Source organism: Papilio machaon, chromosome 11 (assembly GCF_912999745.1).
Source record: "Papilio machaon chromosome 11, ilPapMach1.1, whole genome shotgun sequence".
Lineage (NCBI taxonomy): Eukaryota > Metazoa > Arthropoda > Insecta > Lepidoptera > Papilionidae > Papilio > Papilio machaon.
The window spans coordinates 2,351,625-2,476,232 of record NC_059996.1 but is presented as its reverse complement, the minus strand read 5'-3'; the positions used below and the strand labels follow the sequence as shown (position 1 = coordinate 2,476,232).

Below are 124,608 nucleotides of genomic sequence, written 5' to 3'. Positions count from 1 at the left end.
AAGATGGTTACGAAGTGGTTCGTAACATGGTTACGAAGTGTCAGAAGAAACGATACATTTGAAATAGGCCTAACTTATGTACTGGTCTTTTAAAGTAAGTAATCATTAACTATTTACTTTATCTTATTGATTTTTTTTTAATTTAAAATTGTTGCTAAATTCTTCCATTTATCATTTGGCTATGAAAATATTTATTTTTTTATTTATTCCATTTTTTATAGTGTTACCATTATTTTATGCATATATTTCAAAATATTAAGTCGTTAATATTTTGATTTTAATAAATTTGTCTTTTTTGCCATTGACTGGCAAATATCTTGTATGTAAACGAAGCTGTGCCATTTTTATGAACAACTTTACGATGTAAATAATAATGATAAATAAATATAATTCAAATGGCAACACAGAGTCAATTCCTTGTGCGTTATCGAATACCAAATAATGATTGATGTCAACAAGAGTTAGGATACTTGCCAGTTTTTTATCAATATGTATTTTGGAGATAATATATTTTATTGTCATAGATATATTTATGTCGAAAATTTGCATAATTTAAATTTAAGCGTGATTAGATAGAAAACAGGTTAAGATCTAGGCATAGAGAAAAGTATTATGTGATAAAGATGCTATATGTAAACAAATTTCATTTATAAAACAGCCCATATTTCATGAATTTATAATAGTGAATGTTAATACAAATTCTTCGTTTGTAAGTTTTTATGTGTAATAATTTTATCTAATAAAAAATGTATTGAAAATAATTAATAAAAAAAAAAGTTATTGAATAACGTTAACTGTTGTTATAGCTTTATGTAAAACCAAAAGTGTTATGTTGTTAAGAATGGGATTATAAAAAAAAAATTGTCACAGTTAGCGACCATTATTAAGCGAGCAAGGTAGTATAATAATTTATATGTCTCGACGCAATCCTTTAACATATAAATTTTGTTTACAAAAAAGTATTTAACATCGTTCGGTTCAGTACAAAACATCAATTTAAAAAAACATATATATAAAAATGTTTTTTACGAGTGTTACGACAAACACACTGTAATATTACTTCGGTCCCAATTTCAATTCGTAATTAAAACAATGTTTTTTTTTTAATCACGACTTCTCCGACCTAAATATCTACTAAAAGATCTCATAAAAAATGTAACTATTTTTGTTGGATGGGTCAAAATATTTTTTTGGTTCCGTCTATATTTGAGCTGCAGCATTATGAAAAGTGAACAATGATTGTATTTAATCCTTAGTATTTTTTTTAATTACATTTGTATTTACGAATGTATTTTTCAAAGGAACCATTTAGTAATTAATAAATCACCGCTCGCTTGGTGCTTAAATCATTTTGCTGTTGGGATTTTTTTTTTATTATTTTATACACAGTATTTGGCTGAAAGCATTTTTTATTATAAAATTCCTTTGCAAAAGGTTCAAATTAAATGTTATAAATTGTTTTTAATGATTATTTGTTTTTATTTCTTAGTGTGATGTAAAAAAATGTAAAATAATTTTGTATGTATACTTTAGTCTTTGTAAACGATTTTTTCTTTTTGCAATTAATTTAGCGTAATCAAGGACATTATAATGTCAACGTTTATGGTATTTTTGTTTGATATTTTTATTTCTCTAAGTAATGTTTTACAGTACTAATAGTTTTATTTACTGGCCTTACTAATAACAGGCCTAAATTCAATGAAGACATCATCTAAAGGACTTACGTCATAGAGTTTTTTTTTAGATCATTTAATATAAATGAATTTCCATAAGAAAGGGTTATATAAAAAAGTGATTTAAAGAGCCCAAAAACTAAAACAAATTTCTTCATTAAGCTACATTATTATACGGCAAAAGAGTATACATGGTCATTTCTACAACTTTGTGGACAATTAGGATTTATTTATTGGTTCCTACGTAAATAAATGTAATGTTTGTCGAATTAAAGGAACAAAATTTGAAAAAAAATCAGTTGTCTCTAATATATTGACTAAAATGAAACTTACCATTATATACGTAGGAACCGTCTAGTAATGTCGTTTATCAGTTTTGAGTAAAAAAAAACAAGATATTTAAAAAAAAAACTAGTTATTTTATTGCATTATGTTTGAACCGTTTGCAAACAGTTTGTATCGCGCAAGTCGCTAGCTCCACAGCTAATCGTTATGTCCACCGAGACTTTTGTAAATAAATAATGATGACTGACATCAATGGTTTTATTTTGTTTCCATAATATTCTTAAATATACTATAGGAACACTGATATTGTATACAAAACAGGTTTCTTACCTCAATAAGAGTTTTTGGCAATTGATCATAGATTTCGCTGTCACAGCGTTAAAAAGTGGGTAGACCGATATCGTTGCCTATAACACTTTTCACAACTAACGCCGCATCTCTTCAGTCTTAACGCGACATGTCCTATGCAACTGCGTCGCAATTGTACAAAAAGTACAAGTGTGGTAAGAATCTCGTTCCTTTCGTTTTTACCATATTGTAAAAATCACTAAAGTTAAAAAATCTTTACATTTGTTTATAAGTTCGTAAACTAGTGTAGTGTTGCTGAACCGGTTCTATTCCATCTTTAACTGAAACACAAGTTATGTAAGTAAACAATTAAATTAATCACTGACCTACCGCATTTTATTAGGGCCATTACTTAGTTTTGTCATCAAAGTAAAAGATTCATGATAATTTTATATTAAGTAAGTACTAGTACTAGTTGACCCGATAAACGTTATTTTGCTATATAAATTATTTCTAAGGATATCTAGTGTAGAAAAAAAACAACTTATTGTAAGCTAATATGAGTAAAACGGTAATGTAGGGGTTACAAATATAACGAAATGCCTTACTATAATTACGTCATGCGTTTGATCTAGATACAAGATGGCATTTGTAAAATGACTGGACAATTTGCGTTTGTTTGACCTAAAGGTTAATCGCTACGAGTCTCGTGTATGGCACGATGTTATAAACTGTAAAGCTGAATCATTCATACCAAACAAACAGAACAACTGTGCCTGTTATGGAGTTATATCTTTTAAAGAATTGATTGCTAGAAATATTTTACATTATCACTGATGAAACTAAAAACTTAGTAATTATAATAAAGTGGTAATTTTTAATAAATTATAACAGGAATGTATTTCTTTGTTAAATACAAATCAGCCTATATAATTCAAATAAACATTTTAATAAGCAAGGCATGAAATATTACGACCCATTGATAATTTTAATTGACAAATCTAACCTACTTTTATTATTATATATATTAAACATTAAAGTTTTACACTCATCATCATCATCAACCTGCCCTTATCCTTATGAAGGGACGGCACAGTATGTACTACTCCTCCATACATCTCTATCAGTCGTCATATCTGAATTCACCCCCTTCTTACGCATATCCTCTTTCACACAATCCATCCATACTTTCTTTGGTCTTCCTTTACCTTTATAGCCATCCAAATTCAATTTCATTACTTTTTACACTAACAATTATTATTATTTTTTTGTTTTGTTACGAATATAAAATGATATGAATATTTATACAGTTCTAACGAGCTGGATATCATTACCTATACAGCATTTCCAAGTAAATAATGAACAATCGATAATAAACAAATCAAATAGCAAGGCTTATGAACTAGTTTACTCGGAAGGTTACAAATCATCGTGAGTTCAGACGTCTTTTGTATTCTCATTCAATATCTAATTGCTATAACCGGATTGTATAAAATAATTTTATAAATTTTAAGCGTCAGTTCCCACTACCTGGATATTAGATAAGTGAAATACTACTACATTTACCTAATGTGTTATTAATCAATTATTTATTTTGAAAATTACTTTGATACCTTTCGTTACGTTTAGGGTAATTCCCCTTTGTCATCCCCTTTGTCATATTAAAGAAATATTGAAATATAATAATCCGAGCTACCTCTATCTGTGCGTACTCTATGGCAGCAATTGACCAGTCAATGGATGCGCGTGCGCCCGCTGTAACAGGTTAATTTGTTACGTCAGCAGTTCAACACTTTCAATGAATTCCGATGAAATCAAAGGACGGTCTGTTTAGCACAGCACAGGCGGTTTTGTTTCCCGTTCGGCTAATGTTCCGACCTCGCACGTTCGGTTCCTTGACGTGGCTAGTTCTAGACGTTTCTCACTGTTCAATTAAATGTTTACGACTATTACAATTGTTTTTCGATAGTTTAAACAATACAAGCAGTGTTTGATTTTTCATTGGGGTACATAAGCGTAGTAAATAGATAAGCGAGTGTACTTGTTCGGTCCCGATGAATGAATGACCTCAATAAGTCAGAAACTTTGAAGGGAAACCTCTGTAAGCGAGAACAATATTACGATCCCTTGGACTTTCGCTTATCCAAGTATTCACAATTTCAATTTTGTTTTCGTCGAAAAAGAAAAGGACTAAGTAGTCGTTCTTAAATTGAGAAAGTTACGTAAGTATTGGAGCATTTGTTATTATACTCGATTGCTCATCATCTCCTTGTCCTCTCTTGATCCCACGCCATAGAGCAGGTTGGCAAACTACAAATCCATCATTCGTCATTTGATTTCGTTGAAGTACAAAGTAAATTGAAAGAGTAGAGAGCAGTTGATAAGATGATGAAGAAGCAGTTGATGAAAAGTAAAGAAGAAATAATCTTTCAATTTTAAGTGAGTGGTGAAACATTAAAGTTCATTTAATCGCGTATTTTATTAACACCACATCTGCGTCTGTTTATGTTGGCCCTTGAGTACTACTTGTGACTGAGAAGTAGTAAAAGTATATGTTCTCACTGACATTAATTACAAGTATCTTCCCGTTGAATTATGCAAGTATCATCACTAGAATGGCTTAACGGATTTCGATTAAATTTGGTATAAATTCACTCAGTCTGGAAGAAGTTTTTCTTTAAATCTGCAGGCACGAAGTCGCGGGCAATAGCTAGTATTATATAAGAATGAATTCAATCATTTCGGTATGTAAGATAAATGGATTAGTATGTGCGTTGACCCCACATGGGACAAAGACAGGAATGATGATGTTGACATTAACAATATAATTTTAAAAACGTTTGTCACAAAATATCGTCATAAAAATTATAAGTGCATTGTCTAACAAGAAAGTTACAAGATTTAAGAAAAAACTGTTTTGTATGTAAAGTGGTCGCTTTCAAATATTTTAAACCGGATCATCGGTTATTTAAAATTCTATACAACTTAAGCAGTTTGTTAAAGGTGTTATACTCGTACAATGAATTCCAAATTATATAGTAACTACTGCTCTATTGCTGAATTAAAATTTGATGGTGAATTAATCGATAAATAATCAAAATTCAATATAATATTTATATTTGACAATAACTTTAATTAATTTTCCGATATTTTATCCTCCAAAGCTTTCTCTCAAAGAACTTTCGTGCATCAATATGCCTAACATCCATTCAAATTCACAACAACGTTAACGGGATAAATAGTGATGTGCGTTAACATTATCGATGTCATATCGATAATGTGAACGCGGACAAGGTCATTGACCGCAGACTCGTGCAACTATTGCCTGCGTTACATCAGCCGGCCTTGTCGGACACGGAACAATGATCTGACTGTAATGACTCCAGCCGCTAACACTCACATAGTGCTAGATAAGTAACCGTGAAAATAACTGCGAAAAAAACTTTGACTTGAATTGTCTGACAAGAATAAGAGCAGCGTTGAACAAAGCTATGACTGTGGGTTTTTCATCAATACATAGTATAAAACAAAGTCGCTTTCGCTGTATGTCCGTATGTATGCTTAGATCTTTAAAACTACGCAACGGATTTTGACCCGGTTTTTTTTAATAGATAGAGTGATTCTTAAGGAAGGTTTGTATGTATAATAAATGCATAATATAGTAGAGAAACACTGATAAATTTAAAGTTTTCTAATGTGATGTCGTAAATAAGCACGTTTTTTTGCGCTTATATTGCAAACGCTGGCTGAACCCTACGAGATAGACCAAAATAATGTACTACAGTATTGTTCACCTTAAAAAGTTCAACAAAAAAGTCCGCGATGGTATATGTCTATCTCTTAGGGATAACCCAGCATAACCATTTTTATTCTTTTACGAAGTGATTTTAAACAATACAGCATTAATCCTTATCCATTTAAGTACCTTAAATAAATTGTGCATTTATTCTGTAGTAGGTATATTTTGCATTGCACCCGTGCGAAGCCGGGTCGGGTCGCTAGTTAAAAATAATTTGCAATATGTGTTACATTTATAAAAAACATCAGCTAAAAGTACCTACTATTGAAAGCAAGGACTAACAAAGGGATAATCGAGGCGAAACTTAATAGAGTACAGAAATGAAATAACTATATTAGTGTAAAAAAACATTAAGTTAGGTTTATAAATATTTAAGTTGGTGTCAAGTATTTAGGGTGATGTTGGTTGGTGTTGGTATTTAGGTTGGTGTTAAAATTAAAAAATATCGTACGTTCTATCACACCTTCTGTAAATTAAAATGTAGCTAGTCAAAAAATATTGTACGCATATTTAAACGGTTGGTCGCCTCAGTCAAGGCCACATTAGCAATGAACTTGAAGTTAACTTGAAATAATACGAGTATTTAATTTTAAAGGATGTATTTAGTGTATTGCTGAAGTGTTTTGAAAATTCTATAATAATAATAATAATAATAATAATAATAATAACTGCTTTATTGTAACACTCATATACACAATTATGTGTAGTAATATATACTATAGTAATTATAATTTCGATATCATATGCCGTGATATTGTGTAATTCACTTCACTACACTTGTGTAAATCTTTTTGGACGTGCGTCATAAATAATTTCAAAATGAAATCGTTTTCTAAGATAAGAAAAGAAAAACAAATTGTAAATTGTTTAACTTCTCATCCCTGGTGAAATTCTTTTGAAATAATTCCTGTAACACTGCATCAACAATTTTCATTTCCTTAAAATTATGTAAGGCACATAGCTTGTTGTCTTCACTGTAAACTAAGAATAAGACGCAATTTTACAACGAAATTACGTCGTTCATTAAAACGCGCAGACGTATAAAAACTTTTCAGGGCCTCTGAGTTTTTGTGCGGTAAATTTAAGCTTAAAAGACGCAATTTCTAAAGAGCGATGCTTAAATATAAACAAATTATGCAATTTTTTTATTGAAATTCCCGGCACGTGTAGTAATCATATTTATGTAAGTAATCATTGGATGAAAAAATAATGTAAAACCTTGTTTTATTCGTCGCTTTGCTTCGTCTTCACTGCTGTGTCTTGTATGGATATCGTACGTTTTCAGTTTTTTTTTATTTCATATTATAAGGTGTCAAATGAGCAAGCGGGCACTTGAATTCGCTGAAATAGCAAAGTGACCGCTGTCCGTAGACATCTGAAATTGTAGTTTTGACGATACCTGCCTGAAAAATTATATCCATTTTATGTATAATAATACAATAGTTTAATCAAAGTAATTAACTTTCGGGTCTAAAGGTTGATTGATCTATTTTGTCTTCTATTTAATTTAACTCTTAAGCTAGGATAAGGAACATTAAGAAGAAAATAATAATCGCTTATTATTATACGTTGGTGTTTAAATGTGAATCTCTACAAAGAAGTGATTAGGTAAGCGGTATAACAACATTCCGCGCTTGGAAATTTATTTGTTGACATAGCGTCAGCAAAAAAATGTTTGTTTACTAGTGTAAGCACACCTTAACTTCAGAACGTGAGTAGCGCCATCATAATGAGCCGCCTGTAACGGTTGTAGACGCATTCCTCGACCCGTGCGATACACGCTGCTAAAAATAAACAAACCGATGCAGAAACAAGACGCCTCAATACTTCAACCACGGACAATCTTACGATACACTCTGACGATGATTACGTCACGACACGCCTTCCATTGACGACTCGACACATATTTACATATTGTTTTACTAACACACACGGCAATGCAGATGTTAAGAAAGGCGCAACTGAAACCGTAGACAACTGCAAAGTTTCATAATGAATGATGTAATACCACCACAGACTTGCACCAGACAAATTCTTGTAAACGATTGATTTATTGCAAGAACAAAAAGTAATAACGAATTTGTCCTGAAATGACCTTCGCTGTACTGCTAAAGTTATTAAATATAATTCTACTCGAAGGAGGTTTTAATATTTATTATTAAATAGCTGTCGCCCGTGACTCCGTCCGCACATGATTAAGAAAAATCTTAATAAGTAGTCTATGTGTTCTTCCAGATTTATAAATCTTAATGATAATCTACCTGAGTTCCAGTAAGTTATAATTGAGTAAGGGATATAGAATATTAGAAAATAATCATGTTAAATAAATTTTTATTTCTCCTCGGTCTATTGTATATCGAACAGGTTTTTGTTTTACAGAAATCTTAAAAAACAAAAATATCTTCACACAAAATGAACAGTTAAAATACATTTTAATCTTTAATAAATAAACAAAAGGAAGTTTCCTGCATTTTTAAATTGTACTTATTTTGTTTTTTTTTTATACTCGTCATAAATTAGATATCCGAAAATTATTTTAACTTACGTTATTAATTCTTCTTGTTTAAGCCGATCGAGTAAGAGGGCCAAGGCTTCACCTAAGGTTGTGCATGTAGTAAAATAATAACATAATAAAACGGAAATATATATACTTTTATAATTTTAGTATAGGTACCGTTAAGTGACGTTACTTAGGCAAGGTTCCTTTTCTACCCACAATTTCATGAATCCAAATAGTTTATTTTCGATTTTTACAATTTCTTAACAGTCATCACAGTAAATACCATGAGGCATAAAGGACAAAAGTGCAAAACCATACCAATAGATCTCTGACTACCTCAGAAGTTTTAAAGATGTTAAATTATGTTACTACTACAAGAATAGTAGTAAAAGTAATTCAATTAAATGACAGTGCTCCATTTAGTATCAGAAATAAACAGTGATTTAAATAAGTAACAAATAACACATACCAGGAAGTTGTCTCGTATCAAAGATCATGCTTTGAGGAAATAAAACATTTACGATAGAATAAATGACAACTATGCGAAGCGGATGTATTATAATATTCAAACTTTACGGTAGCTTTATAGTTAGCTTCACACACCGGTGCCTACCAAGTTGATCATGTGTACCTCGCCACCGGAAACTTTCTCGCCGATATCAATATTTGCGAGACACCATAGTGTTTGAATGACTTTATACATCGAGACCGGAACATTTGCACTGCGTCGTCACTCAACCTTATCTTGTTATGATTATAAGAAACGAGCTTTGCTCATTACCAAGAAGAATTCTATAAATTATTATTTTTTAATCCTTGAACTTAGCAATTATATTTCCGTTGTATGAAAAAAATAGAAATATCAATAGCTTTTACTACACGCATTCTCAAATTAGTTTATTCAAAAAAAAAATGTAGTTAGTGTAGTTATTAACTATCTTTACTAGCGAATGTACGCAACCTTATCAGCGCATTAAGACAGGTTTATGATACAACGGCTACTTTGAAGAGGTCGTTAGATTTATTATGTAACCAACTCTTAATGGCTTATTTACAGGAACAAATACCGATTGTAAAATTAAGCGCATCATTCTTCTAAAACATAATGCTTTAGTCTTTTAAACTAAGTACATGAGATTACCAAGTAAATATTTCAAGTTAGAAAACATCTATATCAAACATACTCTAAATACGTGATATCTTTATGTTTTGTAAACAAAAGAATCATCAGCGTAAAAAGGGGATCTCGCGTGAATAACTAATAATAATGGTAGATTATCACTGCCGTTATTCGTGCATCATTCTTCATTCCATTTAATCTAATTGATATAACAAATTAATATGGATGTGGACAGTGAAACCTAACGTTAACATTTTGTACTTGATGCTTTCCGGAGTTTCTGTAGATCGGAATGTCCGCTCATTAATTAGAACTAAAATTATTCAATTAGTAACGCTATAAAAAGCCCTTATTCAATGTTTGTTTAACAAAGAAACGTGTGTTTATCTTTAGACCAATTAGCTATAATTAAGCAACTATTTGTATACTATTTTATAAATAAACATAGATAAGAAAATATTTTCTGATCCTTGTAAGGGATTCATTCATTATATAAATAATATTTTATGGGATTTTGTATAAGACCTAAAGTTTTGAAATAAAACTCAGATAACCCGATATACAGTCGAATTTCCGGTACGGATATAAAATCATTAAAATAATAACAAAATAACATGTGAACATTATTATTCTGGTTAATTTGATATCTATCAACTTTGTATAAGGAAAACTATTAAAAAAAACAAAGTTCTAAAAACGCTACAACGACGCAGTTTCCTATGAGAAGACAACAAGAGTACGCACATATTTAATAAACGATTGTTAATACATAAGTTGTTTTATGGGAATTACCGTTTCGTAACTTAAGGAAAATTTAAAATAAGTCCCCGTTTTATTGCTGAAGTTGAAAACCATAAGTCGAGTAGCTAATTAAGTTTGGTATTTATTTATTTATTTAAGTTTTAGGTAGTTGACATTTATTTTAAAACATTATCTTTTAATGAGATTGTTGTAAAAGAATTAGAACAATTATTAATTAGTCCATAATCGTTGTACATTCTTAGGGATATAAATAAATTAAATAAAAACATAAGATATCCATTTTGTAAATTATATTTATTCTTATTTAACTTATTAACGAAACTACAAGTACATTGGATAAAATTGTACTACTTTGGTTTTCTAGATTTTAAAACCAGAAAGGAAAGATGTGGATAAATTTATTATAGGCCCTTTCTACTTAAATAAGAAGCAGAACTCTTCAGGGAAATTGATAAGGATCCCAAAATTAGTGATGGCATCCCGCAGCGCGTTTTGATGAAAAAAAGGAAAATTAATCAATCCATTCTCTGAAAAGAATGTTCAGTGTCATTGACACAGCATCGGGTGCTTCCAACAATTTTGCATCGAATTAAAAAACACAAGAGAAAAAGAATAACAACTCTTATAAGTTTAATGAACCTTGCTTCAAAAATTTTTTTGGTTTAGTTTGTTATAATACAACTTTAACTCAGCTTAATAAAGATTAATTATTGTTCGAATTCTGGAAATACTCGTATGTAAAAATTTATGACATAACCTATTACTAGCCAAAATGATGAATACCTCATTAACAAAGTAATTTTAGTTACAATGTAGAGTTCTATTGACGGGTGACATTGACAATAGAACGATTTAAATATTCCTATTATGTAAAATGAAGTAACAATAAAATTGAGCGACGGTACTTTTTAGTTTTTAGAGGAAAACCTGAGTTAAAACAAATTAGTGATATTTATCTAACGTAAACGATATTCAGACCGATCGATTACAACGAGAACACTATAGCTATCTGTATTTTATTCTAAAATAATGAAAAGGATGGCAATATTGTTGTACGTATTACAACACCTATTTACCATAAGTTACAAGTTATACATTGTCACTTATATCACACATTTGTGTTACGTTCTAGCATGAGGTTCAAAGACTATGAAGAGAGTATTACCCCAGCATACTTATCGGCACACAGTCACGAGCTATTAGACCTTAACGCATTCGTGATGAGGATGCATACTCATCGAATACAATGACATGGGAAAAGTATTTAGATAAAAGTATGTATTACAAGATTCAAACTTTATAGTGGCTTGTTAGCTGCGAGCGCATATCTGTGGTAAAGAGTTCAGGAACCATCAACCAAGAGAACCTCCTGTAAAGTGAGAAAAACATTCGCCCCGATCTGCATTCCTTCGAAACCGATATGTAAAATTGTGTTCTGTGCACCATTTAGCGTGACGCGACGTGCGTTTCAGTGCGAGACGCGACGCGACCGCGAAGTCTTCGGATTAAACACTCGCCCTGAAGATGGACCCCAGATGGGTCCGAAACTAGTCGGTACCGCCACCGTACGATCAAAACGTGAGTTAAGCCGTTTCTTAATTAATTAATTATGATGTCTCACGAAAGTTTAAACAATTTAATTTTTTAGTTTCTTCTACGTTTTGTCTAGGCGGCTAGGTTAGTCATTAAATAAAAATACCACTTCTGCATATATTGCTTCATGCCTAAAACTACAATTGTTTTTCATAATCCTACTACAACCAATAGATGGAGCTGTTACTTCAGCAATTAATTTTATTCCTTACAATAGCGATAACCAATAGACCTACAAATGTAAATAAAATAAAATGTTACAGACAATACACAATACAGATTGTCATCCCAATAGTGTTGGTAATTTTCCGTTTACATAATTATCACATAGAATGTTAAGAGAAGTATATTTGATAAAAAGTAAAAAAAAAACATACCATTATTGTAACAGGTCGTAAAAGTTGAAACCCGTATTTAAACATAACTTGTTTATATTTGCATAAATTTGAATTCGCATTTTAATGCGCAATGTAAAATTAAAACAACTATGAGTGATTCAACAAAGTCACATTCGAGATTATTCGGATAAGAGGTCGAGTCTAGACCTATTTTTATTTACATAATTTATAATCTAATTATTTAATACTTAAGTATAAATGTTAACTAAAATATACTACTAAACTGTAAAGACAATGTAGCGCAAAAACTACAGTTTAGAAGAGACATTTTTATTTTTAATATGGGATAATGTGCGGTTTCCGTGGAATAGATTTGTTTTCATTTGTCACTGAGAAGTTAATAATATAAATAACGTTATAATAATATTATGTATATCGTTGTTCTTCTATTAAGCTACATTCTCAACTGAAAAAAATTACTTAAGAATTATTTAAGGTTGTTTGAAACGTGACTCGATTTAATCCTGCTAGTAAGTACAATTAAATTTTTAATGATTTTTTTTCTTATATTAATCTTGATACAGTAGAATTTTATTACCTTAAGATTCTTAGTAAATTCTCTGTATATTAAAAAATATACTTAAAAGGCAGGTCAAAGTCAAAGACCGGGTCATAGCTTAGACTAACGTCACATAGTTCAGGGTTGTGTATGAGGCAATGATAAGATTACAAAGACGTCATCGAGAATCATCACAATGTGCTTTTGTTTGATAAAACTAACGAGTTGGGTTTATGTCGTCTTAATGTATTGTCATATTATTAGGGATTGCCTAAGACCAACCTCAGTAAATGATTTGTTATTCCAAATTTTTAAGACTTAAATTGTTAAATGTTAAAGAATAAATCATAAAAAAAATATGACGGAAACAAGCAATATTAAAGAAAGCGATTGTTTCCGGTTGTAGGTACTTTGATTGAATATGATATTAAATATTCAACTTTGTTCACAAGGCACTTCCTTTGGTTCTAACGACGTGTATGTATCATACGTGGCTTTTAAATTGCTTATTAACCTTAACATAAGTGTACAAAATTCATTATATTGTTTTAGGACTTATTGCATAAAACCATCAGAGTACAAATCAGAAATAAAAAAAAATTCAATTACTTTCAGATGTGAAGCTTCCTGATGTTTTCAGAATTAGGTTTGCGTTGAAAATGATTTGATATGTTAATGATTAAAAGAAAGTCATTAAATCAAGCATGTTTAAGCCAAATATAAAAGGTTTTATTTTGTTATAGCACGTAGCAGTGATCGAAGAAAACATCCTACTCCTAATTGTTTTTTTTTATAAGAGTATAGGGCAAACGAGCAGTGGGACCGTTAATGATAGGAGGTTACCGATGCACATGGAAATTCGCCACGTCAGAGAAAATTTAGAAAAGCCTTAATGTGTCATATCATCGTGTCTAATCAAAAATTTCTTGATTTTGTCAGTCGTCATGTAAATGTAAAGGGTTATTAATTCTCATATCGGCTTAGTTTGGAATTCCCCGCATTTGGGCTTGACGCTTAATATCTTTGGGTTTTTCGTAAAGTTTTTGTATGTAAGTGGAATCGTGTATTTATTCTTGTTTTTTTTTTTCGGCAAAAAAAATCTCCATTCTAACAGCATTATAAATGACGTATCGATTTTTATAGAAGTTTAAAACGTATGTCATTCAAATAAGTGTCGTTATAAAAGTTTTATGCTCTGAATACTATTAATATTTTTATTGTGCTCATTGTACTTAATAACTATAAAAAACATAAACTATTTGTGTCGGGCGGTTCGACATGTGTTTGTGACAGGGTAACCTCACAAATTAAAGTCAAAATTCACGGTCCAATACTTTCATAATACTAATCTAATTATTTAATTAGTAAAAAATATTAATAACAAACAAAACATCTATCTAGGCTTTAACAAACTTTCACTTTGACTTTACAGTAATAAATAGATTAAAAGTTCGTACTAAAAACTTTTAAATGATCGTAATATGTATTGGTAATTTTTAATATTTTATGGTAGTTATATTTATTATAGTATATCAAGTAATATTTTATGATATTTTACTATGTAGTTGTCAAGAAAAACTTTATAAGGAAAAACAGCACATGGCACAAATATATATAGGTACAGTGATGTACATATATTATGTATGAAAATCGAAATTGATTCCCACTGACAGATACTAATATCCAGAAGGATGAAATTTCATTTATTTTTCAGAGTTAATAAAAACTATCTTAGTTAGTATTAGATTCTTACACTCGTGAAAACGTTTAAACATAATTCTCGTAATTCATAATTTTCATTCATTCTGTTAGGACTGTTCCATAAAGAGTGTAATATTTATTATATAAGCAAGCTATCGCTTGCGACTCCGTCCGGGCGGTATTAATAGGAAACTTAGTAGTAGCCTTTGTGTTCTTCCAGACTATGTTCTACTTGTATACCAAATTTCATCGAGATCCATTGAACTATTCTGGAGATACCTTGTAACAAACATCCATCCATGTATCCATCCATACATCCAAACTTTCGCATTTATAACATTAGTAAGATGTATGTACATTTTATTTTATTTACAAAAACATTACAAAAGAGGAAAGGTGTATGGTGTTTAATGAAGTAAAACTTGGAAAATATAATTTTTTTATTTAATTATAATTTAAGTTTTTATACTTTCTTTTTTTATTCAAAACGTTGTAGGAAATAAGTCGTAAAATCGTATATATTGAATATTATCTTTAGGTTTTTGTCTAGTGTCCTGAAATAATATAACAGTCTATAGAAGTTAAGTTAGTGCAGCATGCTTTAAACATGGCGGTCGGTCGCCGGCGCCGATCAGTACTCTCCCGACCGCCAACAGTGGCACACGTTTCCACGTTCACAAATTAAGTATCGAACACTAAAATAAAATAATTTATTTTACTCTGTGCTAAATGTTCTAAATATACAAACAGTCACTTGTAAATATAACAGTGTTTTAATACAATAAACTTGGAAAAGCGCGGGAGTGTGTTGCATTCGCGTGTATGCTTATAAGCCGGCACTACGGAGCATTCGGAATTTGAATTGGTGAAGGTCCGCTTCAACAGATTGGCGATATTGGCTTTAAGTAGGCTTTCCCCTGAGCCTGCATTTCGGGTGAGTGACACCACTACTAGTCACAGATTTATTTTTAAACTGCACAAGCGGGATGCGCAACCGTAGCTATTTTTGGTCCCCGGCGGTTCACACCTAGATTCTAAGCCTCATTCTCGAGTTTCAAAATATTGCGATGTGAAAGTTTATTAAGATGATTTAGTAAATACTGTTACTATTTCAGTATTGATAGAACTACGACGCTAAAGATCCACGAAGCCATGAATAAAATATACAAACATTAACATAAATGCCGCAGAATGTCAAGCACTTAATGTTTATTGATATATTATACGTTAATCCGTAACTTTGGTTTCCGTATAATGTTCGATTACTGTGTTAAAATACTTATAAATTCTTGTTTTCTATACTTATCTAAAAATCACAAGTAATACCTATAGTTACATTATTAATTAAACTTTGTAGTAACTTATAGAAATAAAATTTAAGACTCAAATTGAAATTACAACAAGCTTTAAACCAAATGAATAAAAAAAACACTCAAACTTAATTTATATCCAACTCTAAACGATACCAGACAGACACAAGGCTACAAATTCGTGTTAATGACCTGTTATTCAAATAAGGAACAATTATTACTAACTAACGAACGCTCATTAAAACTACATTATGCGACAAAGAAATGATTTAATTCCGCTACGATTAAGGATAGCGGTGGCTTATTACATTCTTAACTAGAAAATTGCTGTTTGATAGCCGATACAAGGCAAAGTCCATGACAAGAAAAGAATAATTGACATACAAATTCAAGGGCATTATGAAATGATAAAGGCGGATACAATTCGACATTCCTGTGAGAAAACCTCATATTATAAGGAAGCAACTGATTTAAACAGTCAAACTAAATGTCCGAAACTTTAAAAGAAAATTTTACGTTCCAATAAATTTGTGTACAGTCAATTATAATGCAAAACTTACTTAGATATTGAAGGTGAATAAATCTGACACACTCCAGTTACGCTCCGGAGAGTTCAATGAGAATCTGAGATTATTTATTGTTTTGACAATTGCGTGATATAAATTTTATAAAGCTTATCTCCCGTCCATTCAAACGGCATTTGAATGATATTATTTTAAATAATTATCACAGCATCCTGTAGGTAATTGTTTTATATTTCTATTGTATATTTCTATTGTAAAAATGATAAAAAAAAAACAACCAAAACATTCAGTTCAAAATCACAATTTTCACTTCATACAATTTTATTTGAAGTGTGTCTCATTTGTAGAATGGTGTTGTAATTTTTTTTCCCCCCAACAAGTATTTTTTGCATGCCAAATTTGCATACTGTTTTAAAGTTTTATAAAACTCGCTTTGTTTTTAACCACATTTGACTTCTCGTATTTGACTTTTCGTATTATTCGTTACCATTATCTTTAAGCCATTATTTCTATAAGAACCCTTAAACCAAAGAGTTAGACAGTGATTATTTATAATGCAAAATTTTAAATAGTTTTAAAATGTATAGTTAAATAAAATAACATTGAATTTAACAAGTTAATGAGTAACGTTTCAATTGAAATTCACAATAAATGTAGTGAAAGAAACTATTAATTTTTTTTATTTTACGCTTTTCGTAGAGACCTTAACCTATTCGTTACGGAACGAAAATTACATGTCATAGGAGAAGTGTTTCTAGATGTATTTTGTGTAAAAAAAAAACAGTTAGAAATTTCAAATTGTCAACATAGTATTGTTAAAGTTCGTAAGAAAATAAACATCGACAATATTATGTGACGTAGAACTATACAGTACTAAAATTAGTTGCATGTTCAGATCGATAGCGGCGTAAAATATTCGAGCTTTTACTTTGTATTTTTTATCCCTCAATTTTTGTAAGATAATTATGATTTGAACTTTGAGACAAAGCTCTTTGTGTTTACATTTGCTACAGATTATTTATCTACGGATAAATATTGTTTATTTTTAGAGTATCGTATACAGTGAATTTTCCTTTCAAAACTGTCCAAAAGTATACAAATGTCAAACGTATAAAAATATGAAATATAACAACATATATTGTTTTCTCAGTTTCTTCAAGGATAACGACGAAGATGACAAACTTTTCGAACGCGTCTTTCAGCGGGTGAAACCCACGGTATTCAAAGAGGGTATTTCCCCAGACATACCATTGGTTTATTAACGGTTCTCCAGACACATCCAAAGCTCAATAAGCTTTACAGAAAATTAATTCCCTGTAATTTAATAACATAATTTTTAAAGTTTGAATGAATGGATTATTGTTAGAAGGTGCCCAAATCGGCTGGTCAGGTCTGGATGAAATTTGGAACATAAATAGATTACGGTCTGGAATAGTGCATAGGCTAACTATTAAATTTTTTTGAATTCCACACGAACGGAGTCGCGGTCGACAATAGAATATGCTATAATTGACACGAGACATGGAGTGATACCGATTGTGAATCTTACATGAATTTCAGACCAAGAGTTATTTTAGCGTAGGTCTGCACTACCGAACGATCATACAAAAACTTTTTGCCATTCTCATCTTGGAAAAAACTTAAAAGTAATAAATTTTTGTTCAGTGGAAACCTACCTTTAATGAACAGACGTGAAACTAAAACTGAATTAAAAAAAAAACGTACTACGCAATTTAATATGTAAATTGTTGTCATGTTTTAATTGTAATGTTGAAGGTGAAATCTTTGTTTTTGGTTTATTTTCCATAACCTTGCTTTTTTTATACTTTTCTTCTAGTTTTAGGCTTTTTTACTTTTTATTAAATGTAAATAACCCGACTTCAGTTCTTCAGTTTCCAGTGTCTACGTTTGTACGCAGAGAAATCGTCTGCTATACGAATAGCCCGGTGTCAACAAAGCTGATTGAATCATGCCTGGAACAAATATGTCCTTATTACTAATATATCGAGCATAAATACGAAATAGAATCCATTCAATTAAAAACTAGTTTTGTGTATACTCGCCAACTTGTGCTTGTGACCTTACAATGTCGTTTTAAAATCGACACACGATTTCTTTAGTGAATTTTATGTATAAAGGTGGAAGTAAACTAAAAAAAAAAGAATAAATCGATAAAGTCTACACCTCTAAAAAATAAAAATCTTCAGGGTTGACGTGTTTTTGCATTTAATCTACCTAGAAGCGTTTTGATTACTTCCTTACATTTAACGCTTGCATCTAAATAAAAAAACTGTTCATTGAACCAAACTAATTATGGCTACACTTTACATAGTATCATAGTAGTAAAATATATTACAGTTTGTTGATATCCTATTAATACTAAATAGCACTTTGTTGATGACTGCATAGAATCTTTGCCATGAATGGAATCTTTATAATTCACTCAAGCGTGCAATGTAGTAAAACAGATCTTTTCGCTTCGCGTACTTTGGGAGACATAGTATTCTTTCTACGTCACAGTGTATTCATTTGTATTTTCTAACAAATCTTGTATAATTGTTGGTGTAATTTATGACTACAAATAACCTATACTTCAGGCTTACTTGCCTTTTCGCCTACGTCGCCTACAAAAAACAAAAGCTAATCTACTTTGTATTTTCTTGAAAAACACATCTCCTAAGTAGAATTATAATTATTGACGAATACTCTTTTTTATTTAAAGTACAAAAAGTACGACAATACGGGTAATGCGTAAATTTCTTTACGCTGAGGCATTTATTATCATTCGTTAGATTGTGACGCGACCTACTCAGATAAAGTGTGTATGTACGTTTTTTTCGTGTGTTTGTACAGGAGTTATGCAGTTGAACGTTATGTTGAATTTTCTTGTAAAATATTTGCGAAAGTATTACAACTAAATATCTTTGAAGGTCTTAGGTATTAAGAGAACAGGATACAAATGTGCAACAGACAACAGATATAATAAACATATTTATTTTCTTATAATTGTTTTTCTCTATGTGTATGAACTAGTGTACCTACAACTTGTATAAAAATCGAATCTTACTTATATTATAAATACGAATGTATATATGGATGGATGGATGTTTTTTAGAAGTTGTCGCCAGAAAGGGTAGACGGATCTAACCAAAATTTGGCATAGATATAGAGCATACCCTGGAAGAACACATAGTCAACTAATTAAGTATTTTTTTTCATTCCGCGCGGACGTAATCGCGGGCGATAGTTATTTAAATATAAATCTTCCATAATGATTCAGCAGTGGACACCTACTTTAAAATGTAATTTCACGCTCTTACACAATAACAATAATCGCTAAAACAATAACTCAACATAAATTTCTGGTAAAACATTCTCAGTCACGTCAGATAACAAAAGGAACAAAGCATCTTGTTATTTCTTTATGTATTTATTTTCTTGGTAAACTAACACAAATAAGATAGTAAAAATTATTGTGATTTCAACCGAAGGAATCTGAAAATCTAATTACATATATTATAGTAGATAACGTAACTATTTTTTTGCTTATTCTATGTCTCTTATAGTCGAAATCACTGTGTAACACGATTGCTGTATTTTTAATATTTAAAAAAAAATCAAGAATACTCTGTTTTTTTGTACCATACAACATTTTTCGAAACATAATTCCGTTAACTTGTTCCCACACAGTCATGTGATAATACAATACTCAAAAACTTTCCACAATAAATATTATGCTGGCCTATCTATTAAACTTCTCAGAAGTACCGACCCTAAATTTGTTATCCACAAAAAAAGTTACCGCTTTACGTTTGGCGCCAACATTGGAAGGGTGTGAATGGTTCATTCAATTTATGATCATGTCGACACAAAAAAAAAAGGTTCAAGCATTTAGCCGAATTGTTCCTATTTTAGGAACGCTTTTCATTTCTATAATATTATAATATGCGTGAACAAATAACATGTCCAACATGTAAGATAGAGATAATGATTTACTATTTCTGATACTGCACATAGATCTGTGGTTAGAATATCTCTTAAGCTTCAGAAGTCCTGGTTTTAAATTCCAACCTCGAGAGTTATCATTAAAAGAAGCCTGTATTAGGTTACTAATACATATAATGCTTTAAAAGCGCAAAATGATTAGTATTACTACTTCTTCCTTTCCTTTCCTTTGGTATCAAAATTTACTTAACTTGATGTTAAACAAACAATTACGTAATGTATTTAGTAAACGGGTTTTAACGATTTAAGTCTGTAAAGTCTTTTGGCGCATCCTACATCTTATTCAGTCAAAAGTGATCGAATTAAAATTCTTACTATTTTATAATCTAATTTTAAATATTAAAAAACTTTTTAATATTTTTCGAGACTGCAGTCATCCTTCACACTAACAACCTGCGAGGACACTTATTGGATTTTAAGCTACTTACTCGTAGGTATTGAGAGCGATTAGCCGACAACCTGTTTGTACCTATTGCCTGCATTGCAAGTCTACTTTATCGGCCACATACCTCAACTATAGACTTACAATTTAAAAAAAATTGTTTCGAACTGAAAAATTCGTACTAATTTTTGAAGATTTTTAGATATTCATGGATGTTATTAGTAATATTAGACGATTCTTACATATATCCTGCTTTTAAATATTAAAAATAAATTAAAATTGAGATTAATGTACTGCAAATTTGATATAATTACGTACTATCATTCTCCCTTTGCCCACTAGTGTTGTAAAGTGAACGAAACGACGAAAGTAAAAACTATAAACAAACGAGATAATGTCCATAAAATTAGTGAAATATCATTATAGTTTTCGAATAAATATAACAAACCATTGATGAAAATAAAATGTAAAATGAATTTTTATTACCAGATTTGCTTAAAACATCTTTGTATCTTTTCATAATTACATAAAAAAAATTATGGCGTCAATCGGCTGATTCCATTTTGCCTTAAAACATTAATAATTCTACGAATACTAATATTTTACCTTATACTTAGACAAATCGTTATATTTTTTCCCGACGAAACCGGTTACGATGGTAAATATTTGTACTACTGGCTGATAATGGTCTTCGTTAGGACATTTCGATAAAAAGATGGGGCCAATTCAAATAGTTACACCATAATATTCTTGGAACATATTAAAAGTAAGGTACCAAAAATTAATTCATACAGGCTCAATTCATCTCTATTTCTTTCTCCTATCATTTTTCTTGTCCACTTTAAAAGTTTTTTCAATGAATAACAACTTAGTTAATCTGGGTTTTTATTAAAGTTGCTATTCTTTTCGTAAAAACAATTGATGAAGTAAAATTATAGGAAGAAATATAGAAAGTTTGAGCACGTATCAACTCACTTCTATAGCTAATAAATAATAATAAATAATATAAGCAAACTCTATCACTGAAATAATAAAAATTATTTTATTGTCATAAATTACGAGACACAAGAAAAACAATAAGTTTGATAAAGTTCCTTTACCGACTGAAGTAGATATACATTTCTATCGAACTAGACAAATAAATAATTATTGTTAATTCCATGCAAGTAATTTTGTATATTTGTAGTATAACTAAATGTCTATTACGTTTTCGAACTCTACTATGTAATGTCGTCAATTCGTCACTATGCCACTGAGCTATCATTTTCATAAAGATATTATTAGATAATGATATTCATTCAATATTAACACCTTGGCATGTCTGTGCTTAATAACGAATAGTTAAGTCACTTTATTTACATCATCAATCATAGTAATTTGTGCCGGCATATTGTATTGTAAATAATTTTTATTAGTGGTAATTATTAATTATTATTTTCAATTATTTAAAATAATTTATCTTTTTTAAAATCTTATATATAAAATTCTGTTGTCACTGTAACGTTCTTCTGAAACGGCTTCATCGATTTTTATGAAATTTTATTTGTATATTCAATGGTCTAAGAATTGGTTACTTTACATATTTTTTCTGACTCCGTGCCGATGCAGTCGCGGGCGAATAATTCCTCTTCAAACAATTATTTCGCCAATTACAGCTCAAAATTAATACTATTATTTTTATTACTTTAAAATAATATACATTATTTTTAATAAAATATCATGTATCAAAACGTACAATTATTAACAACTTCGCATTATTATGTTTAGTAAAGAAAACAAAACAACACTTAAAAAATAAACAAGTAATGACCGAATTTCAAAGTTATTTAAAATGAATTCGTCTCAACGATAGCACAGCACCTGTTCAAATGTCAAGTGACTGGTGACTGTGGAAAATTTTCCTGGGCTCAAAACCTGCTTCGAGTGTGCGCGCACTTAATGCACTCATATTTACGCTGATTGATTTCAGCAATGCACTTTTTTAAGTTATCGTTAACATACGGCGGACACGCAATTGAGCCCTTACTTATTAAACCTGTATATACTAACTTGCATATATATAATATTACTGATATTATTAATGCGAATTTTTGGATGGATGGATGGATGTAAGGATGTTGGTTTGAAGTTATCTCCAGAAACGGGTGCATGGATCTCGCTGAAGTTTGGCATAAATGTAGAACATAGCCTGGAAGAACACGTTGGCTACTAATTAAGATTTTTTTTATTCCGCGCAGACGGAGTCGAGGCGACATTCGTTTATTTATATTCAAACTACTGAAACGATTTTAAAAAATTTATCACCATTAAAAATATTTAGTTCGACGTTAACGCTTGATGAAAAGCTTAGTTTATCAATTTTAAAGCTCACTATTTTCTATTATTTAACCTCAACTTATAAATTTTACATATAACTTTTCGAGGCGTCAACTCTTTATATTTAATTCAAAAATTATATCGGTTCCCATAGTTTTAGGCCAAGTAGACCTTGGTTGCAAGCTTTGATAAGTTATGTTCATCTCTATTTAGTATTTACTGTTAGTATTCGTAGTTCAATCACGTTTTCAATGTAAATTGTAAGGCAATTGTATGTATTAACATTTCTAAATCAACTGCATTAATAAGAACAGCTTTTTAAACACATCGAATGAAGAAAGTAGCGTTATAAGGTCTCTGGAAAGTTTACCATTTACATCTATTTAATAGATCTCAATTGAGGAAACTGCTGTATATGGATTAATTGGTCATCTCGAGATATTTATAAGTTTATAATCACATGTCGGAAGCAACGAGACGTGGAAAGTCGCTATAACCACATTCCTTGCAAAACGATTTAACGCATAAACACATTGATATTAAATCTACGATGGAATTTACTTAGTGGCAATTCAGTTTTTACTTTAAAAACCTGAAATAAAAAAAAGGAAAGAAATTCTCGAAAAACTTAAAAGACCGGGTACAGACCAGATACAGGATGCCTCGAATCTGACTGTCAACAAATATAATTTAGAATAACTGTACAAATTAAATTTATTGGATAGCTATTGAGATCTTCAAACACCAACGACGTGGTTAATTCACCTCTCGAGTTACACCCTGTATAAACGTATATGACATAGTTGTATTGAAAAACATTGTGCAACATAAACACTTATTAAAATTCATGTTAGAATTCATTTAACGCCATTGACAAGTTTATTTTATTGATCGACATACTTTAATAGACTAAGAGCCAGACATAAACTAAACCTGCAATACTCAATAAAAAAAAAACAATTAAATATATGTATTTATCAATCACAACAATACAATTATGATAATTTCAACATATAATTAAATACATTGTTGGCATTTTAATTTTACATTCACTGCTGACATTAAATTATGCTTTTGTAAGAGTGTTTCATAAAAGAATTATTTTGTGTAAATTTAAACAGTAATATTATTTATAAATATAATAAAAATACTAAAGCTCATTGAGTAAATAATATAAACATCTTAGAATAATGTTCGATACATTTATGACTATATGTTTAAAAACTTCGAAAACGACTGTCCATTAAATCGCAGATTCCTGATCTATAAAACCTGAACTTGACACACCGGTGTCCTGAGTGACATAGAACTTGAAAATTTACATAACATTATGCGTTTTAAACATAATATTTGTCGTAATATCACACAGTAACTATTAAGACGCCATATAACGTGTTTGTACAAGTGCTTTTAAATTAAAATAGTTTATAAAAAGTGACAATCAAGTAAGTATAAATGATACAAACTTTAGACTACGGACATATTTGATAGAAAAAAAGTGTACCAAATGTTTATCGCGTGAGCAAAAAGTTTTTATGTTTTTTTAAAGCAAAATAGTTATCGCTGTCTATGAGGTCATTTAAGAATACATAGAGAACAAACAATGATGTCTATTTATGACGATAAAGTTATTTAAACTTGGTACTTTTCCTTTATTTACTGGACATTGACCTTTCATAAATACTTACCGATTAACATTAACACGCGTTTTGATGAGCAAGTTTATCTCTAATGATATTATGTTAACTATAATAGCATATAAGTTTTAATGCTATTTGTTGCTTAGTTGTTATTTAAACAGTCGCTTATTGTTTGATTTTTTCATAAAATAAGCTTTTTTTTCATTCATAAGAAGGTTCTAAAAGTATAACGAATATTATGCTCATATTGTCTTTATATAAATGATAAATTATTTCATGCATTAATTACGAGTAAACAAAACATATATTAATTAAAACTTTAGTCGTCTTTGGAGACCTGTTACTGCTACGATTGCTACGATTCGTGAGTTTTCTTATTATTACATGGATTTTTAAGCTGTTATTAATCGAATATTTTTTAATACGTGATTGATGAAAAACATTGTGACGGTGAAATTAACATATTATTACTTTTGCAAAATTCATAAACGGTCCACTTCCTTCGGAGACTCTAATGTAAAATGTGATATATCAAAGGAAAGGATTGGAACACGTAGTATTAGCTAACGCGTAAATGCTTATGTGTTCATCGTAAAAAAAAATATCACTTACAATGACCGGGACCCAAACGACCTTGGGCTCTTGTTTTCGGCCCAAGTGAACTCCCACCCGTGTGATGATTTGTTTTACTTGGTAGATAACTACTGTTATTTTAATGTTTCTTTATCCCTAATAAAATCAATAAGTACCAAATGTTCTTGATCACTTCGTTTGCCCCCTTCTCATAAAAAAAATATTTGGTACTTCACTGACAGAAACTTTCTTTTATCTAGCAACCTATGAACCATCCATCCATCCATGTGTCCATCCGTCCATGTGGAAAATAATATACGTACGTTTGATTTCTTTTCTAACACTCACTTAGCCATGATATCCCTTTCATTGAAACCTTGTAAAACACCCGCATCTAGCCCTCGAGATTCATAAGCAGAATAATATTTTATTTCATGATCCTCGAAGGAATTTATATTGAAGGTATGAATTATTTTTCAATATGAATTCGTTATCTATCTATATCTATATATATAAAAGAAAGTCGTGTTAGTTACACTATTTATAACTCAAGAACGGCTGAATCGATTTGACTGCAAATTGATGGGGAGGTAGCTTAGAACCAGGAAACGGACATAGGATAATTTTTACCCGGTTTTCTATTTTTTATTCCGCGCGGACGGAGTCGCGGGTAAAAGCTAGTATTGAATAAATTAACATAAGTGCAGGCGTTTGTCATCGTGTCTTGTCTTGAACGTATACAGCTCGTGATCCCTGGGGGCAAGTCTTATCAGGCGCCAATAATTATCTCAGTAGTCGACAACACTGAGCTATATAAACATACGAATGCACATAAGTGACAGTTTCCACTGTTATATAATAAGTCTTATATAAAAATATTCTTTTCATTGTTTGAAAAATAGAGAAAGATGTTTTATTAAAAGCTTTTCATTAGACTACATTGACTACAGACAAGTCTGATTGTGAAGTCTAAACGATTATTATTAATACACGAAATGATTTTTAAAAATTACACAAAAAAAATTACAAAAATGCAAAGACCGAGATTTAACTTTTTTGGCTAAAAATATTTAAAAAAATCATGTATAATTAAAGCTATAAAAAATGAGCTTGTAACATTCGAAAACGAATTTCGTATGTTATGTACAATCTCTTACTAATACAATCTCTGTTCACTTGCGCGCAGTAAGTAGCCCAACATTCAGTAAACAAGGTTTAAACATGTTGTTGTGTTGAATATTACGTCAGACTATCAATTGAATATACACTTTTATATAATATTACATCAGTCATACTCTTGCTTATATCTATTACAACAAAGGTTTTTAAACACAACATCCCCTGAAAAATACAAATATTTAAAAAGATAAGTCTACAAAGATCGTTCAATATTTGGGTTTTGTAAACTTTTGTATTGATAGAGAACGTCATTATTATCAATGGATAGTTTTTAACCGCCATATATCAACATCCTTTATTATCGAAGCTCTACGCATAGTACCGCCCTCTGGCGATATACTATCTTATCGCAACCATACAATCGAGTGAATAAGCTCAAATACTCAAATGCTTAAGTTTCGCTTATTAACAACATACAAACACATATCAACATTTAAATCTTTATTTCGATGACTTTCACGTAAATAATTGTATCCCAAAATATTGCAATCGGTTCAACAATCATGTTTTTAATATTATTAATGTAATTTTAATATGGAAAGTAAAAAAAATGTCTTGTATGTCGTAATCTGTGCGATTCCGTGGTAGAAGAACACGAGTTGAAACTAATACCATATATGTAGGGGGTTAATAATATTTTTTTATAACTTATTACTATTACGACGATGAAAACGTCGTTCGTCCTTCCATCGTTCCATTCTCCACCACACTATCTATTCTTATCTAAAATAACGTCAAATTATTTTGATTTCATTTAAGATATAATATAATCTAAGAGTTGAATCGTATATTAAGTAAACTATTCAAAAAAAAAAAATTGGTTTAGGCTCTAGCTGATCTGGTTTCAAATGATATAAAGTAAGAGTCGTTTCACACAGACAGGGGCGGATTTTTATCGCAAATAAAATTGAGCTTTATACGATTGAAAAAAGGTTTATATTTAGGATTCACGTCTTATTACGCTTGCTCTTGATAATAAGATACATGTAAAGTAAATTAAACCTTGCTTCGATTGTATAATGCTTAATTTTATTTTCGCCCCGGTGTGTCTGAGCTGACCCTACGTCGGGTAATTAATAATAATACTGTTTATTAACTGTAACTGAAGTGTGAATACCGTTACTCCACGACTTCTTTGTTCTTTTGTATATTTTTTTCAATAAAAAAAATTCCCACATATTAAGTATTTCTATGTATAAACTACCATATTATAAAGACAGTTATACGTTTTATCATTTTTATTACTGTACAAAATGGATTCGAGCTCTTAACCAATTTAAAGAACCAGACGAGTTTGACAAGTGAGTAATTTTCATTATCAATAACAACAGACAAAAATGTACAATTTGTTACTTTTATCATCTTCCAAACATTACCATAGTGTATTCTTAAATACGTATTTTTAGTGTAAGTATTTATTTTACTAACCTCATTTCTAAGTTAAAAATTTGTAACAGTTGTTTACACACATGTGTATCGTAACATTGTTCTTAAAAGCCATAAGTTCTGTAATTCATAGATGTTTTTATTTCCGAATTATTTAGGCACCTTATTAGTATAGTGTTGTTTTATAATTCCACAAATAAACAAAATAAGTACACGATAACTTTATTAACAAATACAAATACCAACAAAACACATTGCAAATTGATTTCAGTCATAATCGTATTGTAACAATATAACTGCAATGATATTACTAATATTATAATTGCGAATTTTTTTAATGGATGAATAGATTTTTGTAAGAAGGTGTCTTCAGAACTGCTAATCTCACGCTGAAATTTGGCATAGGTGTAGAATTTGGTCTGGAAGAAAATATAGGCTACTAATTAAAGGTGTTATTTTAACTCGTCGGACGTAGTCGCGAGCGACAGCTAGTTTTATTATAATTGTTATTATATAAATTTTAATTGTTGTATTATTCCAGAATGCAAGGCGATGCGGGGACGCCTCGACCGCGTTTATCACGCCTTATCAATGCAGTTATGTTCATGATTTACTTTCATATTGTTTATTGCCCAAGTCAGAGGTCATGAGGTCGGCGATCTATACAGTAATAAATATAATATCTACTCTATAAGAAAACAATAAAATAGGAATCTAATTATCAAAAAGTACAGACATGGCTTAACTATAATTATAAATTAAATATGTTTTTATGGAAACTCAACTTTTAAGTAAGCTTTTACGGTACTCCTGATATCATTATCAATATAATTCACTAGCCGTCACCAGTCCGCGCGAAATTAAAAAAAACATAATAAGTAGTCTATGTGTTCTTACAGACTATGTTTTACATCTGTGCCAGATTTCATAAAGATCCGTTGAGCCTAAAGTTGAAAGTATGAAAAACAAAAAACAAAAGGTCGAATTAGGTGTAAATGCGTCACACGAACCTATTGTTGTAGCGTCAAATTATTTGATCAACTGCTGTTTTTATTGAACAATTTCATAAATGAAGTAGGAAAAGCGACACTTTGCCATCACTATTGTTTAATTTACTTTCACACAACATCACCGTCACTCTCTATCTAACAATTAAATCGACTAATTCATATTAAAATACAACATAAAACCAAAACCATAAACCATGTTATGAATAAAAGTCTTTCAAATTCATTATTAAAACCACAAAAATTGGTCATATTTTTTGTTTTACTATTTAATTTTATATAATATATTTAATGATTATGTCTATACATTAATATAGAAACTAAAGAGGTTAAATTATTATGTAAAAACTATGAATAATATGTTAAAACTACTAAACTAAACTATATAGTATATACTATACCAAACTAAGAATAAAAACTAGATTATGTAAAAAATCGACCCCAAATCGCTGCGCTCGCAGGGTAAGGTGCCCAAGAGACTGGCGGCATTTCCCCGTTGAATGGCCAGGCTCAACCTTTGTCCGAAATGCGCGCCAGCCCTTGGATCCCCTGAGACGTCGATAAGGCGTACGGAAATCTCCTTGAACAGCTGACGGGCTTCCGCACCCCAAGGCCCCAAGGTCTCCACGGCAAAAGGCACAAATATATACGGCTCTCCCAAAGCTGCATATTTACGCCTTTTATTGGTTTCGGCTGTCGCCGCAGCTGCACCGGCTTTGCGAGCGGTCGCTCTCACGTGGGATGGGGCAACAGTGTCCACGCATGTGGCATCCCACACTAGCGACCGCCCGTTTTTCCAGGGGATGAGCGTCATACCATCGGGCCTCTTGCCATCGTCCCGGGTGATGCCATTAGGTTCGAGCACTGCTGGCACCCCGGAAGAGACAAGGGCGCGACGGATGACGTCATTTAAGGCGGCATGACGCGGAATGCGTCCTGCACTGCGACGACATGCTAAACCGTGATGACCTAGAGGATCCACGTCTACCCCACAACGACAGCGATGGGCTTCGTTCGTCCGGGCCCCTAGCCGTAAGCTCACCGCCAAACTAAATGTAGTCCTCTCCAAAAGGGTACCTACGCTAAACGATGGAATGGCATTTAACCAGTATCCTGACTCAGGTTCACAACTGGCCAAGAGACGAGACCGCTCCGCTTCGTTTTCTGAAGACTCTAACAATTGATTTCGGGTCTTTATGCAGAGTGGCTCATCCCACTGCCGCTGTGAAGCCAGGTTCAGGGGTAGGTCCGGACCGGTTGCACTGAGCCAGGCATCCCTGGCCTCGGCCAAACAGGCAACCTCTGCGCCGCAGAACGACGGGCCTAATATATTACCAACGAGGTTAACCGAGCTATAAACCGAGGACAGAAAGGCTGGCAGTGCTACACATGAAATTTTCCGTATTCCAAGACCACCATGGCGAATCGGCAAGGTTGCTTGGGCCCAGCACCTATCATTCAAAGGACAATTGAATGTGCTATTTAAAACTACTCTCACTGTATCATCGAAGAGAGAGAGAAGGTCATTGTGGGCCCAAAGCGGTGTACAGCGAAGCGTATAGGTAGTCTTGGGAACAAAGAGACAGAATTTTATAATAAAATAAGCCATGTGAGGATTTATGTCTTTTAGGCGGCTGGAAGATTCCTGAAATTTTAATATTTGATCCTCTACAATTTTGGTGAAAGCCGCTTCCAGCACTGGGGCCCCCAGTAGACGGAGCGACTGGTCGTCAATAATTTTAATATTAGGAGCCAAAACATTAAATTTAGAATTTAGTTCATAGCGACATTGTTCCGGTAATCTTTCGCTGAAATACAATTCGCATTTAGAAAAATTTAACTGTAAACCAATATCACTGAAAGATTTTGTAATTTTTTCCAAATCTGACAAAACAGAAGCAGCGTCTCCACCCAAGGTCCCGTCGTCCAAATACCATACGTTGAATTTAGAAGTCAAATTCTTGATGTGGGGATGTATTGCCAAACTGAATATTGCCGGTCCGAGAGGGTCGCCCTGCTGACAGCCGACAGCTGATTGTATAAGTTGACCATTATAGGCTAGGCTGGTAGATCCGCTGTAGCATTGCCACAGGTAAGCAAAGGTAAGAGGTATCTGGTCCTTTGCCTGGGTCAGCAGGACGCCCCTGTCCAAAGAGTTAAATGCATTCTTTACATCTACCTTTAGCAACACTTCGCTTGAACCTTGCTTGAGAAAGGTGCGCGCAGCGTGAACAGCAGCCTCACACCCTCCCTTGGTTCCAAAACCTAACTGCGTTGGCTGAAATTCCTGCTGCAAATCTTGCAGGATGTGCCTACAGCAGATTTTGGAAGCCACACGGCGAATTGTATTGCCTACGGCAATTGGCCGGATGCCACCATCCATTTTCCGAAGCGCGCAAAGGTTGGCCCCATATAAGACATCAATGATGTCTTTGCATACCTTCCCAGAGAACATAAGATTCACGAGGCTGGTCAAATCTTCCAGAAGGGCAGTGCCGACGTCACCAACAACACCACAAATTAAATCTTTAAGGTGTTGTGGGGACATACCGTCTAATCCGCCGGCAGAGCCCCTCCTGAAAGACATAATCGCGGCTCGTATATCCTCTGGTGTAGCCCTCAGGGTAGCCTCAGAAGGCTCGGGGGCATCCGGCAAGCGAGTTGTTGCTAAAGGCTGCGGATGTTTAGACAACAAGGCAGCGTAGGTCTCTGGTGAGTTGGGGATATTTTCTATCTCCGTATCTTTAGACTGCCATTTTTACAGTGACATCTGTCTATATTTCTAGTTTAATATTCATATTTTTTGTTTTTGCCTGTCTTAAGATCTACGTAGGTTTTAATCCACAACACACTCCCGAGGGAGGCATACAAAGTACCAAAATTATAAAATTATCCGTAACATTACACAAAAATCAAAGTAAATAACATATCGCTATAAATCACAAAAAATCAACAACACACAAATAAACTTAGCGTATAAAAGCAACCAAAACAACAGCGAGGGTCAGAACTTAAACAATATCTGTTAATTTAATAATTATCGTGTTTTCCGACCTGGTTGTGATACCTATAGGATTGCCATTCCTTACCACTGATGTTCTGCGTAATATTCTTCGAAACGTGTCTTTTATTGGCCCTATCAGTCGCTCTCACCACCCTCCCCACCAGGGAGCAGCTGGTGCTGAAAACCTCCTTTGGATGTTGGAAGACCATCTTGTTTCTACTTATGCCCCTCACCGATGTGCTAAAATCACCTTGAATGGGCCCTTGCAATGTCCATCCAAGTTTTGTCGGTATTGCTATCAAATTTTCATCTAAACGTATAAAGTTTTCTTTAATGATTAAACCCAACTGATCTGATCCAATTAATATACTTATATCTTTGATGTCTTCTTCTGCGTCAGTTAACCAGATCTGTTGCCTTCTCAAGTTATTTATCAGCTTTGGGTTTTGCACTTTGGGTAAACTTCCACAAAGCACATCTTGTTCCAACGCTGTCATAGTAGTATGAAACTTATCATCTAAACTACTAACTTTAAACTTGAAGACTCTATGTATCTTCGCTGGTTTCTTCACACCACTAAATAGCGAATGACTGAGGTTCTCGGTACCTGTTACCTGTAGACCAAGATCATCTGCCAACTCCCTTTTTACGTACGTTCTCTGCGAAACAAAATTTTAAATTAAAGAAAATCACACGTTACATATTAACAAAAATGAATAAGCTTTATTCAAATTTTATTCATTACTTTATAATTTCGACCATAAATGGCTCATACAAATTCTAAGCAGATAAGAGCAAAAATGTTTCTGTTACGCCGGCACCTAAAATCTTACTGAACACGTGTAAAAAACGTTAAATTCGTCGCGGTTTAAGTTTAGAATATTAAAAAGGCATTGAACTCTAAGTCGTTTTATCGACCTACATACACACGGTACTAAAAGAGATAGAGTTCAAAACTTTGTATAACATAACCTTAATCTAGTCAATTCAGTATAGACTGCCTATGGCGAATAGATTAAATGCAGAACGAAAATGCTATACGAAACCTTTCCTGAAAGTGATAATATGTTTATATCACACTGCTGCCGTCCTATATATTTAATTAATATGTACATATATATTTAAGTTGGCAGTGTCCTTATTATATAAGCACCTAGAGTTGCCTTCTCATAAGTTTTAGTAGTTCTGTGTACTCAACTACTTACCCATAATCTTTGTAAAATTAAGATTGTAATCTATATGCTTTTAAGATTATTATGTTAGATTCCTAAGGATTTACTAGCACAGTCGTTTTAAATCTTGACGTTCTTAAAATTCTGATGTCATTATAGTTTTAATTATTAATTTTATAGTCCGAACTAAGCAAGATGAAGTCACACTAATGTGAAATTATGTAATTGTTTGCTTCTTACAGCCTCCCATCTTGATAATTACTAGATTTAAGAGCTCTAGCTTTGCAAAGATGCACTTTGTAAAGATCTATGACACAAACTTTATCTAAAACTAGCTTTTACCCGCGACTCCGTCCGCGCGGAATAAAAAAAAATAGAAGACGGGGTAAAAATTATCCTATGTCCCTTTCCTGGCTCTAAGCTACCTGCCCACCAATTTTCAGTCAAATCGATTCAGCCGTTCTTGAGTTATAAATGGTGTAACTAACACGACTTTCTTTTATATATATAGACTAGCTTTTACCCGCGACTCCGTCCGCGCGGAATAAAAAAAAAGAAAAGAAAACGGGGTAAAAATTAACCTATGTCCTATTCCTGGTTCTAAGCTACCTGCCCACCAATTTTCAGTCAAAACGATTCAGCCGTTCTTGAGTTATAAATGGTGTAACTAACACAACTTTCTTTTATATATATAAAAGATAAAATATATAAAGATAAATAATCAATAAATTTGGTAGAAAAGTAAAGAGATGGTACGCAGAAGTTACCTATTCATTACTCTCTGGATTTTACTATAGTAGTCTAAAATAAATTTAGTTAAAACATTTGATTAAGTATTGTTCATTTATCCACAAGAAGGGTGATGTTTTTACTGTGTATATCCATTGTGGCGTGTAACCTAAAGCAAATCAAAATGTTGACTATCGAAGTCAATGGATTCGTATTAATTTAAGAAGATATAATTAGTTGAGTTTATTATAATGATTTACGAATGGTTTGTGCAGGTAATAAAACATGGTGGTGCGAGTGGCAACGGATGAGCGGCCGTTCGAGACGCCGTCCTCGGACGAGAGCGGCCTCGGCAGGAGTGATTCACCCAGTGACGATGTTGAACCAGAAGCAGCTTTGGTAAGATATATTCAATATACAGTCAAATAATTAAATTACCTTCCCACTTAGGGTTGAATATCGCACAAATGCCATAATCTATAACAAAGGTGATATTATAAGTTTAGAAAAGGGTAAGAAACGAATATCCTCGATTGCAGGTAGGTACTTTTCATAACTGAAAATTACATGCAAAAAGAAAAAAACAACTATTTTCTGTAATTATTTACTTTAGTTTATAATCTATTTACACTGCAGTAATATCTGTGTGGCCATCGACATTTGATTTTTAAAAATATATATTAAGCTTGTCAGTTACGACATGTTTGACAAATCGAATACCGGACGTGGCTTATAGATTTTAAATGTGTTCAATAATGTAGTGTGCCGAAATGTATCGAATTCCAGTAAATCGTTACCTCTGTTATGACAGCAGAGAAATTTGTAAACATAGCAATAACGTTACTAGCATGCTATCACGTGGCAATAATCATATTTAAATATATGACAAAAGATTCCAAATCAAAGAAGAGTAAAATTCAATTCGAATCAAAATCAACGAAAGATGACCAATCAGTCGGTATACAAACTAGCGAAATACCAACAAAGTCAGTTAGTATAGGTTCCTGTTCCTCTTGTGGTTGTGAAGAGACGTAGAACCCAAAAGAAAATGGTCACATACAAAGCCAACATAAAACAAGTAACTTTCATTCGCCACACTAAAAGGATTTCAATATAAAATTCAAAAGAAGTAATGACAGCAGTGGAAAGAAGATTAAAAAGAAAGAGAGTCGTGCGAAGGATAGCTGAGAAGATAATAAACGGATGTCTTGCGGCGACGATATCTTTAGCCTTTGCTGAAGTTATATTCACATTTCTCTTACTCTTTCTCTGATTTAATGAACAAAATTTAATTTGACAAAACACAAGAAACTAGCTGTTCCAGTTTGATATCAAATATTTAGACAAGATGACAATGAAAATGAGATATTCAAAGTGGCGTGAATTCAAAGACTTCGTTCTGGATTTTATATTTGTTACATGCTTAGGTATTTTCACGTATATCACTTGTTTTTGTTAAAATACCAGATTTTTAGCATTTTAAATTACACACTTTAGATGGATTTTTATACTTTTTGAGTTTTGAAAATAAAGGATATAAAATATAAATATTTTTCAAATATTATTAATAGTTATATTTATTGACGATAAGTTTATTCTTCAAATTGCAATATGAACCTAATTGGTTGTTATGTGAACAGTAAAACCCGTGGGTGGTCTAGGTGCGTCACGGAGGTCGAGTTACGTCAAAGTATAACCCCCTTTATAACAAGGTCAAGACAACCAACCGTCTACTGATCAACTTAGAAACAATTCTATTAATGTGTTTGTATGGCCACATGGCTAAGCAATGATCTTATAATTATTAGGACAATGCAAACTGAGAATATACACCCAAAACTCCAATCGTAAGATATAAAGGCTTTCATAGGTTACCTAAACTTTTCAGTGGTAAAAATGTATATAATACAGTTGTTTTAAACAAGAAACTTTTAAGGTTATGTTAGTCGTCTTTTGTTATTGATATTAGGAACTTGTAACTCGAAGCACCAACATCCTCATTTATATTATTGAACATTTCGAATATAAGTGATATTGTTTTAAGTCTACAATAAACATAATATTCTGTGGATTTTGTCAAGGAATATTGCAAAAGCTTTGCACTCCATCAGTTTAGTTCACTCTTCACTCCCATGTCATGTAAAATGAAGGCATAGGAATGAAAGCGTCTCGAACGCGAAACTATTTTCATTGTCATTGTCAACGTCAAGGTCAAATAAAGCTTTTAAATAGGACATCAAAATTATTTAAAGAAAGTGAAAATAACAATTTAAATGCCGTGCCCGTTATTAAAATAGAAATGGCGGATTTCGTAATAATGTCTGGAACGAGTAACACTGGTGAAGGTGATGCAAAAACGTCTAAAGTCGAATGTTGCGTGAAGTATCATTCTTATGAAAATCCACCCTAATAGATGTCTTTAATATGATGGATATTTAAGTTTTCGTCTTATCTCTCTCTCGCTCTCAGCTCTTTATCTTTATCTGAATAAATATATTTGCAGAAAAAGTGTACAATGATGTTTTTATTTGCCAGGTGGTGCCGCCAGACGGTGGCTGGGGTTGGGTTGTGGTGGCTGCTTCCTTCATGTGCAATGTCATCGTCGATGGCATTATCTTCTGCAACGGATTCCTGGTCACGGAAATACAAAAGGAGTTTGGTGTAAGTACCTTATGTATATTGACAAAAATTTGTACTAATTACAACGTTCTAGATTAATGTGTATATACGAGCAAAGTTTACAGTCGAGACACATTTTTTTTTTTAAATTTTGCATTTAAAATTCGCCTTAACGAATTTATCAAAGACGTCCTTTGCCTTGTTATTTCTCCCTATAAGTGTCAAAGTAGTAGAATAATAGTAGAAATCTCATCGATCAATTTTCACAGAGTTTTTAACAAATACATTAGTGTATTTGATAAATAAAAATAATAGTAATTAAATTAAAAGTCGGTAGAGTCTAGGTGGTTATATCTTATACGTTTGACAGACCCTGTTAATAGAATAACGCCATCTAGTTAAATATAAACATACATGTTTCTAACCGTTACTTTCTGAGACCAAAATCTCTTTCTAAAAAATATCGTCAAAAAATATATTCACTTAATAAAGAATACAATATTAATTTAAATACATAATAGATAAATATCATTTCTTTTGGTAAATTCTGTTTCTTTATATTTTTTTAATAGTTGTCTCTAAGGTTTGGTTTGGTTTTGTAGTATGTATTTAATTAATACAGTTTGTTGGCCTTGTTGTACGATAATTATGTAAAACAGAAATTCATTATTTTACAAGTTGAGCGAGATATACAAGTTACATTATTTGTAATAGAGGATAAGTTGACGACAACGCGATTAACTTTTTTTAAATCCAACATACAAATAGCTTACTTATATGTATTTAGGATTACATCATGTTAATTCTAGTTGCTTATGAAAGATGTAACAATTTATAAATTGTCATTAATCGAGTCAAGCTTACTGTTTTGGTCGAAATAGCTTAAATGTACGAATTTCCGGGCGACTATCATTATCGACCAAGACACGTTTGAATATGATAAAACACCGATTATAAAGGAAAAAAACCCATGTTGAATTTATTCAATAAATAGTTTTGCTAAATAAATTTTCAATAAATTCAAGCGAACTTCCGTCTCTCTCGTGGTCTCATGCGCATTCTATTTTTAACATACGACGATATGAAAACCACACCCTCGCGCGCCTCGTCTAGCATGCGTCAGTGCCGTGCCTCCATTTTAAGACCGTAAACATGCCACAAATATATTGAGGTCTGTACCCACACAGTCAAATACCTACTCTCTGGTTTACTTATGCAGCGGAAAAAGAGACTGGAGGAGATCAATTATAATTGGATATTGCTTTCCGCGCGTCATTGCGTTCGATGGTAGACCAATTTGATCCTTTTTTTTTTAAATTAAAAAGACTATAATATACCCTACGAAGGTATTAGATACGACAGCAAGGTTATATAAACTTATGAGTTTAAATATTATTCTATAAAGTAAACTTAATACAACTTAATGCAGTTGGAGAAGTTTTTTTAATTTTAAATCTTGGGGATTTTTAAACTACTAAAGTCAACATTTTTTTGAAGTGATATTCAAAACGCTAAATAAAATTACTAATTGTAGGTAGAATCATAAATAACTTAATAATAATATCAACTTTTTTCTGATGATAATACCGTTTACATTAACCTCGATGGCAAAGGTCACTTCGCCTACCATTTTTATCTCAATAAATTTAAATAAAAGTATTATACCTTTTGATAATATAAAATAATTTCAGGTACATTTGTAAAGGGTTATTTTAACCATAGTTTCATTAAAGAAATATCAGAATATTACAATTGCTTTTGGCTTTAGTCGGGCACGGTGAACTTAAAAAATATTACGATTATCTATGGCGGACAATGCCCAGAACACTTAGCACATACTGTTTTCGTGTTTACTATCCACGGTGACGATTGACGCGAGAGTCATATTCACGTGCCAATTGTTCAAGGCAGGCAAAATGTGGGTCACTGCGAATGCCGATGATTAATTAACGAGTTACTGTAAAGTCATTTACTCTGTCAATCGTTTACACTGGACTTCATTGACTCGCTTTGTAGCGGTCTTTGATCTTATTTCTTTTTATTTACAGAAATGAGTCGATACTTTGTTCATTTTAAAGCCGTTGTCAATTTATATTGAGGTTTTGGTCTACAGTTCAAATTACTAACGCTAAGCGTTTGACATTTCAAATTTCAGTGCTGGCTGTTTCATAAGGCTATTCTCAAAGGCTCAATGTATGTACTTGCGAGCATCAGGTGAACGTCCTCGTTACGTCGCTTATCATGGGTTTTTGAGACCAAAATCCTGTTTAAAAAATAGTGATAGTCAAAGAAAATAGGATGACGATATGTTTTATACACATATTTTGGTCACAGAAGCCACCGGCTAGTAATAAAACAACTTCAAGATTCGGTTTGTTCTAGTAACGAAAATTCCGAACTGAAATTACATTTTTTATTAACTTAGTGTCTAAAGTTTACTTAAAACTTTTTATTATAACATTGCCGAAAAAGTCATAGTATTAATGATATCGTAGGTTTACACTGCCGATACACTGGTATAAAAACTTATTATCTTGCCTTTCTTTAATTAAAAAAAAAACAGACAACAATTTGTATTTGTATAGATTTTTCCGTAGTGAAAACCTACTTTTAATACTTTACCATCCAAACTTCATTTCACGATTTAATTTCATTGCCTTCAAGCAATTGTATCCAATAAGGTTGGCAGGTGTGTATTTTCACCTGTTGCTTCATTCTTTAGTTGAACAGACAAAAAACATCGATAATTTATTGATCGTGCAATCATAACGTACATTTTGATTAATTTTATTTCCGTAAATTTCTTGTTACTTGTCTTATCTTCACTTTTTTTACATAAAATAAAATATCACGCTGTAGTCTGTTGTCCGTTTGACAGCGTAAAAAAGTTAGGTTATGTTGTATCTGAAATAACCTTATAGGTTATGCCATTACAACAAGAAAAAGATGGATGCAATACAATAATTGTCACATGTAATAAATGTTTTAGTCATCAATATCGACACAAATAAATTATCGTTATCAAGACGAACGCGTTTCGTATTTAAATTTGACAACATTTCGCCACATACTCGTTGCCCGCATGGTACCATATCGGATGTACTTGACGTCAGAATAGCCAGTGATGGTAGAGCGCTCATTACGCAATTTACGTGGTTTCGGTGTCAAAGTTAATCATGCACGGAATTATTTTGTGATAACAATGTAACTTTAACTTTTATTGAAAATGGCGCCAAAATATACTGCTATATCATGCACACTAGCGTCACGAAAGTTTATTTTGTGTTTTTTTAGGTAATCATGTAGGAAAAATTAAGGTTATTTCTCAATGGGCCGATCAGTCTACTGATGTATCAAATTAAAAAATTAGAAAATGGAGGTTATACAGAAAACTTTTCATTTTACTACAATATTAAATTTTGCAACAAACAACCAGACAATACACGTCATATTTGCGACGGAAACTCGCAGCTTTCGATCGGTCAGAGTGCAATAACCCTAACCTTACTTCACGTAATTTCATTTCATGTAAAGAAAAATCATAACTAAATATTAGCAAAACTTTTGACCAATAATTCTTTAAAAATAATTAGTTTTTAAATCCATTATTGCGCTTAATTGGAATTGGGATGTAAGAAAATATGACTTATGACTGCTTAAGAAAATATTCATCGTGTTATGCGGATTACAATATTTTAATTTGTATAATAAGTATGAGGATTTTTTACTTTGTGACTTACAATATCTGCCTATAGATTGTAAAATGCTTTTACACAATTTATTGTTTGTTCGGTATTGTTAATCTTTATCCGATAAAATAATGTCTTCATGTAACAAGATGTTTCCATTAGTTTTTGTATGGATAAAAATGTAGATATATATTTATCATAATATCTTAATTTATAATCTATATTCATGCCTAGACAAACTTATTTTTACAGTTTTAGACTTTTGTGATATTTACAATGTATCTATTGGAAATATGCCAAAAATCTATTTAGTTTGAAATACGAACATTGCAAAATAGATAGTCTCTAAATATAACTGCAGAACATTTCAGTTGTTTATTAATATAGCTTTAATAAAGTTTACTTTAATCTGTGGAAAAAACATTATTGTTGCAATCAACATTTTCATTTGCGTTATAAAAAGTTAACATAAGCTTGTTACGACACCTTAGGGTTTAATTGACTACGTTTACGAAGATTAAGTTTGTAAATTACCTTGCGATAAGGATCAAACCTAATGTGTCGGATAATAAACTCCAAGTTTAGAAGAAATTAGTAATCAAGCTTACTAAGGTACTCTGGTGTTGCATAAAATGCATTACCTACTTCCTGACGACTTGACGTGTGTACCGTTAGGCAAACAGTCTACGAATGACCTAGCGATGGCAAAAGTAAAATGACCACAGGCCGATAAGGACTGTCTAGACAAGTCAAGGTTTTTTTTTTTTTGCTACACTTTAGTTGGCCATTTTTATTGGTTACTGTACTCAATACCAATTTATATACGCTTCGTTCGCTTATTCCGAATTACGCTCATGAGCATCCATTCTCGATGAGAAATACATATAATTTTAATATTACGATATAGTAAATCGATATTGTACCTAAAGTATTATTCAACTCTTCAATATTAAGAGTTATAAATGAACAGTTTGACGCAAAAATTAATTAAATATAACATTTCAATACTAATTATAAAATAAACCTTGTAATAATACTTCCTGTTAGTAAAATTGAAAATTGAGTGTTAATTTGTTTTTTATTTAACAGGTGAGCGAAGGTGCTGTAGCGCCTGTGAGTTCCATATTGACCGGATTTTATCTTCTGTCCGGACCGTTCGTGTCTGCCCTTGCTAACAAGTAAGTTTGGTTAAACTATATAAACAGTCTATTGGATAAGTCCTCAATTGCTCAGGAAAATATATACAAAACCTCACTAAAAAATTTTACGAAGCCAAATTTTAACGTAAGATCATTAGGCACAATTTTAAAATTTGATTATAAACTTTTTTGTTCCAGATACGGGTTCAGGAGTGTGACTATCGTAGGCAGTTTGATATCCAGCGTTGCTTTCACCCTATCTTACTTCGCAACTAGCGTTGAATATCTCTATCTAGTCTACGGTCTTCTAGGAGGTATGCTTTAATTTCCTCACACCTTTCCACTGGCTATTTAAAGAAAAAGACACCTAAAAGGATATAGATACGACACCTCACAAAATACTAAAAAAAAATTTACGTTATCCAATTAATACTAATCGTTTTAAATTCGAATGTGCAAGTTAATGACCTCGATCTGTCAAAAACCGATGTAAACGTGCAGATTTCGATTTAAATTAAAAAATAATTTTTAAATTACAGACTCCGGCAATTTTTTCGATTCGAGAACTGTGTCGGCGTAATGACGCGAATTCATTCTTTCAATGTATTATAATACAAGTTTACTATTTCCCAGGTATCGGTTTCTGCATGATCTACATGCCGGCAGTGTTGACTGTCGGGTTCTACTTCGAAAGATGGCGTGCATTGGCCACCGGCCTTTCGCTCTGTGGCTCCGGAGTCGGTACATTCATCCTTGCTCCTCTCACTAATATGGTCATCGCGAAATACGGCTGGAGATGGACCATGGTTATACATGCTGGTTAGTATTTCTAGTTTGAATTAGTGGAATTTCGAGATTTTATTGATACAGGCGGTTGATAATATTTTAAGTTTTAAAAGTACACTTGTAAATTACAACACCATCATGACTCTAGTTAGTGATGCAACGGAAGTGTCTTACCGGAACCAGAAACGGAAACAGATGTCAAAAATAAATTTTAGCAGAAACGGAAACGGAAACGGATGCGGAAACAGAAGTGTAAATAATAAAAAAAACATATTTACAAAAAATTTTTTTTTGGAAAATCAGTTTGTATTCGTTTTTAATTTATTAAGGCATTGGATATCGGTGTCCTTTAGCCTTCAATGTATGTATTTTTTACTATGCTTCAATAAGTTAAAATACGTGTTTTTTTTTATTTATTTTCATGAAACAAAATTACACTATTTAAAAATTAATGTTCGCCAAACCACTCGTGTTGACAAACAACAAATATATTTTTTTATTAATACATTCACTGCTGACCACTGTTAAATACCTCCTGAAACCCATTTTGCTCTCCCTTCATTGCCGCCTTCAGAGCTACGTTAGGGATGCGATCCATACCCGGCGCCTTCTTATTCTTTATTGCGTTGTATGCGCCTACGAATTCCTCGTTCGTGATTGCAGGGACTTCGGCGGCGTTTGCGGGTATTTCGTAGTCCAGCTTTTCTTGTTGTGGGAATAATGTAGTGACAATGCTATGACACATGTGTGTATGTGAGGGTGTGTATGAAATGTTATAAGATCTTGAACCGAGAAGATAAAAGCTGGTTTTGATTAGTATCCTTACATGTTTTACTCAATATTCTGGAATTTGATGAAAAACTTGACTTTGTCAAAATCTTGTAACATATTAGTACATAGAAATGCAATAGTGGAACAAATATCTACATATTAGTGAACTAAACCATTGCCATCCCTAGTGCTTAAAATGATGATCCCTAGTGCTCAAATGCAAAAAATGTGTTTTTTTTTAATAATTGTTAGTAACGATTACAAAACTAGATGGCGCTGTTCGATAATGAAACGCGATATGGTTTGGTGTAACTATTTTGAATATACATTGTATTAATTTAAGATTTTTTGAGTTGTTCTTGTGAGTTGTTCTTTTACTTGTGAATTGTTAAGTGAGTTGTGAGTAATAAATCTATATCAGTGAGTGAGTGTCTAGTGCTTTCCCCTACAAATTTATGGTCCAATCCACGCCGGATTTTGAGATAACGGGACTTTCGATTATTAAAACACTTAGAATAATTTGGAGAATTTCGCTTATAAGCGACTTAGAATATTTTACTGATTACAAGACTTGTAAAATTTTCAAGTTCACTGATCAAGGGACTTAGAAAAATTTGAAGAAATTTGGACTTAGAAAAATTTGAAAAAATTTGGACTTAGAAAAATTTTGTGAATTACAAGTGAATCAATAACATTGCAAATGGAGACCTTAATATCAGAACAAGAAGTTACTTTAGAACTTATTAAAAAAATCGGAGTAAATTTCAGAAAATCCTCTAAGTCAAGATTGAAAGTTGCTACAATTCAAGTGAAAGTTGAGACGTTAAATGAGTATTGGACGAAATTCAGAACAACACATTTTTCTATAGTGCAAATAGCTACTACTGAGCAAAAATTAAAGCATAAATATTTCGCTATAGACATGTTTGGCATAGGAGAAGAGGAATATATCAATACAAAATCAGACATGTTAGAGAAAATAGAGGAGTTAAGTGAGAAAGCACCTGAGTCATTAGAGAAAAATATAACACATAACCAAACACAGGAAGTCAAGCTACCAAAAATTAATATACCCCAATTTTCTGGAAATTATCATGACTGGAGTACATTTAGAGATTTGTATACAACACTTATACATAACAATCATTCTTTATCCAAAGTTCAAAAGCTACATTATTTAAAATCAAGTATAACCGGTGAGGCAGAGCAATTATTAAGACAAATACAAATCACGGAAAGAAATTACGATGTTGCATGGGAGACTTTAAATAACAGATATAATAATCGAAGAATAATTGTTCAAACTATACTAAATCGACTCTTTAACCAAAGAAAACTATCCCAAAGTACAGCCAAAGGAATCAAAGATTTATTGGATACGACAGTCGAATGTCTTAACAGTTTAAAGAACAATGATGTGGAAACCGCAAACTGGGACATCATAGTTATCCATTTGATAGTCAATAAGCTGGACGATGAATCACATAAGCAATGGGAAGAAGATGTTGGAGAGTTACCCATAGATATCTTACCCACTTTTGAGAGATTTACAAAATTCCTAGAGACAAGATTTAGAGTCTATGAAATGATGAGTACTACTTCAGTTAATGTGTCAAGAGAGAGAAATCCTTCAAAAACAAAATCATTTATTACAACTAATAATACTCAACATTGTCCATTTTGCAGACAAGATCACCGCTTATCAGCATGTACAGAATTTGCGAAATTAGATGTGAACAAACGAATTGAACATATACAGAACGCGAGATTATGTTTTAATTGTCTATCACCGAGTCACAGTGTCATAAATTGTAGATCCAAAGCGTCCTGTCATGAGTGCAGAAAGAGACATCATACATTAATTCATCTAACCAGAACAGAAAGAGAGAGTGAGCCTAACAGGTCTGAAAATACAACCATAGAGACTCCAACTACATCTGAATCGAGAGTTATTCGATCCCATCTCACAGTACAAGGAAAAACTGCATTATTAGCAACTGCACTGGTTAACATCGAAACTAGTAAAGGGCCTCAAACCTTAAGAGCTCTTATAGATCCATGTTCACAAGAGTCCTTTGTAAATGAAATAACTGTGAAACGTTTACAATTACGCAGAAGAATAGTGGAAGGCGAGGTGAGTGGTGTAGATCAGATGACATCAAAAATCAAATATGCTACTGAGTTGGAGATCACTTCGAGACTTACAAATGCATTCAAAATTAACTGTACAGCATTTGTAGTGAAACAAATCACAGACTTTTTACCCACTTCAAGAGTCAATAATGAATCTTTCTCTCACATCCAACATTTAACTTTGGCAGATCCAACATACATGGAGCCAGGTACTGTAGATTTACTTTTAGGAGTTAATGTATTTACTGAAATAATAATGAGTGGAGTAATTAAAGGAAGTGAAGGGTCACCAATTGCCCAACAAACACAGTTTGGTTGGATAATATCTGGAGGAGGTATAAAAGAAAATATAACAAGGGGAATAGTAAGCATGCACTTAAACGTAAAACTAGAGAAAATGTTAGAGAAATTCTGGGAAGACGAGAATGTGGAGATTAGAACTAACACACCTTATACATTAGAAGAGTTACGAGCTGAGCAAATTTACGAGAATACTACAACACGAGAACCTAATGGAAGATACGTCGTCGCACTTCCGTTTAAGCACGACGAACCTAACCTACCTACACATACATATGAGAGAGCACTAGACAGATTCAAGAGATTAGAGAAAAAACTATCACAAGATGAGAAACTGTGTCACGAGTATAATAAAGTCATGAGAGAGTATCTTACTTTAAATCACATGGAGCCGGTAAAAGAGAGAACGAGAAACGAGAGAGCCATATACCTACCGCACCATGCAGTATTGAGAGAAGATAAAATTACGACAAAAGTTAGAGTTGTGTTTGATGCTTCGAGTAAAGGAAGCAACAATATTTCACTTAATGATGAGTTATTAATTGGTCCACCGCTACAAGAAGAATTACGTAGTATTTTGATGAGATGGAGAATGCATAAGATTTGTTTTACAGCCGACATAATCAAAATGTACCGACAAATAAGACTGAGAAAGGAAGATACAGATTATCACAGAATATTATGGCGTTTTAGTGATGAAGAAGAAATGCAAGATTATAGATTGCTAACAGTCACATTTGGCACAGCATGCGCGCCATACCTTGCAATAAAAACACTTAAACAAGTAGCGATAGACGAAGATAAGGATGAGTCATTACAAGAGGCACAGAGAGCTATTCTAAACGATTTTTTCGTCGATGATATTTTATCAGGAAGTTACGATGTAGAAACTGCAATCGATATTCAAAGTAAAGTAACAAAAATACTACAATCAGGAGGTTTTGAGCTACAAAAATGGAATTCTAATAGTAAACAATTTATGGAAGAGATCGAGAATAGTAAAAGAGCATCAAAAAATGAGATAGAGCCAAACATAAAAGATACAATAAAAACGTTAGGTATTAACTGGAATACACTAACTGACAAGTTACAAATAACAAATACAGTCCACAATTCGAAAATATCATTTGAACCAACTATAACTAAGAGAAAGGTACTTACCGTAATAGCTTCGCTATTTGATCCTATGGGTTGGCTAGCACCGAGTATTATTGTTGCCAAAATCTTCATGCAAAAACTGTGGGCAGCAAAAATTGCATGGGATGATGAGCTACCAGCCTCACTACGCACTGAATGGTGCAAATACAATTCTCAGTTAAACAAACTTTCTGAAATAAATGTAGATAGATGGATGGGTACCTCGAATACACATCGTAGATTTGAGTTGCATGGTTTTTCAGACGCTTCAGCAGCAGCATATGCCGCAGTGGTTTATGCTAGAGTTGTGCAATCCAATGATGAAATCAAGGTTTCGTTGATAATATCAAAAACAAAGGTAGCACCTTTAAAACAAGTAACGCTCCCACGTTTAGAATTATGTGCTGCTCTTCTGCTGACAAAACTTTTAAAACATTCGCGACCGCTCTCTCCCATGAGTGATCATCCTGATGATTTTGAACCTTTAACCCCAGCACATTTTTTGGTTGGCGAATCACTGATCACTGTTCCTGAGCGAGATTTAACTGATTTCAAAATACACAATTTAACACGATGGAGACTTCTACAAAAGATGATGCAATCCTTTTGGAAAAAATGGCATGTCGAATATTTATCACGATTACAAGAGCGACCAAAATGGATGCAACTAAAGAAGGAGTTTAATGTCGGTGATTTAGTCCTTATGAAAATACCTAATCTGCCGCCAAGTAATTGGTTTCTTGGGCGCATTGAGAAAAAATATCCTGGCCAAGACGGAATAACGAGAACTTATGATGTACGAACAAAGGCAGGAGTCTACACGAGAACTGTTGGGAAACTATGCCCATTACCTGATGTTTAAAGGACTATCGTCCTTTCCGGGGGGAGTGTGTTAGTAACGATTACAAAACTAGATGGCGCTGTTCGATAATGAAACGCGATATGGTTTGGTGTAACTATTTTGAATATACATTGTATTAATTTAAGATTTTTTGAGTTGTTCTTGTGAGTTGTTCTTTTACTTGTGAATTGTTAAGTGAGTTGTGAGTAATAAATCTATATCAGTGAGTGAGTGTCTAGTGCTTTCCCCTACAATAATTATAATAACATTATTAATTTATCTATATGTTCAAACATTCCCAGATACTAAATAAAAATTCACCATAAAATGTTTTGGCTCCCAGCTGTTACCTCTTTTTATTTTATAAACAGAGAATGTGCTAAGTATCAAATACACCAAATCTAGATTAGAAAAAGATATAATTATTAGGCGTCGGTGGCTCGTGGCACTTGAATTGCAATCTGCAGGTCCTGGGTTCGAATCCCGCCATGTACCAATGTGTTTTTCGATTTAGATATGTACATTTATCCGACGTTCTTACGATGAAGGAAAACATAGTGATGCTGCCTGCACATATCTGAGAAAAAATTCAATGATATGAGTGAAGTCAACCCGCTTTGGGCCTGTGTGGTTGACTATGGCCTAATCACCCCTAATTTGGGGTAGGCTCCGAGCCCCTCAGTGGGGATGTATAGTGAGCTGATGATGATAATGATGATTATATATTGCATGGTTATCACTTATTCAAAAGCACATTTAATAACTCATAAGTATGAAATAGTCACATTTTGCCAGTTGTCAAATTTTATATGGACAACAACTAGACAGTCAACTCCAGCAAGGGAAGCTGGTTGTCTCAAACAGCAGCAGAAAATATTACGCGCTTAAATTAAAAAAAAAGTACGTAAACAAACAAATGCGACAAGTGCCGAAAGGCCGCGCACGGACTGCGCGTCTCGCGCCGCGCATTTGGATCTCTCAGGTGTCGTAAAGTTCCGTTTTATCTCCGTTATAAAAGTTGCGGAAACAGAAACAGAAACGGATGTTGAAAAGGGTGCGGAACTTCCGCACTTGCGGAAACGGAAACAGACATCCGTTGCATCACTAACTCTAGTACAGAGAGTACAGCAGAGATTACGGACATTGGCGTGGTTCTGGCACATCTCTTTCGTCTCTTTCACATTCATACATCTAAATTGTAAAGTACTGTTAAGTAAATATTAATATTACCTTCGGACATATAATTTGAATGTACTGACCGAATGGCTAATGTATTGTACACACATTACGACCGAGGTCAGCCGCGCCGGAAGCCGTTATCTGAACATCTGTCTACGCGCGACCAAACGACTTGAACATATTAATTAAACAGACAATTTATGTAAAATTACACTATTACGTTAATTACGTCAGTAACGTATATCCCATAATATAATATATTAGTGAAAATATAAAAAAAAATTTTTTTTCGTAATTAAGAAAGTTTTACTAATGTTCACGAATGTAGAGTAGGTAACAACAATAAAGTTCTAATAGTATTCCATCTTTGCAGGATTTATATTGGTGTGTGTGGTGTGCGGCGCGATGTTCCGTCCCATTAAGCCCGTGCGCGTCACGCTCGCCGACCAGACGGAAGAGGAGGACACAGCGCGCCGGCACGAGGAGGCCGTCGAAAAACTCAACTCCATGATCAAGCTCCATAGCAAATTGGACTCCGGCATCGCCATGCCCCCGGAGATGAGGTTCACCAACAAAGTAAGCCCTCATACTTGGATGGGCGTCGCTAACAACACTCGCTATCCCACTGCCGAAGAAATCTTCAAAGGCAGCAACTCCCACCTCGGGAGACGATCGTCTGCCACCGCGGGGACCATGAAGAACCTAAACAAACCCATGTTTATCACGGGCACGGTAGCGGAAAAAGACGAACAGGAAGATTCCAACAGCAACATCGATAACGCCGAGCCCTTGATCGCCGCTCCCATCAAAGTGATCTCTAGGGACGCGAGGCCGCGGCGTTCCCACGCAGACTTGGTGGCCAGACCATTGTATCGTGATGATATATTCTTCGGAGCTAGTCTTGCGCGGCTACCCCAGTACACTTCCCGGACCTCGCTGGGCTACCACTTGGCCGTTACTCACCTGCCCACAAAGGAAGATGTGCAAGAAGACGAATCTGGAAAGTGCAGTCTTTGCCCTGAGGCGGTCAGGAGAGCGTTGGCGACCATGTTGGACGTGAGCCTGTTCAAATCACCGACATTTATAATCTTAGCGATCAGTGGCTTCTTCACTATGCTCGGGTTCTTCGTGCCGTACATGTATGTGAAGAAACGCGCGGAGGAGAACGGTATGAGCGTGGATACGAGCGTGATGCTGGTGTCTGTGATCGGTATTGCTAACATTGTGGGCCGTATCGCGTGCGGGCTGGTATCCTCGATGCCGCGCATCTCCCCGCTGTGGCTCAACAACATCGCGCTATCTGCGGGCGGCGTCGCAACCATGCTCAGCGGCCTCTGGTTTGACAACGCTTACCAGTTCTCCTACTGCGTTGCCTTTGGACTTGCCGTTGGTAAATACAAAATTACTTTATTCTATTTTTTTTTACTTTACTATTTTAAAGCAATGTTGAAATTTCACAATATTTCTCTTTTACTACTATGAAACGTAGAGAAACTGTTTGAAAATTGCTACTTTTTGACTCCTGACTCTTGTACTAATGCATGACAAACTTTTTTTTAATTTGCAGCATGCTTTTCGTCTCTTCGTTCTATTCTGGTTGTTGAGTACATTGGCTTGGAGCAGCTGACCAACTGCTTCGGTCTGTTCCTTCTCTTCCAAGGATTAGGAGCTCTACTCAGTGCTCCTATTGGTGGTAAGTTGCTGTAAATAATTTTGATTATCTAATTTAATACTTTGAACATTTTTGTGCAAGTGAACAAGTGCATTTTTGAACAAGTGGTGCCAAAAAAAGAACTAATATAATAGGATTTTAAAATGTAAGGTTTTTAGTTTTTCTAATTTTTACAATACAACAATAAATCTATATCCTAAAAATCTAATCCCGCGACTTACCTCTTTAGTCCGCTTTGAACTATTATTGTGATAATGTCGTAACACTTTTATACCGATTGCATAACAGTTGGCGCCGGGCTATTTACGCAGCGGCACCGAGCCAATATTCTCACGCAGACTCCCGCGGGTCATTGAATGCTTACACCCTTTTTTCACTAAGCGAACCCCCACGCAAGACCTAGGAAAAAGGGAGAGATATCCGTGCTAAAAATCGTTCAGATCGTTGTGAATCAACTCGTTAAAATAATATCTATACTCCTTTCTTACATTCATAAATAGAATTACATTATAATTTTAGTGCTTGATCAAGTGTTTACTTAACATATTAAAAACATTCCAATATCTTTTTTTGTGACGTTAAATCAGTATTTCCTGAATTTTACTAATAATGTGATGTCTATGGGCCTAGCACCAACATGTATGACAATCTCCTTCGTATCGTAGTCGTCGATTATGTCAAAATTAGTATAATATTTTAGGTATATTTTACACTCGATAGGAGGCGCTGCACAAATTTTAATACAAATTTTATCGATGACGATACGTTGGTGATTGTCACAAATATTCGTGCTAGATACACTGATGTCCGTTCATTTATACCTACTAATAAGATATAATTATTTGGTAAACTAAAATCTTGTATTTCAACAGGTATTCTTAGAGATATGACTGATGGATTCGAGGCGTCATTCTACGCATCGGGCGCGTTCCTTCTGTTCTCTGCTATGATGTGCTATCCTGTGGACTACATCAGTCGCTGGGAGAAATCGCGCAACAAGCTCACCACCACACCAAAAGTCTGATTTTGTAATAATTATTCAAGAGACTTAAATATCGATGTAAACCGGAGTCAAACGACTCGGTCCGTAACGTATCTGTGTGGAAAATGTTATAAAGAAACATTATGTCAAATTCTATTCAAAATAATTATATCAGAGAAGTACCTGAAGAATATGTTAAAAGTATCAGGGTACGTTAATTCATTGAATTGTAGAATACATTAAATGCACGGTTGATTTCAATGTTCTCTAAATCTTCGAGTTTCTTAAATCTTCGAGAATTTATATTCACTGCCGAAGACTCTGTCAATTAGTAAGCCATCGTACTTATAGATCTGAGAACTTCCCCTATTTTTTAAATTATATAATGTACTTAAAGTCTAAACATTAATTTACGTAATTTATTTCGTTGTTTTGGATGACCACTTTATGTACATTTTAACTATTTACTTACTGAGAAATTAAATATTTACTAGAATATTTTAATTAATATTTTATAAGTATGCTTATTGCAATCATTTTTAAACATTTACATCACTATCAAATATCGTATAGACAGATAGATAGAAATTGGTCAGGTGCTAATATTATAAATTTCGAGTAAGTTAAAATTATAGAAATGTATTTAAATCAATATTTACATTAAAGTACATATAATCAATGATCTATCTAAGCATAATAGCAAAAAGTGGAAACTTTCCTCCCTTGTCAATTTTAACCATAATTGCAAATGGTTAGTTATCTTTTACATCTGCGAAAAAAAACAATGCATTTAAAAATAGATTTAGTGGTTGAAAGTACAAAGACTCGAAATATTAATTTATCGATATTTGACGAAATTGTTAAGAACGATTTGATGCCAAATTATAATTAGTTTACACATGTATTATAATGTATACGTTTACTAGGGATGTGCGATTCAATTTTCTTATTATATCTACAAATTAAAACATAAATTCTGTAATTAATCTTAAAATTTAAAATGAAAACTATCAAATCATTAACTAAATATTAGAGAAGCGGTTTCTTAACTATTCATGTTGTCGATAATTCGACTCTTACCTGGGGTTCGACTGCCGTGACACTTGGATGACAATATCTAGTCGTCACTGCAGTCGAAACCCATAGCTAGGGTTCGTTTAGACAGGCCGGGGCGAAGAGCAGTGGGCCTAGAACAAATATTTGTGAAAATCGTCTTCGTCAACTATGTCAAAATTAGTTTGAGTTTTTTGGTGTACAAAATTAAACTTTGTACGATTGTAACATGTTTTAAAAATACCATGCACTTTTTATCAAGAGAAAGCGTAAAAAATACGTAACAAGTAAAATTAAACTTTGTTTCAATCGTATAAAAGCTCAATTTTTATTTGCGTAAAAAATCTGCTCTGCTCTTTGCCCTGTTCTGTGTGAACGGACATTAGGCTTAAACCGACACACTAAGAGGTCCTAATTTTGAATCTTACATGTCCACGTCATGAACATGAATTTGGCGGTTGTAATTTTTATTGAAACACAATGCAATTTACTGCCTGTGCTGTTGCGATAAACCTTTCGCCATTTTGTGCCTTTGTGGTGCTATACCTAAATTTGGGGACGAATTTTTAGTGTAGTTATATTGGTATATGTAATGCATATATAAGACTATTCATTTAAGTTATTGCATATCGTTGCGAGTAATTAATATTGTTAGATTAGTTTATTGTTATCAATGTTCGTGCCTTATTGTATAGACTTTTGAAGTAGTAAAACAATGTTTATTCATGTACATACAAGAATGAATAAGGTCCGAATGTGTTGTGCGAAATGTTCATCGTATGTCAATTATCATTTTGGAATCTTATTTCCTTGTCCTAAATATTTCATAACTCATAGATTTAAGAAGTACATTTGTGGCTGTGGTAAATAGTAGCTTATTTTTATCATGAGTAAGAAATCATAGTCATGTGTTTATTTATTCCACAATAAATTATTTCAGCGACATTCAAATCACTTAAAATCTAAGTCAAGTTAAATATGTGAACCTTTCAAATGCAAAATTTTTGAAGTATGTCAATATTTTGAAAATATGCGTAAAATATTGACTGCCACATTATGTCCATTACAGCTTGAATAATATATCTATATCAACTTAATATACCTTCAACTTGCCACCACTAAACAGGGTATTTATAACGTCCTAGACTTTTTTATTGCTTTGGATTACGGGTTACAATTCATACTAAAATTAAGTATACATAGACTGATATTAATAATGTCGATCTGAATTTTGTTTCAGATCCTAATTTATGTAATACTAGCTGTCGGCCACGACTCCGTCCTCGCTGAATTAAAAAAAAAAAACTAAATTTAGCCATGTGTTCTTCCAAAGTATGTGCTACATTCATGTCAAATTTCATAGAGATCTGAAATAGCTTCTAACAAACATCTAAACAATCGTATTTATAAGTAAGATTTAACGGTTGTTTAAAAACTAAAACAAAACAGTATCCGTATTTGTTTATTTGCAATTTTGTTGGTAGAATCGTTGATATAGATTTATTGAATTTTTAATATAATTTTTTTTTATATTGACTATGATTTTTTTGTATAAAATTGTGAATACCACAGTGCCATATTGTAGGAATGGATTGCATTGCTCTTGCAATGACATTGAGAGAACGATGTTTTTTATAGCTCCTAATAGGTAGCGAGAAACAAGTATAATTTCTCACATTAAATTTATAATTAAATATAACACTTGTTGTTTACTTTGGTGTTTTCTTTAACCTTTTTTTAAATTTCTTTTAAACATGGTATGTAGGATGTTAAGGGTCTCAAATTAAACGAAATACTGGCGCAAAAGATGTTATATTTGCATTTTATTTACAAAGAATAAATCTAAGAGTTGGAGTTGGGTCCACGACGACGGCCGAAGGTTTGTACAACATTTACGAATCTGAAAAAAAAAAACATTCAATTATTGTTCATTCATTCATTTACGTCAAATGAAGACGAAATTAGTGTACAAATATGTTAATCATAACCAGATTAATTGTCTACCAAGGTCCCATCAATTAGTAATAATAATTGTTGATAGACGGCATTGGCTGTTCAAATTAGGAAACAAAATAAGCCCATTCGATTGTACAAATTTAAAGAATAATAAGTAACACATTCACACTCAGGAGCTAACCATAATCTTAATGTTTCGACCACATTTTAGCTTGTAAATGTCTAATATTAGCGTGCTTTTGTAGCATGTAGCACAGAAAACATGTTTATTGAAATATGATTATTGATTGAATATGAAAATTGATTATTATGCATAATAATAAGACTTCTGAAATGTCAAAGTACTTATACCAGAAGCAGTTTCAGTAATACAGATTTAAGGGTAAAACACTTTTATAACCATTTTGTCACCAATACTATCAATCAACAGCGGTTAAAGGGTTAAAATACTTGTTTAACTAAACTGTGTCTTAACTTTTTTTAGATTAATATAGTTTATAATTATTTTTTTTTGCTTTGAAACATTTTTCCGCGTTTTGTCTGATGTGTGGTCCCGGAGGCCTAATTTTAGTCCTAAATTTTTAGGAAGTGGGTTTGGTGGAAGAGGGGATGCATAGTAAGAGAAAATATCCTCTTTCTGGGTGGTTCCTTCTCCGTTGATTAAAGGTAGGCAGCGCATCTGCATTTGCGGATGTCTATGGGGAACGGTCGCCTCGCTATTTCGGTGAATTCAGGTGGCCATATGTTCGTTTGCCACCTTTTGATATAAAAAAGGGGTAGTAAATAAGAAGAGAAGTATAAATACCGTCTGTTGTATTGGATCCTACGCTTGGCACGGCCAGTCTTCTTCTTTTTCTTCTGTTGTTTCTCCACTTTGGGTGTCTGGCCCTTTACCTTACCTGAAAATTGATAAGGCAAAAATATTTAAAAAATACTTGAGCTGTAAATGGCACAGAACAACTAGTCTTATTGTTTTTGATTGAAAATCACTAATATAAATAACATGCCTAACATGCACAAAGGTTAAGTTTTATATTCTATATTTCACATTGAAATACTATTTTTTTTAATATCTTGGGCAACACATAACATTGTACTAGTCACTGCGCAGAACACAATTTTAGGCCAAACAAGACAGCTCAGCACACCTTGAGCTACCAAAGAACTTGAAATGGTCCGTAGCAGTTTATATAATAAACTTCAAATGTATAACTGTTTCAAAACTACCCATATCTCTATAAAACTTCAGAAGAACACTTCACTTATAAAAATCTCTGGGCTACAGAGCACAATTAAAATAAACAAACAAAAACATGAAAAACATTTGCCCTCATATTGGTTAGGCAAAAATAGGTAAGATAGTTTTCTTTATCTACTTTTTACATAGAAATAGCTTATGCCCAAATAACATAGAAATAGCTTTGTCTACATGGAATTTAAAACAAAAATGGAATCAGTAGCCTATGTGACCTTACAAACTACATGTTGAATTTCAGTAATGTCCGTTAGTTGTTCTGGAGATACGTAATCCACATTTTAATAATAAGCATCCATCAATCCATTCACCTAAACCTTCTCATTTTTCTAGTATTATAAATACAATTGTTTAGATGGAATGGCTCAATGGATCTTGATGAAATTTAGCACAGATAGACATAGTCTGGAGGAATGCATAGGCTATTTATTAAGTTTTATTTTCATTCCGCGCAGGCAGAATCGCGGGCGACTACTAGTTTATAATGCTACTAGTGTTGTTGTGCAAAGAAAACGGAATGTTTCATGAACAGATAAAACAATGTCACAGTGACAGATGTCAATGGTTACTTTTAATAAAACTACCGTTGTTCTCTCGTATAAAATAATAGCAAGTAGCCCACTACTATCTACTAGTAATATCCCTCTAAAATGTCTTAAGTTTTATCGAAGATGTACTTCAAAAGCACTTAGAACTCAATAGCTAGTAGGATAATCAGATTGACATTACACAAAAAAAATTAAAGTATGCCAGAAGCCACTTACCAGCACGAGCTAAGGATCCGTGCACTTTACCACCGAGCAGTGGGATCGTAAGGTCCAACTCCGCTGATGATAGGTCTGACACGAGGGTAGCATCATCAAGTGGAGCACCGCATAGGGATAGAGTTAAATCTTCATCCCCAACTGCAGCAAGGTCGCGGATTCGCTCCTGAAATTTTTTTAATGATTGAAATAATTATTTAGTTAACGTTATTCAAATTTAATAAAAAAGACGAACATATGTTTAGTATACATAGGCTTGTTAAACGCTTTTCTTCCGTTTCAAACAATCAAGTGGCGTTACTTGTAGTAGATAATTAAAGGGTTTATTTGATAACAAATCAATAATAGTAAATTAAAGATTATTAAACTGATATTGAACATGATCAGAAAACACCTAAAAAAGCTTATTTTGCTAAAATTATAAAAACTAAAATTGAAAAGATAGGTTAGCTGAGCAATGTGTCAAATACATAAAACAGTGAAGAACACTCAGAAATTAATTACCTTGATTTGTGCAATTGTTTCCTGTCCATGAACGTCCAAGACGTGCGTAGATTGTCCTCTGATGTGTAACTGCATCTTGAAAATCCTGCAAAAATACGTTCATTGACGGCGTGGTCGAAGCAAATACGACGGAATATTTTGACACATTATTAAATAGGTAATCACCAAACAAGCACTTTAAATTATTCTAAATAGAAAAATACCGTTTTAAATAACTTCAGAACATTGCTTTATACGAAAATAATGAATAATATTTAGTTTACTAACCTGCCTGCGCAGTCTGACAAGAAAAAGAAACAATAATGGCAGAACGGAAACGGATATACGCCAACGTTCGTATTCACTCAGAATTTCATATGTCGGTGTCTAAAAAACTATTCAATGTCGCAAAACATTACATATTTGATTAAAAATATCATCGTGAGTTTTTTGCTATTGACTAACATTAAATGGATGATATTTTTGGTGGTTTGTCCTGTTAACACAAAATCAAACCATTCTTTAACCCGTAAAGATGGGGAGAACCTAAAACTAAGTTTATAGCTCTATTCTTAAACTTAGGGGAGAACAATTTAGAAATTTGGATTAAATGAAATTTGCGTAAAATGAAAATGTGTGAACCCTAATGTTATGTTGGTAGCCATGTTATTCCACCCATTGCTTTATGATTGGACAGTTAAAAAATGACAGCGCGACTGATGAATGGTCACACATTTTAGAAATAATCGTGTGACCTTATGTCATTTTGTATAAAATAGCGTAAAATGATCAAATAATATTAAATGGAATCTTGTCAGCTTCGAATATGCTCTCGCGACTAATCCGTCAGATTTTGTTTATTCTCGTGCATTTTGTTGTTAACATACTTGTTGCAATTCAAAATGTTTATCACCGGTTATGGGTTAGAAGATGTAAAGTTCTTGATGATGAGGTGACGAAAAATGATGTTATTATGATAAAGAAGCACGTACCAAAAATGAAGAAAAGTTTGAAGCATTTAGTAGTGCTCGTTGACACGAATCATCATTCTATGAGTGACTTGGCGCGTTTGGTGATTTGGAGTCTAATAACAGGAATACCTTACGTCAGTTTCCACGATATCACCGGTAAACAAATCATATTAATTTTTTATTTATTAGTGTTAGGTTTTACTATCAACGTGCGGTTTCCCATTGGTTGAAGTTCGACCATAATCCATAATCACAGAATTATTTTTTAGAAGAAATATATGCTCGCATTAACTGTAATTTTGTCAAATTTAACGTTCATCAATTTGCGTAATTTTCTTAAAAAAGGGTTCAAAGTTTTCGCTTCATATATTAACAATGATAAGCAGTTGCACAACTTTACATCAATGAAATTTAAGAACTTAATTTATAAATAATTTCTAGGTGAATTGAAACAAAACGAAGAAAAGCTGTTTCTGGCTATTGAAAAAAAGAAGAAAGGTATACCAGGTTGCATAAAATGGTCAAACAAACCAGACTTAAATGGCTACACTTATGGAATGAATGCAAATAATGTGTTTATTAATATATTTAGTTATAAGGATGGAAGACCACAAATAGTTGAAAGTATAAGACAGATAGCTAAAGGAGGTGTTGATTGTGAAAAGAAATCAAATGAATTTACAACCGAAGAGTTTGGGAAGGTGTTAACTCAATTGTACAATAATATTCCTGACCCGGATCTTGTTATGTATACTGGACCTCACTGTTCCACTTACGGTCTGTTGCCATGGCAAATAAGACTTACAGAGTTTGTTCAACTCTCCCTAGATCATAGTGTAGATATTTCTAGCTATATAGGTGCATTATATAAATATAATAAATGTGATCAAAGATTTGGTAAGTAGTTGATTATATATTACCCATGCATAAGACAGGCCTAAATATAAGTTGTAATTTATTGAAAAACACAATAGATTTGTCATAGTATTTTGCTACTGCTCTTTATTTTAAAACCATTAAAGGTTTCATGATATATTAGAAAAGTATGACAATGTAAATATTGCATAATTCGAAATTAAAGTGTTTACACAGAATATAATGTACCACCTGTATGTATTGGTATGGTACATTATTTACTTTAATAAAATTTGTAAGCTTATTATTTTAGTTCAAATTCTGAAATTGTTGAAAATGACCCAACAAAGACTATCATGGAATTTGTTTCTAATATTCAAAAGTCAAGTAAATTATCTCTAATGATTATATTAAAATTCAGAAATCATAAAAAAAAATTTGGTAGATGCATACTTTCATTACAAATTACCTCTTTTGATGGCTCCACTTTTTGTGCGCCAATTGTATGTTTATTTCGAGAACGCATTAGGTAAAATATAAACCATGTTAACCAACTTTATTGATTTCTGTTTGTATTTTATTATCACATTGACTTCTGAACTAACTTAATCTCTGATCAGTGAATATATTAAAGAGATGATATATGCTACGAAAGTTATAATTGAATAGTTTTAATTTATAAACTTAATTGAATAAAAATAGTTAAAAAAAACCACTGATAATTACTATCAGTTATGTTTTTTTTATCCTATTATTCCATATTAGTATATAATTTGTAATAAAAAAAATCAGAATATTTAATTAAAATACTAGAAGTAAAAAAAATATATAAACAGAGTGACCTTTTAATAAGACCATTAATTTGTACAATTATTTCTTTATGTGTTTTAAATGTAAACTAATTTAGGTGGCATTACAATATTGTTAAAAAATTACTGAAAAGCATTGATACTCCAATGGAAATAGAATAAATAAAAATTTATTGGTATATCGATGTCATTAGATAACATGATTATTGGAGAATGTTCCCAAACAGCGATAGTAATTCGACGGAGTTTACATATACATTAGTCTGATTAGATAAGAGGTATGGAAATCACAACACAATGCAACTATCTTATCACGATGCATTATAATTCGTTAAACGTATCATATTTACCTCATACATACTCATAGTCTCATGACTATCCCATATGCTTGGTACATTACGCCAGTACTATAGGACAGTAGCTCTCAAAATCAGCGCAGGCATAAACACTAACTGGCGCCAGTAAAACGTGCTGTACTGGCATACTATAAATCAGTCATTAGATAACCACTCTGGCTCAGTGTGAATTGCTTCAAAGCGCTGTAATTTTCCAAAATTGCTTTTCTTGAATTATTTTAAAGCCTAGTCAGTATGTACTTATAATTCTCTGTATATCTCAATTCTATCAAAATATATTTTGTATTTTAGTAGCCCTTATTATATGTTAGGTAATATTGACAAAGTAAAGGTTGGTTCTTTCTATCATTGAGAAAATAAAAAAAAGACAGGTAGGGGACCGTAAGTTTTATTGGAATAATGGGACGCCGCGATGTCAATGCTCTTTTCAATATTATACACAAACACTAAAATATATTTACATTTTGCGACGCAAGCGTTACGACTGCTCACCAACCTGCAAGAGAAAACACAATAAAAATAATAATACAGTAGTTATAACTTTAAAGATGCCAGAAATATTATTAAAACTTCAACATGTAACAAACAAAAATTAAAAAGAAATACGTATAAAAACCGTACAGACACCCAATGACGTAATACCAAAATCAGTATAATAATAAATATTTCGTGATATATGTTCTATATATAAATTATTATTTGCTTGAAACCGAGTATGGCGGTGATATTTATTTTAAACTAGCTTTTACCCGCGACTCCGTCCGCGCGGAATAAAAAAAAATGCACACGACAAAAAAAAGTTCCTATGTCCGTCTCCTAGTTCTAAGCTACCTCCCCATCAATTTTCAGCTAAATCAGTTCGACCGATCTTGAGTTATAAATAGTGTAACTAACACGACTTTCTTTTATATATATAGATTGGTTTAGTGATTTTATGTTATATTGTAAACAAATGAAAGACATAACAAACATATTGGAACTGCATGTATTTCACCGCAAGTTTGCCAAATACTTCTAGAACTTTCCTGAATGTCAAGTTTGCAATAATTATTTTTCTTCAATTTTTTTAAGACTTATGCTAATAAAAATTAAGACATTTATATTCAGACAGGAACTTGGTACACGAGACACGAGTATCTGAGTTTGAAAAGAAGTATTTGATAATATCTCTCCATTTGAACTACCTAATAAAAATGAATTATATTAACATTGTAATAGTAAAAATTTTCTATAACGCGTAAAACGTAATTAATTATAAATTTATTTGTCATTATTTATTTTAACATCAGTGGCCAATTATTCAATTAACGTATATATTTGAATAATTTTGCATATCTTAGAAGTAGAGGCCTTTGCAGATTTTAATTAAATTAATTGCTACGATATTTATTTATGAAAATATTATGTTTAAGTTTTTATTGAGAGAAGATGTTAATAACTAAGTGTATTAAAGCGAAGTTATACGGCAATTTCACTCTGTTTTAAATAAATTTGTTTGGTTTTAAATATCTTTCTTAAATCTTTTTTGTTATTTGTAGAAGAGTAAGCGCACATTTTCAAACCTCAACTTGCAACATAATGTAAAATATTTCATACCTCATAATAACATAAATGGTATAATTAAAAAATGTTAATAGTGCAAAGTTAAGGTAATTTTATTACCATTCACGGCACTAATGTTGCCCTTTCTATTTAGTATGGGGTCACACACATACAAAAGATAAATAAAAATACAACCTGTCATGGCGTTACCCTGTCGTTCACCGGCGGTGTCTGGAGCGGCTTCTGCTTCTCGAACGCCTACGCTCATACCTATCATACTTCTCGTAGTCCCGACCGGACCTGTCGTAGTCCCGACCTGACCTGTCGTGGTCCCGACCAGACCTGTCGTAGTCGCGACCAGATCTATCGTATGACCTGTCCCTGTCGTGCGATCTCTTGTCCCGCCGCCGTTTCTCCTGCGATCGATCCCTGGACGCCTTCTTCCTGCCCGACCGAGATTCGTAGCTTGTAGATCGTCTGGATCGTTTCCTCGCCCTGTCATGTCTATCGTCCTCCGAGTCAGCTCTATATTTGTCTTTGTGCTTGTGGCTTCTAGATGATTTATGTCTGTCAGATTCATCTTTTGTCTTTGATCGCGACTTGTACTTATCGTAATCGTTGTGATTTGACTTTGAGTTCTTTTCTTCTGTTCTATGCGACCTCTTTGACGTTTCCTTGCTTGATTTCTTTATAGAGTCGATATCGTTAGAGCTTGCCCGTTTACGTTTCTTAGATCTTACGGGTTTGATGTCCACTTCGCTGTGTGAAGAGGAGCTACTGGTACTAGAGGACGAGTCATCTGAATCACTGGAAGAACTAGAGCTGTCTGCGTCGCTCGATGCTTTCGCTCGTGGACTCGGAGTTTGCTCCCATTTATTAATCTTTTTGACTTTCTCTTCCTGTATCGTACTCAATCTCCTCACACCGTCAACTTTGTCGATGGATTTATTGTTATTTCTTTTGTCTTTTGAGATGCGACGTTCCGGTCTCTTCTCTGGTGTGTCCGTTTCTATAGGCGGGGGTGTCGCTGAAGATCCTAAAATTACGAATTACATTTTTAAATGTCCACAAAAGTCAAAGTTATAGCACTTCATGTGCACGACTGTTGTATTTACTTAGATTATCAATGTGTTTCAATTTTAATACAGATATAAAGGGCTGGTTATGTAAAAATATTTATTATTTGACTTAATATAACAATGTCATTGAATCGTATTCTTCCTGGGCTGTATGCACAATGCTATTATGATAGATCCTTACTCGTTCTGGCGGGTCTATCGGGCGTGGTGACGGGCGTGGTGGGCTCCTCGGCGGTCTCGCGCAGCTCCGCGCGCCTCACCTCCGCCTCGATTTCGCGCGCCGTCCGCTCGAACTCTTGCTTCTTCCTCCTTATCATCTCCTATACATAGCCAGTTAGGAGTTGTCCATTAATCACGTGAAGATTGATAAGGGCGAGAGGATCCGAAAAAATCACATGAACTATCATGGATGTAAGATTGATGACGAAAATAAATAATATTTCAAGTAATTCAACAAATTAAAATCACATTATGTATTGCACATACCTGTATTTAAAATAATAGATAATATTTTGAACATTTTCAACATAGTTAATTCTAAAAATGGACGTTATTTTGGGGATGACTTAGTTTAAAAAAAAATACAGTCGAATTGATAACCTCCTTCTTTTTGAAGTCGGCTAAAAACCACCAGAAGGGGAGGCGGATAAAATGTCGCTAAAATATCATGTTTATAAAGACGAACTTTTATCATTAAGTACAAAAATGTAATCAACTTAAGATAACTTTGGACCATACATAGGGGAAAATTATCTGAAATTATGTACTTATAACGTAAGTAATAAAGCAATTAGTAGTCGTACAGTTAATTTCATGTGTATAATTTATTTAAATTTATTTGTGAATTTTTATTTTAATAATGCTTTGTACAAACTGTACGAATAAATGTATAAAAAGGGGACCTTGACTTAAAAATCTCTAAACTCCAAAAAAGCAAAACAAGGTTCATAATAATCAAAAAATAAACATGATTAATTATTACGCTCTTACAAACAAATTATACAAAATTTAAAATCAAGGTAGAATTTTAAAATGCGTTTTAGCACTTAAAGCAACGGTTACGTGGCATTGTTCCACATTTGAGTTCCACCTAAATTATTTATAAGTAGCTGTTGCCTGCAATTTTCTCAGTTATTGCGTCATTGCTGTCAGTCGGGTAATGATTTTCACGAGCATGTAAGAATGTTTGTACATAAATGACTTTATATGCCCATTATCGGCTAATAACCGGCTGAACCGATTTCGACAATTGAGTGATCAAACATGCGAACTAATAGATCCTTACTTATTTAAAGTGGATTTTTAGAGCTTGCTGTTATCGTTACAACATAAAAAATACACCTTTACGGTCATTTTTAGTTTCTTTTGTGTGTAAAAAAAAAAGTGAAAAAAAATATTTGTGTTACCGTCCAAATAAGACTTAATTGTGATGTGGTCGAACAATTTTTCGATCACATCACAATTAACATCATGAGCGATCGTTATCAAGCGCTAGTTTAAATTAATAGTTTTTTTTTTGTATATTTTTAATGAATTATTTACTACTAGGCATGTATTATGAAATAAGGTGGCAAACGTGCGAGCGGCCACCTGAATTCGACGCCTGCCCAAGCGACCGCTGCCCAGACATCTGCAATTTCAGATACGTTTCCTACCTCTAATCGGCAGAGGAGGGACGCACAAAAAGAAGATATTTTGCATCCCCTCCTCCGTCAAATCAACTCAACTTACGCATCCTTTTATAAGGATGGGAAGGTCGTGGTATTTCTCCGGGCAAGCCGGCCTATAAGTGCAAGATGTTGCTGGCGTCTACCAATGTTTCACTCTATATAAGAATTGAATTGTTACCTGCAATTGTTGATCGGATATGTTGTTCTGATCATCTTCGTCTGCACTTTCTCCGCTACTGCTGTCGTATGCGCCCAGCCCTGTACGGACGCCGCGATAACATTTAGTGGTAGGTAGTGGAGGTATACCGTAAACACATTTCTATAGAAAAATGAAAAATATCCTCAAGTACGGTTTTTATTTACATGAGAACCAGGAAAAGGACATAGGATAATTTTTACCCTGTTTTCAATTTTTTTTTATTCCGCGCGGACGGAGTCGCGGGTAAAAGCTAGTTAATAATAATTAGTGACATATATAACATGAATAAAACCAGTAGTAAACCATTTTTTTTCTTTATCGTCGTAATCGTACAACATAATTTGGAAATTAAAATATAAAACATAAATTTTCATCTCATAAAATTAATATTAAGATAATTAAAATTTATAATAATATTTTTTCTTTTTTATTGAATTTATAAAACTTCAAAATTAATAAATTAACAAAAAGTACAACACGATTTAGAAATTAAAATTCATAAATTAAAATTCATTTACCATTAAGTAGAAAAAAAAAATATAATTCTTTATTGTAATTATAAAATTTAAATATGGGAAAACCCATAAATAAAATAACAAAAAATAGGAACACGATTTAAAAATTAAAATTTAGTATAAATTCTGTTTTTGCTTTAAAAATTAAAATTTATTTATAAATTCTGTTTTTTCTTACCAATTCATTTTCCACTAAACATTATTTGAAACACAACTTGTTTTTTTTTTAAGCACATTGTCAGTATTATACAAACATCATATAAGACTCGGCAGCTGAAATCAAAGGTTTACGAAGCGTATATGGTGGTTTCGAGGGTAAAAATACCCTTAATTTGTATGTGTATTTTTAGAACACATTAATGTAAATGTTGCCAGGATTGTGTTTATCCATTTTATATTTTAACCACCATATACAGACGAAACTAACTGGCAAACCGATGTTAATGTTTTCGGAGTGAGGGTAGTTTGATAGGTGGTTGTGGTTCGGCCGTGAAGGTAGTTTGCGATTTTGTTATGTACCGTCAGTGAGGGTAGTTTGGGAGGTAGTTGTTGTCAGGAGTGAGGGAAACTTGTAACTGTGAGTAGTATGGGTAGTGAGGATAATTTGCGTAGCAGTTGTTTGACGGGGTCGAGCGTAGTTTGCGAGGAGGTTGTATGTCGGGAGTGAGGGAAACTTGTGACTGTGAGGAGTATGGGTATATTGCTCGGTAGTGATGATAATTTGCACGGCAGTTGTTTGACGTGGTCGAGAGTAGTTTGCGAGGAGGTTGTATGTCGGGAGTGAGGGGAACTTGTGACTGTGAGGAGTATGGGTATATTGCTCGGTAGTGATGATAATTTGCGCGGCAGTTGTTTGACGTGGTCGAGAGTAGTTTGCGACCAGGTTGTATGTCGGGAGTGAGGGAAACTTGTAACTGTGAGTAGTATGGGTAGTGAGGATAATTTGCGTAGCAGTTGTTTGACGGGGTCGAGCGTAGTTTACGAGGTGGTTGCATGTCGGGAGTGAGGATAATTTGCGTAGCAGTTATTTGACGGGGTCGAGCGTAGTTTACGAGGTGGTTGCATGTCGGGAGTGAGGATAATTTGCGTAGCAGTTGTTTGACGGGGTCGAGCGTAGTTTACGAGGTGGTTGTATGTCGGGAGTGAGGATAATTTGCGCAGCAGTTGTTTGACGTGGTCGAGAGTACTTTGCGATGATGTTGTATATCGGGAGTGAGGGAAACTTGTAAGGTAACTGTGAGTGAGGAGTATGGGTCGAATGATCGATAATGAAGTAGTAGTTTGCGGGGGTTATGAGCAGTTTGCGAGGTGGTTGAAAGTCGGTATCGAAGATAGTTTGCGAGGTAGTTGTTCGAGGGCGGACGCGGGACGGAACTTACCGAGACCGCTGGCGATGGCGGCGAGCGCCTTGGACTTGCTCGCTTTCATGGCGTTGAGACGCGAAGCTTTTACCATATAAATAAAACCAACATTAATAACACACAAATGTATTCACTGAACTGGCAACATCTGAAATAAGACTTTATTAGCGATGACATAAGACACAGTTTTACACATCACAGTTCTTCTTATATTTAATTCACATTTAGAGTCAGTGCACGATAATGTCTCGCTGTATAGAGCAAAGTCTTGAGAGTGACCGTCGGGCCGTTGGATATAAGCCTATATGAGTTGAAATACCTTGTGCGGCGTTATATCTGGCCAACTCTTCCTGGCTCACCGTATGAATCTCCTGGTCGGTTACCTCCAGCAGAATTTCTGTTAGCGATCGTCGAACCGCGAACATCTGGTCAGGAATATTATTTATTAAAAATACATGGAATATTATGGAAATAACTGTATTTATACTACCATTCCGCCGAAATTAAAGCAGCATGTGATTTGTTCAGTTAGCTTAACCATTGACAGGGGGTAGCTAAATTCACAGTAATAGTATGTTTTTTTGTCGTCCACCAAGCAACAAAGAGATTTCAAATAACTAAACCAATCGATTAGTTCCTTCATCGTTCTCTCCGCGTGTCCGAGGTATATAATTTGGGGGACGTGAATTAATTTTATTAGGGGGTTCGTGACAAAAAAAGTTAAATACTTCTCTAAGTAATAAAAACGTAAACAAAGAATCACAATTAATAAATAGCATTACATGTAATCGGTGTTTATTCAAACTCTAATAAAGAGTACCTACAAAATAAAACATATAGACATCAATATTATGTAGATTTCTGTGTACTTACAACTTCCTGCATAATTTCCTCCTTACTCTTTTTTACTAACACAGGTTTTCCCTCATCCTCCTTTTCGTCCGACACCTCCTCCAGACGATCCAAGTTCGGCTTCACTTCTTTCTTCTGACGATCTTCCTTCGCCAGTTCTTCAGTCTCAGAGTCGGAATCCTGGAAAATTAAATCAATTATAATAAGATTTGTGTATCAAAAATCTATCTTTAAATGTGAATAACGTCAGCTACTTTTAAATTATTTTGTTATGCTGAAGCTTAACATGACATACATTCCAATATCAAAGGTAAAATAATGCTAGAAGTAAAACAATCACAAAATTGTAATAAAAATATCATATTCCAAGCAAGTAAATATTTTAAAGAAAACTGGAAAAACATTTTTAAATATTTTATTAAATTGTTTAGGGCACAAACCTACTTTTGCACCAACAGAACATCTTACCAAAATTTCACCCCAACCTGTCTAGAGGTTTCGGAATGTAAAGGGGACAAATTGTGATTCATATTTATGTAGTTATTGGTTCATGTGTTCTCAAGTTCTTGTCTAAGTTTATTTTTTATGTTTAAGATGGCAAAGGAGCAAATGCACCTGAATTTACCAAAATAAAGCAACCATTGCCCATACACATCCACATACGGAGATGCATTACCTACTTAATCGACAGCATTGCAGAAGAGAGGATGCATAGAAAGATATTTCCCTTTCCTATTTCTATCTCCTCCGTCAAATCCACTTCCCCTCCTCCCTTATTAGGGTATTATTTAAAAAGGGTGGGATGTGGAAGGTGACTAAAAATGAAGCCTCCAGTATGCAAACTGCACCAGACGAAAGAATTATTTCACTTTACACCTGTTTTGAGTGCGGTTGTGGTATTTCACCGTTCCAGCTGTTCCATTCGTGCAACAGATAACTTTGGGCTTTACCACTGTTAAAGTTACTTAAGTTACTGGAAAATACATACAAATTTGCTCTTAGCTGGTAACATTGGTTGTCCGCTCGCTTCTGCTTTCATCCTGGCAAGTTCCTCTTCTTCTAATCTCTTCTTCTCCCTCTCGGCTTCTTCTCGGGCTTTCTGCTCCTGTTCTCTTTCTATCGCCCTTTGCTTCTCTCTTTCCATTTTTTCTAAGCCTAGAAAGGAAATACTATTTGTTAACTAATATCATTCAATGTTTGAAGTAACACACACAAACAACTCACGCCTGAACCTAAAGGGGTAGGCAGAGATCACGGACCTCCATTTGGCATGGCCAAACGATCCTCCGCAATTCACTTTTTGCCATTTCGGGAGACGAAACGTAAATCAACACACTAGTACATGGCGGGATTCAAACTCAAGACCTGCAGATTACAAATCAAGTGCTTATTCCCTAAGCCACTAAAACCAAATATGTCTGGCTTGAGCGCTGCTATAGTGGTTACTTCTAGGTGACACAGTAAATGAAATACAAGCTATAGTTTGACAAGGATCTTGAGAGCCATTTTTTACTGGAGATAAGGTTGTTGGTCTATGTATGTATCTAATTACCTTCTCTAATCCAAGCAGGCAGCTGTCTTCTTTTAGCAGCATCAATAGTAGTTGTAGTTCCAGGCATTGTCATAGTTATAGGATCTACTACAGTAGGTATTAGTGGAATTTTTTCTCTGAAAAAAATATACAATAGAATTTTAAAAAAAAGATGTAAAATAATATATTTTTTTATCATATTACATAATCTATATATATAACAGAAAGTCGTGTTAGTTACACTATTTATAACTCAAGAACGGCTGAATCGATTTGACTGAAAATTGGTGGGCAGGTAGCTTAGAACCAGGAAACGGACATAGGATGATTTTTACCCCGTTTTCTATTTTTTTTATTCCGCGCGGACGGAGTCGCGGGTAAAAGCTAGTTAATCATAAAATAGTTTGTAAGTCTAAAAAAAGATTTAATTAAGTAAAACGTTAGTAAAACTCTCAGATTAAAGTCAAAACAATGTACAAAAAAAAAAAATTAAATTATTAACCTAAGTGGCCTGTTATTCCGAGATAGTATTGGTTTGGTTGGTTCTCTATTTTTGCTCTTAGATCTGTTCTCTCTATTCCTACTGTTACTGCTACTATTTGCTTGTTCTGCTTGAGGTGCTGTCCAATATCCATGCTGAAATGTTGGAGTCGCCACTGCTGCTGTTGTGTATCTATGGTAAAAGAAAATTGACAATTGTTAATCCAAATATATATATTAATCTTATTCTAAATATTTCATATTAATTTTTATATTACATTCTGTAATTTTAAATTCGAGTCATACAACTTTAACAGCAGTAATATTTGCAATAATGATGTTAAGCAAATTTACATTTCTAATGACCAAAATTCACCCTTTATAAAACTTAATAAACTATTGAGACATTTTAATATTTATCCCACATTTTTAACAATAATAGACGGCAGCAACAGCAACATCAGTTGCATGAATTGGTCGGCTCACCCGGTGAAATACCAGGACCACACAGAAAACAGGCGTGAAGTGGAAGAAATTCCGCGTACAGTCTGATGAGTGTGGTGCCGGAGGCCTAATTTTAGTCCTCTTCCCCTTCACAATCTTTTCTTATTAGGAAAAGATGAGAAAGGGAAGTGGATTTGGCGGAAGATGGGACGCATAGGAAGGGGAAATGTCCTCTTTCTGTGCATCCCCTCATCTGTTGAATAAAGGTATGCAATGCATCTGCATTTGCGGATGTCCATGGGCAACGGTCGCCTCGCTATTTCGGTGAATTCAGGTGATGGTTTGCTTGTTTGCCACATTTTCATGTACAAATATATATATATATATAAATTAATAATAGTTTTCTTACCCGGATATAGCTGCTGTATTCTCAGTAGGTACATTGTAACCATCCAACATAGGTGACATTGATATTGAGGGATCTGCAGCTATTTTAGGGTCATTTCCATCCCAACCCCACCCTTAAATATAAATTTTATATTTTTAAACATTCTATTTGTTATGTATCATGTCATACACACTATAGTGTTCTATAAACTTAAGGATGAGTAAAATCATCCCCAAAGGAAAAAAATTATCTATTTATTTCTGTTGTATTCACCATGTGATAAAACAATGCTGTAAACATATATGTACTATTGTATGTATTGTATGTATTGCTGTATTATTCATGTAAAAATAATTTTAAAATAGAGTTCAGGAAAAAGATATCTTAGACATAAAAGTGTATAATAAATTGTAATAATAAGTAATATTAATAAATTGTGGGTGGTTATGGTTATTTTTTAATTACTAGAAAAAATTCCAATGCTGGAATACATAATAAGCAACTTATTATTAGATTTTCCTGCATACATGGTTTAGTAAATGATGAGTTTAAATGTACAAGAATGAATTTATAAGATTTATGCAAAACTACAAGTTTTCTTATATGATATTATTACCATTTATTACTCTAAACAAATGTAAAGAATTCATTCTAAGTTTAAAACAAATATTTGTTTTTAAACACCAGACTGAATGTCTTAAAACATTTTGTCTATTGTTGAATCATTTGAAAAACAATTTCAAGGGAAGTAGAATTTCCAAAAATAACAAAAATGCCAACCATTATTACATTTGCTATGATTTTTGTTAGATTATTGAGATGGATAACTAATAAAAATATTTTAAAAGCACATAAAATTGTTCTGGACGATCTACCGACTGCTTCTACAATATTGATAGATCAAAATTACAAGTTCGAGCAATCTTACAGCACCTAAATTAAGATTATCGCTTATCTAAAATTAGAACTGCTAAGTATCTAATTTGATGACAATGATTTTATTCTTACTCAAAATCATTTCATACAGAACATTTTAATAAGCAGTGAAACTGATTCTTACATACCCCATTGGTTCCAAGAATTACCCCATGAGTTTGTAGAAGCATTCCATTCAGCACCAGCCGGTGGTACACTTTCGCAGTTTGTGTCCGGATTTTCAACCTCCATTGGGGCTTCTCCGCCTTCTAAGTCTGGTTTTGCTGGTGGTTGAGGCACAGAAACAATTGATGCAGCTTCCTTCATAGCAATCCATTGTTGTGCTAAAGTTGCCCAGTCTACTTGACTAGAATCAATATTTTGATATGCGGTAGGATTAAGTGCCCACTGCGTGGGGTATGCGGGGTTCACCGCATCTTTGCCAGAAAACATTTTAGTCACAAATGATCGGTCGGAGTGTAATGCACTTTTCTACTTTTTCATAACACTACTAAATCTATATTCATTGGCACTTAATTACTTAAAATGAATTTGTGGTTATAATCATAGTAAAATATATGGAAATATTTTACTCTGGACCATTTCATTTGATTTAGCATAGACTAGACAACACAGCAGATTAAATTTGGTGTTGCAATAAAATAAAAATAAGGAATTGAAACGAAAATGAAACACCATTTATTTTTTATTTGGATTACGTAAGCGTCATACATTGATAGAAGGATTAATTAAAAATGCATAAATAAATATGTAATAATTATATTACATCCATACATCGTTAAACATTTAATTCTGCTCTTTGACACTAGATGTCGCTAGTTTATAAAGTAACCGCCACACCGTTTGTTAACTATTACATAATAATAATTATATTATACTAGCTTTTTCCCGCGACTCCGTCCGCGCGGAATAAAAAAAAAAAAAAAGAAAACGGGGTAAAAATTATCCTATGTCCTATTCCTGGTTCTAAGCTACCTGCCCACCAATTTTCAGTCAAATAGATTCAGCCGTTCTTGAGTTATAAATGGTGTAACTAACACGACTTTCTTTTATATATATAGATTTGTTCAAAGAAATTCAATCTTTAGTTTTAAATGAAACGTATTTCATACGATTTGATTTTAAATGAAGAAAGAGCCGTAATTATTACTCTATGTATTTCTAACATTTACTTTATTTCAGGTTCTAAGCCCGATTACAGAAGACATAAGAAAAATAATCTCTCTGTTGTCTAAGTACGTATAACCACATCTTTCCATGTATTCTGATAAAGTAAAGGTTCAAAAGTTCAGGTAAAATTGAGGCTATTCTTTGCGCCATATGGTTTAAAAAATTTACGTAAGCGACTTAAGTATGCTTTTCCTTTAACAATTAATGAAATTCTTTATTTTCACACCCATTGCATTTTATGGATAGCCGCTTCGACTGTGGGTTTTCATCCCCGAAATATTATTTTTTTATTTGGTAGAGGTGCTTCAGCAATGAAAAGGTACAGTTAATGTCACAATATGGTAGCACATTTTTTGTTTTTGTGTGAAAGAAAAAGCGAGGTAGGTAAATCATACAGAGTATTCTTATAAAATTAATTTATTTATGTATTACATTATTACATACACCTATCATGTATCCTATCAGCATACAAAAAACCAGTCGACATAACACGCAATCGTAGACAACATTCCTACGAAAATTTTGAGAGTGAGCTTCTTTTGTCACAACGATTAGTGACCAAGTGTCACCTATTATTAATCTATCACTAGTTTCACTTAATAAGTCTTTATTTATATTAATCTAAACTAGATTTAACTTAACGCTAATAACGGTTCTTCAATTTCGTGCTTTTGGCTGATATATTTCGAATTCGTTTTCTTCCACTGATCCTTTTTACTGACCATCTTTTGTTTTGTAGCGTCTAGTTTCGCCTTACTCTTTGAAATTTTTACTGGAATCTTCACATTATCCAATCTTTCCAAAGTCTCGATTATGTTTCTTGGTTCAGACATAACATTCCTTGTTTCTTCACTGATTTCATCCATCGTACCATTTTTATTGGCGTATACTACGACATAATGTGAATACGCGGAATTTGATGGGGCATTAATATCGGCGAAATCTCTGAAGTTTGCAAATTGATCTTGGTGGTAATTCGGTTTTGGATTGGCAATGTATCCGATGCCGGAAGACGGTCTTCCGTGGCCATTGTTGTAATAAGAACTAAAGCTATCACCGAAATCATGATCTTCGTCATTCTGAGCAAAGAAAGTGCCGCCTCTTATAATTCCAAAGTTTCCTGATCCGAGTACACTGGGACTCGTATCGATAAGTGGAGCTGAAGACACAGCGGATTGTTTACCAAAAGTTTCGACGTTCCTGTTAAAACCTCCAAATATGGGATAGTTTAGAAGAGATCTGAAAGAATTGGGTCTTTGACTGTAAGCTGCTTCTTGGCTTCCGACGCCTACTCTATAATTGTTATGTTGTCGTGGCTCAAAAAGATTAGCAAAAGACGGGAAGAAATTTTGTGAATCGCCTACAACATCGATTGAATGATCTGTTTCGCTTGCAGCTTGGCTTTGGTCCTTTTCCGTTTTTCGGTAATCTTGCGGGGGGAGTACTGCTTTAGATACAATTTCTGATGATTCAGCTGCGAGGTCTTCTGCGTCATCTGAAAAAAATATATATGTTAATGTTTTATTTAGCTAATCTAGCTCATTTTTATATCTTACTTCTTACTAATATTATAAATGTGAATGTTTAGATGGATGGATGGATGGATTTGAAGGTATCATCAGAACGGCTCAACGGATCTTGCTGAAATTTGGCATAGATATAGAACATAGTCTGGAATAACACATAGACCACTGTCAAAATAACAATTGGCATGATATAAACATTAATTGACGCCAGTGAGCCAAAATAATCCCTGCCAGGCCAGCGCCACTATCCTATTGTACTGGCAAAATGTAAACTAGGCATAAGACGTGGACATTATGATATTGATATCATTGTATTTGGTTTTAAATGATAGGGTTACTCGTCAGAATTACTTCAGTAACATACATAATGTCGGATGAATTTGAAGTGCAACTCGAGTACGTCATTGATGAATAAAGCAGAGAAGTATATCTATGATATATCCTTGGTTAGTTTTATAGTACAGGAAATAGTTGGTTGTATGACATTTATTTTACAATTTTTCACTAAGAAAAAAATCACTCCGGTCGTAACCTTGTAAACAAAGTCGTTTTCTGCAGTTAATTCGTTGTTCGTGTTTTTAGATAACACCGAGTGTTGTATAGTTTTTGATGGATTGTGTAATTTTGTCGAGGCAGGCTCAAACACTGGAAATAATTTATCACGGCTTTGACCCGCTGGCGAATAGAAGCCGGTTTAACGAATTTGCCTACCAAGGAGGTTGAATGCATTTTTGTAATTTTATTCAAATTCTAGTTATCGTTTCTAATTTACAAGCTTAGATTGATAATACTGGTCTTTTATAATATTCAAATAAAAAATAAAAAAGAGTTATTGGTTTCTAAGTTAAAATTTGAAAGTAAAAAACGTTATTTCATTATTATAACGCAATACTAATAATTCAAATTATCTAAGCGATGACAACCACGAACAACTAGTCGATGAGTGTTTTGTTTACTAAACTTACCAACTGCAATTAAATTTAAAGCTGATCTAAGCTGATTTATGTAATGACGGACAAAAACACAATTATTTTCGAACATTCATCGTTCGCTAGGAACTAGAGACAATGTCATAATGTCTGATGTGTCAAAGCGAAAGAACGATTTATTATACATATTTGTATATAGTCAGTGATAAATCAAATATGTAAATTATATTACGGAAATTACTATTATAATGGATTGTGCCACCGATCGGAGATAGTGATCTAACACTCAAAATTTATTTTTAGTCCTTCCCCCTTATCTTAGTTTCTTAGCCCGTATCTGCCAATACACTTATGTTCAAAGGCTAATGTGTACAAGTCCACATTTTTCGAACACTTACATCCCTTTATTAATTAAAATAACAAAAGCCGTTCCGTAGAAATTCTTACGTTTTTATAAATTGTCTTTCAACATAATTTTATTAATATTAACTCTTGCGTACCGAAAAATATTTAAAGATATTAGATTAACCTCACTAACCTCAAACATTCTGTCATAATCGTTCCACAAATCTAAACATTTTTTCATTCAAAAGAAAAACAACGTAGACGCGTTTCGAAATGATGTCGTGTCATAGGTCAGGAGAAAACTAAGCTCGGTAGTTAATGAAACTATATTTCTTCGATGTGTTTCCGACATAAAACATGGCGACATAATTGCCCGACAAAATTTTTATTTTGTAACATAGGCTGGATGTTGTCACTCTTTAATGACGTAGTAAAGTACACAGATAACATTGCACTACTACTATTATTATTGCTGAATTAACTTGCTCATTACCCTACGTGGATAGCGAATTTATCACGAGTTATGTGCTTGTGTGTTATGAAATCGCGATCATCACATTATCTCCCTGCCCTGATACATATCTCTGTCCTTAAAGAGCTCTGTGGGCACATATTGTCTTCAACATTGTCACACACATCTGACACGCGGCACTGATGTCTATCGATATATTGTTTTTGATCCTGTTTTTTGATTGATCCTGATTTATACTAATCTTATAAAGAGGAAAAATTTGTTTGTTTGAATTGTATAAGCTCCGAAATTACTGAACCGATTTGAAAAATTCTTTTAATTATAATTCAGCGGACGAAGTCGTGGACAATTGATAGCATATGCTTAATGTGTGTTATTCGTGCTTAAGCCGCTAAAATACAATCTAAGATATACATAGATATATTGGAAACCATGTATTTTCTAATTATATTACTTTTTCCTATATTACTCAATGCTATTGTAGATATAGAAAGATGTCATAAAAATTATATCATTAATAAATTACGAAGTCTATTTCGTTAATTTGGTAAACAAGTGTAGGTGGTTCCGGTTTTGTGGTCGAAACAATTCAACGTTATGAGGGAAAGCTAATGTTTGACCAAGTTTGTTACAAAAATGACCTCGATTTTTAATGATCATTATACAAGTTGTAAAATATTATCACCTTAGATTATGTAATATTTTTGTTTTTGGTATTTGGCGGTCAGTCATGAGGCATATGACCGATTTACGATCGGTTTCGCGGGTTATGTTCGTGGGATGAAATTTAGTTTATAATACCTTCTTTGTAATCATTTTATTAAAATTACATTACGTTATACATAAATTCAACACATATACACACAGATTGGGCTTAATCGTATGCTTAAAGTATAATTATATGCTAATTTATTTATAAGCTTCCATAAAATATAAATAAAAGCGAAAAATATTAACGGCATAAATAAATCTTATGTATAATACAATGTAAAATGATTTTATAGATGTTATGTAAAATACAATTGTACTTAAATGTAATATTAAATCTGTTTACTGTAGGGTTATTGCTAATTTACAAAGATTACGTATTACTCACAAATATAATGTACTTATGCAAATAAATATAGACAATAATAATAAAAATAAGACATCCCCTTCCTGTCCCGTTATTTAATATAATATTTTATTGAACCTTATTAGCATTCCTGAATCATTTATACTAACTCGTCATCTTAGTATGAAAATAAAATGATTATTAGTTTAGTATTATTGCAATCACGTTTTCTTTGTAAATACTTCCCGCTGTTTGTATTTTTACTTAAATTGAATTGGAACAACGTTTGTTTTTTTTTTATATTTAAAATGCAATTTTTTTCATAAACTCGTACGTGATTTTTATCTGATGGTTAGTATTTATTTATTTCTTATAAAATATATGGAATGGAAATGTATATTTAAAAAAAATGGAAATGAATATTTCTTTTTATAAAATATACATTTCCATGTTTTAAAGAAACTCAGTCTTAAGGATTTAACGATTAATTGATTTAATACAAGCAACATTCTCTAATTTTATTTATCGTTATAATATTTATCTTTTGCACAATAAGTCAAACATGAAGAATTTCAAATTGACATTTTCTTAGTTTTTTCTGTCAATATTGCGAGATAAATATTTATACTCGCACTAACTTAACACCATCATCGTAAGTACGAGTAGTGTTGAGACATAAAATTCAATGTGATTAAATAATCGATTATTGTTCCAATGTTCCATCCTCACGGAGTTCTCGATTTCTCAACTGGTGGCATCCCGCCATCGCGGCAGCTGACGAAATCTGGAGCGTGACATCGATTCGTCTCCAATATTCGCCGACTGATGCATTCTCTACACAATCCTTTCTGTCACTAAAATCGACCATACATAAATCTTTTTTACTTACACATGCTCTGTCGTTTGTTGTTGTTCTTAATCTTTTGATTTGTGTGTGATTTTTCTTCTTAAATGTTTAAGTAAATTTAATACAATTGATTGTTTACTAATCATCTTTTCAATTGTACTTAGTCCCTAGCTTTATTACTTAAGATTCTTATATGTAAAGAAGAATTTAAACGAAACATTTAAAAAATCATTAACTATTGACTTTGGAAATTTCGTACTTTTAGGTGGGAATGATTGATGGTACTTTCTTATAACATTTATTTTGCTTTATAATTTTCGTACAAAACTTATTTTAATTTACATGGAAATTTACATTAGTTATATTAAACAACTAAACAAAAGTTTTACATACTTCGTTTTCGCACCAACTGTTACGCGTAAAGAACGATTATTCAATGTCTCAGCTATTCATAATGACACAAAGACACCCGGAACTAGTAAATTAAGATGTTAATGTTATTGTGCAACTAAAAGTAACAGCCTATCGTCGCTCTGTTTAGTACAGATCGTATTGCTTTAGTAGCCTTAGACAGTACGCGTAGCAAACTGTATTCATAAAGCAAACATGATTTTTTTTTAAATATTTGAGAAGTAGATTACAGACATACCATAAAAGATAGACATACAAATATCTATAATTAAGATCATCAACAAACAGTAAAGAAACGACTAAACCCGACCAATAAATATTTTGAACATAATATGTTCTAATAAAATACACCGTAAGTCTTTAAGTATAGTAAAACACAAAAAATGACATTAGTAGAAATGTACAGTAGACATGTAAACAGTACGTCTTACATCGTATCTCAATTACTAGTACTAATACTATACTAATATATATAAATGCGAATGTTTAGATGGACGTTTGTTTGAAGGTATCTCCGAAACGGCTCAACGGATGTTAATGAAATTTGCCATAGGTGCAGAACATAGTCTGGAAGAACACATAGGCTTATTACCCTTTTTTTTAATTCCGTGCGGACGGAGTCGCGGGTGACAGCTAGTAAATTAATAAAAAGTTTTTTTCTACGTTCTTGACTTGACACTAATTATATAACTTAAATTGATTAATTAAATAACTGATAGATACAGACTAAGAATTCAAAATGTGATCTTTGTAAAAATTATTATTATTAGGTTTTATTCTGAGATGATTAAGAAACATAATTATATTCGTAAATATCGAAACAGATTCGATTTTTATAAGGAAAAGAGAATTTAGATTATTTAATTAGATTAATAGTTACATAACCATAATATTTTAAATTAATATTAAGCGCGTGGATTTTATTAATAGTTTATTTGGTAGTAGGTTTAGTAGACTACGTAACATAATTATGGAAAGGGTGATCCGAAATAAAACTAGTAAAGATTTTTTAACATACACAAATGTTGCAACAGCCAGAGTATTTGCCGTTGTCGGAATATTTAACGATACCATAATATATTTTATTACAAAGCCGTGATTTTATTATGTTGTTAAGAAAGTTGCGATTTTAAAAATGAACATTTGACGCATTACGTACTTAGCTTGCATAATATCCTAAGTAACTTAAGTGTCATTATGTTCATAGCACTACCACCGCAGAGGTTAGCTTGAAAGAGTTTCGTTGTGGTTTAGATTATTTAATTTAAATCCACGTTGATGGAATAATTAAACAGATTTTCGATAGATGTAACTTCTAACGGATTTCTTTAAGACAATAGACTTAAACACGAGTCGTTCGTAGGTCCGAGTAAAATGGAAATTGATAGATCGATCTGGAGGACAAAAACCTAGTGTACCGACCCTACATTGAGAGATATGATGACGATTGAAAAAACTTGTAGACATAACATGCTCGTCATTTTGTCGTAATTAATATTAAAGCGGTTTCCTGCACGAAATCTAGCTGTATATTATTTATAATATTCGAAGTGCATTTATAATATTTCCAAGGTACCAACAAAGCGTTCTAACGACGCCCATCTATTATTATCATTACTATGCCATCATCGGCTTTAGAGAGGACTAGCTTCAAGGTTTTATCTGCGTAAGTACTAGAAATCGCTCCGCCATTGTTTACGAAATTCAACAAGTTTCCTAAAGAGTTTTAGATTATTGGTTCCGAACCAATACCTTGTTTATGAAGTAATTTTCTTTTGAAAAATCAAATTGTTAGCAATATAATTAAAATTTTGTTTTAAATAGGATTTATATAAATTTTATTACCTGAACATCTGAAGTCTTAATTTTGGTGTTAAGTTTTTTGGGATTCGTTTTTGATTATTTTACTTTACTCACTTATTTTAACGTTCTTTTCAAGACTTATTCTTTTGCTTGGTAAGAAGTAACGTAAGCTTTATTTCATGATTTCTGATACTCAGTGGAAGTGAGAGTTTCGAGGAAGTTTTTGCTTATTTGTTAATGATAATACTTGAACTATGAGGAAACGTCAGAATGTTCTTATGATGGTCAGGGGAACATTAGTTGTGTTATTACGGTTTTCCTCGTTCATACATTCACTTACAGCAATAAACTTCACGAATTGATGAATATTTAATAGCAAATATAAATAAATTGGATTTAGACATTTTTTATTGGTAGGCGCGATAATATATTTTATTATTTACATGTGAATGACTTTATTTCTGTTTTTTTAAGTGAATCATTGGAATGAAAAAATATTTTTGAGAATGTTTCGTCAGTGTAAAATCTCCGGGTTAAGATTATGTGACTTACAAAGTGAGCCATTAAAATCACTTCATTATTGTTAGCGGAGTCGTCTTTTATATTTCAACACCAGTACTCTCACTTCGTGAGTTAAGTGTTATCTTTACAAGCCTTTGTCTAACACCTACCTTAAACTATGAAATATTGGTTGACCGATATTTTTGCAACTGTACTGTTGTTAACCATAAAAAATATCAGTTTTAATTACACTTGCAGAAATGATTAGTATTACAATAGTAGTAGTGTATTATTGGCGGTACTGGGATAATCAAAGATTATATTATTTTAGTTTCGAAGTTACAAGAGTTACAAGAAAGGAATTTTTACATAAATTGTAATAAACATATATTTACAAATTTAATACTTATATTAATTAATCTCTTTTAAAAATATGCATAAAAATATAGCGTAAATACGTTTTGTACTTCCCTAGTCGTGGGAAACATTGTTATTGTCCTAAGGCGGAATAAACATTTTTCTTATATATAATAAACATAAAAAGTTATGTAATGCTTAGAGCGAAGTGACCTTTCCGGCATCATGTAGCGGAACTATCATAATTTCTCATGTCACGTGAAATAGTTATAATTATCAGTCAAGCATGTCTTGAACTTTGAGGGAACATATAATATAACGATGAGGAAACGATGTACTCGTAAATGAAAAGTTTATTTGTAGTTACTAGAAACTAGTTACCTTGGAATTCTATTGACAAAAAAATTGTATTACATATACATTTATATATCTATGTTTTTACGAAGAAAATGATGATATGTTTATATGATAATGATATGTAGATAGTGGAAATCCATAGTTATACTACAACGAACAAAGAGTTTATAAATAAGATTAGACGGTCTCGAGATATGCATTCATTATCCAATCAATATGAATAAAGCTTAAGATTATCCGAGGATTATTTATTAGCCTTCTGTACGCTTCTGTATATAAAGGGTGTAACTTGGTGATAGATTCAAAGCTGACGGATAGTCGAGGGCCTCTATATGTTATACGTATCCAATTAGTGTGGTATAAACAATATTTTAATCAATAATAATCGATTTGTTTTGATGTCATCAATCCCACAAAGCTTTTTATCCATTAAGTTACACTCTGTATATACGAGCATAGTAGCATGCATTTGCAGCTTAGGGCAGTTGAGCTATTTGTATTATTACTAATAAATTTCGCCCTAAATTCCTACAATGTCTATGAATAAACAATAAGGGCAAGTTTATAACCTATAACCGGTAACTAGCGTAATCAATGATTGCACCGAATACCTACATAATGTAGTTTCTATTTTATCCTTGAAAGTGACTGTTTAATAATTTATTTCCGTAAGAACTGAACCGACAACGCGATGTTGTACGTCAGGATTGGAAACGTTAGTCATGTTTAGGGCTGGCAACATTTGGACAAAATTGTGACTTTTTTGTCATTTTTTTCGTCGAATTTTACGAGAATTGTCCTTAACCGACTTTAAGGAAAAGAAATCCTTATAACTAGAATTCGACGAAAAAAGTAAACTGTAACCAAAAGGAGTCCCTATATTCTTCTTTTAATTTTAGATGCTAATTGAAAATAATTCTTTGGTGTAAAATATTTTATTTTATATTTATGAATAGGTACTTGATTTTTTATTTCTAGCAGTCATTACCTCAGTACATGTTATTATGGTTGTTAATTGGACTACTATTAAGTTAGTATTTTTATATTTAATATGCTCAAATGTCGTCTGTAAAAAAATGGTTGATGTGCCAACCCTGATTATGGATCCTTGCAACTCTTCTACCTTGAAATATGGCCGCTCCTATTTATACAAGGGAAATGAACTTTTTATAGAATAAACTGTGCATTTATGATTTACTTGGACGATAACTAATAAAAGGATAACGTAATGATTTACGGGTCTACACTTTACTTTTTTTTCTTAAACGGATTTATTTTAAGAATGTTTGTTACGAATCATAAAAGGTTATAAGTCGATAAAAATATGTTTTCAGTGTTTACTGGCAATTAATCCATAAATATATTCATAAGTTATACTTTAATGTTTTTTAATATTTGTACGCGTAATTTTTATGAATTATATCAATATTCAATTCTAACATCTAAAGATTTTTATGATAGTGGATTAAAATATACTAGTGTTTAAAACTTAAGTTTAATTCACGAATTTTCCTACGTAATAAGGTCTAAAATTGCTTGATATTTCAAGATATCTTTTCAAAAGCTTAACTCATCAATACCGGAAGAGGATGTTAATAAAGCTATGATTCTTCTCCCTATATTGTCTTTGCTCACGGAAACGTACGAAACTTCCCACGTTTTTCCTTTCATTCGTATCAAGATACCCAAGCCGAGTTACAGAAGAATGAATGGACTATAAATATACATATATCTACGAATGTTTATTGCACTAAAAATAAAGAAAATGTCAGGCAGTTAACTAAAAATTGTTAACATTATAATAATAATACTAAAATAAGCGTAATTAGTAGCATACTCAAAGTAACTTTTTTTTTGTATGGATCTATTTGCATGTTATATTTTTGCATCCGCATTCCAAATCTCAGGCCTAGCTATATTGTTTTTACCGAACTTGTTACACTTTGCCATATGTGAGGGACAAATACGATACTGAGACGCAAAAATGAAAACATTAATTAGAAGTTAACTTTTAGTTTACGTTTTAACTACGATTATAAAATGAAGCTCGTTTATTATCCGATGTTCTTGCGATGAAGGAAAACATCGTGATGCAACCTGCATATATCTGCGAAGAAATTCAAAAGATATGTGTGAAATCAATCAACCCGCACGGGGCCAACGTGGTTGACTATGGCCTAGTTGCCGATAGGCTCCGAGCCCCTCAGTGGGGATGTATAGTGAGCTGATAATAATGCTAGAATGACGCTGATCCCTTAACTGTTCCACTCTACCTTAGGTTGTAATAGTTTGAAGGCAACGCATCTGCAATTGCGGATGTCTATGAGCAGCGGACGTTCACCATTTCGGTGTATTCAGGTGACCGCTTACAATACGGCGACCTTATAATATAAAAAAATGTATTTTCATGACGAAAATAGTACCTAGTCCAGCCATAAGTTCTGTAACAAATGAAAATGCATTTTTTTTTAAACGAAGTAATGCAATATTATTAAACTTTATACCTACATATTTATTAAAGTCTCAGCAAAAAATAAAAAAATATTCTATTCGAAATGGCCACCTTTAGCTTTTATACAGGCCTTTAATCTGTTTGGCCACGATTCTATGGATTTACGCACCGTTTCCAGGGGAAATTTCGCCACTGCTTGCTCTAAAGATTTTTTAAGAGACTCAATGTCGCCGTGTCGTTTAGAGCAGGCCATGTCCTCTAAAACTGACCATAATTTGTAGTCTAAAGGGTTGAGGTCTGGGCTAGATGAGGGCCAGTCTTCAGCTCTTATGAAATCCGGAACGTTGGTTTCAAGCCAGGCTTGGGTAGTTCGTGCCTTGTGAGCAGGTGCAGAGTCCTGCTGGAAAGTCCACGGTATATTTTTGAAAAGTGTATTGCTGAGAGGTTTCACAACTGCCAAAGTGTATCAAGACTGTATCTTGATACACTTTGGCTGAAGTTTTCACTCCTTTTTCACAAAAATGTAGTTTTGTGACTCCTTGATAAGACACGCCCCACCAAACCATCACTGACGCAGGATGATGACCACTTTGTACCTTTCCGACAACTTGAGCAGCTTCTTTAGAACTGTGAGCATATACTTTGTCATTTTGCTTATTGTAGTGTTCTTCAATCGTGAACATTTTTTCATCGGTAAAGAGTATATTTCTGTACCTTTCACCTGCGTATCGCGACAGAAGACGTTTTGATCGATCCACTCTCTTTGATTGTAAAGATTGATTTAGGGCATGTCCAGTGTATCGGCGATAAGCACCGAGCTTCAGGTCTTGTTTTATAATACGCGACAGAGTCCTAGCGGGAATCTTCATTTCTCGCGATAAGATTTTTTGCTTCCTAATGGGGTTTCGACGAATTCTGGCTTTAACAGCATTAACAGCCTTGGTAGTTCTAAATACACGCGGCCGCCCCGATCTTTTCTGGTCTTCGACAGACGAAGTGTTGCTGTATCTGTTGATAGTACGATATACGAACATACGGCTGATACCAAGCTTTTGAAGTGTTTGGAATATGATCGACGGCTCCATACCCTCTTTGTGCAAGGCGATCACTGCAATCCTATTTTCTTTAACACCCCATTCCATATTATAATTTGATAATGAACACGAAAAAATATGTGAAATGGCGCAAAATCGAAATAAGTTTTTAAAATAACATACGTGTTCCAATTTTAAAATAATTAAAAAGTTGAAAAAAAGAAAAGTTTTTATGTAACAGTATTTATGGCCAGACTAGTTATTTACAAAGCAATATTGGACTATTACAGTGCATGCACTGTACGCACTGCCCAACCTAAGCGTTGGTTTCCACTTCCAATATAAAAGTGTCCTATTAATAAACTCCCAATCCCGTCATTGGTAATTAAAATATGTTCAATTTCAGTTATGGCGTAATATTTGTTAAACAGTTATGTAACATCACACAATGAGCTGGTCGCTGTGAACTTCGGCATAGTGATAAAGTAAAACTACTCGTTAACGTGTGAGAAATGTGATTTTAATCAAAGATAATAAAGTCATAATGTTTCATCACTGGATAAGTTTACAGGTGACCGGTAGACCATTATTTCTGCTGAAAGTTTACCTCTAATAAGTGGTTAATTAAAAAGAAACCCTATATGCTGTAACCCTGTGACACTAGATTAGAGTGGCACTTCAAACGTTATAATCAGGTTCACCAATTTAGGCTACAGGTGTTCGTCATTATTAATGCTGTTCTTCAAGATAGACATCAGTCGCTTACTTGTCATAAATCAATTAAATAAAAGATCTAATCGCTGTCGATCCAGTCTTTAATAAACCTGTCCTTGTAATGATGCTTTTTATACAGAGTACATTCATTTCCTCGATCAGCAAGATCGTGACTGAAAGAGTATAAGTAGTTCACTTTACTGTATTTTAAAATGAGGCATTCAACAACAGTAGGTAAATAAAGTGTTTGCATTTCCATGATTCAGGTCACTAGATTTGTTAGCACAAACTGTTAGTTTTAATTTGTGACTTTATTAAATGGTAACATTATTTATTACTTCATAATTTTCGCCTCGATAAATTTAACCATGAAGACTCTTTTTAATATGGTGCATCGAAAAGGTTGCTAGACGACAGCCTTGGTGTTGATTTCTTAAGAATCACTGCGTTAACAATGGTTCAAACTGAATCCAGTTTTGATGAAGAAACGACAGTTGACTGTTGCATGGTTTGTTGGACTTCTGCAATATTTTTCATTGTCATGAGAAATGATTTTATTTGCGATATTATTGAAAAATATAACTGTTGTTATAAATATGAATAGTTAGCTATTTGAAATGCAATTTTCACTTTAAAACATTCAATTTTATAAGAGAAGGAACATAGATTACTTTTATAAACTTTAAATAGTAGAAAGTATGAAAACTACACAAGCATTATAATTAAATACGTTAAGAACCAAACAAAACAAAAGTATGTTTATAACAATTTTTCATTAAAATTAATAATTTATTGCAGTATGTACGTTTCTTGAGAAAATAACAATTACTCTAAGTCATTATAGATATAGATAGAGATTACTACGGACGTAAAGTTGTTTTAAATAGGACGAACAAAAGAATGCTTGAGAAAAAGTATTAAGGTTGAACATTTTATTCAAAGCAACGAAGTTGTTAAACATTGAAAGATGAATTATCTTGTTGCATTATATCATTGTTTAGCAGGCGATCTATCTGATAGTAATACGTAAATTTTATGAATGATAATCCGAATAGTAGTAATCTTAAGAGTAAAAGAACTACTGGCCTAATTACGTAATTTTTTTAATTTGAACGGGTTTTAAAACTAAATTTGTAGCAAAGTTGAGGAAGAATTAAATTTCAATAATTATTCACCTTCACCTGTTTCAGTTCCAATGATTTATCGAAGGAAAGAAATGAACAGAAATTTGTACGCCATTAAAACGCGTTACATATTAAAAACCAAAGATCATCTTTGTAAAAAAAATAGTTAAACTAACTTAACTATAACATATTTCTACTAAAAAATGTTACGTCGACTTAAGCAATGAAGAAACTTTAATTTCAGCTATTTTTATGTTTGTCACATTTGTAAAGTTGGGACGTATAAACGCAAGTTATTGTCCGTTAACTAAACATCGGATACAAATATCGCATTAATTCATAGTTACCTCGAAAATTTCATACTTCTATGAACACAAAGTTAAACAGAAGGTTAATTTAACACGAGCACACTTCAAGACCGATTTCTACATTCAGCCAAGGCTGACTCAGCTACTTACTAGTTATAATACAATACAAAGATTGTTTAGTATTCGAACAAATTTTGATGCTAAAAAATGTTATTAGGGGAAAATAGTTTTATTTTAAGCTCTCGTTAGCTAACCTGAATCTCTGCCTTTAACTGTTTTTCTAGTGCCTGGCATATTTACTCGTACATATTTGAATCCACAACCTTGTATAAACGATACCCACACAATTAGGCGGTTGTTGGTTGAATACAGTAATATCAAAATAGATAACTACTTAAAGATAAAGCTTTTATTGAAAACAAAAAGCTCTGTACATATAATGTAAAGGTAATAATTATATTACATATAATGTAATATATGAAGTTTGTCCAATCCTTTAAAAATAGATTTTGATCCTTGAACAAGGGGTTCCCATTTTTGTGTTTTTTTTAATCATAAACCAACTATTTAAATATTGTATCGTAAATATTTATTTTATTTTATCCACGAAATATTAATATTATTTTAGGATTATGTTTATGCAAATATTGTTTCGTTTAAGAATCAAACAATTCACGTATGACCTTAATTAAAAACGTGTTATAAAAGTTATTGAACTTTAACAATACGTGTAAAAACAAAAAAATATATATAAATAAACTGTTATAAAATAAAATACTTTAAAGATATCGAAGTTTTGTTCATAAACAAAACGAATGATGTCCCGTAGGCCTGATGTACTCCTCTAATCTCATTTTTCTACCACGCCCGAAAAAGCTAGCACTTAAAATATGACAATAAGTCCATAGAAATCCACGAGATGAATTCAATAAGCACCCGTACTTACAGGAGATATGCAAAAACCCTTAGCCCCATTCATAGGGGCACTTTTCTAACGCGCGTTCAAATTGAACAAATCCGTTTTCAAATATCTATTCGCTTTTAAATCGCGAAGTTTTTTAAATGCTTTATACGGAGATTTTGGTCTCAGAAACCAACGATAAGATATTTTTATTTAAACAGGAAAATATTTTATCGATGTCATAGTATGAAGCTGACATAAGAACAATAATTAGAGCTGTTATTAATAAATGCAAACGCTACATTCTATTCTAGTTTTATGGCCTCGCATCAAAAGTGCTCCTTTTATTATGTGATTAACTTTAATAATAGCTAGAACAAGTGAATATGGTGAAACAATATTACCCTAGAATATATAAAATACATGGATATTAAGAGGTCTATTTAGATTTCAGAAGAAGGTCGTACAAAGAAGAATTTAAATGATAAACATTGAACAGTCGATAGAACATTTTACAATGCTACCGCTCGCAGTAGTCTGATCTTTTGTTTGTCGACTCAAAACACCTAACAAGGCGAACGCGCTTATTTATCTGCTTTGTACTTCACGAACATCCTTGAATAATTGAATGTAAAAGTTAGGGAACATCGGTAGCACTAGAAGTGAGAAAATAGTCAATCGTAAATAGACTATAATTCATTCACAAAACAGACAGATTATTTATAAAAAGACATACATAAAAGTTGCATGTTTCTGATATTTTCTCTACTTTAAGTATGAATATTAATGACTCCGTTCGTGCGGGATAAAAAAAAACTATTAGTAGTTTATGTATTTTTCTAGACTATGATCTATATTTCAGCGAGATCCGTTTAACCGCTCTGAAGAGACGCAACAAACATCTATCCAAACATGCAAACTTTCTCATTTATAATATAAGTAAGATAGATAAACATAATAGTTGTTCCTACGTTATTTTCCGCTCTTATCCTTCGGGGTCTCTCCAAGTAAAAAAAAAACAAATAGTGTAGACAATATACTTGTACTCGCAATTACGGGATTATAAAACTTTCGATTTCTCAATTATATTATTATGAAATAGCGCGTAGAAAAACTCGATAAGAATTTTTCAACGATTTTACGCTATTATCCTTGAACCAATTCACAATAAACTTTCAAACTGGACATTTTACCGACTCTTAAAAGAGAAAAACGAAATCGTTGATTACATGATAAATGATATATATACATTTATAGTCAAGCTACTATTACTCTGAACTGTGTTAACAACATCACAATAAGCAAAGTTATCGTGAGTTGACTATAGTACCGCAATTTAGTTTTTATGATACGCGATAGTTCTTTCTGTACTAAGTCTATATACAATTGTTAGAAAACGGAACTGAGGGTTTAATTAAATGCTTTATCACTTTTATGTATTAGCTCCTGAACTATAGTACTCGTACTTCACAAGTTTTACAGTATGATGCAAAATAAATATCCGTAACTATTGCTGACCTTTCTATGTCACGGGTATGAGTGATTATTGCTGTCTTTATTTTTTGTTTTCAGTCTTTTTTAATCATACTTTTTCTCGCGTTTCAATAAGCTTGATAGCCAAACGGTAAGAATCTTTCTGAAAAACCTCATTCTAAGACAAAAACGTACCGATGAAAAAATATATTGTATAATTATCAGAAACGTGACTTATTGACATTTATATTTGACATTAATTTTTTTTTATTATTATACAGAATATTTTTACATATAAAAAATATATTTTTTTATTTGTTTTTAAACTAAGTAGACCGATGTAGAAAAAAATACTGTATCTGGCCCAGGCCTATCCGCAGCTGTATCTCTAATTATGATCATACATTTGGTTATTTAACGTTTAAAGAACACCTATTTTTTAAATAAATGACAAATTTTACTTATTACTTAAGCTACTCAGTTCGTGTTTACTTGAGAAGGTCAAATTACGTTTGGTCACTAACTTCAGTCATTTACTGGAGGTAATCTATATACGTGGACAAGACATGTGTGAAATTTACAAGGGCAGTTTGCACCATGTATTACAGAATGCTATTACAAGAACAAAATCTTGCGTTTAAACGCTTTACGGCTAATTTATGTCTCGATGACTAAGATTTCATTTTGTGTTTACTGGAATAAAAACACTTTGTCTTTAAAAGTCACAAAGTTGACAGATTTGGTAAAATATTTAACGTTAGCATAATTAATATAAGAATAAATAAAATGCTTGTTTGTACTTATGCTACGGGAGTTCTTCATTGCAGTGTTAAAGTCAAACAAAAAACGAACGAACGAAAGAAATAAAAAAACTGTTATTATTCATATACTTCAGAAGTTATTCTTATCCTTACTACATTAGATGCTTTCAAGCCTGTGCCTTAAAAAGGGGGCACTTTTTTACTGCTATCGTATCACCCTTAGCGGGTTATTTTCTTTACTCTAATAGTGTCCAGAGCCACAGTATAAAAGTCTAAGATGTCTTAATGAAGACGAATAAATGAAGACTTGTCTATTCCATTTCTAAGTTCACATATTTACGCAATTGATTGAAAACCTACTTTTTATACCGATCTGTCTTCTGGTAATCTGTTACATTAATCAGTTACTAACGCAACGTCATAAACAAAACATAAATTATAATTGAGGCAAACGAATCCTTGAGCCATCCGACGGTTGTCATAGTAATTATTTCGCGTAGGACGACACAATGCTTCGTTATCTGCTTGGGAATTTCGGACAAAGCGCTTTACCTTGCGATTATAATTTAAAGTTGAATCTGCTTACCTCAAAGTGGCTACGGCTTACAAGAAACTTAGTTATAGTGAAGCATACTACTTACGAAAGAATATGTACAAAACATTTTTTTTTATTAAAGGCTATCGTGATGGGTTACTGGTTTTACTTAACTGATAATTTATTTATATACTAGACTTATTGTGAGTTTCTGAGTACAAAATCACCGTTTTAAACATATTGCTATCTTTGTTTTGTCGAAGATAATAATCGGGATGACTATATGTTTTAACTATACAGATATTTTGAACTCAGAAACCAACGGTTAAACATTGTAAACTAACAAACGTTACTTATCCGATGATGGCGGCTGTCATTACAGATACGGCCAAACTCTATAATTGATTTAGCACCTATTTTGATTATCCAAGGTGTTTTAGTGGACATTTTTAACTGATTTGCCAATTTAACCGATTTAAGGATAGATCGAAAACCTGAGTATCATATAAAGGGCAAACGAAACATTACTCTACCCTTTCTTACAAAGTAATTAAAGTCATCTTCAGATGGGTCTTAAGGATTGAATATTAGGTTTAGCATGATACACATTGGATTGATTTTTTTTTTTATAAGAAAAGGGGGCAAACGAGCAGCGGGAACACCAAGGTGTTCATCGACGCCCATGGACATCTGCAATACCAGATATGATATGATGATGATATTAAGAAATAAACTTTGTATGTATTATAATCTGATACAAGTTAAAAAGCAAAAGTGCTTGCGAATGCTTATATGCATCATTGTCCTTGACTGAAAGTGAACAATGGATTGCGTGTCAAAAGATGCTGCATGTGTTTAGCACTCTGTGAACAGTTTTTGTAATGTTTCAGTACGTCAAACGATATTATAAAAGAAAACAATTTTATATTTAAACTTATTATTGATTTTAATATGGATGTACTATCTTTTTTTCCATTCTTTATTTTCCCTTTTTCCTTTTTCATTTAATATGCTGGTCTTAAACATTAAGGCAATTAGGCATAAAGGCTTTAGAAATATGTCATATATTCTGGTATTAGATAGAAGACAATGGTTATTATGATGACAATCCAAAATTTTATACAAAAGATAATTTCTATAGATTTAATCTAAACACATCGTTATTATTCATAATGATCGATCAGTCAATTTAAAATTTAATATTTTCGATTATAATCTCATTCTTCAATTGTTTTGCAATAAATTAATACTCTTGTTTAAATAAAAATGATAACGGAATTTAACAAATGCTAGAGACAGGTATGTTTGAGATTGTTGCATATGTTTTTAAAACGATTCATATTAATTTTTTGTAACAAATATTTTTAACTAATACATAGAATTCGAAAGAATACTGTTCAGTTCTAGAAGATAGCACCTTTACAATCAATTTTGGAGAAGTAATAGTACTTGGTTATCCCATCTTTAAGTAACGGCATTTGATATAACTGCAACTCATCATATTATGTTGACAAAGAGCATAGTAATCGTGTCATAAAACCGTCATCAGACAACGGTGTATAATAGCGTAATGCCTACTAACAGTATTTCGATATTTTGTTTGGATAATCGGATCAGTGTCCGGTAAACGATAAATTTATGTCTTTGTTTTATCAAAATTCATCAAGGTTAGGAGTAAACAAAAGCGTTAAAGTATGTCATTAAATAATTTTAAAAACAAGTAAAAAATGAGCCATTGTTTAGTTGATTTCATATTTGCCAATAAATGGGTCAAAGAAGTTTTCAAAGTTATGCCGTTTTACAAAGAAGGATCGGTTTCATAAAGTCCCTTTAATTCTTTATTCTTTGAAACAGTTCAAATAAATCATAGTCAAAACTGCATCTATTTAATGTACAACGATTTAAAAGTATTAATTTTGATACTTTTTAATATAGTACACAAAAAAATTAACAACCGTTTCATGTTAATTACTGTTTGATTAGTACAAGCGTTTCGAAGTGTTGCGGTTTAGCGGTCTGATGAACAGTTAGTCAGTCGATACTGATCATATTTTATGCAACATCTCACCGACCCAACAATGAGTCAGATTTGATTTGCTTATGCTAGCGATCATTGACATTGCCAAGTTTATTGCACTCGCTGTTCAAGCATACTCGTACATTTATACATGTCCTACTTTTTACGTGTTGTATGACGGATAATTAATAACTCGCAGTTTTTTAACACCAGGAATTCCGTATACTCGTAGTAAACGGACTCGGACAGTTGAAATGTTTGCTATGCTAGTTTAACACCAGAGCAGCATAGTGAGCCAGAGCAATAGATATTGCAGTACTGGTTGCGAACTGCAAAACAGTACTATTCTATCTATGTTAGTACAGTTAGCTACATAAATATGTACAGATTTACAAAGCTTCAGAAATTTGTATACGCTTAAGGTTCATTAATATGTTGGAGCGTATCCGTCTGCACGCTTCAGACTAAATATACATATATTTATGCATCTGACCACTGCACTGCCTCATTATTCCCTCGTGCGAAACTGGTATTATTAGGAAATTTTACATATCTTTAAATCAATATGTCATAATACTTGGTATCTTTAATGGGATCCACGTACATGAGTTTCGTTTTCTCTCGCCTGTGCGAACGTGGTGTCACGAATAGAAAATGAATTATAAGGTATTTTACCACAATTGGTCGACAGGTCGTGCGCTTCACATGATCTGAGTGAGTGAAGTAATAAAGATGTTCAATCAGTAATTGTAAATGCAGTTTGAAGGAAATGTACATGTACTTCTAATTAAGTTGTTTATAAATTGAACTATTATGAGTTAGAGTGTAGCGGTCAATTTTCGTTACTATTAATTATATAAATTCAATGTGTACAATATGCCTTTTATTTTAGAAAGTAACTTACAGGATTAGGGTTGTCAAATCACTTTTGATTAATATTTATTAAATGACGTAGACGCACTTAATTGCTTACTTCTTATATGATATCAATATTTTCTTAATGCTTTTAGTGGAATTTATACTTTATATAATTAATTTTGTATGTATTGTATTTGTCGTTTAATTTATCATTTATTATTCGGGTATAAATATAAAAACAATAAATAATCAATCAATACTTAAATTTTTATTTTTTGTTTCCCTAATGAGTTCTAACTCCAAAACTGGGTCATGGTGGCGTGGTACCCAGGGGAATGGATACTTTTATTATCAAAGACAAAGACCCATTTTGGTTCGCTGTTTCACCTTAGTCACTAAGTATGTTTTTGCGAAGACTTTTCAAGTGGCCTTTTTGGTAGCCCTAATGTCGCATGCTTTACCTGTCGTGTGATCTCCATAGTAATATCAGCGGAAGTGCAGTCCACACGTAGGTAACGGCCACAATACGTAACCGGCATGTTACGTAGTGATGCGTGAACCTTTTTGAATATTTTCCCCTTTTAGACGATGTGACGTTATGCCTCAAAGGTGAAATAAGTAAAGATATTATTTAATACTTAAAACATTCGAAATTAATTTTTAATTTTAGTAAGTTAACCTTTACACCACTCACGTCATATTCATCGTAGTATTTCGTTAATCGTTGCAATCGCTAAAAAAACGCCTAGTTAACTAAATTTAACAGTTTTTGTTTCGGTGAGGCAATAAAGAAAACGCTTGTTTGACGGTCACATTTTGCTTGTAATTGACGGCGTTAAATTAAAAGTCGAGCGGAATAAACTGAACGTTGCATTACACGGAATAATTGATCATTCAACAGATTTCCTGACTTTGACATGTTTTGTAAATTAGACGCAACGAATTAACCGTACACGATACTTTCGACATTGCACGTATGTTTAAAATTAATGATTTAAGGATTTTGTTTTTCATATGCGATGTTTTTGATCACGAATCAGAGTCAGACAAATCCCCTTCCCTTCCCATGGAAGAAGACTAAAATTAGGCCTATGAAACGCACACTCGTGATCTTGGTATTTATTGCACCGGGCGAGCCGGCCTATTCAACAGATGTTATTGTTGCTGACGGCTACCTCTGTTAAGTCTGTCCAGATCATTATTTCTTAAGCCGGCATTTCGAAAGTTTCCCTTCATTCTTTTCTGACTATATTCAATAGACTAGTCTGTCATTAAACAATACTACTTACACTCCTGTGTACCTCTGATATGTGACTAGAGAAAGTGTAAAGTCGACCAAGACGTTTTTCATATGAGTACGTGATCGAAACTTGTTTTCGCAATTACCTGTAACAAAGAAAATAATACATGAGTCATTGTTATTGAGTCATTTAGAATTGACACTAAGTATGTTGTGTTTATCGTAAAGTATGCGATTACATACTAAATTATTGACTCGAAATTGCATTATACATACTGACATCGATTACTGAACCGATTATGTTAAATTTGTAATAATTTTACTATCGTTACTCGTTAGAAATATCATTGTCTGATATTGACAATAAAAAGCAAATAACAAGTAAATTTTCTTTAAGATGTGTTAATAATAATTATTAATTATAATTTTTTTTATTTATCTTGCTTAATTAACGGTTAGTTATTTTTCTTATTAAAGGATACGAAAAGAAAAGGCAGCTTAATTCATTTCATGATTTTGTATGTTTCGAAATCTTTTTTTTATGTATTTTTAATATGTTTTTTGGCTTTAAAATTTCGAATTTTCGAAGTTGATATTCCAATGAGTTATTCATTTAATAATAATTAAATAATGCTAGTCAAAATTATTGCCTTATTATTCACATTACCTAAGATATATTTTTAAACCTTTCTTTCGATGAACAAAGATAATAATGCACATGTCATAAGTGCAAAAACACCTGACTTATGTTGCAAATGACTTATTGCAAATATAATTGGGAGTTATGTAACTTCCCTCACGATTCCTTCGAAATGGACCTACTCTATCATCTACTACATCACTACTACCTCTACACAGGATTTTGAAACAAATTCATTCCCAGTACAGTAAATATCACAAACACTTGGCAAAAGATACTGTTTGTACTGAAGCTTAGTAATTTATTTTTCAACTAGCTAAAACTAAAATATGGTTATAAATATAACCTGTCACCCGAGGATAGTGTAGCTTCCGAACAGTGAAAGAATTTTTAAATTAGTTCAGTAGTTTCAGAGCCTATTTAATGTAAACAATCCAATCTTTCCTCTTCATAATATTAGTATAGATATTTACGAGTATGTAGTCAAATATTAATTACCAGTAATAAAATATGTACATAGTTATAAAGCTCTTCGGATAAAGCCTGGGCGAAAGTATAAGTTGTACAAACTAAATCATCAAAAAGTTTCAATAAGTATTTAAAGGCACTACTAGTTACGTAAAATTTTCTAATTAAATGGGTAATTAATATAGAAACATTAGTATTACGTAACACGTGCAATTAATACATATCTTTCCGTGTTGCACTGCACATGCATCTCGTGCGATGTCTCGTGAGTACTGGCCATTTATAATAAACGGAATGAAAACGGGATGTAGGCGTACGATCAAGTCTTCTTAAGGTTTTTTTTTTAAGTTCAAATACCTGGTTTTATAATAAAATGCGGGGATGCATAAAAGCCACAATATAGGTATTGATGACGACTTAATAGCATTAGACATAAAATAAATTTGTTAAAGAAAATTCGTTTTATTCAGACAGTAGCATACAACAAGATTCACAAATTATTCACTTTTTTTTCAAAAATGTATAGTATTACTACTAACTACTTCATTAATAACAGCTATCCTTACGTTTAGAAAGTTCGGTGTAGGCAAAGACTAGTTACCTATATAGAGTTCCCCGCCAGAATGCATGAGAGAAAAATTATTATAGTCATTCGTTTGTTTTCTCAAGTAATAGGAAGAATGTTAGGTTTGTTGTTTATTTAGATATGCAATTAAATAGCGTGATGTAAATGAATGAAGGTGATAGTTGCGTGCCTTGAAGAGACGTAGCCGAACACTTCACTGTAAGAAATTTGTAGTCGCAAAAATCTACATGTTTTTTTTTTAATGAGAGTATGTGACTTTTGGTTCGCTTTCGTAATGTTGTCAGATATCATCGCCTAGAAGTGGATAGAATATAGAAGAGATCTGTGACGTAATGAACTTCGTGCGTGATGTAAGAAGGTGGTTTTGAAATTAAATTTCCTTTAATTTTCAATAAAGGATTTTACATTTTGTACTTGGAAAATTAATTTAAGAATCACTTATTTCAACAGCGTAATGGTCAAGGTTACGCATATTAAATTACTTGTTTTAGTTTGAAATTTGTTTGGTTAAAAAAAACACTTTAGCTACTTTAATTCAGTTAATCAATAAACATATCAAACGTTTTATAGGAAAGCAATCAATTAAATGATCTGGTTGAAGAAAAAAAAAACGGCAGTTACAGCACTGGCTATGTAATACTACAAGAATGGAATGAAAGATCTGACTCGGTAAGGTGTTGTATCGAATAAGTTGATCCGATAAACAATTACATAATACGCGACATCGCGTACGTGGACTTATAAATATATTCCTAGTTTCACTTTCGACTGACTTACGGATTTACCGTTGAATACCTTGTTAGGGTTGCTATCTCTTAATAAACTGGACTAAGCATTAAGAAGTGTTACGTAAGAATATCTCTGACTATAGCAGTAAAGATGCGTACAATTGTTAATTACGGATTGCGATTTATATGAATCATGATTGGGTCATAAAACCCATAAATCTATTTTCAAAAAAGTTAAGTGGTTATTTATTTTTAAACATATGGATTGTTGTGTTGTTTGAATATGTCGAAATTGAATTTTCTTTAACCTATAAAAACTTACAACATCTAAAATTCATCTCATTGTTTCCCATATCTAAGGGTAGAGACCATCATGTAGACACCAGAAGAACTGCTTAGCTAATTTCTCTTTCTTCAAAAAAAAAACATTATTTATTATATTGCAATAACAACCCTGTGTACACACAGTGAATACGAAGTTTAGTTATCGATAGTGATCCGAATTCAGAACCGGTAAACGCGACTTTATAATTCCTCAATGTTTACCTCGAAAACAACGAGTGGATGTAACGAGTGGATTACAAAATGCACGCGTTTTCTGAAAACTAATGTACTTTTAGAGGTCAAGATGTTTAATTACACTCGAATGTTAGATTACCTAATCAGCAGTTTTATTTAAAAGTTGAAATAAAAAGTTACAAAAAATAAACTCGTTAGCCTGACCTTGGGGCATAGACTTACTTTATTTGTAGACAGTTTTTGCAAGATTGAGACTATTGACTCTATTTAAATTTAGAACCAGTAGTTAAAAATACAAACTCCCACATATGGGGAGAATTGGGTAATACTTATGACCAGTATTGGAGATGCAGGCCGATGATACATCTCCAATACTGGTATCATGATTATAGTTTAGTTCATTCTGATTATATTTAAGAATATACCAAATCGGATAAACCTTAAAACAATGTCATATTTGCGTGTCGAATAGCTGAATAGAATGTTATAATAAATTATAGAAACTTTTCACTAAAATGAAATGAGGATGACAAAAAGTGTTGTTTAATATATGTAAATTAAATACGCCTTGAATATCTAATCTAATTATGTAAATGAATGTGAGTAATTTCGTGGGATTCTTCATGTTTCAAAATATATACTTCTTAATCAATAACCAACGTAACTTTTTGATGCAATTGCAATTTTTAATCACAATATATGTGCGTATTTAATGTACATCATCATTTTATTAACTCAATTGTTTGTAGTAACGCCTCTAAGGTTTTTTATTGCTTCATTGCGTGCATAATAATCAAAGAAATTGCCTATATTATTAATATTGCATAATGAACTCAACTTTGAAATCTCTTGGCACCCCAAATTATTGGAAAATAACAAGGAAAAGTTTTCTAATATCAATTCGTAACAGATTGGCTTTTGACTCTTAGATATTCAATTATTCCTAGTATGAAATTCAATTATTTTTTGCGCACGTAAACCCATAGAGGTTGGATTATCGTCTACGCCTATTCAACCTTGACCGACATGTTGGTCATAAATGCCAAACTGTCAAATGTTTGTTCCAATAGTTCGTCCCAAATCGATCAGCACATTCATCAAACCATCGCCATCGGGTGATTGACACGTACAAATGCTAACGGATCAAGGCCCTTGTCTATTGTATTCAGCGTAATTGGCAATAACGCCATTTTTTTCTTCCAAATTATTCCAGTCATTGTTCATGTCACAATATTGATGCATGTCGTCGAGAAAAAATATTTATTTATTTAACTGCCAAGTTTGTACATTGTATAATAATTATAAAGAATAAACAATAAAGTAAGGTTGGCGACAGGCAGGCGGCCAGCCGTAAAAATTAAGCCAAAACATAGGTTTATAAAATCTGGTGCGTCGACCCCACGTAATTATGAAAGAGACAGAGAGATGATATCGTCAAGAAAGATTAAACTGCTTAACAAACCATACATCAGTATTGGGCTGCGCAAAATATTTTTTAGTATTGTCGTCTTCTAAATTGAGCGAGTATCGGGACAACAATTTACGAAAAGTGTTCAAAATCGTAAATACTTTTAGTCATTTGCCCTATCTTTGATTTTTTAATTTGCGAATTTAAATACGTAATTCAACCATTTCCTTTCTTTTTAATCGTCAGTAACGAAAATAACAAATTTCTAGTTTAGTCATTTCCACTTTGATATGCATAGTTCACTGAATTCTCTTTCAAAACTGTTAAATCATTTCAAAATAAATTAATTCGGCTTATATGCAACCATATGTTTCCTAAACTACAAAAATAATTGAGGTTATGTCAGAGTTCAAACTGTTGCTTTCGAGAAATCTTTTAAAAATTCGACACACATATTACGAGATGAGCATCGATCCATATTTAATTGACACTGACATAAGTTGATTATCATTGTATGATAAAAATATTGCCTTGTGTTCCGGCATCTGTCGATTACGATTTCGACTTCTGTTTCATAACAATCTAGATTGAGGTTCAATAAACACGGTGATTGATTATAACAGAAAATAAAAAGCTAACATCTTTTGACAGGGTAATCATATTTAGTTTGTTCGGTCCAATTCTAATTGGAAAATTCGGTGCCATGTGATATTAATAATTACTAATTCCTTGACTGTAATTTACAAATGTATATAAAACGAAAATTAGAGATACGAATTTTTGATTAATATCAAAATATTTGTTAAAAAGGTACTTATACACAGAATAAAGAGATTAAAGGGTATTTTAATTAAACTACATTTTGAAGGTGAAAACCTGACCCTTTTTAAAATAAGGGGAAGATCGATTAGGTTTCACGTGCACACAGTAAAAATATTAACTTTTGGTTCAACAATATCCAAAAAAGGATAGTTCCCCTTAGTTGCTTGCGTCAGTGAGAGTGCAATCTGTCTGTGATCTTACGTATACAGCTCGTGAGATAACGTTCAAATTAAGATGAATGTTTGGCGTCAAATGTTAACCGCCTTCAAATGAATATACTTTATTACTCGTTCTTAACCCCGACGACCGCGTTTATAACAGACCATTTGTTATTCAAATTGTACACGTTTTGGTTTTATTTGGAAAAGTTTGTTGTTTTTTAATCCGATTTACAACCAATCAGTTTGTTGAAAACCAACATACTTTTTAAAATTTGTTTGTACTATTGTTTAACTTCGTTGTGCGTGAAAAGATGAGGAAGAAAAGTCTTTTTTTTTGTACAACTGAGAAAAATTCAAAGTTTTATAACTCAGGCGTTGACACACAAAAATATAATTGACGTCATAAAAATACTTACGATCTTGACCCGATAACCTCAGTTTAATGAGTGCTGAGTTTTCGTTTACTTGGATAAGGTTATGCGTGCCTGAGCTATTAGAATCGATTGAGGATGATTTAACAATAGCCTTAACTATTACTAAAATTAAGGTTATTGATGATTATTTAATAAATACATAAACATTAAACTTAACCTTCATACGTCGATAACGCGTTTAAATACATTGAATTTAATTACACTGTTTGAAGGAATGAAAATTGAGAAGGGGAATCTAATGCATACTATTGCATAAACTTGACCCTCATGTCATAGGACGATGTTTATTATGGTAACAAACATTGTTATGAAAATCTTGTATGAAATAAATGGATCTGTATTAAAAGAAGAAAGATTGAATAAGATTCATTTGCAAAAAAAAAGACATTTCACTAAATACTACAAAATTTCAACGTAATAAGGATATTTAAATATTTATTTATATAAAATAGAAATAAAAGATTTTTGTTTTAAAAAAAAAAATTGTTCAGATTAGTTTCAAATTGATTTAAAGTTGATTGAACCATTTAAGCAACAGAACGTATTTCGTATCGATTTTTATGATCTATTAATGGGTGAAGTTTGATCAATCGTGTCATACTTGTATCATTAAGTTCTGCATTGGTTCTCGTGTAATTTTAACAGGTCATTTAGTTACATGCTAGTGATAGTGTTGCGAATATGTTCACATAGCGCAATGTTTACTTGCGAGATAGTTCTTGGTACAACAGGTGTGAGACTTTGGAACAGTATTCTTGTTAATGTTAGCTTATTTACTGCTAATTTTTCATTACATATTTTGATACTATAATTAACAATATTTTAATAATCAAAAGATTATTACAATAATCGCATATTATACAAGTGATTGTAAAATGTGCGATAAAAAATTCGAAAGACATAAAAATAATATGTACCTTTGGTTTAAATTAGGTTTTCATAATAATTTTTTTTATAAGAGATGGGGGCAAACGAGTCGCGGGAACACCAAGGTGTTCATCGACGCCCATGGACATCTGCAATACCACAGGAATCGCAGATGTGTTGCCGGCCTTTGAGATGGTGATTCTTGAAGGACCCTAAGGACCCCTAATTTTGTGGAAAATGAAATTTCCCAAAAGTTTTCTATTATTATAAATGTTACTACTAAAGTAAATTTATGAATTACAACAATTCAAATTCTAAAGTAGGATTTTAAGTATAGAACTAAGCAATTTTTGTATTGACAAATAAAATATGGTTGTAACTATGAATAATTTGTGCATAAAGTATGTACATACGGTAAACAGAGCTGGTATTGACATTTCGAATTCGTACCGTTACGAACTAATCAGGTAAGTTTTGTAATCGCACGTTGAAGAATTTGATCTAGTTTTGTATAAGTATGTTAGTGTGCTGATAATCATTCTATAGCTATAATGCATGTTGCACCTTTCGAATAGACGTGATGAAATCAAACGAATACATATTAAGATACAACGATTAAAACTATTAATAACCTAATAGTTATAAAAATGATTAATATTGTAGTAAACTGTATAAGAGTTGTAAGTGATTACAAAGCATGCGTAATAATAAATTAATTCCGTTTATAAATTTTTATTGTTTGGCTAAATTTTTGGCCTAGTTGATATCAAGTAAATAATTGAGGTCAGATGACTAACAACTAGAAAAGTATAAATCTTAACTGTCTTATTCTACCCAATTTTAATAAATGATTTTTTTTCATGTCATATAGCACCGAATGTAGTATATGTACAGAGATTACATAATAATGAATAGGCCGTGGGAAAGAACTATATTTCTTTAGTTGAAAGAATGACACTTGTATTTGTTCTTAAACACTATATTTATATAATGCGTTAATATGTTTTGTATTCCTCTCAGCAACTAAAATAACTGTATCGATTATAATTTTTACAAATATGTCAATTTATTTTGTTCTACGCGAAACTCAAAAACGATAATACTGATAATACTAAAAAATGGATAACATATAGTAGTACTCGTAGTGTAAATGAGGAGCGTCGTAACAAAAACCGATAAATAAATTTTTTTCAGCATAAAAATATGGCCAAGTTCATGGTTCACAAACAATTGGCATCATAATAAATAAAAAATATCAAAATGCGATTTATCGGTTTTTGTTCCGACGCTCCTCAAATATAAAATCCATAATTAAATTAATATACGTTATAATATGTACAATGGGGTTAATGATTTATTTGTACTCCAACTTTCTACTGTCATATGATGTGATATATTGTAATGGAACACAATTTTATTCACCGATTACGTTACGATCATCATTCATCTTTAAAGGTGAATTTAAAATTCACTTTCATGCATATGAATCCAAAATGTCGTCTATTCATATACGTCAACATCGAGAGGCTCGAGGCTATTCTGTCGTTAGAGTTGACTAGGCCATAGTCAAGCATCCTGGCCCAATTCCCAAATTGACTTCACGAAAAGTTTTAAATTTCTTTGCAGATATGTGTAGGTTACTTCAAGACGTATACTTTCGGTGCAAGAACGTTGGATAAATATACATATGAAATTCAAAAATCGTATCGAATACAGTAATACATAGTAGAAATTGAACCCGGACCTGTACATTATTTGGTAATGTTTACACTACACATCAATATATTTTTGTACTAGTGTTCACTAAAACCCACGAATGTATATTGAAGAAGTACCGTTAAGTACAGTTTTATCGCTTAGTTAATAATCAAATCAGCAGTTGTTTAATTTAATTGTTGCGTTGTAAAATATATTTGACACTCGTACCTTATAATCAAGTATAGTTACAAAATAATATTACATCCAAGATAAATTCAACACAGTGCCTACACGTGGAGTAATTGCAAGCAATTTGCTCATATTCAAATAGTTGCGACCATGTTGAGTAAACCATACAAAAAGTTTAAAGTAATAGCACGCTTAGAGGAACAATAGTAATTGACTTTCATGTGATTTCGAAGTTCAGTTCAATGTTAAACGTGATTTATTAAAGTAATTTTTTTAACTTGTTACAATATCTAATGCGCACAAAAATATTGACTTACAAAGATTATAGTTGATATTTCTGGAGTCAAACAGGAAATATGAAAGAAAACGCATTAAGAGGAAGTTTGGTTCTTAAATTTATTATTTGGTATCAGCTAAATTAACATTATTATGTTATTAATAGTACTATTCATTTGGATCCTACTATTATTTTTTCTATTAGCTTTAAGGGTTATATTTGCGACATAAAATTAAAGTCAAAGCAGAGAGCCGAGACAACATTTGTCGTTAACCAGATGTATCATGAAAATGGTTAGTAGGTCAACGTGAGTATTAATCGATTACATTAAACCGTACATGTTCCAATAAAGTTATATAATATGATATATAAAGAGCCCCTGGACATAATTTATACTTGTAACATGACCATATGGGTTAAATCGGGATTTTTTTAAGCTTATTCCTGTTTTATGCTGCAAGTGACTTTCTCTCGAGCCTTTTTCAAAGTTCTACGTAACGTATGAATAATGTCGCGTTCAACATATTATAAATTTATCTGTGACCTTAAACGCATGTCTTTATTTAGAGTTAAATGACAATGTTATATATTAAAAATAAACGAAGTAATTTTTTTTACGTAAGGTCTTGCACGCGTTGAAATCTTTTGCAGTAAAATTTTAACTGATGATAAGTTTAAAGTCTGTGATGCGGAACAGTAAGTATTTATCGAAGCTTTTGTGTGTTCGAATTTAAAGTTAAGTAAAAAAAACAGTTAATGCTTTTATTTCGGAACTATTAACTACAAAAAAATTGTAGTACCCAGCTGAGTACGCAATGGGGTCCAGCACATTAGTGGTTATTTCATATCCGGATGGTTAAAGAAGTTAAGTACATTTATGCGAAAGTTTAGATGGATAGATGTTTGTTTGAAGGTATCCCCGGAACGGCTCAACTCAGTTTGAAAGAACACATAGGCTACTAATAAGATTTTTTTTAATTTCGCGCGGACGGAGTCGCGGGAGAAATAAAAAAAAAACTACAGTTAGTATTGTATAAGTACGAAATAAATACAAAATAGTAGATTTTATGGAAACTTATCGTTTGTCATGGATTTTATTAGCTGTTGTAGTTTAGAAAAACTTAACAAAGCTATTGCAACGGCATTCCGCAACCCAAATTACTTAGTTCGAACGCTTAAATATTACAAGGTAAATATTAACAAAGATTTTCGTCACCCTAAATTAATATTTGAACCGAGAACTGTTCCAGTAATTTTCAAGAGACGGTCAATTCTCGAATGAGGTAAACAAAATAGTTATTGTAGTATATGATATAGTTTATATAAGATTTTGAACGATTTTCAATTGTTATTTGACGTTTTTCAATCGCTCTTTTGCTTAAATTATATTCTTTAATGCATTGTCATTTAAACTACTCAAACCTCTATATATGTACTAAACTACTACCTTTTCACAATCGTTAACTATCATTCAGTTGAGATCATTCGAGTCGTTACGGACTATGGGCGTTTTCAACAAAACATGTTTCGAAATTTTCCTGCAACATATAAGTACCTGTCTACTGAATTGTCATCGTGTTGTAACAAATCCATCCTTACATCGTACTCGTACGCAAAATTAATCCCTAACACAATTTCAATAACAATGCCGCTTGCAACCTCTCAATGTTGTAGATAAATCCTTCGTCATGACATTTTACTATGTCGCAATCTAAGGAGTGGAGTGAAAATATTATCCGTAAATTCCTATTGTCATCATATAAATGTTCTCAGAGAATTTATACCAAGTGACTTGCTCGTTTGCCAAAGTATAAAAAAGAAACAATGAATTTGTCTTATAACACCTGTACTTTAAAATGTGATAAATAACCTTTGTAAAGATAAAAATGTATTAAATATCGTACAATGTCAGGTTTCTAAGTAGGGGTGGCTATTCCAAAAAAAAATGTATTTTGTACTGTAACTGTAACATACGAGTATCAATAAGTCTACGATTCTTACGATACTTGAGTTTGTACTAAAACATAAACACTTGCGTATTACTAATCGAAGACTATTCAAGGACCCGAACATATAATTATAAATCAATTCAGAGACAAACATGGAATATAAATTTTCATAGAAACAATTTAAATGTATAAAATAAATTTTATTACCAAAAAATATAGTACAATTTTCCTGAAGTAGAAACAAAACAATATCAACTAGAAGTACAATAAATAGTAAGCGTAGACGGTAAAATAATAAAAACACAAGAGAGCGAAAGTTAAATCTATATAAGAAATCGACGTTCTAAATTGTTTGAAATTAGAACCGCGGCAGATTTATCTTTGCGCTCTGTGGTTTTATTAGATCCACATGATTGCAAAAGTTTGCATTCGATATTATATATGTATCTCGGTTGAATTTTAATGTTATGGAAAAATACGTATGGAGAAAATCAATTTATAAAAACGTAAACAATGTGTTATGAAACCGTTAATTCTATGTTAAATATTTCAAAACCAATATTAAAAAAACTTCAAAACACTTCTGTACATTTTTAAGTCTGTGTGTACATCTGTGTTACTTAATCGTGGGTTTCTGAAACCAAAACCCACGGTAAGAATTATACACATTTACACTACTTAAATAAAAAAAGATCATTCTTTAAGGCAACAAGTATGTAAAATTCACTATGTAAAAATAACTAATTCGCTTCATTAATTTTGTGTGTGTCAACAAGAGTCTTGTGTTAAACCACACATTAGGTAAAATTCAAAGATAGGAACTTTCAATTTCATCCACTTTCTCTGCACTTGCACTGAGATCATTAACCCCGCCCACGTCACAAGCCCTAAGGTTGTACGTGATAAAATTTAAAGGGCCATTAAATTTTTTCCAATTAAAATTCCCTTTACGGTTCCCATATTTTTTTTTTTTAATTTCTCTACAGATCGCACTTTTCGAAGCACTTTAATTTTTATTTGTGATACTCAAAAACTTTAAAGGAAATAAAAGATATAATTGTAATTTCTTCAGGACGATGTTACGATGCGTCATATTTATTAACATGAATTTGTACGTGTTTTTTTATCACAGTTACTATATTATGTATGTGTATTACCATTACTACCAGAATGCCAGCAAACAGTATTGAATGTGGATGGCTACAAAGGTATAGGAAGACCAAAGAAATTATTGATGTTGTGTGAAAGAGGATGTGTGGTGTGTAAGAAGGGATTGCATTATAATATTATGACGGCTGATAGTAATGCATTGAAGAGTAGTAAATACAAATTATACCAATCCTCCGTAGATACAAAGGCTGGTTGATGATGAATGCCCATAACTTAACATAAGACTTTGATTTGTTGACACAATACTACATATTGAAAATATAACAAAGTAGAAAATATTATGTACTCGGCTATAAGAATCATTTTACCAGTATTGTACGAGGAAGATAAAACTGGTTTCTTATAAATTATTTAATAATGTTGAAATTAAAATGAATAAAAAAAAATTATGTCGTTGTTTTATTTGGTTCTGTACGATTTTAATATTATAAGATTTTATGTTGTTTTCTTTTATTCACCGAAAAACGTTACTTTTTGATTTAATCAAATATCAAATATAATCTAATAATTTTCAAGGCGTTATATTAATGCTATTATTACATACTTTTTAGTAGCGTGACATTCCCATGTCGAAAAATAAAAACCCAGAAATAAGAACTATCCTATTATTGAGATGCACTTCCTCGTAGTTACAAAAATACATCGAGATCCGTTTAGTAATTTTTATGTTTATCCCTAATTTGGTTTAAAAAAAGAAAGAAGAGGAACTCTAAAATCTGATTTATTAAGTCATAATATCAAAAAAAGAAAACCAGGTGTTCGTAACTAAAAACTGCTATCAATCTATTTCCAGATGATTAATTAAAAAAATAATATTCCTTTTATGTTTATCGCGAGTTCAATGACCTAAAACATGTGAAGAGAACTTTCAACTTCAATATAAAAAACAAACTAAAAGTAAAACCAATTGTAAATTTTATTATTTTATAGTGAGAATGAGGTTATGTCACAAACGAGGTATTACTTGTTTCACTTTTTATACGATCAATGACCGTACACTTTATCGGAACCTTTTTTTTCTTGAGAACAAAAAAAAAAAGATTCTGTGAAGTTTAAATTACATAAAAACCTTTTTCTTTTTGTAATAAGTAATTTCATTGCTTGGCCACTATCTTACCTATGTATAAAATAAGCTTAAATGAAAATTGAATTGAAGAATAACTAAGATTTTTTTGTTCACAGTATTTTTGTAACTAAACAATAATTCGTAAAAGTTGTATTTGTTTTTTGAATTGTTCTTTTATTGAAAATTCTTTAAAAGTTATGTTTTTATGTCTATTTTACGCTCACTTGAATTCAATTTTATTTTGAATTATTCTCGTAATAAAATCGATTACTTATAATAAAACATCAATTATGTTTACGCAACAACAGGGATAAAATGATAATGACGTAAGTTTTATTACACTAAGTTGATAGTATCGATACGAAATCAGTAATCGATGACAAACGAATACTCGAAAAATTTGGAACATCGATTGCATTCCAAATTGATATCGAATGAAGTAAGTCGAAGGGAAGTATTAGCAAAAGAATTGAAAGGTAATGAAATCATTGGAGCAATATTAAATGGTTCCGATAAAAGCGAAACGTGTTATATCGCGTTAGTAATGATGTTATCAGTGCTTTACAATATAAACAAATCACCTGTCCATTGTCGCCGTAATATTATTAAATAATTTTGTTTGCATAAGTAAATATTTACTATGATTAAAATAATATACATTTCATCGTAGTAATAAATTATTAATGTATTATATTTGTACTATTAAGATGACAAATATGCTACTTGGTGCTTATAAGATTCATACTTTATTTTTTTTTACTTTATTATTTTTCAGGTTCACTATATATACCCGTTTACATTCCGTCTTAAGTAAAATAGTGTGTGTGTGCTAAAGGTAAGTTGTATTTGATCTGTCTTTTTGATCATAATTAAATATATAATGATATGAAAATTGAAGGTGAATGTTGTGAAAATAAATCTTTCAATATTATTATAACCTTGTCGATTTATAAAAAACATGACCTCAGCTTCCTGGGTCTTCCTCCTAAAGGTTTCATAAATTGAATTTGACATTTCAAGGTACTTTTCGCGACGTTCTTAACTGGGTCTTATAAGAAGGTTAATGGGATCACTATACTATCGTTTGTATTACATAATTTTAACAATAGTCGTTGTTACCTCATATAAAAGATAATTAAGAAAAAAAACTAAGGAAACGTTAAGTTGTATGAATTATAATTATGTTTTTTTTAACACACAATAATCTCTGACACAAAATCTCGATGTGGTACTAACTAATATGTATATATTTAAGGAGAAAAAAGTGAGGATTAGTAATTCATTAACAAGCTTAGACAAACTACGTTGGTCTAGACCAGTGAATGATTCCAACTTTCATTTCAGTATTCTCACTCGATTACTTCCGCGACTTTCCGAGCTGAGAATTATTTCAATACGACGAAGTAAACAGTGTAAACATTGGTATTACTCTTCAAGTTTCATTTCGTTATTATTTATCTGGAATTGCTTTCAAAATCATGTAATGCACTTTATTGATTCAATAAGTTTTCCGTAGTGTCAAAAATAAGTATGAATTTTCACTTTTTATATTACACCAGGGGTTTAGGAGTCCTTCGAAAGTGGTCGTTTGAAATTTGCAAAAAAATCAAGACGTAAAACTGCAGCGAGCATTTTATCGCCCATACACCAAGGGCCCTCTCCTTAACAGAAAAGTCGTAAATGCCACAGTACATTGTCAATAATGGTGCGCATACGCATTCGAAACTTGACTTCATCGGGGTAATGAACCGGAGAGAATGCACGACTCAGGTAGATCAAATTTACACTCAACGTAAAGTGCTTTAAAAATAAATCGAGAGTTTTCAATAAACAACATTCCGCACTTCTAAATTGTACATATAAAATAAAAATATTGTGATTTTAATTTAACGTATGTAGAACGTGAATTCGATTAATGTTTTTAGTCCAGTCGAAGCTACGAGCTCGTAAAATTTTACTGCGATCTTGTTTTATTTGTGCTCTATAAATTCAAACGCCATAAAATACTTTTTCTATGTATTGTCAATAATAACGCTTTCTTACATCTGCATAATATACAAGCGACTAATCGTTCTGTACGTGTGTGTGGGTATTGGCTCAGTTAATCAAATTAAGCATATATAACGAAGTTATAGTTTAAGGAGTTACTGGTTCATGCAATAAAATATTGAGCAAGTCATAAGTGTTTGTTATTTATTCGGCATGTAATGCCAATGACCCGTGTCAGTGACACTGCAGATAAACTTTTCTCTGATATTCTCGATTGCAATTATCGGACCATTGTAGGTGTTCACTTTCGTTGCTTTGGCTCGTATATTCGTTAGTTGTCGCTGACAAAACTTTTATAAAGAGTTTACCAAACGAAGAAACATGGATGACTGATTGATATGAAAGTTATGCTTTTAAACGGGGTGTCAGAGACATGTCCTGTATATCAGTTTAAATTCACGGCATTCAATTTAATTTATAATTCAATAATTACGCGGATCAGAATTATGTACCAATTTATCATTATTTGTACTAGACATTAAATTAAATTAAATTTAAAGTATTTACATGTTAGTTTTGTTTAGTATCAGGAAAACTTAATTACAAAGTAAAAAGAATTGTAAAGTTTTTAAACAAAAGCTTTGACCCGAAAAGTGTGTCGTGTGAATTACACAATCAAAGTGTGCCTCGGAAGTGAACGTTTCCGAGCTGCGGCGACACTTGGGTTAGTTTCACATGAGGGCAGAACATTCATGCAGTAGGTATTGTTTGAAAGCACACTAACCGTGAATTTTAATTATCGTAACACCTGTATAAGAATATCTACCTCTATTTTCTTTAAATAGGAAGATAAAGATGGCAATGGTTTTAGAGTGGTTTAGAGAGTCTTCAGTATCAATGTTTTGTGTTCAAACAATAAGAGTACTGCACTGTCCTACTGGACTGCCTGACTATTCTACCCTTATGTGAAACTAGCATTAAACAATGCCGTTGAAAACATCCAGTACCGAGCATTACGCATTTAGACGCTCGGTTTTCATTGTTAACGTTTGGAGGTTGAAGCAATTAGGTAATTTACTTCTGAATAATGGAAACGTCGAGGGAATCTATTATTTTATTTGTAAATTCAGGGCTGCGGCTGTACGATGCATTGGTAACTTTCAACCTTAAAATTTTGACAGTGAATACACTAGTTTACTTAATGTTAAATGGCTAACTTCTAATATTTTTAATCCAGTGTTATTGACGAATTCACAAAGAATATTAAAATCCATGTGGCAGAAGGGATAACAATCTTTACCCATATTCATCCAATTTCTATTAAAAAAAAAAACTACAAAAATCTGAATTCAACAATATGAAAACACATATTATGTGATCCTGAACATAGTATTCAAGATGCAATAAATATCGAAAGAAAAAAAAGATTACGAAAGGTAAATAAATGTATCATTAGTGATTCCTGACACGGTTTCTTTTTTGATGTTGTATAGTATTTGTTATTTGTTACGAAAATCATTTTCTTTTGTATTGAAACAATATTTCTGTAGATTTGATAGACCGTGACGTATTGCTTACTAGGTCATTGTCAATCGTGCTATGCAGAAAAATTGGCGGAAAATTGTCTGCGAAAGTAATCCCTAAATTTTGCAACTTAGAATACAATTGCATAACCCTTTGCTTCTTTATTGGAAAATCTATAAATTAAGATGATTTTTGGTCACTTTTAGACAAATAAAATGTACTGTAAGCTATACCGTATATGTGTTATTCTTGGATAGTTTTTTTTAAAAATAAGTTTATAAATGAATCGCTTTGACAAATAATTGTGTTTTTACATTTTAATTACCTTTAATGCTGAAAGCTGTGCTGTGGTCACCGACTGGTAAAGAAGAAGCCACGGAAAATGTAAAAAGTAATATAGTAATTTTTGCACTGACACCCATATTGCGAGTCTCCAGATTTAATTTTAATTAAATTATTTATTTTAATAAAATTAATTCAATATTTTTTTTTTCTACTTTAACGCGGCTATCGGACGCAACTATTTCCCGCGTGCGTTCGGTAACATTTGCGTCAAATTGACGTCCGACACGGTCGGTGTGTTGTCAACAACTGAATGGTTCTGTTCAACTTTCTATCAGCTGGTGGTTTTAGTAAGCGCCGGCGCAATATCGTTTGCAGTCGCATATGTCGACTTTTATTATCTTTCTTAATTTCATTTTATAATAGTCGATTCAGTAAATTATAGATTACAACATACTTTACGTCAGTTACCAAAAGGAGAAGGCAGAAATTTCCATTTGATTTGATCCTAGCATACCTCTTTCGGCTCATCCACATTAATACATATATGTATGTTCGTCGATGGAGAGTGCCCTCAATACCGACGTTCCTTTAGTATAATTATTATAGATGAAAAATTATTCGGCGTAATTGGCAATAAAGCCTATTTTTCTTCCAAATGATTCCAGACATTTTTATTGTCACTATATATATTCATGTCGTCAAGAAAAATATTACATTCATATTGTTTTTTTTTTTTTTTTTTTTTTTTTTTTTTTTTTTTTTTTTTTTATAAGAGAAGGGGGCAAACGAGCAGCGGGAACACCAAGGTGTTCATCGACGCCCATGGACATCTGCAATACCAGAGGAATCGCAGATGCGTTGCCGGCCTTTGAGAAGATGATACGCTCGCTTCTTGAAGGACCCTAAGTCGTAGCGGTTTGGAAATACCGCCGAGGACAGACCATTCCACAACGCGGCGGTACGCGGGAGAAAGCTACGCGAAAACCGCACGGTTGTGGATTGCCAGCCATCGAGGTGGTGTGGATGGAACTTGGCGGTCTGTCGGGTCGTCCGATGACGGAACTCGGCGGCAGGAATTGTTCCAAACAACTCTTCTGAGCACTCCCCGTGGTAAATACGGTAGAAAATGCAGAGGGAACTAACGTCCCTCCGCAACGCCAGAGTGTCGAGCCGATCAGTAAGAACTCGGTCGTTGACGATTCGAACCGCTCTCCGTTGTATGCGGTCAAATGGAAGAAGCTGGTACTGGGGTGCTCCCGCCCAGAGATGCGAGCAGTATTCCATGTGGGGCCGAACTTGCGCCTTATAGAGCTGAAGGCGATGGCCCGGTAGGAAATACTGCTTCGCTCTACCGAGCACACCCAGTTTTTTGGAGGCCAGCTTGGCCTTGTCTTCCAAATGACCGCGAAACTGAACGTCGTTCGATATGTCAACGCCGAGAATACTGATACTGGCTGAGGCAACCAGGGGAGTGCCCTCGAAACGAAGGTCCACGACAAAGGGTTGTTTTTTAGCGGTAATGGCGCATACTTGTGTCTTTTTGGGATTGAAATCAACGAGATTTCGTCGACCCCAATCCGAAACTTCACCCAGTAGGGTAGTTTCTCGGGCAGCCCGTAGGAAGGCAGCTTCGAGAGAAGTGCTCTGTGCCATACCCGATCAAAGGCCTTGGCCACGTCCAAACTAACCGCCAGGGCCTCCCCCTTGCCCTCAATCGCCTCCGACCATCGATGCGTGAGGTACGCAAGAAGATCACCAGCTGAGCGACGCTGTCGGAAACCGTACTGACGATCGCTAATCAGCTGATGCTCCTCAAGGTACCTCATGAGTTGGCAATTGATGGTCGTTTCCATGACTTTCGAGAACAAGGTGGTAATGGCGATCGGCCTGTAGTTGGACGGGTCTGAGCTATCGCCTTTTTTCGGGATCGGGTGGATTATGGCAGTCTTCCATGATTTCGGGACAACGCCTAAGGAGTAGGAGAACCGGAACAGGCGCGTTAAAACCGGTGCCAACTCAGGAGCGCAAGTCCTAAGCACGATGGGGGGTATCCCGTCAGGCCCACTCGACTTATGGATATCCAGAGATTGCAGCGATTTCCGCACTGATCTCTGGATAAACTGGATTTCGGACATAGAGGTCTCACCGCGTGGGATTTTCGGCGGCGAGTTACCTTTGTCATCCAGAGTCGAGTTGGCCGCAAAAAGAGAGCCCAGAAGATTATATTTATAATTTAATAGTTGTTAATATTAAATATCGTTAAATTAAATACATATGAATTAAGAAATAAAGTTACAAATTGGCTTAACAATCTTGAATATGAAGAAGTAGAAGAGTTACTAACCGAACTTCAATACTAAATAAATAAAAATAAAGATAAACATATTTCGTACCTTCGCATACATATACACAGACATACATCTACAGAAATACACTACACAACCATACACACTGACATACACACGCAATCACATCACATAAAAAATATACGATAATTTAAAATTATTTTTATTAACACATATTGAACCCAGTGTGAACGGGTCCCTATACTCGAACATTTATAATAAACACCCGCAATGTTCCATTGAATGTATGCACTCTTTTTAACTACCCAAATTGTTTTTAACTTTTTTGTTGATTTGTAAGGTATATTGAATGTAAAAAAAAAATGAATGTTACGGAAGAACGGAGCATCCTGCTATAAGTATTCTATACTTAAAAGGATGCTCCAACAACTGATGTAATATGTATAAGTGTTTTTTGTTTAAATAAAGTATTATTATTATTATTGTTTATTTTAATTTATTTAACTGACAAGAAGTGTAGTTCAATGCATAATAATAATAAAAAATCAGGCACAGAAAGGCAGGCCGGAAATACGTAAAAATTAAGTCAAAACATTGAGGTTTATAATACCTCGTACGCCGACCCGTGATTGGGATAAGGGAGATGATAATGAAAACTTATTTATTTAGATATTTTGCCTCAACTAGAATTAATATGCTGCAATAAACAAATTAATCTTTAAGATGTTCTAATGAGTTTTTAGGTTACAGTCTAAGATCCTTTTTCAATAGCGCGACTAACCATACGCCCCATGTCTGCCATAAAACAGGCTTCGCGCTTAGATCTTTTTCTTCTAAGCGACTAAAAACCATAATAAGTCTAAACTTATTATGGTTCACAACCATTTCTAATGTTAAATAACACGTCTATGTTCGTTTAATATAAAATGATTAGTACAGAGTGAATACTTTTATTGTAGTTTAGGGTTAGTAGATTAACAGTTGTAATAACTTTTAGATAAATAATTTAATAAATAATAATAATGTATATAGTTATTATTAGACCAACAAATAACCTTTTGTTCGTTAAACAGACCGTGTTGAAAATAGCATAAAGAAACGCTATTAACCTGATTTCATGGATAAGTGGCCAATGATTTTTTTCATGTAGAAATAAGCGTTTACTGTTTCTTGAATATTTAGTCAAGGGTTAAAAAAGAGTTCTTTACTTATGGTTATTTTATCATTTTAAATACAGGATGTCCGGAAAGTATAACTCAAGGGACAAAAGACAAAATTATGTGTTATTCAACATACCAAAATGAAAAGTTTTTTAGTAAGTCAATACTTAATTATCATCATCTCCCTGGTCTTTTCCCACTCATGTGAGGTCGGCACACGAGGTTTTATAAACCTTAAAGTTTTGGCTTGAGTTTTTACGGCCGGCCGCCTGCCTGTCGCCAACCCTACTTAGAACAAAAGTAAGTCAATGCTTATTTATAACTTTTATAAATATTGTAGCGAGAAAAAATTCCAGATTAGAAAAAAAGCTGATTTAGTAAGATAAAGTAACAGGATGTTCTAAACAATGATATTAAGCGATGTGATAACTAAAATATGAAAATTATTTTCTCTTTTTCCTTTCTGTTTCTAATTTAAAACTCTAAAGTATATAATTTTTCTGTTTTCATAAATATATATATCACAATACTATAAATACATTAAATAAATTGTCAGTAATTTTGAAATGTTCGTGTATTCGATTACTATTATTGTCGTGCACGAAACTGTAATTTTTCTCAGAGGACCTTGATGATAACGCTTTTATTTTGCTTTCCACAATTTCGTTAATTTATTGGGCAATCAAAACGCACTAAAACTCAATAAAAATTTAAATGAATTTAGAGGATCAAATGGTGTTAGACCCTAAAATCATTAAACTATGATCTATGTTCAAAGGACAATTTCAGTAACAGATTCAGCAATCAATATTGATGGCGGATCTATTGAGTTAATAATTATACAGATGCTCGGTCAATCGGTAAGTCTGTTAAAAAAATAAGAGAATCATTTTATCTAAGTATGTTTTGGTTTTAATTACTTTAGAGGTAGCAGATTTCTCTAAGCACGAGACAGAGACTCATGTTCGTATTTTTGGACATTAAGTATGAAGGTTTGTTTTAGGTTTTTAACCTTAAATTATTAATCTTTTTAGTTCAACATATCGAGTATATAGAACTAAATAATAATTTTCAGTATATGAAATAAATTAATACCACTGGAAACAAGGCATGCAAGCGTAGTTTGTCGACGGAAACCCACACATGAAACTCGGTTCGAAGGCCGGTTCTTTGTAATTTCTTTATCGCAATCATACATATCGTTTAAATACATCTACTGCATTATAAGGCCGTAGAATATTTATGTGTCTAATATTATTTTAAGCTGCATGTGTTTTTCTTGAAATCTCCAAAAAATTTTTTTGGCAGAATGGGGCAAACGAGGTTCATATTGCTTAATGTAAATTGATCCGACGAATGACCAATCCGCAATATCGCAGATGAGTTGCCGACCTTTAAGTACGCTCTTTTCTTGAAGGGACCTAATACCGCTGAAGGCAGAGTATTCCACACAAATAATCCAGTTAGCAATAAGCTTCAACAAGTTTCGATCCAAATATAAAATTCAAAGTTATCGATAGATGGCGCGCGATTAAAAGATTTAAGATTATTTTTCAACAATTGCCTGAACAATAAAAATAGTCAAGAGATGTCGTGTTTATAATTTAAGCGTTTGTACTTTTTCCTATACAATACATTTTATGAACTTATTTTGTGAAGTTTTGTATTGTTTATATATTATGACATGAAATTAGTAAACAGTAGTAACAAAAAAATATATGAAATTAGATAGTAAAAGTACCTTTTGAAGTTCTATCAAACTTTCCAATAACTGTCGAAGATGTGTGTATAACTACACCAAAGCGCCATCTAGTGTCTACTACACCAAAGCGCTTTCCAGTGTCCACTAAAACAAAGCACCAGTGTCCACTACACCAGCGCCATCTTGTGTCCAGTAGCAAAATTACTCATTTCTATGGCGTCATTTTATTCTGTTAATGTGATGTGGGTATAGATGGCGCTAGCTATCTTTCAATTTCAAATTGAACAAAGTTTTTCACGTTGGCATCAGCACTCCTCACTATTTTGGGGTCGTAACTTACGTCAGTTAAGCCGTTCTTAATTAATTTATTATTATGTCTCACGAAAGTTAAAACACCTACCTTACCTTTACGGGTCTACCCAGTATTTGCCTACCTTGTCATGTTAAATGAAAAGATGTTAATTTTTATTATTGACGGAATAACATACTTCAGACAGTCCTACGCTTATCGCCTCTTCGCCTTTACTACTGGGGGACTTTGGACGGGTAACGTCAGACTATTAGAATTCAGTTGACATATTCAACTAAAATAAATAAAAGTTTTCATTGTTATTAATCTTCGTAATATCTTTCAGAATAAATTGATTATCGAGTGAATGCTGAGTGGTCATCGCTGTCATCGAGGTTATACAAAGTTTGTAACCAGAGTTGCCGCAGAGAAAAGCTGCAGGTAACATTTTTCTTTTTTATTGCATCCGAATTTCTAATTTGAAATATATTTGGACTTTTCAAAAAATTAGAAATAGGTGAATGAGATGAGTGAATAAAAATTCATATTATGTTTTATAACAAAATTTATTCGCATTTTAATAAGTAAATTTTAATTTTTCCGTTGAATTTATAAAATTTCACATCGGACATTTACAGAACAATGTCGAAAAATTTACATCGCGTCAGTACTATAAGAATTAAACGGCACATTTTGATACAAATATTCTTATAATTACAGATAAAATAAATAAGCAGCTTAAAATAAATAGGCTAAAAGTCTTTCTTGGCTAAAATGGCATAAATCGCCTCCTAGTAATACTTATTGAGATTAAGAATTAGATAATGTTAATAATCCTTGCAAATTATAAGGAATTAAAAAGAGTCATAGAAATCACAATCGCATATAATATCATTGTTAAAGTCATTTTTAAGATAGAAAGCTTTAGAAAGAAAGAAACATTAGAGATACAAAAGGAACTTATTACAAGTCTTAACAACTTAGCACTTTCAATAAATTAACAATTATTATCTACAGAATACTAAATATCACAGAGAAAGTACCCATAACTTAATCAACATAATATGTTTCGTCAAGCAATCCAATATCTCACGTTACACAGAGAGCTGTACAATTAACTAACAAATAAATAAGTACACAAGTGGCGTTTGTACGTTTTTTACAAATAAACATAACAGGAGCTTTACACTGCCGAAACATCTGAACAAAAACATGTTGCCAATTTCATATTGTATTTAAGAAAAACAAAGATAGCAATATGTTTATGTACATTGTGTACCAGTGATGGAAACCCACTGTTAGGTAATCTGAGACTCAACTCATAAAGAGCATTTTATTCTTGGGTCTTCTGCTGTCCCTCTTTTCTTGAAGTTTATCTTCGTACGCCGCGCATCTTTTGTTTACCTTCTTACTTCTCGGACATCTGAATTCGTAGTACCAATTGTTGAGTAAGTTACCATAACCTCGGAACACTATGTAGTCATTCTTGAGACATTGTGTCGCGTCAACTTTCATCGGGAAATTTTCTAGCTTCATTTTGCTGATGTCAAAGTTCGGTGTGTCCATATTGACAGCTGTCATACTCTCTGTGACCTCCGCGATGGAACTGTAAAGCCGTTGCAACGAACCGTTGATGAGTTTCTGTCGTGCGTTCTTGTAACTATTGAACGGATCGTCGGGGAAGTCAACTTCGACGTCGCGCAGTTTTTTAAATAGCTCGTAGTATTCTTTCAACGATTTGTAGAGTCTCGGCATTTGGTAGGCGAACTGTAACAAAGGAGAAGATAACGTTAATTTTTTTTAATTTATGTAACATTAAATAACTTGCTAATATCAGAATTATTGAGTCGTTAATGTATCTTGAAATTAATTTTCTAATCGAGTTATTTTTAATGACAGTGAGTGTAAAGTTGTCTTTAGGAGAGCTTTATCAGCCGTGAACTTAGCGCGACTTGGCGCATATTCAATAAGTGTGCGTGAATTAATATTGTCTTTATATTGTGCATAGTTTAGAGCGCGACTGATTGGTGTCGAGGTTGTTTATAAACCATGAGTATTTGTGATCGGTATTAAGTATTGAAGTGATATTGTTGCGGTTGTGAAATCATCGACATGTGATGTCTTTAACATTATTTATAGTTTATATCAATTTTTAATGTAAAAATTATTATTAAATTAAAAGTATTAAAATGTTTATGCCAGTAACATTTAGTATATGGAAAGGATTACATTAGTTAATCTATTTGTAGTCGTTATTGTGTCGGTTGTCGGTATAGTTAAATACTTGTCGGTATTTAACAGTTCTCATGTCAGTTATATCAATAAAGAAAGTAATAATTTAATTTAGATTGAGTTCACTGTCCGGATGGATCTTTATCGTCTCTTTCGTCACGTTCAATGCTCGTTTTGTTTTTAATTTTGCACCTATTTAAGTTTTAGTGGCCACTTAAGGTGCGCGGCGCGTGATTGCGGCGGGTTATAACTAAGGTGGTGCCTTTGTGTGCTCTCGCGCCGGTCTGCTCTCATTACATAGTTAGATATAAGGTTCAATTCACTTTTAAGCTTTTATAGTATGCTTATATTCCAGTTTATAAAATTTACACCGGATTTGCTTTTACTTTTTATTTATATGGTTGGTATGAATTACCTAATAAAGTTAAACGTAACTAGGAAATGTTGTATATTCAGATCATAGTTTATATAGATTAAGTAGAATAAAAGTGTAGACTTAATATGTTATTTCTTAAACTGTAAAATTTAACTGTAAACTGTAGTCGACGTCAAACTTTTGCTAAATGCTATTATGTGCAGCTTTACTTTAAGAACAAAAGTCGTTTGTAATTCGGAATCCTACTAATATTATAAATGCGAAAGTTTAGATGGACAGATACAGATGTTTGTTTGAAGGTATCTTCGGAACGATTCATCTGATCTTGATGAAATTTGGCACAGGTGTAGAACATAGTCTGGAAGAACACTTAAGCTACTTAATACGTTTTTTAAATTCCGAGCGGATGGAGTCGCGGGTGAGAGATAGTAATTTGAAAAGTACTATATATGGCCATATTTTGCATTCAACTAATAAAAAATTGTGAACTTTGAAGCTTGAATGTTTTATTAAATGTATAAATAAATATTACACAAACACTAAAGATGTTACTACTAATATTCTTAAATGATTTAACATATAAGAAATACCATCAGATACAATTTATTTTTCGAATTTACAATAATGTACCTTGACACTTTGAACTTAAGGTACTAAATTATTAAAATAACCATATAATCGTATAAGTAAATTAATTATCGGTCCTATGACAATACGAGCTGCAGTGGGCTCGACTCTTAGTTCTATAACAATGATGGATACAACGCGAAACGTAAATATGAATACCAAACCAGCCGGTTTGCCTCCGCGCCTGTAACAGATCTCTTATTATTGCCTTTTAAAAATAAATGTCTTGTGACGGAGCAAATATTTGCGTGTAATGATACCTTTATTATGTTAGTAAAGGTTGAGATTTTGTTACGATGTTGCCAGATCGAACTGTAAGATAAATATGCAGTTGAATTAAAATATTGTTTTTAATATTCCTGTTAAAGATGGATGGTTCTCTTACATATTAAAGTACATTTTCATTATATTGTTTTTTGATACTTTTATTTTATTCCTATTTTATTATATTCATGTTAGCACCAATTAGTTTATGTTCGTATTATTTCACTGCATCAATTGATACACGTATATAAATCAACGTAATAAATCAGAATATAGAATACCCTAGAAGTTTCCTTGTCAAATTTACCTTTTGATTATGTTGTTATTTTAACTTTATAATAAGGAAATAAAGTTAATTGTTTCTGCAATGAGATTATTACCTTGTTACAAAATTATTGTATTTGGTATAACTTTTATTAAGGTCTTTGATAATTTTCATTTATGTATCACAATTAGCATTGCTATGTAACAATGTTATTAAGCACATTATGCTTGTTTGATGAAATATATTTATTGATATTAAACAAGTTATTGCAGTGGTATTTCATAACATATTAGTTACCTAAATCGTCCACGACTCTGTCCTCGCGGAAATAAAAAAAACTTAATCAGTAGTCTATTTGTTCTTGCAGGCTATGTTCTACATCTATGCTAAATTTCAGAGAGATCCATGCAACCGTTTCGGGGTACCTTTTAACAAATATCCACCCATCCAAACATTCGCATTTATAATATTAGTAAGGTAACAAACCGCTGGTAATTTGTTATTATATTCGACTGACTAACGAGAAATAGTTCGCGTCAGTTAATTATTTAATTCGTATGGTGACGCACGCTCTAGGAAAAATTAAGATTACATTGTCACATAGTTTGCATACTCATTGTTCCTGAAACTCATTAAGGAACGTCCGACGTAATCGTTCATTAAATTCATTCATATGACATGTATAACGTAATGTATGACGTGTTACTGAGTCATATATTAATAAAATATGTGTAACGCCTCGACTTTGCTATAATTTTAACTTCACACAACACTTCGCTAGTAAACAATCGCTTCTAAAATCAATCGTTAACGTTTTACGGTTCATAAAAGTATAGTACGTCGTCCTCCGGCGCTCCATCGCCATTGTGGAGGAGCTTCGCCCAAGAAATCGCCGAGTCCGACGATAATAAAAGCGTCGGGGCTTGTGAACAAATATGGTGAAGTATTCAAGCTGAAAACCCGACAATGAGCCGTACATTCGCCTTAAGAGACGGGCTTAACCTGCGAAACGTGTCGCAGACAAATGCAACTCTCCGTCGGAATCGTAAGTTCACATTCGTCGCACTCGAGCAAATAATGTGTTTTTAACATTTCGTGTTGTTTTGTTAAATCGTAAATACTGAGCAAACACTAATGCGCTCCGAGTGACCGCTTAAACCCACTCGTGTCACCGAGAAAGCGGCCGCGCTAACTATTGTGGAATAACCGCCCTTTATTTTCACACTGAAAGCCAATCCTTTTTTGCTTACGATACTCCGCAAGTACCAGCTAAATGCTACATATTTCTTTTAACCTCACAACGTTGCACCAAATTAGATAGAATGACAAAACTGCAAAAGCGATAATGTAAATAAAAGTCAATGTTTACGACAAGACACATCCACACTAATCTTTAGCGTTCAGTTTTAACGTCTCATTTGACCAGTATTTAATTTTTAAATTGTTCGTAAGTCAACTAAGAGTCGAACGAAGCTGAGATCACTTGAATTCTAACGCTTTCCTTGGCCCAATGTCAAATATTTAAATATCTTAAGCGACCATGCAACGACGAACTGTCGCGACGTAGACTAATTATATTCAATATCCATCAATGTAGATACTGGTGAACTCGGCATGGATGTGTTAGGAGATAAAATTGTCGATGGCATGCCACATAGACACCGTCGCCCCGTGTGTAAGGATATCGGACACTTTGAAAGTCTACACACTTATTGTCTCGCGCAGCATTAACTTTTGTGTACTAATTAGTGGGTGTCCAATATGAATATTTAATAGTCTCGGTCCAGATGTGTGTTTGGTAAATAATGAAAGCTTTTGAACGTCCGTTACAATACCGTTGTGTATTTTATATTTTCGTGTGCGGAGGTGGTAAGAAAAATCAACAAATTTTAACAATCGATGGTAACTTATTAAAATGCATTTAGCGCGTTACGATGAACAATATTACATTGTTTATATTCTATTTAAGTGTAAGTATTTATACTGTTCGAAGTTGCTTCAAACGTTTTGTATAAATATGTATATTCATGAAGCTCGCGTGCGCACAAGGATCAGTCGGTGTCCATCTATGCAAATTTCCGCGAAACATTTAACTCGTATCTCGGTTAGCTCGCTCCCACTGAGACGGAACAAAAGCTTTGACTTTATATATGTCTATGAACCTTTCAATTTATTCATTTTGAATTTAAGATAAGCAATGATTAATAACTAAAGTTTATACAAGTTTAGATCTTATTACGACATGAAGACATGCCAAGAAAATAATAATTCATACTGATAGGAGTATTTTTTCGTTAAATAAATAATAAAGGTTTGTTATCTGTGTCTCAAATTAAGTCATTATCGTATACCAACTGAAACGAGCTAAAAACTGGAATTAACAAATTACGAACATTAAAATCGATGATATTATTAATTTTTATTTCAAAACGAAAATCGTCGTTGCGAAATTAGGGGTTTACACTCCTAGTTATTGCCCTTAAGTACAACTTGAAGTAAATAAAATCGATACAAAGTACGGGACGCGTGTAATTTGGCTCGTCGGTACCTCATTTACGTGGCAACGGCGCGGCCTCGAGGGCTAATGTACGCGGATCCTTTGTCATAAATAAAAGTAAAAAGAAATTTTTGAAATAATGTAAAAACGCTGAACGGGAAGCAAAAAGTGCGAGGGGCGGACGAACACAACGTACAGACGAGAGATCAGACGCGGTAATTAAACTGTCTTCTAAAGCTTCGAATATACTTCGTGCTTTAATAAATTACATTAAAGAGATTTGAATTAAAAACGTTTACTCGGTAGCAGAACGATAGACTAAGGTTTTAATTTTTGTAATGTAAAACTATCAATCAGTTAAAATACTTGTTGTTTCAATGTGTTTTTTAACAGTGAAATCGCGACGACGACATTAATTGAAATGGAAAAGAAAATTACCTTTTTCTCCCAAATCGATCCGCCAAATTTTCTCGATGACTTATAATCGTGGAAATGTATATCGACGAAGTTAACAGCCGGCAACCAATCCGGCATCCCATCTCTGTATTCTTTCGATTCGTTTAATTCTTTTCTTTCTTGATTGAAAAATCTTCTCGTATTTTTTAACTTCCTCATAATCTTTCTAGTAGCGTTCTTGTATAGTTCGACGCTTGGATGCCTCGTCGCTCGCATGTCTTTGGTTAGTTGTGCCATTGCTTCCGGCTGCCTTCTTTGATGCCGCCTCTTGTGTTCAATCGATCGCGTTTCAGCTGGCATCACGAACATAACTAATATTACTAATACCGATAGAGCTACCAAAAGCCTTTGGGGAAAACCTGTAACAATAAAAAATGTAGATTAAGTAATGCTTACTGATTGTATTAATTACTAAATGCGTTTAATTGAAACTAAGACAAGATTTGTTTAACATGAGTGAATGAAGGTAATTAAATAGCTTCATAAAAAAAAAATTGTCTGTCATCATACATAGATGCGCATAGTGTTTGTGACTTTTCAATTATGCATTTAAATAAGTTTGTGATATTTCTTTCGCTTGGCTTGCGTTCTCAGCGGCTCGTATTCTGAGGAGTCACATAAAAAATAATAAGGTCCGTGATTATCGTACGCGCATTTCTACGCGCATGCTGTGTACATAAAGTTCTCGTACAATCTCCAACGCTGGGCACTTTCCCGCGACCATTTTGCCCCGGGTTGGACCTCGCACGTGATTTTTTTTAATCAATTTCTGCTCGCATCTTATATTATACATTGTTTCTTGTAAAATGGGAAATTAACTAAACAATTTATATTTCTTTCTTTATACTGTTGTGTCCGATGTTTGTCGTTTATTCTGACGTTTTGCATCGGCAATAAAATATGTTTTATGTCCCGACGTGTCTAGCAATTCTCCGTTGTGTAGCTTTTTGAACTTTTAAAGAAATACCATACACTTTGAAACGTTCGGCTTTGTCCGGCGAGTGCTAAAACGTAGAAAGTTACCCTTTCATACAGCTTGACGTTTTATTTGCTACGAATTGTAAAGGACATAAAGTTATGGACGTTTACAGCATCATAACTTTGAATTTAAGAAATCGACTATGTTGATTTATTTATTGGTTTGTCGAACTTTTATCTGTATTAAAAATATACGGTGAAAGATATAAAATTTTAAGATTTTATAATTAGGTATTTATTACCGAAAATTATATTAAGTTTATTTCCATAAATTTCACGATTAAAAGGAATGGAAGTTTTAATTAAAGGTAAAGTTTACAGACCACAAGAAAATTCATGTTATTTTACTTAATCCTTTTCTGAGGGGGAAAATGTTATCCTTAATTTAAGCAGTAGTAAGAAGTTTTTAACTTATAATAAAACAAATTGAAAAAGAAAAATTGTCGACATGATCTAATTAAATGTTGTGGAAAAATGACATAAAAAATGAATTATTTGACGGGTGCGCCAATACCTTGTTTATGTCACTTTAGATAAGGATAAGTGTGTCTATGGTCACTGAATCATTAGGTCAATCCGTGTCGTTGACAATTTTATACGTGTTAAGTAAACTAAAGGAAGTTTACACAGACTACACTAGATTGCGCGCGAAAATTGGCGTACTGCATTACAAACGCCGTTGATGTACTGCTGTTATTTATTCTGTGATCCTTGTTCATAGTAAATTAATATTTATATGGAAACGCATTGTTAGTATTAAACAATGCTGACATGCGTTATACCACGAAAACTACAAGGTTCGTGTACATTACGTGATTTGTTACTGGGATTTCCCAGCTAAGAGCGCGGAAAGGTAACTATGACGACTGATACGCCTCGGAAAGCATTTAAAAAT

At 32.7% G+C, this 124,608-nt stretch overlaps 6 protein-coding genes across 8 annotated transcripts in view; 2 read left to right on the top strand and 4 right to left on the bottom strand.

The window, feature by feature from the left end:
• Window positions 1-15,226: 15,226 nt before the first annotated feature.
• LOC106708866 (monocarboxylate transporter 3) lies at window positions 15,227-51,364 on the top strand. Of its 2 annotated transcripts, none has more exons than XM_014500448.2 (9): window positions 15,227-15,552; window positions 34,121-34,244; window positions 36,381-36,506; window positions 41,243-41,331; window positions 41,491-41,606; window positions 41,926-42,111; window positions 48,813-49,829; window positions 50,007-50,132; window positions 50,984-51,364. In XM_014500448.2, the coding sequence occupies exons 2-9, from the start codon at window positions 34,131-34,133 to the stop codon at window positions 51,133-51,135; spliced, it is 1,926 nt and encodes a 641-aa protein (XP_014355934.1). In that variant the 5' UTR covers window positions 15,227-15,552; window positions 34,121-34,130; the 3' UTR covers window positions 51,136-51,364. The 2 variants fall into 2 exon arrangements, with proteins under 2 accessions (XP_014355934.1, XP_014355935.1); XM_014500449.2 differs by lacking the exon at window positions 15,227-15,552 and adding an exon at window positions 24,529-24,600.
• Window positions 51,365-53,942: 2,578 nt separating this feature from the next.
• Window positions 53,943-56,982, bottom strand: LOC106708704 (ubiquitin-like protein FUBI). The gene is made up of 5 exons (XM_014500244.2): window positions 56,893-56,982; window positions 56,626-56,710; window positions 56,122-56,287; window positions 54,908-55,001; window positions 53,943-54,046 (listed from the first exon to the last, which is right to left on the bottom strand). The coding sequence occupies exons 2-5, from the start codon at window positions 56,698-56,700 to the stop codon at window positions 53,989-53,991; spliced, it is 393 nt and encodes a 130-aa protein (XP_014355730.1). The 5' UTR covers window positions 56,701-56,710; window positions 56,893-56,982; the 3' UTR covers window positions 53,943-53,988.
• A 308-nt stretch (window positions 56,983-57,290) lies between these two features.
• Window positions 57,291-58,573, top strand: LOC106708760 (dehydrodolichyl diphosphate synthase complex subunit Nus1). The gene is made up of 2 exons (XM_014500310.2): window positions 57,291-57,731; window positions 58,017-58,573. The coding sequence occupies exons 1-2, from the start codon at window positions 57,431-57,433 to the stop codon at window positions 58,478-58,480; spliced, it is 765 nt and encodes a 254-aa protein (XP_014355796.2). The 5' UTR covers window positions 57,291-57,430; the 3' UTR covers window positions 58,481-58,573.
• Window positions 58,574-59,789: 1,216 nt separating this feature from the next.
• LOC106708865 (arginine/serine-rich protein PNISR) lies at window positions 59,790-71,189 on the bottom strand. Its single transcript, XM_014500446.2, has 12 exons — window positions 70,721-71,189; window positions 69,678-69,789; window positions 68,847-69,017; window positions 68,366-68,481; window positions 67,802-67,968; window positions 66,835-66,993; window positions 66,281-66,386; window positions 65,980-66,045; window positions 64,065-64,144; window positions 62,398-62,536; window positions 61,333-62,173; window positions 59,790-60,091 (listed from the first exon to the last, which is right to left on the bottom strand). Exons 1-11 carry the CDS (start codon window positions 71,022-71,024, stop codon window positions 61,356-61,358), a joined length of 2,238 nt encoding a protein of 745 aa, XP_014355932.2. The 5' UTR covers window positions 71,025-71,189; the 3' UTR covers window positions 59,790-60,091; window positions 61,333-61,355.
• A 1,030-nt stretch (window positions 71,190-72,219) lies between these two features.
• LOC106708712 lies at window positions 72,220-110,742 on the bottom strand. The gene is made up of 2 exons (XM_014500257.2): window positions 110,602-110,742; window positions 72,220-73,257 (listed from the first exon to the last, which is right to left on the bottom strand). The coding sequence occupies exons 1-2, from the start codon at window positions 110,696-110,698 to the stop codon at window positions 72,395-72,397; spliced, it is 960 nt and encodes a 319-aa protein (XP_014355743.2). The 5' UTR covers window positions 110,699-110,742; the 3' UTR covers window positions 72,220-72,394.
• A 6,493-nt stretch (window positions 110,743-117,235) lies between these two features.
• The window catches only part of LOC106708761, a 13,275-nt gene continuing 5,902 nt past the window's right edge, over window positions 117,236-124,608 (bottom strand). For both annotated transcript variants that reach the window (XM_014500312.2, XM_014500313.2), the window contains exons 2-3: window positions 122,718-123,094; window positions 117,236-117,785 (exon numbers count right to left, since the gene is read on the bottom strand). In XM_014500312.2, the coding sequence (XP_014355798.2) occupies window positions 117,333-117,785; window positions 122,718-123,094 (830 nt within the window). In that variant the 3' untranslated portion in view covers window positions 117,236-117,332. The remainder of the gene's footprint in view (window positions 117,786-122,717; window positions 123,095-124,608) is intronic.

Coding starts and splice junctions, on each gene's coding strand:
- LOC106708712 (XM_014500257.2), bottom strand. CDS start 110,698: ATGGGTGTCAGTGCAAAAATTACTATATTACTTTTTACATTTTCCGTG. Junction 73,258..110,601: donor CACAGCTTTCAGCATTAAAG/GTAATTAAAATG, acceptor TATTTTTTTCAG/ATGACGCAGAAGACCTCGCA.
- LOC106708704 (XM_014500244.2), bottom strand. CDS start 56,700: ATGCAGTTACACATCAGAGGACAATCTACGCACGTCTTGGACGTTCAT. Junction 55,002..56,121: donor CGGATCCTTAGCTCGTGCTG/GTAAGTGGCTTC, acceptor ATCAATTTTCAG/GTAAGGTAAAGGGCCAGACA. Junction 54,047..54,907: donor AGGATCCAATACAACAGACG/GTATTTATACTT, acceptor TTTTTTTTTCAG/ATTCGTAAATGTTGTACAAA.
- LOC106708760 (XM_014500310.2), top strand. CDS start 57,431: ATGCTCTCGCGACTAATCCGTCAGATTTTGTTTATTCTCGTGCATTTT. Junction 57,732..58,016: donor CAGTTTCCACGATATCACCG/GTAAACAAATCA, acceptor AATAATTTCTAG/GTGAATTGAAACAAAACGAA.
- LOC106708865 (XM_014500446.2), bottom strand. CDS start 71,024: ATGTTTTCTGGCAAAGATGCGGTGAACCCCGCATACCCCACGCAGTGG. Junction 66,994..67,801: donor TACCAGCTAAGAGCAAATTT/GTATGTATTTTC, acceptor TTAATTTTCCAG/GATTCCGACTCTGAGACTGA. Junction 66,046..66,280: donor CAGATATAACGCCGCACAAG/GTATTTCAACTC, acceptor ATATGGTAAAAG/CTTCGCGTCTCAACGCCATG.
- LOC106708866 (XM_014500448.2), top strand. CDS start 34,131: ATGGTGGTGCGAGTGGCAACGGATGAGCGGCCGTTCGAGACGCCGTCC. Junction 41,332..41,490: donor GTGTCTGCCCTTGCTAACAA/GTAAGTTTGGTT, acceptor TTTTTGTTCCAG/ATACGGGTTCAGGAGTGTGA. Junction 42,112..48,812: donor GACCATGGTTATACATGCTG/GTTAGTATTTCT, acceptor CCATCTTTGCAG/GATTTATATTGGTGTGTGTG.